The sequence below is a fragment of the Marmota flaviventris genome, chromosome 1 (assembly GCF_047511675.1).
Source record: "Marmota flaviventris isolate mMarFla1 chromosome 1, mMarFla1.hap1, whole genome shotgun sequence".
Classification (NCBI taxonomy): domain Eukaryota; kingdom Metazoa; phylum Chordata; class Mammalia; order Rodentia; family Sciuridae; genus Marmota; species Marmota flaviventris.
In genome coordinates, this window is record NC_092498.1 from 209,208,440 (window position 1) to 209,352,618 (window position 144,179).

A 144,179-nucleotide genomic window follows, 5' to 3' on the forward strand; every position below is an offset into this window, starting at 1 on the left:
TGTTTTTATCTTTGTGTGCTAATAATACATCATCCATATAGTGAAATATTTGTAGTTCAGGATTTTGATTTCTAAGTGGCTGGATTGCTTTGTTAACAAAAATTTGACACATAGTTAGGCTGTTAGCCATCCCTTGAGGGAGTAATTTCCATTCATATCTCTGATCGAGACCTTGATTATTCAGCGCAGGGATAGTAAATGCAAAATGGGGACTATCCTCAGGATGAATTGGAATTGAAAAAAAATCTTTAATATCTATAACTAAAACATACCAGGTTTTTGACAAAGCAGACAATTGAGGAATCCCTGATTGAGCAAGTCCCATAATAAGCATCTCATTATTAATAGCTCTTAAATCTTGCAATAATCTCCATTTACCAGATTTCTTTTTGATGACAAAAATGGGAGTATTATAGGGAGATACAGAAGTTTATATATGTCCCTCCGCTAGTTGTTGTTTGACCAGGTCATGGGCTGCTTGTATCTTTTCTTTAGTCAGGGGCCACTGAGAACCCATATTGGTCTTTCTGATTTCCAAGTAATTTTTATTGTCTCAGTGACCCCTCCTGAAAATCCAATCCATGTCTGTCTGTTCCTTGATCTATTTATATTTGTGCTGCTATACCTTGTTCTTGTTCTCCTAATCTTTTTCCTTTCCTAAAACCTTGTCTAGCCATAATAGTGGGCACATTTGAATTGATGTTATTTCTTTATGTTAGTCCTAATTGATCTTGTCCCCATAAATTTATAGGAAGATGATCCAATACATTTGGCTGTATAGTTCTTTCACAACCTTCAGGATCCTTCCAATCTAATAGCATTGCACTTCTATGGGGATTAGTTGCCACTCCTAGGCCTTGAAGCATTTGAGTGGCTTGTTGTAATGGCCAATGTTTTGGCCATTCTTGACGAGAGATAATGCTAAGGTCGCTTGTTCTACATCCCCAAAGATTCGGGTAGCTGTTTGTATAAGCCTATCTACAAATTCTGCGTAAGGTTCTTTAGCTCCTTGTATTACCTTAGATAATGTATCCAGTAGCCCATTAAATTCATGTCCTTGAATATTTAGTTTTAGCATGGGGCAAGAATCTAAATTTAAAGAAAGCATAGCCCAATCTACACTGTGGAGCCTAATCCCCTGGAACCTCTTTCTACAGTACTACTGGAAAATTTATCATGTAGGCTGGGTATTATTAACAACTGTGCTATTCTATCTCCTGGTGAAATTACTGATATAACCCTTGGAGAACTGGCTATAATTTTTATTTCACCTTCATAATCAGTATCAATTACCCCAGGACTTATCATAAGTCCTTTTAGAGTAGAAGAACTGCGTCCTAATAATAAGCCTACTGTTCCTTGGGGAAGAGGTCCTTTTACCCCTGTGGGAATGTTTTGAACTCCCATCTCTGGAGTTAGTACTGCTCTGGCGGAGGTGCAGATGTCTAACCCTGCACTCCTTCTGGTTTGTCTAATGAGGAACCAAATGGATAATGTGTCCTAGGCACTACCCTGATGGTGTTGCTGAGTTCCTCCAATGCCCCATATATTTGTGGTCGTGGGCCCCGGAGCATTGGGCCCCCCTGTCCGTTTTTTGGCAATGGAGCCCATGATATCATGGGTAAACACCTGGTCCTTGTCCATTTTTTGATAACGGAATATCCTCTATAGTGTTTTGAGAATGACATTCGTTAGCCCAATGTCTCCCTCTATGGCATCGTGGGCAAATACCCAGTATTCTACCCCTTTGATACCTAGTTTTGTTAAACCCTCCTCCTATGGGGCAACTCCTTTTAAAAATGTCCTGTTTGTTCACAATTGTAGCATGTTTTTGGCCTGGCACCTAAAGCCTGTTGTACTGCAGCTGCCAAGACTTGCCCTCGTTCATTAATGTCTCTGCATAATTTAATATATGTGTTTAAATCTCCATGTTTCCATGGTCTAATGGCCTCCCTGCACCATCTGTTTGCTTGTTCGTAGGCTAGTTGTTTTATTAATGGCATCACTTGTTCTATATCCCCAAAGATTCTGGTAGCTGTTTGTATAAGCCTATCTACAAATTCAGCATAAGGTTCATTAGCTCCTTGTATTACCTTAGATAATTGACCTTGTAAATCTCCATGCCCCTGTAAAGTTTTCCATGCCCTAACCGCAGCTAAAGTGATTTGTGAGTATATGGCAGGATCATATCTAATTTGTTGCAGCTGACCCTCATAAGGTCCCTTTCCTAACAACATATCTAGATTTCTCTGAGGATAACCAGTTGCTGCATTTTGCCTAGCCGTCTCCGTGCAAAATTCCTGATTGGCAACCTTCCATAACAGGTATTGTCCTCCATTTAGCACAGCTTTGCACATACTAGCCCAATCTGCTGGCATCATGTTCAAGATGGTAATGGATTCAACCATACTTCCAGTGAAGGGCACCTGAGGACCATAAGTTGTTACAACCTCTTTCAGCTGCTTCACTGTTTTGAAATCTAAAGCATGGTGAACTTGCTGCCCTCCTGCCTCCTCAAATACAGGGCATGCTAATCTTTGAGGTCCTGTCTCAGGATCCCATCTATCAACTACGGGGGTTGAGGGCCACTCAGCATACGTTGTCTCCATAGGTGGAGCAGTTGGTTGAATTATGCCCTCTGGTGATAGAATGGTGTTAGTAGCAGCCTCCTGTTGTAACTCCTCCCCTGATAGCTTTTTCTCCTCTAAACTTTCTTCCCCTTTCTGACTATCTCGAGAGGCCTCCTCTTTTTCCTGATCTAATATGTCTTCTACCATAATCTGAACTGAACGCTTTGGACTAGGCAACCAAAATCATATCATAATCCACAATGGCAATGTGCCAATGGGCAAAGTTCCTGGGTTTTTCTTTTCCCTCTTCCTTAAGTCTTCACCATGATAGTCCCATTGTGATATATTCAACAACTCTTCCTTAAAAAGCCATGGGCTACATTTTTGTATCATATCAACATATGCCCTAACTATTCTTGGTTTTACTGGGGTGCCTCCTTCCTCTAGCAATTTACTTAACACTCTTTTGATTTGATTTTTGCTAATTTCTGACCCCATATTTCTGCTACAAAGATAACGCAACCCAACAAGATAACACAAAACAAAACCAAAATGGAATGGAACAAAAATGCGTTTCTTAAAATGTATATCCCTGGTCTATCTCTATCTCTTCCTCAGGGCCAAACAACTTTTCTAGTATCCTATTTATTTCTAGGGGCAGGCAGCTTGAAACAGATAAGTAACAAATCAAAACAAGAACACATTGTTTTTTGAAATGGTCACCCATTCTCTCACCCTGCCCTCAGGGGCGAGCAGTTTCACTTACCCACAAGCTTCAGGCATTCCCCATACGGGCCACCTAATGCCGCAGTCTGACTGGGAACAAATAACCAGGAGGTCGAGCCACTTGTAGATTCAAGCAGGAACGAACTTTACTTTCGAACTCATGCTAATGCTACCCTCGAGGAACTCTGCAGGGAGCTCAACCGGAACTCCACCAACCCACGCAAACACTCTAGGAACTCCGCGAGAGCTCAACCGGAAGTCAATGGGAACTCTGCAAGAACTCAAAAATAGTGGGCACACCAAGGCAGCAGGAACTGCCCCTTCTGACAAAATGCCAGACACCATCTTGACCTGGCCATGGCTATCAACACCTAATCACACACTTCTTTCTATTCTCCCTTTCTCTTTCCATTCCCAAACTCTGGTAACCACTATTCTACTGTCAGCTTCAATGAAGTCAGTTTTCTTAGGTTCCACTTAGGAGTTAGAAGATATGGGACTTTTATTTATGTGCCCAGTTTCTTTCATTTAAAATAATTTATCTTAATCTATCCATGGTACTGCAAATGACAGGATTTCTTTCATTGTCAGGGCTCTATAACTTTACAATGTGCAAATACACCACATTTCATTATCCATTCATTTGGAAATGAACACTCGGATTGATTCCATATCTTAGCTGTGAAAATCCGGAAACAAACATGGGAATGCAGATATCTCTTCAACATACTCATTTCCTTTCCACAGGATTTATCGTAGGTAGGAGAATTGCAGAATCAGAGGACAGCAATATCTTCTGCTTGTGAATCTACAAGCATATTGAATGAGCCTGCAGGAGGGTAGAAAAAGCAATGAAATAAATCCTCTAGTTTGAGGTCAGGGCTCTGCAGAAAGGACATGGGGGAGAATCCTTATGTTTAGGAGAATGAGACGCAAGGGACAGCATTGATCAAATAAAAATAATCTTCAGATAAAGAAACAGATTGCAGAAATGGGAAAACAAGGTAGCAAGAAGGGAGTGAGCCAGCAGATCTCACCTAGTCGGAATACTCCATCTCTGAGAGTGTTAGAGGACCCCTAAACAGCTGCTCTCTGCAGAAACCACCAGCACTGGGACCCCAAGTGAAGCTCCGGGCCTCAGTGTCGGAGTAGAATAACTTGCATTGGAGCAGGACCCAAAGCCCAAAGTTCTAGCCCACGCAAGACTTGGGGAGCGCCTTAGCAGAATCACCTATCAACACATTTGGAGATCACCAAGACTTCGCTCCATTCCCACGCAAGAATTGCAGAATCAGATAGTTCTATATTTAGATGTTTGAGGAAACTCCCTACTGTTCCCCACAATAGTTGCATTAATTTACATTCCACTAACAATGTAGGAAAGTTCCTCTTTCTCCACATCCTCACCAGAATTTTTGAATGTTTGATAATAGTCACTCAGACTGGGGTTAAATGGTTTCTATTGCAGGTATTTTTTTAAGAGAGAGAGAGAGAGAGAGAGAGAGAGAGAGAGAGAGAGAGAGAGAGAGAAGAGCAAGAGAGAGAAAGAATTTATTTAATATTTATTTTTCAGTTTTCGGCAGACACAAAATCTTTATTTTATTTTTTATATGGCAGGCATTTTTAATTTTTTTTAGTTGCCAATTAGCCTTTATTTTATTTATTTATATGTGGTGATGAGATTCAGACCCAGGACCTCCCACATGCCAGGCAAGCCTCTACCATTGAGCCACAACCCCAGCCCTCCATTGAAATTTTTATTGGAATCTCAATTATAATTAGTGATGGCAAACATTTTGTAATTTATACGTCCCATTTCTGTCATCTCCAGATAGATATCCAGTGTTCCCAGCACCATTTTTTGTAAATATAATTCTTTCTCCCATGTATGTTAACAACTTTGTTGAAATTAGTTGGATTTAAATTTATAAATTTATGTCTCAGCTCTCTATTCTGTTCATTGGTCTGTGCCCATGCCAGGACTGTTTTATTACTATTGCTTTGTAGTATGTTTTGAAGACAAATATTGCTCTTTCTTCACCCTTATGCTTCTTGCTTAGGGTTGTTTTCATTGTTTGGATCTTTAGTGCTTCCTCAACATCTTTAAGATTGCTTTCTTTACTTTTGTGAAGAATGTCACTGGTATTTTGATATAGAATTGCATTGAATCTATGGATTGTTTTGTGTAGATTGAACATTTTAACAATATTAATACTGCCAATCCATGAACATGCACTATCTTTCCCTGTGTCTCCATCAATTTCTTTCACTAATGTTTTCTACTTATTGTAGAAATCTCCTACCTCCTTGGTTTATTTTATTTTATTTTTATTATTATGTGTTTTTAAAGAGCAGTTTGTAAATGAGATTGTTTTCCTTATTTCTATTTCAGCTAGTTCATTATTGTTGTATATAAATGCTGCTGATTTCTGTTGTTGACATTGTAACCTTTGGGTTTCCTGGATTTATCAGTTCTCATTGTTTCCCAGTGACATCTTTCAGTTTTTCAAGCTAAAAGATCGTGAAGCTTGGATAGCAAGTACCAAAACATAGTTTTGTAAGGGGAATAACTTCTGGTGTTCTCTCACACAGTAAGTTCATTTTGGATTTACAACATCTCATTATGTGCCTCATAAAGAACTAGGAAGAGAGGAGTTTGCAGCCTCCACACAAAAGGAAGTAGCACGTGTTTAAGGTGATAGAAAGGCTGATAATGCTGATTTTATTATTGCACACTGCACAATATCAAATTGTCACGATACCCCCATGAGTATGTATAATTATGTGAGAACTATAGGGATAAAAATCAGGTCACCTCAAATGGGACAACCTGACATTCTCCTGTCCAGTTTGGATGCCCTTATTATTGTAACTTCCAGAATTATGATGAAGAACAATGGTGAGAGTGAACACCCTCACCTTCTTCCACATCTTACAGGAAAAGCTTTCAACTTTTCCCCATTCACTAAGCTGTCGGCTGTGTGTTATTATTTAGCCTTATCAAAAAGACTTCTGAGTAGTTAGACTTTGCAAACAGTTTTAGGTTGTTCATATTGTCATCTGAAATGTGCTCTATTTACCTTTCCACAACATGTGAAGCTGTGGTTACTTTTTTCCTTCTGTGGTCACATTGGTTTAAAATTTCAGAACAACATTGGGCAATGGTAGCAGCAGGTATATGATCTTCTGTACAAGCCTCATGTAAATTCCTCAGCTTCATGTGAGAGTGGATATAGCTGATAAACAAGAGAACTATTTTTGTTATATTTAAGCAACTTAACTGTACTTTTCCAGATCTATTTCCATAAAGTTTTTTCTGCATCTAATTACATGATCCTATTATAGCTAGAGGATCATTATCTTGCTGGTTGTATTAGAATGAGTGACCAGCATGAAATATTTGTTGCTTTCTTGGATCATATGCCACCTGTTTATCATATTTGACACACAATGAATATACTTTGTGACTTTTTCTACTTGTGCCAATTAATGGAAATCATGGCTGCTTTGTCTCCTAGTGCTACAGAACAAGCAGTTGTCATTTGGTATCAGGGTTAACATAGACTTGGAAAATTCCTTGGCACATTTATTTCCATGTGATTCCCAATAATTTATATGCATTGAAAATAGGTGAGATTTCAAAATTACTGAATTTTAATTTTGGTGACGTTCATCATTCATGAACATCACCAAAATTAAATGAAGAAATTGACTCACCCAATAATTCATCATTGGGTAAAGAATTGGGTGAGTCAATTTCTTCATTGATTGGTCCATTATACTTTTTAATTAAAAATTAACCAAGCCTATAGAAAATGTGACTTCCTCATCATTAATGGGAGTTATACAGACCCAGCTTTAAAATTTTTACCTAAATGGTGGTTATTACCATGACATTTAAAAGTGAAGCACAAAAATCATTCCAAAGACACCTGAGATCAGGAAGGCTGCTGACCAGGTGCAGGGAGTCGACTAGGTCCAATCGGGTTTGGGAACTGAATTAGGTTTGGTGTCTGGGTTTTCCAGCTGGTGGTGGCAACAAAGGGAACTAGTGGCACTAAGGAACCCCAGTGTGACCCACAGCAGAGAAGTGACCACCAAGCCAATGCCTGCTAGAGCACTGGGTCCACGTCCCAGGCAGCCAGGGTCCTGAGGTGGCTGTGGACTTCCTCTAGCTGCTGTTTCTCCCCTGGGGACGTTTACTTTACATGGATCCAGAAAACCACACGGGAACTCCAGGATTTCTCCTCCAGGGACTTTCTGAGAAGCCAGAGATTCAGTCAGTTCTCTCTGGGCTGTTCCTGTCCTTGTACCTGGTGACCATCTTTGGCAACCTGCTCATCATCCTGGCCATCATCTCAGACTCCCACCTGCACATGCCCATGTACTTCTTCCTGTCCAACCTCTCCTTTTCTGACATCTGCTTTACCTCCACCACCATCCCCAAGATGCTGGTGAACATCCAGACACAGAGCAAGGCCATTACCTATGCAGGCTGCATCACCCAGATGTGCTTCTTCACTGTTTTTGCACTGCTGGACAATTGACTTCTTACTGTGATGGCCTATGACCGCTTTGTGGCCATCTGCCGGCCCCTGCACTACACGGTCCTCATGAGCCCCAAGCTCGGTGCTCAGTTCTTCTCCTGAGCTGGCTCATCATTTTGCTGGGAGCCCTTCCTGAGAGTGTGAGTGGACTGATGCTTTCTTTCTGCACAGACGTGGAAATCCCACACTATTTCTGTGAATTCCCTGAGGTCCTCAAGCTCGCCTGCTCTGATACTTTCATCAGTAGTGTCACATTGTATACAGTGACAGGCATCATGGGGTTTTTCCCTCTTGCTGGGATCCTTTTCTCTTATTCTAAAATTGTGGCTTCTGTCCTGCGGATATCCACAGCAGGAGGGAAGTACAAGGCCTTTTCCACCTGTGGTTCTCACCTCTCAGTTGTCTCCCTGTTCTATGGAGCCTGCCTGGGGGTCTACCTCAGCTCCACAGGGTCACGCGCCTCCTGGACAGGGGTGTTGGCGTCCATCCTGTACACCCTGGTCACCCCCATGGTGAACCCCTTCATCTACAGCCTGAGGAACAGGGACATGAAGAGGGCCCTGGGAACATTTCTGTGCAGCTCCTTGTCCTCCAGCAGACAGGAATACTGACCCTGTGCCTGCACAGTGTGGTGAAGAGTGACGGAACAGGGCGCTTCACGGTGTGGACGCTGCCTCTCCTGCTGGGCTCCAATTGCTTTTTGTGCTTCTTGACCATATACACAGATTTTATGATAAAGGGTGTCTGTAAGTCTGTTGCCTATTTTGTATTTTTTTCTTCCTTTCAATCTGTAGAAGCAATTACTTGTTGGTTTGACTGTTATTGTTGTTGTTTTGTTTTTGTTTGAGACAGGATGTCTCTGGGTTGCCCAGGCTGGCCTTAAACTCACGATTCCCCTGCCTCTGCCTCCCAATGAACTGGGATGACAGGTGTGCACACCATGCACAGCTGCAGTTAACCTGCTCTCAGATGTGTGTGTGTGTGTCTGTGTGTGTGTGTGTGTGTGTGGTGTGTCTTTTTCTAACCTGGGGCCTTCCTTTCCAGTATGTTCATGGCTTGTTTGGTGAGCCAACCTGTACAGTTTCAATGAAATCCAGTGTTGCTCCATTTTTAAAATTACTTTTCCTTCCTTTAGATCAGGATTTTGGATCACAAGTACTATTTGAGCTCAGGAGGTAATAGACATGGACCCCAACTGTGGGGAGCCCCTCTGAATGCCTCCCACCTTCCATCCTGAAGTGAGAGGCTCTGACCCATCACTACATTTCCTAGTGACTTGGGCATTGTCCCAGTTCAGGAAATTGAGGGCCTGTCTTCAGATGTAGTGATGCCCCTTGGGTTGAATTACACTCACTTGTCCCTTCTGGCCTTTTGGGAATAGAACTTTCTAAGAACAATACAATCCCACTTCTCAATGTGCTCGCTCACTCTCATTTGTGACTTCCTCTTGCTCTCCCATTGGGGAGCCTGAGGCCATGAGTGGAGAAAATGTGGGTGTGATGACTAATTGTAAAATTTGTAACAAGTTCTCTGTGCTGCAGAATCAGAGAGGAAAACAGTTTATATTCCTGGTGACATCAAAAGTTTATTGATTAGGGGCAGGCGTCATGGCGCAGTGGTAGATCACATGTCTAGCATGTGTGGGGCACTGGCTCAAGCCCCAGCACCACATAAAAAAACTACATAAACAAAATAAAGATATTGTGTCCAACTGGAACTAAAAAATCTCTTCTTAAAAAAAGTGTATGAAGTATACTTTATGGATTTGAACCAGAAATAGTAAGACGCAATGGGGAAATAATTTGATGTGCCTAGAAACATCAGTTTTATACATTTTTCCAAGAGTGGAGCATGCTAAAATAGCATTAAAGACTCTGAAAACCCTTACTGTGCCTACTTGGAGCCATCATGAGTGGTTCAGAGACGATGTCCATGAGTCTAACACAGGTGGTGGACAAAGGCTGTGAGCTGCCTGCCTGGGTCCTAGGATGATGTCCCCTGCACCACCACCCCTGTCTCCCAGGAGCTGCTCAATGCTGCACTCCCTGTGCCAGGAAACCCTTGTGACATAATAGTGACCTGAGCCAATGAGGAACAAGGTGATGGTCACAATGGCTGCTATCTCTGGAGCATCTGATCTGGGCAGGTCATTTCCTGTGAGCTTTAACCTACAACTTAGTTCACACAGAAACACCATAAAGAAGTGGGGAATGACCCAGTTTGTAAATAAGGAGCCAAGGTCAGTAAGTTGGACTTCCTGTCATGAGGAAACATTCAGGATGCAAATGTCAAATTGTTTAGGCAGAAGCTGAGTTCAACAGGGTCCACATCTGACCACATAAATTCAGAACTGAGTTAGTGGAGAAGTTCATGGTGGAGAAGGCCTCAGGAAACCTACACCTAACTCTGACGCTGGACCACAGCCTCAGTGCTCAATAATGGAACCACTATGTGACCCCACAGTCCCACCACTGGAAATGGTAATCCAAAGGAAATGGAGGTGACATTCAGAGACTTCTGCACTTCCATACTCAGGGCAGCATTGACCAGAGTAGGTAGATAAGGAATCCACTCAGGTGTCTATCCATGGATGGATGGATAAAGAAAACACTGTATGAATACTAGAGGGAGTGTGATTCAACCATAAAAAAAAGAAGAAAGCCTGTCATTTATGACAAAACAAATGGAAATTCTAGTTTCCAGGGAAGGTAAAGTGAGACTGGAAGATAAATGCTGCATGATCTCACTCACATGTGGGATCATAAAATGTAAATTCATAGAAATAAAAAGAGTGAAAAGGTAGTCACCAGGGACTGATGTGGTTTGTGGGGTTGTGGGGAGAGATGTTGGTCAAAGGATCTGAGGTTCAGCTAGACAGGAGGAAGAGTTCAGGAGACCTACAACCTGGTGTCCATAGTTAGCAACAGAATCTTTAACAGAAGTGAGGGGATATCGAGTGTCTCACCACAGAAATAATAACCACAGGAAGTGATACGCATAATGATTAGTTGGAGCAGTCACTCCACAGTGCATGTGTTCTTGAAAACATTCTCTTATAGGCCATTATCACAATTTTACTGTGTAGAATTAAAAAACAAGAGAGTCCACCAGCCAGGACTGGCAGACTCAATGCCAACTGGGAGCTCTTACAAAACCACAACCTCTGGCCACACCAACCTGCCCCATCACAACCTGCATTTCAACCAGATCCTCAAGTGATTCATATTCTCACTGAAGTTGGAAAGATTCTGGTCTGGAAATGTGTTTTTCAAACTCATGACACTCAGTTCATCATTGGAGGCAGGTCCTGCAGGAAACATTCAGCAAGAACAGAAGCTGACAACATGGACCCAGCCATCCCAGAGCTGAGAGAGCTGAGTGCTGACTCACTCATCTGCCACTGGTTAACATGTTAAAAAGAGAAGCGACTCTCAGACTCTGCAATGCTTAGATCATTGCTGACAAGTATATAATGGGATCAAAGTCCAATTGGACAAGACTGGGAAAGTGTATCAAGTATTTTCCATAAAATGAGAACATATCCAGGGAGCTCCCTAGTAGCAGGTTGGGCAAAATGAGTCTCAGGTGTGGCAGGTTGTAGAGTGAGGTGAGGGCATTTCTTCCTTTAATTTCAGCCTGGAGTGTATTCAAGCCATTCCCATATTCTTTACAAAGGGGAGACTAATGGGCTGCTCACAAATACTGCCTTGCCACCCTCCTTAAGGGGACACACTTCTCACAGCATTCTCTCTCATGCTGGGTGGTCATGAAATAAGTTTTATTTGATGGGTTAAAGTAGAAAATTGAAGGGCTTTATTTTTCAAATCTTACTGTACAGGCTGAACAAAATGTTTAGGTTTTTAGCCTTTTTCTTTCTTTGGAATTGCAAATATTCTTTGCTTTTATAGGAATTGGCATCTTTATATTCTTAGTTCAAGGGAAGAATTGGAAGTTATTTTCACTAAGGTCCTGTTTGCCATGTAGTTCTTTATATATGTTTTGACAGTTTGAGGGGGAACAGGTGAGCATATGAATTTTATGTGGCCAAACCTATGAGTAGGTCCCCTTGCTGACCCACCCTCCATTGCTTTTTATATTTAAATTTCTGCATGATCCATGGTGATCAAGTTCCTCATACACCATTTTGCATCTTATTTCTCATCTGTTTTTGGCCTTTGGGTTGGTTCTGTTTTCATGAGCAGCAATCACCCTCCGCCCTTTTTTAGAACGTACTCTATTGCATTCAAGTGAACATCTCCCATGTCCTCCTCATGAGCACATGTTTCATACACAGGAGATTCATTACATCTGCAGAGATGTCCTCTCTGCACAGTTGGAATAGGCACCTGGCTTCATAGGCTTCCTGCTGGGAATAGGTGGGAAGATGCAGGTAGCACTCCTGGCCCACGTGCATGGTGGGATCTCATGAAGGGAGCAGTGGTGACGCTCTAACCTTGGTTTTTACTCACTCCATCACTCCTGCTGCTATGTCCACTTTCCTAAGCACATTTGTACACACTTATGTTTCTACAGGATGGAATTTGCCTTTGGACACCACTTCATTCACTGCTCCTAAAAAAGTATGTTTTGTCATTTTATATCCAGGTCTTTTTCAATATCAAATTACTCATGATGATAGAATTAAATGATTGTTGTTTTAGTTCTTTGATGGAAAATTTATTTTATATTTTTATTAATTTTTTAAAAATAAATTACAGCAGAATGCATTACAATTTTATTACACATATACAGCACAATTTTTCATATCTCTGGGAAATTTTATTTTAGATTTTCAATCAATTTTGTTTAAAAATACTGTTTTGAAACCATGTGTTGATCTGTGTAGAAATCTATATTTCTTTAATTTTTCTCTATATAAATGCCTACTTTTGAAATGCAAAATTAATAGAACATGTAGAATCTCTTCTTGTTTGGACCTTACTTATAATGGAAAATGTAGAATACACAAAAAGTAAATGCATGTATGTTATGATGTCCCCATGGATAAATCCTCTGTAGAAAGATGACAGAATGTCAATATAGGTTCAGGATTTTATGGAGATCAGTCTAGATCAGGGGCACTTCAGCTCATATATTCCAAATTGGGAATGATCCTTTTAACACACATTTGAACTCATTTTGCAATTCTTTTGTTGTAGAGTCTATGCTTCTGTGAACACAAGGATATTGGGCTGTAATGTGTCCTTCTTGTATGGTGCTTGTCTGCTAAATTGAAACCTTGATAATACAGACCCCTGATCCCAACTAACAGAGAGAAATGAGGAGGCACCCACTCTGGTCCACAGGATACCTTTGACATCAGAACAATGGGTGATTATGCATCCATAAGATACCTCAAGTTGTCAGACTCATAGATACACAGAATAGAACAGTGGTGTCAGGGCCTGGAGTAGGGGACATATGGGATGTGTGTCCATGGCTGTAAAGTTAATCTTGTACATGGGATTAATATCCAGACACCTGCTGTGCAGCATAGAACCAGAACTAATGGTATAATATCGTAGAGGAGAAAATTCGCTGTTGGGGTGGACCTTAGGGTAAGAGGTCCTGCCAAAGAAAAACACAACAAAACAAAAAACACAAGGGATCCAGGGACACTCATGGAGGAGATGGGCACAATTATGACTTTGAGGTGGTAAAGGGACAGCCAGGGTGACGTGTGTCTGAATTTATCCTCTAGTCTGCATAAAGTATGTGCAGCTCCTCAGGGTCAGCCAACTCAGGAAAGCTGCCTCCAGCAACACTCACAAGAGGGCAGGGGAACAAAGGCCACTCCTGAGGATCTCAGCATCTCTACAGCAGCCAGGAGGCAGCTCCCTCCTCAGCATTCGCAGACGGGGCCTCCTGTGCACCCACCAGCTCATGCTTGCTGCTCCCGGGGCTCCTTTGAAACGTGGATGTGCCAGGCCAGCACCATCCTCAGGACCCTGCACAGTCGCCCCTCCCACCAGGCCCAGGCTTATGAAGACCACCTGAGGGCGCCCTCCTCTCCTGCAGGCCTCTGCTCAAGGGTCACCTTTCACCTCTCCTACTGGACCCCCATAGGACCAGTACCTCCAACTCCTTCCCTTCTGATCTGTCCGTGTCTGATTCACAGTGGTTATACCATCTGACATATTATGAGAACGTTTCTTTTATTTTTCACTGTTATGTCAGATTTATGCATACACAAGTGTTGCCGTGTGATGTTCTAATAGACACACACTCTGGTGTTCAAATCTAGCTCCTCTAAGAGGGATCATCACTTTATAGAGAAAACATTGGAAACCCTCTGCTAGAGCTGCTGTTTTTAATAATTGTCTTTGTACGTTCTTTCTCCATGATGGGATCTTTAGGAATCTTGTTTTTCAGCACCCTATGCCCATTGTGGAGCCAGAAACAGGATCAGAACTCAAGGCCCTTCCTCAAGGACATGGAAGAATTGCTCATTGAAACTGTAGAATACACAAATTGCTGACAAAATTGTAGCGATGCTACCTTTTTCCTAATTCCAAATTAGGAATGAATCAGCTAATTAGAGAAGGAGACTCCTGAATAGGAAAGAAATTGGGGTCATCCTAAAGGGGGCTAGGTGCAAAAACTACTCGTGTTTTATTTTTTTCTCTTCATAGCACATGGAACCAAAAAATTTCACAAAAATTTCTGAATTTCTTCTTCTGGGGTTTTCAGAGGACCCAGAACTGCAGCCCCTCATCTTTGGGCTTTTCTTGTCCAAGTACCTGGTCACTGTGCTGGGGAACCTGCTCATCATCCTGGCCACCATATCAGACTCCCACCTGCACACACCCATGTACTTCTTCCTCTCCAACCTGTCGTCTGTGGACATCTGCTTCACCTCCACCACCATCTCCAAGATGCTGCTGAACATCCAGACACAGAGCAAGGCCATTACCTATGCAGGCTGCATCACCCAAATGACCTTTTTTAAATTATTTATGGGGTTGGAAAACTTCCTCCTGGCCATAATGGCCTATGACGGCTTTGTGGCCATCTGTCACCCCCTGCACTACTCTGTCATCAAGAATCCCAGGTTCTGTGGACTTCTGGTTTGGGTGTCCTGGATCATGAGGTTTCTTCATTCCCTGCTACAGAGTTGAATGGCATTGTGACTGTCCTTCTGCACAGACTTGGAGATACCACTTTTTTTCTGTGAAACTAATCAGTTGGTTTATCTTGCCTGTTCTGACACTTTCTTAAATAATATGGTGCTGTAATTGTAGCCGGCTGCTCGAAGTGGTCCCCTGGCTGACAACCTTCCCTTCTACTCCAAGATCATGTCCTCCATCCATGCAGTCTCATCAGCTCAGGGCAAGTACAGAGCCTTCTCCACCTGTGCGTCTCACCTCTCCATGGTCTCCTTGTTCTATTGCACACTCCTGGGAGTGTACCTTAGTTCTTCTATTGCCCAAAATGCACACTCAAGTTCAACAGCCTCAGTGATGTACCGCATGGTCACTCCCATGCTGAACACCTTCATCTACAGCCTGAGGAACAAGGACATCAAGAGCGCTCTGAGAAGACTCTTTGAAAAAGAAATAATTCAAAGGCCCATTTTCCTGAGTCTTAAATATGTCGTTGATCACAAATCTCAAGACTTAGAGCAAAAAATTTACAATATTTTGATCTGAGGGAGAGAAATATGACTTGTTCCTTCTACTTGTTTTCTGGAGTTTCTCTTCCTTTAATTTCAACTTCCTGTGAAAGTAATAAAGGTCACCATGCCAAGCTCTCTCTGAAATCCGAGGAGTCTTCCTCTCTGTCATCTGCATACTCTCTCAAAGTGATTTTCAATCCTGGTTTAGAGGTATTGGAACTTCACTTTCATCTCATGGGAAGACATGCATTTCTGAAAACCATTTCTTTTCCCATGATGGATCATATGGAGTAATTTTTCTTTTATTGATCCTAAAACACACAGTCGTGCATGGTACTCCTGTGGGGGGAATGCATTTGACAGTTAAGATGGCCTGTGTAATAATCCTATACTGGAGGGAATCCCACAGCATGGCTTTGCCCTTGTGGGTCCGTCATGCCTCGGCACGTCCCCATCTCAGCTGCTCTTCCTGATGAGGCAGATTCTAACAGACCAGTGAGCTTCATGGCTGAACTTTGGCTTTTCTTCTCACCATTGGGATTCTTTTCTCTTGCTCAGCTTGGTGTCCACAGTCTCTACCATAATCACTGGCAAAGTTTATTTTCAAATACTTGTCTCCACTTGACATCTAGATGGAAAGAAAAACTTAAAATGAAAGTTTGGTTACTTTGGCCTCAGAATCAGAGAGGACTTTAAATATGACAAGAAAAAATGTCTACATTACACATTGTATTGCTATGTAAATGTGTCTTTTCATCTTGCAAATATAATCACTGAGGTGTGGAAGGTTGGTGTTCTTGTGTTGGGGAGTTCGCTCACTGAGATTGTTCAGCATTTTGTAGGTTGCATTACTGAGTCACTGATCTGCTTGAAAACATCAGCACTGCCTAGAAATATTAATCCTTCCATTATTCTATGTGAAATATTCCTCCCCTTTCTGAATTTTGCCACAGCACTAGAAGGGAACTGAATGAGCAATACCTATATCCTCCATATGTGTGTCCTTCAGGCTCAGAATGACTTCAGTCCTCAAGATCAAAGGATGACTCACAATGGAGATGAATTTCCTGCCCATCCTGTGATTTCTGGCCACAGGCTCTCCTGTGAACATGCATATTCTTTTCCTGAGCCAGACTCAGAAAACCCACAACAGATAGTTCCATTGGGTAATAAAAACCTTATTAAACCATTTGCATTGAGGACTGCTTGTTCTGCAGCAATAGCTAGCTCTTGCAATAACTAAGGGAACAGAGCTGATGGTAATTTTAATAAAGTTCCAGTGTATACACACACACACACACACACACAACACACACTCACTCACTGATATGGTTTTCACCTTGACTACTTCCTTGAGTGGAGGGCCCAGCAAACTTCTCTGAACGTGCAGATTGCCAATGTCTTAGGCTTCACAGGCCACTGCCGCAGTCTGGCTGGGCACACAATCACGAGCCACCACACAGCTTGTAGATTCAAACAGCAACTCTTTATTCCTGAACTCACACCAGCCGTCTACAATCACATTCTGGGGAAATCCACGTTCTCTGCCCAGATCCACCTCCACTGGGCTTCTGTCTCCAAAATATACTGTCTAAATCCCGTGAGAACTCAAGGGGAACTCAGGCAGCAGGATACGCCCTATTCCCAGCAGGAATAATCTTAAACCTTAAACCTGGAACCTAAACCAGGAAGGCCCTAAACCCGATTATCTTAAACCAGGAACACCCTAATCCACCTTGGTCCTTGAGCAAGGTCACCTACATTCAATGTCACTGCAACATGGGGTATGCTGGCAAGGAAATTGTCATACCTACTTGGCTAATGGCTCCCAGCATCTCCCCCCTTCTGATTAATTAAACAACAAGCAATGTGGCTTAAGGACCGTGCCTGGTAGGTTGTCCAATTCAACATATGGTTCTTACCCGTCATCGGAAAACTGACCTTTAGGCATCAGCCTCCTGTCTTAGGTTGATACCACTGCAATTGGATCATACCCGTCACTGACTACTGGTCCAGCATAAGCCATTGGCCCCCAAATTTTAGACCATCACTAGCAGAAGGGAGGAAGATACAGAAATGCCACAACACCAAGCCAATTGACGGCTCCTTGGGAAAAATTGCATCACTGGTGACACCATCAGCAAAGATATGCCAGCACTACCACAATTAACATGGGGTGCGCTGGCAAGGAAATAAAAATTGCATCACTGGTGACACCATCAGCAAAGATATGCCAGCATTACCACAATTCGCTGCACCAAACGATAGTTACATAGTCCAGGCAAGTTCTGCAAGCAGTTCAAAGCGGAGGAATCTATCAATATGTCCATTTCCTCCCAAAATCCGTTTCCTCCCAAAGTAAGTTAACTCCTTGATTGAGCATTACTTGTTGAGTTATATTCATTGATGCATCAGTTTATACAGTTTACTGTGATAGCTATCATAGAAGCTGTAGTCTGGTTGTATCTTTGTCTTCACCAGCACTGGGATGAAGATAGGAATTCTGGCAATGATGCTAAAGAGACATTATCCTGAAAAGAATTATTAAATATAATGAAAAGGAAAGGTGAAAGTAAACAAACAGATCTGTTAACCTACTTTAAAAACAATCCTTAACAGCTGTTTACCTAATTTAAATTAGTAAACAAACAGATCTGTTAACCACCTTTAAAAACAATCCTTAACAGCTGTTTACCTAATTTAAATTAAACCATTTAAATCACGTGAATAAAATAATAATAATAATTCGGATCCATTTTTTCATGAGCGCTCCTCATATAAGAAATATGGACATACGCACATACAGACATACAACACAAAACACAAGAGTGTACACAGACGTACAACACATAAGAAAATAGTAAAGGCCTTGTAGCTTTACCTGGGTGAAATCTCCATTGCAATGTTTAAAAACTCCACAGTCAAAAAATAAAACTGATCAGAAAAACATTAACCTAGGTTTGTATGAGCTCAAAAAATAAAAATACAACCTTATGATGTGGAAAAATGCAATAATAAAATAGATATTGAAAAAAGCATCCTGGTTAATCACTGTCGAAGATGTAAGAATGGCCAAGCTGGAGTTCTGGATATCAGCTGTTATGGATTTGAGTCAAATCATCTTCTTTTCGATCTGTAGAAATTGTTTTAGTTAATCTCTCTGGAACCCAAATCGGCTGCTGTTCTCCCTGTGGAAAAACACAAACAGACCCCCGACTCCAGACAATCACTGGGTCAGGACCTTTCCATTGTCCTGTTAGAATATCTTTCCAAAGTACTTTAGGCTTATGTACATTTTTTGGATACATATGCCTTTCCGCAGCACTAAGTCCTGATGAATCCAAATTTAAAAAGTTTAGAGTAAAAAGCATTATTTTAAGTTTATCTTTGGGGGATATATACCCCCTTCCAATTCCCTCTTTTTGCTTTAATAAGTATGTTTTAATAGTTTGATGAGCTCTTTCAACTATGCCTTGTCCCTGTGGATTGTATGGGATTCCTGTTATATGAGTAATACCAAATGATGAGCAAAATTGTTTAAAAGAGGTAGAGGTATAGCCAGGACCATTATCAGTTTTTAACTGTTTAGGAACGCCCACAGTGGCAAAATTTTGTAAGCAATGAGCTATAACATCTTTAGTTTTTTCTCCGGCATGAAGGGAGCCCATCAAAAATCCAGAAGAAGTATCAACTGTAACGTGTAAATATTTTAATTTTCCAAATTCTGGCAAGTGTGTGACGTCCATCTGCCAAGTATGGTTAGGTATCAGTCCTCTAGGATTGACTCCAAGATTAACTTGTGGTAAAAATGTCACACAATTTTGACATTGTTTTATTATATGTCTGGCTTGTTCCTTAGTTATTTTAAAACACTTTTGTGAAGTATTAGCATTAACATGAAACCTTTTATGAAAATTTGTAGCTTCTTCAAATGTAGAGAAAATATGTATGTCATGTGTAGTTTTATCTGCTAAATCATTGCCTAAACTAAGGGCTCCAGGCAATCCTGTATGTGCCCTAGTATGTCCTATAAAGAATGGATCTTTTCTGTCCCAGATTAGACTTTGTATAGTGGAAAACAAAGGGAAAACAGTAGAAGAAGGGGAAATCCTACCAGCATCTTCAAGAGATACTATAGCATTAACTACATACTGACTATCAGAAAATAAATTAAATACAGAATCTTTAAACATCAAAAAAGCTTGTAAAACTGCATTAAGCTCTACCTTTTGAGCTGATTGTTTGGGTACTAAAAATGTAAAAGTTCGATCTGGGGTAACTACTGCTGCTGTACCATTATTTGACCCATCAGTGAATATATTTGGAGCATTCATGATAGGTGTTTTTCTTGTCATTTTAGGAAAAACTACAGGATGCTTAGACCAAAAAGACAACAAAGGATTAGATGGTAAATGATTATCAAATGAAACATTAGATTTACACATGATTATTGCCCAAGTATTTAACTCATTAGCTAACTCATCAATTTGATCCATAGTATATGGAGTAATAATTTTATTGGGAGAAATTCCAAACACTCCCTTCGCTGCTTTTATTCCTTTGAGTATTAATTGTCCTACAGCCTCAGGATACCTAGTAAGAATAGTGTTAGGAGAATAAGATAAATATATCCACAATAATGGACCTTCTTGCCAAAATACTCCTGTAGGAATATTTTTTGTTGGTAGTACAATAAATAATAAAGGCAAACTTATATCAATTCTATCCAAATGTATATTTTCCATATATGTTTCAATAATTTTTAATGCCTTTCTTGCTTTAGGAGTTAACATGCGGGGTGAATTTGGATCTGATGGACCTTTTAGAATATCAAATAAAGGTCCCAACTCTCCTGTTGGTATACCTAGATAAGGCCTTATCCAATTTATGTCTCCCAATAACTTTTGAAAGTCGTTAAGTGATTTGAGTTGATCTACTCTTATTTGAATTTTAGGTGGACGGACCATGGTTGAGGATAATAGAACTCCTAAATAATTAATTGGAAAATTTAATTGTACTTTATCTATTGCTATCTCTAGATTATAATTTTTTAATAAGTTTGTAAGTGTGGCATAACATTCCAGCAATATGTTTTTATCTTTATGTGCCAATAATAAATACATCATCCATATAGTGAAATATTTGTAGTTCAGGATTTTGATTTCTAAGTGGCTGGATTGCTTTGCTAACATATATTTGACACATAGTTGGACTGTTAGCCATCCCTTGAGGGAGTACTTTCCATTCATATCTCTGATCAGGACCTTCATGATTTAATGCAGGGATAGTAAATGCAAAACATGGACTATCCTCGGGATGAATTGGAATTGAAAAAAAACAATCTTTAATATCTATAGCTAAAACATGCCAGGTTTTTGGCAAAGCAGACAATTGAGGAATCCCTGGTTGAGCAGGTCCCATAATGACCATCTCATTATTAATGGCTCTTAAATCTTGCAATAATCTCCATTTACCAGATTTCTTTTTGATGACAAAAATGGGAGTATTATGGGGAGATATGGAAGGTTGTATATGTCCTTCCGCTAATTGTTGTTTGACCAGGTCATGGGCTACTTGTATCTTTTCTTTAGTCAGGGGCCACTGAGGAACCCACACTGGTCTTTCTGATTTCCAAGTAATTTTGATTGTCTCAGTGGCCCTTTCTGAAAATCCAACCCATGTCTGTCTGTTCCTTGATCTATTTGTACTGGTGCTGCTATACCTTGCCCTTGTTTTCCTAATCTTTTTTCTTTCCTAAAGCCTTGTTTAGCCCTAGTAGTGGGCGTATTAGGATTGATGTTATTTGTTAACGTCAAACCTAATTGATCCAGGACATCTCATCCCCATAAATTTATAGGAAGATGATCCAATACATATGGCTGTATAGTTCCTTCACGTCCTTCAGGATCCTTCCAATCTAATATCATAGAACTTCTATGGGGATTAGTCGCCACTCCTAGGCCTTGAAGCGTTTGAGTGGCTTGTTGTAATGGCCAATGTTTTGGCCATTCTTGACGAGATATGATGCTAAGGTCAGCTCCTGTGTCCAGTAGCCCATTAAACTCATGACCTTGAATATTTAGTTTTAGCATTGGGCGAAAATCTAAATTTAAAGACAACATAGCCCAATCTACACCTGTGGAGCCTAATCCCCTGGAACCTCTTTCTACACTACGACTACGAAATTTATTATGTAGGCTGGGTATTATTATCAACTGTGCTATTCTATCTCCAGGTGAAATTACTGATATACCTCTTGGAGAACTAGCTATAATTTTTATTTCACCTACATAATCGGGATCAATTACCCCAGGACTTATCATAAGTCCTTTTAATGTAGATGAACTATGTCCCAATAATAAGCCTACTGTTCCTTGGGGAAGAGGTCCTTTTACTCCTGTGGGAATGATTTGAACTCCCATCTCTGGAGTTAATACTGCTCTGGCAGAGGCGCAGATGTCCAACCCTGCGCTCCCTCGGGTTTGTCTGATGAGGGATTTAATGGACAATGTGTCCTGGGCACTACCCTGATGGTGTTGCTGGGTTCCTCCACTGCCCCGTATATTTGTGGTTGTGGGCCCCGGAGCTTTGGGCCCCTTTGTCCGTTTTTTGGCAATGGAGCCTGATGCCTTTCTCCATGATATCGTGGATAAATACCTGGTCTTTGTCCGTTTTTTGATAAGGGAGTACCCTCTATGGTGGTTTGAGAACAGCATTCATTAGCCCAATGTCTCCCTCTACGGCATCGTGGGCAAATACCCGGTATTCTATTCCTTTGATACCTACTTTTGTTAAACCCTCCTCCTATGGGGCAATTCCTTTTAAAATGTCCTGTTTGTTCACAATCATAGCATGTTTTTGGCCTGGCATCTAAAGCCTGTTGTACTGCAGCTGCCAAGACCTGTCCTTGTTCATTAATATCTCTACATAATTTAATATATGTGTTTAAATCTTCATGTCTCCATGGTCTAATAACCTCTCTGCAGCAACGATTTGCTTGGTCATAAGCCAGTTGTTTTATTAATGGCATTGCTTGTTCTGTATCCCCAAAAATTTTGGCAGCTGTTTGAATTAGCCTATCTACAAAGTCAGCATAAGGTTCATTAGCTCTCTGTATTACCTTAGATAGCTGACCTTGTAAATCTCCATGTCCTTGTAAAGTCTTCCATGCCCTAACTGCTTCTGCAGCAATTTGTGCATATATAGCAGGATCATATTCAATTTGTTGCCGTTGACCCTCATAAGGTCCTTTTCCTAACAACATATCTAGATTTCTTTGAGGGTAACTGGCTGCTGCATTTCGCCTAGCTGTCTCCGCGCAAAATTCCTCATTGGCAACCTTCCATAACAAATATTGTCCTCCATTTAGTACAGATTTACACATGCTAGCCCAATCTGCTGGCGTCAAGTCCAAGTTAGTAATGGACTCGACCATGCTTACCGTGAAGGGAGCTTGGGGACCATAGGTTGTTACAGCCTCCTTTAACTGCTTCACTGTTTTAAAATCTAAGGCACGGTGAATTCGCTGCCCTCCTGCCTGTTCAAGTACAAGGCATGCTAATCTTTGAGGTCCTGTCTCAGGATCCCATTTATCAACTACGGGGTTTGAGGGCCACTCAGCTGTCTCCATCGGTGGGGCTGTTGGTTGAATTACGCCCTCTTGTGATAAAATGGAGTTAGTAACAGCCTCCTGTTGTGACCTTTTTCCTAACAAGCCCTTTTCCTTTAAATTTTCTTCCTCCGTCTGACTAGCTCGAGAGACCTTCTATTTTGCTTGATCTAAAATGTCTTTCTCCATGGTCTGAACCTCTAACAATTTACTTAACATCTTTTTGGTTTGTTTTTTACTAATTTCTAATCTACTATAAAGATAACGCAACCCAATAAGATAACACAAAACAAAACCGAAACTGAATGAAACAAAAACGGAATAAAAAAATTGTTGTATCAATTTTCTCTTCCTCAGGGCCGACAAACTTCAAACCTTTAGTCAACCATTTTTTCCAATTTGCCTGAGAAATTTCTAGGGATAGGCAGCTTGAAACAAAAACAAGATAAATCAAAACAAGAACGCACTTTTTTTTTTTTAAATGGTCACCCATTCTTTTGCTCTTCCTCAGGGGCGAGCAATTTCACTTACCTCCAAGCTTCAGAAGTTCCCCGCACGGGCAGCCAAATGCCGCAGTCTGGCTGGGCACACAATCACGAGCCACCACACAGCTTGTAGATTCAAACAGCAACTCTTTATTCCTGAACTCACACCAGCCGTCTACAATCACATTCTGGGGAAATCCACGTTCTCTGCCCAAATCCACCTCCACTGGGCTTCTATCTCCAAAATATACTGTCTAAATCCCATGAGAACTCAAGGGGAACTCAGGCAGCAGGATACACCCTATTCCCAGCAGGAATAATCTTAAACCTTAAACCTGGAACCTAAACCAGGAAGGCCCTAAACCCGATTATCTTAAACCGGGAACACCCTAATCCACCTTGGTCCTTGAGCAAGGTCACCTACATTCAATGTCACTGCAACATGGGGTATGCTGGCAAGGAAATTGTCATACCTACTTGGCTAATGGCTCCCAGCAGGCCACATGGTCTCTCACAGTGGCTCAGCTCTGTCATGAGGGTGGCAGCCATCATAGATACCAAAGGAGCAGGTACTTTACTTATGGAGACCAAAATTTGAGCTTGATGCAAAACCACAGTGAGATGCACTTCACAGCCCAGAATGAACATAGAGAGGCAAAGACTGCAGAATCCCCCTTGGGGTGGAACCCAGAACTGCTGGAGTCTAGGGAGTAGAGAGGAAACTAATGGTTACCAGGGCTGGAAAATGTGAAGAGGAAGGGTAGTAGAGGTCGTCAACAGGCACAAAGTCACAGATAGGAGGAATGTGTTCTGGTGCTCTGTTGCATACTAAAAAGACTAAAGCTAATCAGAATGTAATTGTATTTTTTAATCTAGAAGAGAAGATTTTGGATTATCTTAGCTGCCGCAGTCCGGCTGGGCAAATAACCGGAAGGTGACAAGCAACTTGAAGGTTGAAGCGGGAATTGCTTTATTGTAGGGAAAACTCAGCAGGAACTGAGCGGGAACTCAAGGTAGCAGGCACCCAAGGTAGCAGGAGCCGCCTTATTGCAAAATAGCAGAGGTATATATACCTAACTGATTACACACAGCTTGACTCAATTAGCATCATCCAGTTATGGCAATCAGCCAATAAGGAATCTCCACCAACTTAATGGCTCAGTGGTGTTGCCTCACAAACTCCTCCTGGCAAACTGCCAGGTGCCATCTTGACTTGATTTGTGGTCCCCAACACTTAGCACAAAGAAATGATATGTGTTTAGGTTGCACGTTTGGCAATGGCCCTGAAATGATCATTACACATTATTGACAATTCTGTTGTGAATAAGTAATATAAAAAGCGACATTTCTTTAAAGGAAAATAATAATATTGGTGAGGATGGAAAGAATCTGGAATCCTCATGCACTATTCCTGGGAATGGAAAATGGTCCAGCCAGTGTGGAAAACAGTTTGGCAGTTCCTCAGAAGGTTAAACATAGAATTATCACAACACCCAGAAACTCCACCCCATCTGTGTGCACCCCAAAGAACAGTAAACTGGGTCACAAATACATGCTTGCACACCAATGTTCATAGCAGCATTATTTAGTGCTGAGTTGCTGAGGCTGGTTTTAAACTTGCAATCCTCCTGCCTCAGCCTCCTGAGCCACTGGGACAAAGAGAAATTTATATGTTCTTAACTGAAAGAGAAAAACAAATGGTAAATAAATACACAGCAATCAAGGAAACTAAAATTAATTTTAAAAAGGGAGGTAATATTTCAAGTGTTAGTTTAAAAAAATCTACCAAATTGATTATATTCAATAGTTGTTAGACCAGGGGTGAAATGGATATTCCTATATGGTATATATTTAAGACACTTTAGGTAGACACTTCATTCAGCAATTTGTTACCAGTTATGATAATTTAAGTGATGAATACCTAAGGGCCAGCAAACACACTTCTTTTAATCTACATCACATTAAATAAACCCATGTTAACAGAAAGCTATTAGGTTTGCTGCAGGATATTTGCAAGAGTAAAAAATTTCAAAACATACAAGCAACCATCAATAAAGACTGGCAAAATAAATAGGGTATGTCAGTATAAGTTTTAAAAAGAGGACACACCTGTCTATAGTACAGCTCATATGCTGATATTTAAAAAACCTCCAATAAACAAAGTTGAATGGAAAAAGCAAGTCAAAATATAATGCATATGGTTTTGTCAAGTTAATACTTCTAGTGTAATATTGTATCTTTTACAGGTGCAAGGTGAGGAGTTTGAGTATAGGAGCAGTGATTTTAAAATATAACAACCCCCATTAGTAATGAGATTTTTTTCAATAGTGCATAAACTTATTAATATTATTTAGTTGGTACAAGCGTTAGCTTAGAGCTTATAAGGGAGAACACATATCATATTCATAACAGATGCGATTTCTGCAAGTGAACTCAGATCCAGCCAGGAAGCAATACAGAATTTGGTGTAACCTGGGGGCAGGGACATTTAAACTTACAGTGTATGCATGCATGGCACACTAGCACACTCAACAATAAAGACTGAAAAAACAAGATATCCTCTGGGTATTCAAAAGGATAGTTTAATTTTTTACAGCAATTACCCATTTTTATTTCAATGTGATTATGAAAGATAAATACAGAAAACAAAATACTATAATTTGTAACAAACAATAGTAGTGTGGGGACCAGGTGGCTCCGCGGGAACTGCCTTCTCAGACTTTCCAGGTGTGAGTGTAGGGAATGCCAAGTCTTGTCTCTGGTTGGGGACAAGGTACTTTTGGTGGAAAGGAAACAGTAAGACACAAACTTAAACAGACGCACCTTCTCCCTGCCCCGGAGGAGAGTCACGTGTTGAGCTGTTTGACTTCTCCTGTCCCCATCTACTGAAGCCCTGAGTTCTATATTTAATCATGAGCCTTGTTTTCATGTAAGTTACACAAGTAAGTCTAGTGATAGGTAATAAATAGATAAAGTCTACTCATTCTGAACCAAGGTCCTTATGGGGCAAGAAGACCAGGAGAATGATCCTTCATGCTTGAGATTCTAATGCACAGTGTCCCACCTTCCTGTCTCAGAAGATGGGAGTCACCCCCAGGAGATCTTCAGCATGACTATTACCCAAACTAAGTGAATATTTGGCAACAAACCTCTGAGTCCTGAGAAATTCACCAGGGAACTGATCATAGGAAGAAAGCATCCAGACCGTGATTTCCTCACTGTGGTCAATTTCGTCACGAGTCATATTTAAACAGGAAGCATTCTTAACTCCAACCAGAACCAAAAGTCCTCCATCACTGGGCTGGCTGGTCTCGGCACCATGAGGAGCGGATGTCTAAGACTGCTCCACGGTAAGTCAAATCATGACATGTGACAGGCAAGAAAGGGAGCCAAGAGCCACCAGCAAGTCCTTTGCTTCACTTCTGGCTGGTTTTCTCACTGTCCCTGTAAAGGAGAGCAGGGAGGGTATTTGTAAACGATGTCAGCTCTTTTTTTAATTATTAAGTTCTCAAAGGAAAAAGCTATTCCTAGAAAGTTACTCCCTAGCACAAACTTTAGCACCAGTGGGGATTAGTCATTTATTCCCTGATGCAGCAGGGCTCTCCAGATAAATGGGACCAATGGGGCACTACAGAGAGAGGGGAACTTGGTTATTTTAAGGACATGGCTCATACAAATGTGCAGGCTGAGAAGTCCAGACTCTGCCAGGTAGGTGCAGGATGGAGACCAGGGAGGAGTTGGCAGGATGGAGACCAGGGAGGAGGGGGCAGGATGGAGACCAGGGAGGAGGTGCAGGATGGAGACCAGGGAGGAGGTGGCAGGATGGAGACCAGGGAGGAGGTGGCAGGATGGAGACCAGGGAGGAGCTGATGTTCCATCTCAGGTCCAGAAGCAGTCTGGGCCAGAACTCCGTCCTCCTCAGGGGACCAGTCTTGGTCTCTTAGGGCCTCCATGGGTTAGATGAGCCCACACAGGAGAGGGGATCCTGCTTTACTTGTTGTCTTCACATTCAGTGGGGTCTCCTCTGATGAAGGCCTCACGGCACTGTTTAGAGGCTGACCAGCTGTCCAGGCAGCGCATTAGATAAATTGACCAAGAAGGAACCACCAATACCCCTAGACTTTATTTTAGGGATTGAGAACCAGACTCTCTTTGACTCCTCTCCTGTCTCTCTGTTGAACAGCAAGAGGCTCATGTACCTAAGACCTCATTGACTTGAGGAGGGTTCCCAGGATGTGCCCTGGGAGGGGGCAGCTGCTGAGAGGCAGGAACAGTAGGAGGAGGCCCCCCAGCCTGAGCCCAGCACCTGCCCACAGCACCTTCCTGTTGGGGGGTAATAGGGCACCACGGGGTCCCAGGACAGGCCGTGGGGCTGACAGTGGTGGTGGCAGATGTGGCTCTCAGGTGTTCCAGTCACAGCTGCAGGACAGGTGACTGGTGTGGTGTGTGTCCCTGAGGAAGGGGACAGGGCCAGAGCACCTGAGAGACCAGGCAGGGGACCTGAGAGAACAGCTGGCCCTGACCCTCCCTTCCTACCTAAAGCACCTTCCTAAAGGTCAGCGATGGTGGTAAACACCCTGACACACTGGGGTTTGTTCCCACGTGTCCCTAGGATGTCAGTGTCATCTTGTCCCCACTCCACAGGAAGGGAAACTGAGGCAGGCAGTGAGGCAGCCTGCCTGTGTTCCAGGGTCTGAACCAGAGCCACCAGGCTCCAGTCCCGCACCCACAGGCAAGGAGAGCCACGGCTGGAGCCCAGAGCTTGCCAGGGTCAGCCCCCTTCCCATCCCCCACACCCGCTGGGAGGCGCCACCTGGGCTCCCTCTGAGGAGTGGACCAGGTCCGAGCCCAGGAGGGTCCACAGCCCCTGCCCTCCAGTGCATCACCTCCAGCCTCCTCTGCCTGCTGGGCCTGCTGACCTTCCCTCTCTGTGTTTCAGGGCTGCTGTGTGTCCTGCTGAGTCTCTCCAGAGCTGGAGCCTGGGACTTTCAGCGTGAGTGTGTGGGGAGCAGCCTGTCCACAGCCAGAGCCTGGGAGGGGCCCTGCACCCACAGCCCAGGGAGGAGAGGCCTGGGCAGGGAGGCTCCGGGCATCTCCCCACCTCCTGTGACCCTCCTCTGGGGACCGCATTGCCCCTCCCAGCTTCTGACTAGTCTGTTCCCACACAGCCTGTGCCCCCGGGTGCCCTCTCTACTCGGAATGTGTCAACGCCACCGCCTGTCGCTGCAAGCCGGGGTTTGCCTCTACATCTACAGAGATCTTCACCAATCTCTTGGAGATCTGTGATGGTAAAGAGATTGTGGGAGGGTCAGGGCACATCAGAGACTGTGGGTGCCCAGTGCGAGTTGGGTCATGGGTAATGGTCAAGGGGTGAGCCTTTGACCTCAAGGCCGGCATCAAAGACAGAAAACAGAAAGGAAACAGAGAGACCAGGGAATTGAATGGCTTTTGGCAGAGAGAGAACTTGGGCCCCAGGATTTGGTCTCACCTGCTCTTAGGTCTGAAGAGGATGATACTGATCTTGTAGCCCAACCCCCAACTTGGCATTTTCCCCTGTGTCCAAATAGGGAGTGTCAGCCAGAGGACTGAGATGAACAGAGCAGACTGTGTGGTCTTCAGGAATGGCTTGCTCCAGGCAAAGTACAACCCCGTGGGGGCTGGACAGGGGCCCTTAGAGTGCAACAGCCCCTGTTCTGGCCCGTCCTGCTGTTGATCCACACAGCCCAGATGAGGGGTCCCAGCAGGGCATCCACAGGTGCAAAAACTGATCCAGGGAGACAAGAAGCCCTCCCTGCCTCATCCTGACCCCAGGAATCCTCTGAGCTCCAAGAATCTTTGGCCCCTTTCTGGGACACCCAGGGCCGTCTGCCATGAGCTGTCACTCACTCCTGTCTTGGGTTCTCTGAGGCTGCTGTGTTGGCCATTCACTTCGTGCCTCTGTCCTGTGGGTCCCTGTGGCACTCAAAGGGGACCTGCTTCCTGAGCATGTTCCCCTCACGTTTAGAGACCAGGAGAGATAAGATGCCAGGAAACACCCCCAGGGCCTCAGCTGGGAGCTGCTTCCAGAAGCTTCCTCATTTCCTGTCTGTGGCCATCTCTGATAAGGGGGAACTTCTTCCAGGGGTGGTGACAGCAAGACTCCCTGGAGACAAGCTGGGCACCTTGGAAAGGCTGTCAGTGTCCACCCACAGTTCTGAGTGCCACACTAGGAGCTGGGGGATTCCTGGGGACGATCGAGGGTGCATTTGTGCCACTGTGAGGAAAGGCAGGTGGTTGGGCCTGAGCATCTGGGTTTGTTTTATTTTTGGTTTTTGTTCATTTGTTTGTTTTGGTCCTGGGGATCAAACCCTGAGGTGTCTTAACACTGACCACATCCAAGCCCTCTTAATTTTTTTATTTTGAGAAGGGTCTCGCTAAATTTCTTTGGATCTCCCTGGTATTGAGGCTGGTCATGAACTGGCAATCCTCCTGCCTCAGCCTCCTGAGTCACTGGGATTACAGGCCTGTGCCACCGCACCTGCTTGAGCACCTCACTTTTGTTCTTCTTGTTGCTGCTCAGTGGCAGGTTTTTAAATTTTGATGAAATCTGCATCCATAAAACTTATCATTTTAACCATGTTCCAGTATACTAGATCTGTGGCACTGAGGACATTCCTGTTACACAACCATCTCAGTCATCCCTCTCCGGGAATATATTCCTGGGTTTTTTTTTTTTCTGTATTTATTTAATTGACAAATAAAAATGCTGTACATATTGATCAGGTACAGAAGGATGTTTTGAAACATGTGTGCACACTGGGATGGCTAAATGGAGTTGATTACCATATGCAATGCCTCAGGTGCTGATTTTTGTGGTAAGAACACTTCAAATCTAATCCCTTAGTGATTTTCAAGAATACAGACCATTACCCAGACCCAGTGGTGCACACCTGGGATCCAGCAGCTCAGGAGGCTGAGGCAGGAGGATCTTAAGTTCAAAACCAGCCTCAGCAACTTAGCAAGACCCTAAGCAATTTAGTGAGACCTTGCCTCAAAATAAAAAATAAAAAGGGCTGGGGATGCAGCTCAATAGTAGAGTACACTGGGTTCAATCCCTGGTACCAAAAATTAATAATTATGAACAATAAATCTCTTGAACTTAGCTCCTCCTACCTGAAGTTTTGTGCCTTGGATGCACACCTCTCCAACCCCCCTCCTGTTACCCTGACCCCTGGGAAACACCATGCTACCCGCTCCTTCCAGGAGTTTGACTGTTCAGGTCCCACATGGAGGTGATACCGAGTGGTATTTCTCCTTGTGTGTCTGGCTTATTTCACTTAACATGTCCCTAGGTTCACCTGTGTTGTTGCGATTGACAGAGTATCCTTCCTTTTTAAGACTTAATAACATCCCCCTGTGGGTGGGTGTTCTGCTTATTCACTCTCCTGTGGATGGATGGACACCTCGGTTGACTCCAGAGCGTGGCTGTTGTGAATAGTGCTGCAACATGAAGCATGCTCCTCTCTATTGGTAGATAAAGATCAGATCAATATTCTGATCTGGTTTCCTTTGTGTGCATACCCAGCAGAAGGATTTCTGGATCCCATGCAGTTCTACTTTTAATATCTGAGGACCGGCCCCACTGCCTTCCATCACAGCGGGGCTCACTTACATTCCCAGCCATGGTGTGCACAGCATCCTTTGCTCTGAATGCTGGCCACCCGTGTGCCCATCCATTTTCCCCAACAGCCACCAGCAGGTGTGAGGCTACATTTCATCACAGTCCATATCTATTCCCCTGAGGATTGGTGATGGCACAAGTTTTCTCCTGGGCCTCTGGGCCCTTCTCCTGTTGTCCTTTGAGAAGCGTCTGTTCAGGTCATTTGCCCATTTGCGGATGGGGCAAGCGGGTTTCTTACTGCTAAGTTGCTTGATCAAGCTCCTCATGATACTTTGCATATTGACACCTAATAAGATGCGTGCCTTGTGAGTGTGCCTCCCGTTCCCTGAGTTGTGCCTCACCCTGTCCACTGTTTCCTTTGCTTTTCAAAAACTGTTAGTTGGCTACGATCCCCTTGGTCCGTTTGTATTTTGCTGCCTGTGCCTTGGGTCCCGTCCAAACCATCACTGACAGGCCACCGTCACGCAGCTCTCCCCTGTGCTCTCCGCTAAGCAGCTGGGCAGCTCCAATCTGACCTTCACTATTTAATCTGAGGTGATTTTTGTGTGGTGTGAGGGGAGGGTCTGATGTCCTCCTGATTGGCATGTCCAGGTTCCCAGACCTTCTACTGAAGAGTCCTTCCCATTGTGTGCTCTTGGCACCTTCATCAAAAATCAGCTGTAAATATGTGGGTTTTTCTGGGCTGTCTGTTCTGCTCCGTGGCTGTGTGCGTCTGTCCCCATACAGAACCACACCTTGTTGTCACTACAGCTTCACAGTAGATTCTGAGGTCAAGTCATGGGATGTGCCCAGCTTTGCTCTGTTTCTGAGCACCTGGCTTTATCCTCAGGTGTTAATTTGAGTGTCAATCTGGGAAGCCCTGGGCCATGATCTCCCACTCCCCACTGCTTAGGTATCAAGGGTGGCCATCACTGCCACCTTCTCCCTGAGCGTAGACCACCTGTAGGACCCCAGTGGTGCAATGATTCCCACAGGGGAGGGTCAGGGAATGGCTGAGCCTCCCTCTGCCACTCCAGGATGGAGAGGACTTGTAGATCCCTTGCCAGGCCCCACCGTGGCACAGAATCTGAACCCACATGTCCTTGGGCTCTGCTCCAGAGAGCAGAGTGGTCCTGGGACGTACAGAGCAGCCCAGCCTCAGGAGGTCCACCTGGGGTCTTAGTTCTGTCCACGTCTCACAGCAGGGTCAGGCTGAGACCAGGGTCTCTTCCCTGAGAGAAAGCACAACTTTGGGAGGTGAGCCTCTGACCTGTCATGTTGCAGACATCACCAAATGAGGGCCATGAGAGTGCCCCATGGAAAATCTGCAGACGGCCAGGTCATACAGGGCACAATTGCTGCACGTGCACCCCAGGCTGTATGCTCATTTATGGAGCCAAGAATCCTTTATTAATGAGAGGAGAACATCTGCAAGGTAGGCCCCTCCCCCACCTCCCCATCATCAGGTTGAGGTTGCCAGACCCTTTCCTGTGACATCTAGATGGCAGAATCCTGGTTACAGGAGTGGTGCCCTGGTCTGAGACAGGCAGGTGTGCATGTACCTGTCACCCAGCACAGAAGCAGGTTAGCATGAACGTCAGGGGCCAGCTCTGAGACTGCCTGCCTAGGTCCAAAACCTGCCTGTGCCACCTGTTAGCTGCATGTTATTAGTCAAATCACTACCTCTCTTTGAACTTGGTCTACCCATCTGTATCATGAAGATGATCATAACAGTGCCTACCTCCTGTGTCTTCCAGGAGGATTATGAAAATTGCAGGTGCCTGTAAGACAGCCTGGCTAAACTGAGGATCAATGGGACTCTGCAAAGACAGGGTCCCCGTGGGTGCACATTGTGTCATATGCACATGCCTTGACCAAAGGGAAAAAGCTTTTTTATGAATTTTCAAAAAGCTCCTCCTCTCCAGGTGGACACAGCCACATCTGATGACTGCAAAGTGGGTTGGTTTTCAGACCCTGCTTACCATGGGCTTGGGCACCCTGATGCAGTGAGCAGCCTGGACAACTGCACCTAAGGGTCAGGATCCTCCTATGTACAAGCCCTCAGCCTCAGGTGGTGGCTATCGTTATTAGCACACCCTCTGTGCCCCACGCTGTGTTGCTGAGTTAGAAAGAAGCCAAGGCTTGTGGGGGAGAGGGGGCAGAGCTCATTCAGGTGGATGGGCAGAGGCGGGGTGAGCAGGGGTGATGTGGAAGACACCCCCATCCCCCACAGACCCCACTGGGAAAGAGCAGACTTCTGGCTTGGAAGACCCTGGAGGTGAAGCCGCAGCTCAGTGAGGGGCTCAGCTGGGCCCTACTCGTTCCCTCCTCACCCTTCAACACTGTGGTCTTCACTGCACCTGAAGATAGGACCACTGGCCTCACAGTCCATGGAGTCAGTGATGGGCAGACCTGGTACCCACTCCCTGGGCTCCTTGCCCCACCTTCTCCAGGCCTCTGAGGACTGTGCAAGACACCTGGCCGCCCATCCCTGTTCACTCTCCAAGACTCAGAACCCTTGCAGAGGGCCACTTCTAGACCTTCAGAACACCTCGCTGCCCATCTGGCATCTGTTTCTCATGAAGTACAAGGGAGAGAGATCAAGATATCCCAGGAGCCTGTGGCAACCTCGTTCCATGCCACTCTGTCCTCTTCCCACTGCTAGTGGCTGCCAGGATGAGCCCTGCCCCGTCCAGGGACCACAGGGGCTCAGCCACACCTGGAACCCTCTCGGGACCCCCAGCCATGATGGACCCAAGGACCCAGTCGGGAAATTCAGGAGGAAATTCAGAGTTGAGGTTAGGCCTCAGTCCCCATCCAGCAATCTGGCCTGGAGAGCACGCCTGCTGTGCTCCATGCTTTTCTCAACCAGCCCCTCCTTAGCCACGCCCCCACCAGCCACGCCCTTCTCCACCTCTCAGCCTCATTCATTGCTCTGCTCTGCTCTCCATCCTGACTTTCGTCCACTTGAGGTACTGGGGGATGGTGTGTCAGGACAGGGGTGGGCAGGGTGACATCGAGTCGAGTGGAGGAAGATGCTCCAGTCTGGAACACACAGTAAGAGAGGGTGACATGGAACCACTATCCAGCCCCAACCCTCTCCAGAGGAGGTTAACCCATATCCCAGGGGCCTGACCACTGGAGACAGAGACGATGCTGGGTCCCACGCAGCAGGCCACAGGTCTGTGTCCCGGTGGAGGTGAAGGACAGATGACAGAAATGCCTGCCACCACCACCACTACCCCGTCCCCAAGGCTCCACTCTCTGCTGCTGTCTTCATCCACATTTGGCCTCCATAGGACAAGGATGCTTCACGGGGTCAGGAAGACACCTGCACAGTCCCAGGGCTGCCTGGCTGGATGTCAACCCTGTTCTCTGGCATGATCCTCACTCCTGTCCCTGCCATTAAGTCTTGTACCAGCGGAGCTCTCAAAGCTAGTGGGATGAGAGAACCTGTCCTGCTAGGTCACTGAGACCCAGGGACAACTCAGCCATTGAGCAGCCACACTAGCAGAATCAGGCCAAAGGCCACCCTGGAAACTAAAACAGGCCCCACTCGGAATCTCAGCACTTCCCCTGCACTCGGGTACAAGGAGGACCCATCTGGCCTCAGCTCCAAATCCTCAAGCCAGGACACATGTGGCCATGACACCCTGGCCCAGCTGGGAGCTTCCCAGGGAGGCACAGGGCACTGGGAGGACAACAAAGGGTCTGGAGACCATGCTCCCCATGAAGAGCCTCCTTGTGGGTTAGAAAAGGAACCTGGGGACACAGTGGGTCCACCCCATGCCTCCATGCCAGGAACCTGGATGACTCCCAGCCTGGGCTGACAGAGCCAAACCCTCTGATCACAACACTCGCATCCAACCCAACAAACCACCTGAAGCTGCCCGCATCCTGCCCCTCTTCTTCCTCTTGCAGAAGTGGATGAATGTAAGCAGAACCCCAGAATCTGCAAGGGCCGCAGCACCTGCACCAACACTCAGGGCAGCTACACGTGCCAGTGTCTGCCTGGCTTTGAGCTGAACCCAGAGGACCCGAGGCTGTGCATAGGTAGAGGCCCCAGGAGGACCCCTGAGGGTGGACAGGATCCAGGGGTGCAGCAGAGGCAGGTCCTGCGCCCAAGGAGGGAGAAGACCTGAGGTTCCCACAGGTCAAGGGGCTCAGGCTCAGCGTAAGGGAGGCCACAGGGCCATCTGGGCCTCAGCCCCTTCCTGGTCTTCATCTGAGAGTAGAAGAGAGGCATTTTCAGTTCTGACAAGGAGCCTCCACCATGGCCAGAAAGATGGTGACCAGAGTCCTTGGTCAGGAATTTCCACCCCTGGCTCAGTTTCCCTCCTAGCTCCACCTTCTTTAAACTGGAGACCAGTTTGCTGTGCTCTTCATGCAAGAAGGCCACCATAGGTTGCTCTGAAGGTGAAGCTGAAGGTCACCAAGTGAGGCACATGTTGAGGTCCTTGGTTTGGGACAACAAAAAGATGGAGAAGTGGGTGCAGTGAATATGGGCATGGGAGCTAGTCAGGGGCAGCCCTCCGCTTTGTCCTATATGTGAAAGAATGTGCCTCTGGAAAAAAACCCTTTCACAAATCTGCCCATTGCCTCAACCAAGTGGGCGGCTACCAGCGCCGCTGCTGACCTGGCTGGAAGCCAGTCACCGGATCCCCCAACGGCCCCATCAGCACCGTGTGCAAAGGTGGGGCTTGGAGGCCATGCTCAGAGGCCCGAATTCCACCCGGGATCGCAGCCCTCCCAGGCAAATGGACCACATCCAGTGCTGCTGTGCCTGTGCCAGCTAATGCTCCAGGGGCTGGACGTGGACAGATGGGTCCTGGGAAAGGAGCTGGGGTCTGACGGGAGGCTCCCGGGGCCCCCGGCTGCAGCTAGTGAATAACTGGGTGACAAGTTTCCGCAGCCTCACAACTTGCACCTGCAAAGGGCAGGCCTGCAGACCTTGCACACCCCTTGACCTGGCGTCCACCTCACAAGGGTGTGGGTCTCCAGGTAGCAGCACCACAGCCCAGGAAGGGCACTAATGGCAGAAAAAGGGGGTGGAGTTCTGATGGCAGAGAGCACGGGTCCTGGCTGGGGTAGGGACCAATGCCTCTGTCTGTGTTCCCCAGATGTGGACGAGTGCAGCTCTGGGCAGCATCAGTGTCACCAGTCCGCCATCTGCACCAATACCCTTGGGTCATACCAGTGCCACTGCCGCCCAGGCTGGGAGCCAATTTCTGGGAGACACCATGGCTGGAACAGCATCATCTGCAAAGGTACCAGGCCTTCCCTGACCTCAGAACCTCCACCACCCCACACATGTACACACCCACGTGCACATGCTCATACACACCCATGCATGCACACGTGCACTCCTCGTAATGAACCACTGTCCTGTCCCCACAGTCAAGCCCCTCTTCACCTGGCCTCTGCCCCCTGGAGTCCACAGCCAGGTGAGCGCCCCAGCCAGGACAGGGAGGTGGGAATCCCTGGGGCAGCACCCTGTCCACCCCTTGGCCCTGAGCTTCCCACCCACTCGTGACCCCTCATCTCACCTCCCCAGAGTCTCTCTCACTTCACTGACAAAGTCAACAATCTGCACAAAGATGTCAAGCCAATTCAGGCCAAGGACACCATCCAGGTAAGGGCAGGATCCAGGGGAAGCAGGTGGAGACCTCCCACAGAGGGAGGTGGGCAGCTTTGGTCTGGGGGAGGGGACAGGCCCAAGCAAAGTGAGTCCTGGTCTGAGCTGGCCACTCTCCCAGGGCAGGTGGAAGAGGACACTGGGAGCCACACACACTGTTAGACACCCACGTGCACTGTCTGTCCTCTTGCTCTCATCCTGGTCTATGTCATCCTTGACTGTCACAAACCAGGGCTGACCTATGAAGAGGAAGGACCACCCAGGGAGTCCCAAACCATGCTCTCTCTATCCCCAACTGGACAATGTCTGGGGTCTGTTCTCTCGGGTTGAGTGATCAAGCTCCTCATGTGGACCTTCTGGCCAAGTCGACCTGCTCTGTGCCCCCATCCATCCAGGGGATTGTGCAGGAGGTGGATGAGCTGTTGGAGACCCCTGGGGACCTGGAGACCCTGCCCCCCTCACAGAAGCACTGCATGGCCACTCACCTGCTGACAGGCCTGGAGAGTGCCCTGACACACCTGAGCAGGGCTCTGCCTGAGGGGACAGCAACCTTTAATTATTCTGCAGGCACACGTAAGTCCCTGGGTCTGCACCAGCCCCTGTTCCTAGCCTCATCCTCTTCTGAACCCACTAGAGCTGAGTGACCACACTGTACCTCAGTGTGACTCACATAAATAATCACAACAGTGAAAAAGGCAGAAAACCAAAAACAGTACACATTTACAGTATAGTAAAAATTATCAGCAATAAAATGACAATAAGGAATTTTAGGGGGGCTGGGGTTTTAAGCTCAGTGGTAGAGCATTTGCCTAGAGGCACAGGGTTCGATCCTCAGCACCACATAGAAATAAATGAATAAAGCAAAGGTATTGTGTCCATCTACAACTAAAATAATAATAATAATAATAATAATAATAAGTATTTTACGTAGCAAAATAGAAACAGCTTCCGAAATCTAATATGGAGTAATATAAATTAATCTTGCTTGATATTTAGGTATTAATTGTCTTATTGTGGTAAAATTCACTTAACAAGTTTCACCAATTAAGAACACCATTTAAAATCCACCAGTTCTACATTTCATTGGAATCAAGAACATTCACAAACTGATGCAGCCATCACCTCCATTTCTAAGACAGTTTTCTCCAAAATCAAACGCAGTGCCTCCTCAGCTTTCATCCCTCATTCCTCCCCTCCCCCAACCCTGGCATCCACTCTCCTGCTTGCTGTCTTAATGGAGCTGCCTATTCTACCATTTAGTAAAAAGCAATCATACAAAGTGTGACCTGTCCCTCTAGCTTCTTTCTCCTAGAATAATCCTGTTTGAGCATGGCATAGCATCATTCCATCCCTATTCACGGCTGAATATGATTCCATTTTATGGGTGTTGAGTTGACCCATTCAGCCAATGATGAACCTCTTGGCCATTGTGACTCACTACTAAGAATATTGATGTGTAAGTGTTTGCTTGAATAATTGTTCTCAGTGCTTGGGTGTGTCTGTAAGGATTGGACTTGGTAGGTAACATGGTAATTCCATGTGTAGTTTTGGTGGAACCACCAGACTGTTTGCAGAGTGGCCACACTATTTCATAGTACCACCAGAGGGTTGCAAGAGTGGCCTCTCCATGGCTTCAGCTAAACATGTTACTTCCAATTCATTTGGTTTCATCACGCACCTTCTATTGTATGTGAGGCGATGTCTTGTTGCCGGTTTGAGTTGCATCTCCCTGTTGATGGGTGATGGTTAGCATCTTTTCATGTGCCTCTGGGCCATTTGTGTATCTTTTTGGAGAAATGTCTGTTCAGAGCCTTTGTGCATTTGTGATTGGGTTGGTCCTTTGGTTGTTGAGTTGTAAGAGCTTTTCATCTATTTTGACAGGAGACCATTATGTGCAACTTGAAAATGCTTTCTCCTTCCTATGGTTTATATTTTCACATCTGTAATAATCATTTCACTTTCATGTTAGATGTTTTGAATTTTGAGGAAGTCTACTTTATCTACTTTCTGCTTCATGGCTTCTACATTCAGTGTCATATCTAACAATCCATTGCCAAATCCCAGGTCAGAAAGATACCACTATATTTCCTCCTATGGGCTTCAGTTCTTAGATATAGGCCTTGTTCTATTTTGAGTTAATCTGTGTGTGGGGTGTGAGGTAGGGCTCCCACTTCCTTCTTTTTCCTAGGATATCCAGTAATCCCTCATCAATCATTGAAGAGACTGTTCTTATGCCCACTGAATAGTCTTGGTCCCCTGGCTGAAAACCAATTGACTGCAGAGGTGTAGGTTTATTTCTGGGCTCACCTTTCCCTCTGTCTTCATGCCACTACCATGCTGTTTAGGCTCCTCTCATTTGCATTCAGTTCTGAAATCAGGAAGTGTGAATTGGTTAAAATCTGATCTCATGTGTTCATTTAGGAGGTTTTTCAGTATTGATTCAATCTCTTTACCCATTATAGGTCTCTTCAAATTTTCCACTTCTTCTTGGGTCACTTTTGGTAGCTTCTGTCCCTCAGAATGTGTCCATTTCATCTCAGTTATCTAATATGTTGGTGCAAAATTGCTCCTACTGTTACAATTCTTCATAACATCAGATTTCATATACATGTATGTATGCACACACATGTATACACAACACATATATACACATACATATAAAACCTGAAATTACAAAGGATTGTATACATATCTGTATGTGTACACATATGTGTCTATAAACACACATATACATGTGTGGTTATAGTGAATTGGAAGTTACACATAGGTCCTTGATATATGTGATATACACTTGTACATATACAATATCCACATAAACAAATATATACATTCCTAATATAACTCTTCTTCTTCCTGTGACTCATAGAAGTGTCCCTGGAGGTGCAGAAGAAAGGAATTTGCAATGTCACCTTCAGTCTGAATCAGGCAAAGATGCAGCTGAACTGGAATAAAGCACAGGAATCTTGTTACAAAGGTAACATCTGAGATGGGGAGAAGGTGGAATGTCCACCTTTACAACAGTACCATACTGTTTGGAAGAGGCCTCAGGGTGGGAAAAGATGCCCAAAATACACAATTAAAGACTAAAGGGTGATGTGGGTGGGAAGAGGTCACTAGAAGAGCATCCAAAGGGGAGGCTCTGGGGAGTGATGAGGCCACATTCTGTTGTGTGCACGTGTGAATGTGGAGCAGCAAGTCCCACTATTATGTATCATTATAATACAACAATTCAAAAGGAGGAGAGGCCATCTAAGGAGGAGGCCCTGGAGGAGACCCTGAGACTCACCCGTGGCCTCGTCCTGCAGGCCCTTCTGTGGTGGGCTTGGTCTCCACCCCAGGGATGGCCAAGCTGCTGGCCGAGGCTCCCCTGGTCCTGGAGCCTGAGAAGCAGGTGGCTCCCCATGGGACACACAAGGACTTGCTGCCAAGAGTCTCTCCTATCCTGCTCTCTGATGTCATCTCAGCCTTTTTAAGCAGCAATGACACCCAGAACCTCAGCTCGCCAGTTACCTTTACCTTCTTCCATCCTGTGAGTGTGTGGGTGGGTGGACCATGGTGTGGGAGGAGCCCCAGGCCCAGGCACACCCTTGTTGTCCTCTTAACCTTGAGGTTCAGCAGGACTCCCCACAGGTGCACCCCACACAGGAAAGCCAGCCCTTCCTGGGTCAGCATCTCTGAGCACAGGAAGACCAACTCACACCTCTGTCCTGTTACTACAGCCAGTAACCCTTGCACCAAGGCACAAGGTATTCTGTGTCTTCTGGGACCACAGCCAGAATGGGAGTCACTGGACCACTGCAGGCTGCAGGACAGTGAGCACTGGAGGTGGCAGCACCACCTGCCACTGTACCCACCTCAGCAGCTTTGCTGTCCTCATGGCCCACTACCACATGCAGGTGAGAGGCTGCCTTCAGCATCTATTGCTGCAAAACACACTTATGCAGATGTTGCTGCTGAAGTAAAACAAATTTGTTCCCTCATGGTTTCTGTGGGTCAGCAACCCAGCACAGGGGGATGAGTTCCTTGTACAGGTTCTAAAAGACTGACAAGATCACATCAGCCAGGGCTACACTCTCTTCTGGGTCTTGCAGCCCTCCTCCAGCTCCCTGGTTGCAGGCAGAGTCCAGTTCCCTTCTCTTAGCAGCTGTCAGGGGGGACCACACTCGGTTCCTAAGACCCACCCACATTTCCTCTCCTATGACCCCTGGTTGGCCTTCTCACAAAACACCAGTGTTCCTTCTGAAAATCAGCATGAAAATGTCCCTTATGTAGAATTTCTCTCAAGTTTTGAAGCTGTTTTCCCAGGAAGAGTCCAGATCTTTAATGCAATCGCCTGATTACACCAATCCCAGGAGAATACACTCCCTAATCTAAACACCAACAGATCAAGACCCAAATTCCACTTGCAAAATCCCTCTACAGCAACACCTAGTTTATCAGAGAATTTAATAATTAGAAGAAGGTTTGTGTAACAGCAGGGGGTGGACATATGAAGACCAAGTTAGAATTCTACTTACCACCAGGGTCTGTAAGTCAATGGTAGTCAGGGTTTCAGGTTTACAATAAAGGAAGGTCTGGTGAAGGTGGAGGTCAGAGGGTGTCAGGGGAGTCAGAGAGGATGGGTGGACTGGGGGCTGTTTACCTCCTCCTCTAGCCAGGTGAGTGGACACTTCTGCTTCCCCAGTTTCAGACTCTCAGGTGAGCCCATATTGTGGGCGTTTACTGTGAGCACCCTGTGACCATGAGCATGACAAGGATCTCAGCCAAGTGCCTCCGCCCCAGGAGTCTACACATTCCAAGACCTCGCTGCCACCTCACCCAGTAGCACACTCTCATGCATCAACTGCTTCTTTATTCATGCAAGGGGAGATGTATTTTCACTTCAAATTTCAGACTGGATGAGAGAGGAAACATGGAGGGGTCTCCCACCCCCACCCTTAGGCATCGAGTTCCTCCAGCCTCAAACAACCAGGGCTCTCAGTGTCCCCTGCACTCTCCTAGGGCTGTCTCAGGCATATCCACAAAACCCCTGTGTTTATTCTTTTTTTAAAGATTATTTTTAAAGATGGACACAATATCTTTATTTATTTTTAATGTGGTGCTGAGGATTGAACCCTGTACCTCACAAGTGCCAGGCAAACGCTCTACTGCGGAGCTGTAACTCCAGCTCCATCTGAGTTTATTCTTTGGTTATCTTCAACCTTGTAACGTCGGCAGGCTTTATTCACTCATGTGGTTTACTTTTTTTTTTCTTTACATATTGGAGATTCTTCAATCCCTGTGTACAAATGGCTTCACCATTACTTCTAAGGACACATTGCATTCCATTGTGTGAATAGACTGTAAATAGTCTGTCAAATTCTTATCATTTGTTAACACAAGGAATATTGCAAAACTATCCACAAACTTCATTTATTTCCTATTTGAGTGTGCATGAAGAATGTCTATCTGTTCTAATTCATAACTACACATAAAGAGACACTGCCACATCTCAACACAGAGAGGCTGAACCTGGTAACAATCCCACCAGGATTACATGAAGGTGGGTGATGACTCACACCTCACTGCAGGGTTACTATCAACTTTGGGGGGCCTTTGTATATCTGAGAGGTCAATATATCTAGGGAAATATTTGTCTCCTTTTTAGCAAGAGTAAAATGGAACAACTTCATTAAGAATCATTTCTATTTCTGCCTCTGGAAACAATTTTTGCATGTCCTTGGTCCATCTTTCTATTGGTTTATTCTAATATATGTTGGTGATTTCCAGAAGCTTTTGATATATTATGGAAATTAGATTTTGTCTTTACATCAGAAGTTCTCAAAATTCAGCACATATTAATATCACTTAGAGGACCATTTATTTTTTACTGCTTTCTTAGAAAACAATTTCAAATTTTTAGATATTTTTATTTAAAGAACAAAAGTAGAAGAAATAGATCACACACTTGTGGTTAAAGGAAGAAAGTAAATGACGATGGTAACTTAGAATTTACATTTTCCCACCTATTTCTCCAAGTCCTCTTAAAACCATGAGGAAATGAAAAGAAAACCCACCACCCCATTACTCTTTACCCAGAGGCATCTATTTTGAAAGTTTTACCTCCTTTCATTTATCAGGTGTCATTCTTTCCCTCTTCTCCTCCTCTGCCCTGCCTCCTAATTGCCCAATTCTGTCTTTGCACCAGGGACTCAAATGCAGCATGCACAAATGTCACCTGCAGGGTTTGAACTTTCTTTTCAAACATTTTCTTGCGAAACCATTTCAAATTGACAGATATGTTGCAAAAACAAAATCCACACAAACAACATCTGTGTGCACTTGATCCAGATGCACCTGCTTTGGAATTTTACCTTCATTATTTACCATTTGAACATTTCCCCTCCCTCTTTCCTCTTCTCTACTCTTTCCCTCAATTACACTGAAATAGAATTGATGGTGGGCTTTTAAGTCCTTATGGCTTTAAGATGATTTTCAGAAAGAAGTGGGGGAAAGGTGAATTTTAAGCTACTGTTATTAATTTTAATTTTTAACCAAGTATCTAATTCTAACTTCACAGGGACTTGTGGCCAGTTGGGAACAGGCAGAGCTTGACGCCTGTGGTGTCTGGGATGGGAGGTTAATGCCTGGACACTGAGGTGCAGGTTCTGTCCTGTGGCCTCATGGTACAGGGACAGAGGGACCCTCAGCATGGGTTTCACACACACTCACTCACATATCAACATACGCCTTACTGTGCCCCACAGTCAGGAATCCCGAATCTCCTCCTTGAGTAAGGACTCTACACATCTGGGCCCTTCTAGCCGCTTACCTGCTCCATTCAGAAAACCTTACAGTCCAACCTTCTGAACCTGGAGCCCCTCTCCCTTCAGCTTCACACATGGACCCGGTCCCTCCATTCCTGAATCTGCTGCACTAAATGACAGATAGTAGAGGGGTTCCTACCCCAGAGCAGGGCACGTTGCTATGAAGGCTCCTCCCTCTGCCCCAGGATGACGACCCCGTGCTGAGCATCATCACCTGCGTGGGGCTGGGCGTGTCGCTGCTGTGCCTGGTCCTGGCGGCCCTCACCTTCCTCCTGTGCAGAGCCATCCAGAACACCAGCACCTCCCTGCACCTGCAGCTCTCGCTCTGCCTCCTGCTGGCCCACCTGCTCTTCCTCACGGCCATCGACAGAACCCAGCACAAGGTACCCAGGTGTCCCCGCCCTACTCGCCCAGGGGTGCTGAACTCAGGAGCCAGGCTGCCCGGGCTCCTAATCAAACAGCCTGGACCCCGGGGAAGTCCACAAAAGGTCGATGCCCATTTCACTTTGATGGATTCAATGAGAAAATGAACCCTCTTTACAACTCCATCACCTACATCTCGTGTTGCTTAGCAACAGGGCTTGCATCCTGGGGAAGTCCCTTCATTAGGGGACCGGGTAGGGTGAACCCTGACCCAAATACTAGATGGCATCCGTCAATCACCAGATGTGGCCTCCTGATTCAATCAGGAGACACAAAGGAGGCGACTGGGCTGGCGTCACGCGGCACCCGGTTTTACAGCAGACATTTTGACCAGGAGAAAAAGGAGGTTCTACTGAATTTTTAATTTGGTTAATCGAGTCCTTCATTTTCAGAATTTCTATTTGGTTCATTTTTAGATTCTGGCTTTAGTGAAATTTTCTTCCACTTCCTGTATCTTCTCCAAGTTCATTCCTTACATCTTCTTTTAGCTCATTGAACATTTTAACTAGGAGCTTTCTAAATTCTTCCCCAACATTTCCTCTGCCATTGTGCCTACAGAGTCAGTTGTTGGAGTGCTGTGGGCTGTGTGGTTTGCTCCCTTGCTCTTTCCTGCTGCTTGTAGGTCTACCCACATTCTGGGTTGATTATCTTCTCTGCTTTGATGCACAGGATTATTTAGAGAACTTCTTTCTTGTAAGAGTCCAAGGATGGGTGAATATCCAGCTACTGATACTGTCATTCAATGTGCGCCCTCAGCTGTTCCCAGGATCAGCACTATTTTGAGAAAAGATACTAAACCCTGTGAACTACAGTCACTTCTAAAATAATGTGAAAAGCATAGTGCAGTAAATGAATAAGCCGTCACATGATCATTGGTTGCCATTTGTAAGTAGTAGATCCTGCCCGTCCTTGTGTGGCCCTGCTGTTCAGTAACCAGCAGCGCAGTGGGTTTGTGCACAAGAGCATCGCCACTATTGCATGAGAAACGCCATAGTGCAGCGCTGGGGGGCTGTGACGTCACCACTACTGCATGAGGAACCCCGCAGGGCAGCGCTGGGAAGTTGTGAGGTCACCACTACTGCATGAGGAACTCCGCAGGGCAGCGCTGGGAGGTTGTGACATCACTGGGCACCAGGCCTTCTCCAGCTCTGCTGTGATCCATGGGAGCACACACGCAGCCCATGGCTGAAGCAACACAGTGCAGCGCCTGGTGCACAGCAGAATCCCCCTCCACAGGGCACTGGGGCCTCCCGGGCCACCGCCAGACCCTGACACTGCCCCGGGGTCTCTCTCCTCCCCAGGTGCTGTGCGTGGTCACCGCGGGCGCCCTGCACTACCTCTACCTGGCCTCCTTCACCTGGATGCTGCTGGAGGGGCTGTTCCTCTTCCTCACCGCACGGAACCTGACTGTGCTCAGTTCCTCCAGCAGAAACAGGCTCATGAGGAGGCTCATGTTCCCTGTGGGCTACGGAGTCCCGGCCACCATCGTGGCCGTGTCTGCAGCAGCCAGACCTCACCTGTATGGCACCCCTGCTCGGTAAATGCGGACCCCACTTGTCCTTCTCCTCTCGAGCATATCCATGGCCTTCACTTGAACCAAAGTAGCATTTTGAGTATTTCAGAGCTTAAGATGGACAGCGACACTAACTAGTAACCCCTAGGGCATCTTTCCTGTGAAAAATTATAGTAAGGATTAATTAATTAACGAAATCTCTCTCCTAGTAATAGCAAAGAAAAAAATCAAAAGAAATGCTTAGGACTTTTTTGTTTTCAATTTAACCTATATTTTATCCAAATCCTCTAGAATGCCCCAATTCCTCATTTGGGAAAGTAGAGTTTGCTTTAATAATCAAACTAATAGACAAAGATAACCACCAAACTTGTGAATGTGGTTACCTCGGTGACAGGAGGATATGCAATCAGAAAGAGAGAGTAGTCCTCATCTTCTCCTGTGAAAGGTCTTAATTGCTTAAGCTCACATGTCAGTCCTAGGGATTTCATTATAACAGTTTTAAACTTTAATGATGCATAAGAAAAATGACTTAATTACAAAACAAAAATAAAACAACATACTGTCATACTTAAGATTTACAGGGTGCTTATTTCATGCCAGGTGCTTCTGTAGCCACTTTTATATATGTTAACTGAAATAATCCTCACATCTCTATTTACAAGTAGATGCTGCCATTAGCCTGATTTTATCAGTGGGAAATAGAAGGACAATTTAGTTAAGTGCCCAAAGGAGGCAAAACTAGCAGATATCTGCACACTCAAGTTTATTGTAGCACTCTCCACAATAGCTGAGGCAGGGAATCAGCCCAAGTGCCCCTCAGAGATGGATGGAGAAATATATATATATATATATATATATATATATATATATATATATATATATATGTAATAGATACACACACACACACACACACACACATACATACACAATGCAATACTATTTAGGCTTAAAGAAGAACAATTTAACATTTGCAGCAACAGGGATAAAACTGGAGGTCAATATGTTAAGTTAAATGAGCCAGGCACAGAAACACAAGTACCACATCTTGTCTCACATTTGTGGAAGCTAAAAAATAAATCCACTTGAAAGCCAGACAGAGTGAATTCAAGAGATCCAGAAGGGTGCAGGGCACTGGCAAGGAAAGCAAAAAAGGGAGGTTGGGTTGAATCAGTGCACATCATGGGCCTGGGTGGAAATACCATGCTGGACTCCTCTAATAGACAATTAATATGTTCATGTGTGAATTTCATCTTTAAAATGCTGCATTATGAGTAAACCTTAAAAATAATCATGCTAAGTGAAAGAACATAGTCATTAAAGATCACATATTTCATGATTCCATTTATGTGAAATGCAAGATAAAGCAAATCGATAAGAGAAAATAGTTTCCTGATGGCTGGGGGCAAGGTAAGGGGTGGGAGCAGGAGGGAGGTGATGTGCACATGTTTCTTTCTGGAGCTGTGAGAATGTTCCACAGTTAGGTTGTGGTGATGACTACACAGCACCATTTTGTTCAAACAGAAACTGTGCAGTTCATTTTTCTACATTTTTTATTGGTGTATTATAGGTGTATATAACAATGGGATTTGTTGCTACATATTCGAGCATGCACACCACATGACAAAGTAACAGAAGTGTGCACGTTCAATAAGTGAATTTTATGCTACATGAACTCCATGTCTATAAATCTGAGAAAGAATTGTTGTCATTGGGTAAGTTTAGCAGCAGACAAAAAGCAACTCCATTGAATGGGGCAAGACAAGCCCTTAAAACGTTGTCAGGTTCACAAGACTCTCAAGCACTGTGACCATGTTCACAGTCCTCTCCCCTGCTCCAGAGCTGACTACCTCAGTAACACCCACCCATCTTCATGTCTCTGTTAACATGTGATTTCCTTGGGGAATTCTCCTTAACCATCTTAATTCCACATTCGCAGACCTTAATATGCCCTCCAGTGATTCATCCTCAGAACCTTCCATTTTTGTTTTATTGTTACAATGTGTCTACAGTGTGTATCCTCCTGGAGGTGAGACTTGGGAGATATACAACCGTGTTTACTTTCTTGGTATCTTCAGAGCCAGACAGAAAGCCTACCATCCAGACATCCAATAGTTGTTGAGGAAAGGGAGGAAGAGATCAAAATAACTGCCTGTGTCTTCAAGGATCAATGCACTTATTCTCTCTCTTTGTTAATTTTTCATTTGTTCTTTTTAGATATACATGGCAGTAGAGTGTACTGTGACATATCGCACATACAGGGAGTCTGGCTTCCCATCCTGTGGTTGTGCATGTGTGGAGTGACACTGGTCGTGGAGTCCTACATGAACACAGCAAAGTGATGTGGTTCTCTCTCTTGCTCAGGTGCTGGCTAAATTCAGAACAGGGGTTTGTGTGGGGCTTCCTTGGACCGGCCTGTGCCATCTCTTGTGTGAGTGATGTCATCAGAGTTCCTTGCTGTCCACATGAGGGTCACTAGAAGAGCAGGATTATAAGGATGGTGATAAGAACAGGACTATCCCTGGATTGTTATCGGTTGGGTTGGGTTTTCCAAGACTTCTGCATCTACAAATTCTAATGTTATTGTCAAATACTAAAAGCTCATGGGGTAGAATGGAGAGATAACAGATTTAAATTTGTATTCAATAAAACTTTGCTGTGGGGGATTTGGGTGTAGCTCAAGGGCAGAGAGCTTGCCTGACATGCACTAGGGTCTGCGTTCCCTCCACAGAACTGCAAAAGAGAAAAGAAGATATTCATAAACCACCTGCAGTTTTTTGGGGGGGTTCATTTTAGTTATACATTACAGTAAAATCCATTCTGATACAATTACACAAGCATGGAATATACCTTATCTAGTTAGGAGCCCATTCTCGTGAATGTACATGATGGTGGGATTCACTGTGATGTTGTCATATATGTACACAGGAAAATTATGTCACATTCATGCTGCTGTCTTTCCTTTGTGGTTTCATGAAGGTCAATTTGGTTTTCTTCCTGATGACCCTCTGGATTTTGAAGAGCAAGCTGTCCTCCATCAACAGAGAGGTGTCCACCCTGCAGAACACGAGGTGAGATGGAGCAGGGGACACAACCCCACAGAGGTGGATGATGCCCAAGAGCAAAGCCATGTGCCTGGGAAGCCCCTTGTGTCCCTTCTTGAGGGCTTCAGGGTGGCCCAGAAATAACAAATGCGGCTGCCCTTCTACAGCTGCCATCTCAGACTCAGGGCTCTGCTGCAGATGCCAAAAAAATGCCTCCATCTCTGCTCCCAGCTTGTAACTCCCTCAGCCTCAGTAGGAATTGGCGTTGGCTGATCAGCAATGCTTGGACTCTTTTTCAGCTCTTCTACAGCAAAAGTGCCAAGAGCATTGTTGTTCTCCTGACAGTCGCCACATCTCAGGCTGCATTTTCTTGCCCCACCCTCAGCTCAGAATCCTTCCCACCCTATAAGTAACTGTTCCTCCCTGTAGAAAAACGCTATTCCAGTTCAGTCCTCCAGGGGACGGGGTTGATCCTTCACTCAGCATCTTGTGTACAATTCTTGCTCTTTCTTCTGGGTTCCTCTGATTAACCTTTCAAATTTTTGCATATGGCTATTTAGTTGTATTACCACTTGAACAGAGCATACGATTAATGAAAACAGAAATTCTGTCTTCTGTTTGTTTTCTAAGATAGGGCCTCACTATGTTTCTGAGGCTCTTGTCTCAGCCTCCTGAGGAGCTGGGACTACAGGTGTGCACCCCTGCCCCCAGCCTCTCTTTGTGATTTATGTCCAAGCCCTAGCACAGGGCATCCTCAGTAACACTGGTTAATGAAATTTGGGATCTTCATGGAAAATTAGTTTTGGGAACTAACCTTATGAAGTATCGCTCTACTGGACCCCAAATGGCATTTCTACTGTGAGGTATCATTGAGAGTAAGATCAGAGTTTTGTCCAAGAAATCGCTTACAGGGGAGAGTAGGTGCATCCATGGGTGGAGGGGGAATACCCTGATTTTGTTTTGGGTGCATTATAAGCCTCCATTCTCCCCCAACCTAGGATGCTGACATTTAAAGCAATGGCTCATCTCTTCATCTTGGGCTGCACCTGGTGTCTGGGTGTCCTGCAGGTGGGCCCCATGGCCCCCATCATGGCCTACCTCTTCACCATCGTCAACAGCCTGCAGGGCGTCTTCATCTTCCTGGTGTACTGCCTCCTCAGCCAACAGGTACCCCTGCCCAGCTCCCACCCATGCCTCCCCACCCGCACCCCTCTCTGTGAGCCGACCCAGAGCATGGGTTGCCTCTGCAGGTCCGGGAGCAGTACAGGACATGGCTCAAGAGGATCAGGAAACGGACAGCTGAACCCGAGTCCTACACTCTGTCTAGCAAGGCTGTGTCCGATGCCTCCTGACCCAGCACGGTAAGGTCACTCCCTGCTCCCGGAGCTCACGTTCCCTGGTTTTGGCAGGATTTCTCTCCTCCTGTCCACAGACCATGCTTCCCCTGTCTCCTGGACTCCACCATCATGCCTCCCTGTGCACTGACCTTTCATGATTCTCTCTCCCTCTCTCCCACCCACCTCCTTCCCGCTTATTATCATTTGTCCCCACCCTTATCTGAGTCTCCTAAAGACCCTGGTGATGACCTTAGGCTCACCTGTATAATCCAGGATGATTTTCTCATCTCAAGATGTTTAACATGCATGATCCCACTGATATGTGAAATGCAAACATTGATCTCACAGAAACAAAGTGTAGAACAGTGGTTCCCAGAGGCTGGGAGGAGGGGGTGGGAAAAGCTTGATCAGTGGGTACTAAGTTACAGTCAGGAGAAAGAAGCTCTGTGGTGTGTCACACAATAGGGCCACTAGACCACAAAGTGCACTGTGCCTTTCCAACAGCTCTGAGGGGTTAGGGGCCACTCAGTGGGAGGGCTCTTGCCTGGTACGTGCAAGGCCCCGGGCTCCATCCTAGCACCAAGTCTCTTTAAATTATAAAGAAAGGATTTTGAGAGTTTATACCACAAATAACTAATGCATGTTGGAGGAGATAGTTATGATTAATCTGATGTAAACCCTCACACTCTAGACAGGCAGGGAAACATCACATTATATCATTAGTCTGTGCCATCTAAGTAGATATAATGTAAAATTAGATTTTTTTTTTTTTGGTCTTTTTTTTTTTCTTTTTTTTTTTTTATTAGTTGTTCAAAACATTACACAGCTCATGACATATCATCTTCCATACATTTGATTCAAGTGGGTTATGAACTCCCATTTTTTACCCCAAATACAAGTTGCAGAATCACATCGGTTACACATCCACATTTTTACATAATACCATATTAGTGACTGTTGTATTCTGCTACCTTTCCTATCCCCTACTATCCCCCCTCCCCTTCCCTCTCATCTTCCCTCTCTACCCCATCTGCTGTTGTTTAATTCTCTCCCTTGTTTTTTTTTTACCCCCTTTCCCCTCACAAACTCTTATATGTAATTTTGTGTAACAATGAGGGTCTCCTTCCATTTCCATAGTTTCCCTTCTCTCTCCCTTTCTCTCCCCCCACTCGTCTCTGTTTAATGTTAATCTTTTCCTCATGCTCTTCTTCCCTGTTCTGATCTTAGTTGCTCTCTTTATATCAAAGAAGACATTTGGCATTTGTTTTTTAAGGATTGGCTAGCTTCACTTAGCATAATCTGCTCTAATGCCATCCATTTCCCTGCAAAATCCATGATTTTGTCATTTTTTAGTGCTGCGTAATACTCCATTGTGTATAAATGCCACAGTTTTTTAATCCATTCATCTATTGAAGGGCATCTGGGTTGATTCCAAAGTCTAGCTATTGTGAATTGTGCTGCCATGATCATTGATGTGGCAGTATCCCTATAGTATGCTCTTTTAAGGTCCTCAGGGAATAGACCGAGAAGGGCGATAGCTGGGTCAAATGGTGGTTCCATTCCCAGCTTTCCTAGGAATCTCCATACTGCTTTCCATATTGGCCGCACCAGTTTGCAGTTCCACCAGCAATGTACAAGTGTACCCTTTTCCCCACATCCTCGCCAGCACTTATTGTTGCTTGACTTCATAATGGCTGCCAATCTTACTGGAGTGAGATGGTATCTTAGGGTGGTTTTGATTTGCATTTCTCTGACTGCTAGAGATGGTGAGCATTTTTTCATGTACTTATTGATAGATTGTATGTCCTCCTCTGAGAAGTGTCTGTTCAGGTCCTTCGCCCATTTGTTGATAGGGTTGTTTGTTATCTTGTTGTTTAATTTTTTGAGTTCTTTGTATATTCTGGATATTAGGGCTCTATCTGAAGTGTGAGGAGTAAAGATTTGTTCCCAGGATGTAGGTTCCCTATTTACCTCTCTTATTGTTTCTCTTGCTGAGAAAAAACTTTTTAGTTTGAGTAAGTCCCATTTGTTGATTCTAGTTATTAACTTTTGTGCTATGGGCGTCCTATTAAGGAATTTGGAGCCCGACCCCACAATGTGTAGATTGAAGCCAACTTTTTCTTCTATCAGGTGCAGAGTCTCTGATTTGATATCTAGGTCCTTGATCCATTTTGAATTTACTTTTGTGCATGGCGAGAGAAAGGGGTTCAGCTTCATTTTGTTGCATACGGATTTCCAGTTTTCCCAGCACCATTTGTTGAAGATGCTATCCTTTCTCCATTGCATGCTTTTAGCGCCTTTATCAAATATAAGAAAGTTGTAATTTTGTGGATTGGTCTCTGTGTCCTCTATTCTGTACCATTGATCCACCTTCCTGTTTTGGTACCAGTACCATGCTGTTTTTGTTACTATTGCTCTGTAGTACAGTTTGAAATCTGGTATCGCTATACCTCCCGATTCACACTTCCTGCTTAGAATTGCTTTTGCTATTCTGGGTCTTGGGATGCCCTCTCTCACCACTTCTATTTAATTTAGTCCTTGAAATACTAGCCAGAGCAATTAGACAGACAAGAGAAATTAAAGGCATAAAAATAGGAAAAGAAGAACTTAAAATATCACTATTTGCGGACGATATGATCCTATACTTAGAAGACCCAAAAGGGTCTACAAAGAAACTACTAGAACTGATAAATGAATTCAGCAAAGTGGCAGGATATAAAATCAACACGCATAAATCAAAGGCATTCCTGTATATCAGTAACAAAACTTCTGAAATGGAAATGAGGAAAACCACCCCATTCACAATATCCTCAAAAAAAATAAAATACTTGGGAATCAACCTAACAAAAGAGGTGAAAGATTTATACAATGAAAACTACAGAACCCTAAAGAGAGAGATAGAAGAAGATCTTAGAAGATGGAAAAATGTACCCTGTTCATGGATAGGCAGAACCAACATCATCAAAATGGCGATATTACCCAAAGTTCTCTACAGGTTCAATGCAATGCCAATCAAAATCCCAACGGCATTTCTGGTAGAAATAGATAAAGCTATCATGAAATTCATATGGAAAAATAAAATTAGATTTTTTAATCTTTAACATACTCCATCTTGAGAATCACCTTTTCCAGGCAGGGTAACACTCACAGGCTATGGGGTTAGGGTGTGGACGTCTGTGGGGTCATTATTTTGTCTATCACACCAATTACATAGGTTGGGTTTCTCATGGAGCTGTCAAAATCTGCATCTGGTTGTAGATAAATGAATAGATTCACCACTCCCTCCCTCCTCCACAGCCCTAGGAATGATATACACATTGAAGAAAGGCAACGTCAACATTTTATCTAGAAAATAGGAAACCATCAAATAGGGAATGAAGGCTTCTGAAATTCAGATGACATGATCAGGTGTTTCTACCATCTTGGGCACTGGACTGTGAGGGTCCACTCTGTTGATGGCCTGATGTCATTTTATCTTCCAGTGTCTCCTTAAACCGGGCATCTCCAGGGTTTCAGTTGCTGGACTCTCTTCCTCTCATTTTGGAATCCCTCCCTTGGCTCATTTCATAAAAACAAAACATTTGTCCTATAACCAGTTCTGAATAATTTTCTGAAGCACAGCATTCATAAGGCTCCAGTGAATCAGTGTCACTTCTGAGAAAGTCCAAAATCAGCAAAATGAAATCTCATGTGGCCTCTTGATCATGCCCTGATAAATCCATCAGGCAAGAAAATTTTGTGATTGAAGTGTGTGTGTGTGTGTGTCTGTATGTGAGTGTGTGTCTGTGTGTGTGTGTGCATGCAACATCTTAACCCATAAAGGGATGATTATTATTTGTCAATTGAAATTTTTAAAAATTAGGGAGCAGGATTGTTGCTAAGACCCTCCAGTGCTCATCCCCCAGGCACAACGGCTTAACAAACCCATTGTGTATTTTTGGGGTGTGTCCCATGAATATACAGAAAATAAAATGGTTACTATAATAATAGAAATTAACTTACCCATCATCTCACATTCTTGTTTGTACATGAGCAGCTGAAATCTCTTTATCTAACAAATATTTTCTTTCCTTTTTTAAATGGAAGCTGTGAGTTATTTTTCAATAATCTTATGTCATTTTAAAATAATTATCATTCCAGACTGATTAGAAAGATCATGGGAGCTACATCCTCCTTCCCCATGGAAAATCTGAAGCGCCATTTTTAGTCATTAGGACAGGACAAAGACTCTGTGCTGTGTGTTTTAAGATTCTCATGGTGTTGGCGACGTGAAGGGATTCTTGGAGGACATGATCAACTTTCAACTCCTGCAGAACCTGAAATCTCTCCATGCCCGACATGGTGCTGAGCAAACTCAACATCCAGATGCCATCTGCAGCCCAGTTCCTCAGTTTCTCTGTTAAACGATCTTCTACTGCCCCCCCTTCCTATGAGGCCTCTTCCATGCAAAAATTCTAGAAGAAAGCCAGCCTCCCAGGATGCTCACATCAACAATATTCAAAAGGAATAGAACCCACCTTAAACTTTTTGACAAAAAAAATAAAATAGAAATAGAAAAAAATTATAAAAATAAAATATTGTGGTGCCTACAAGGAAGAGACCTTGCTCTATGTGGGACATGGGCTTCTGAGGATGTGGAAGGCTCCCCAGAATGCCATATTCCACTAAAGATCTTCCATAGTCATGTAGAGGCCAAATTGACAAGAAAATTGATCCCCAGATAATTTCCTGACAGACATATTACTAAGTAAGAAGTAAAGAGTAGGAGAGAAGACTGGGAAGTCAGGGAGATGGGCCTGGATCACTTCCTGGGCAGCGCAGTACAAACAGCACCTGCAGATATTTGCTAAGAAACTTACAAAAAGGCTATTTTTAAGTCAGGATCTATGTGAGTCTGGTACATGCCTCTCCAAGGAAGGAAAAAGGCCTGATGGACATCTTGATTGAACAAAAGCCTTCATGGACACCTCGTGGACACTGCATGAATATACTTTGTGACTTTTTCTATTTGTGCCAATTAATGCAAGTACTGGCTTCTTTGTCTTGTAAGGCTTCTAAAGAAAAAGCAGTTGTCATTTGGTATCAGGGTTAACATAGACTTGGAAAATTCCTTGGCACATTTATTTCCATGTGATTCCCAATAATTCATATGCATTGCAAATAGGTGAGATTTCAAAGTTACTGATGATATTTCTGGGTGAGGAATTGGGTGAGTCAATTTCTTCATTGTTTTGTCCATTATACTTTTTAATTAAAAATTAACTGAGCCTATAGAAAATGTGGCTTCCTCATCATTAATGGGAATTATACAGAACCAGCTTTTAACATTTTATCTAAATGGTGGTTATTACCAGGACATTTCAAAGTGAAGCACAAAAGTCATTCCAAAGACACCTGAGATCAGGAAGGCTCTGACCAGGTGCAGGGGAGTCCCCTAGGTCCAGTCGGCTTTGGGGACTGAATTAGGTTTGGTGTCTGGGTTTTCCAGCTGGTGGTGGCAACAAAAGGGAACTAGTGGCATTAAGGAACCCCAGTGTGACCCACAGCAGAGGAGGGGCCACCAAGCCAATGCCTCCTAGAGCACTGGGTCCACACCCCAGGCAGCCAGGGACCTGAGGTGGCCGTGGACTTCCTCTACCTGCCACTTCTCCCCTGGGGACATTTACTTTACATGGAACCAGAAAAACCACACAGGGACTCCATGATTTCTCCTCCAGGGACTTTCTGAGGAGCTAGGGATTCACTCGGTTCTCTCTGGGCTGTTCCTGTCCTTGTACCTGGTGACCATCTTTGGCAACCTGCTCATCATCCTGGCCACCATCTCAGACTCCCACCTGCACATGCCCATGTACTTCTTCCTGTCCAGCTTGTCCTTTTCTGACCTTTGCTTCTCCTCCACCACCATCCCCACGATGCTGGTGAACATCCAGACACAGAGCAAGGCCATTACCTACGCAGTCAGCATCACCCAGATGTACTTCTTCACTGTTTTTGCACTGCTGGACAATTTACTTCTTACTGTGATGGCCTATGACCACTTCGTGGCCATCTGCTGGCTCCTGCACTACACGGCCCTCAGGAGCCCCAAGCTCTGTGCTCAGTTCTTCTCCTGAGCTGGCTCATCAGTGTGCTGGGAGCCCTTCCTGAGAGTGTGAGTGGACTGAGGCTCTCCTTCTGCACAGACGTGGAAATCCCATACTCTTTCTGTGAATTCCCTGAGGTCCTCAAGCTCCACTGCTCATACCTTCATCAGTAGCGTCATATTGTACACAGTGACAGGCATCATGGGGTTTTTCCCTCTTGCTGGGATCCTTTTCTCTTAGTCTAAAACTGTGGCTTCTGTCCTGTGGATCCCCACAGCAGGAGGGAAGTACAAGGCCTTTTCCACCTGCGGTTCTCACCTCTCAGTTGTCTCCCTGTTCTATGGAACCTGCCTGGGATTCTACCTCAGCTCCACAGGGACACGCGCCTCCTGGACAGGGGTGTTGGCCTCCACCATGTACACCCTGGTCAGCCCCATGGTGACCTTACAGCTTTTCAGCTCCTTCCAGTTTTTGAACAGGGTTAACGAGCAAAACCAGCGTGTCTGCATACACGCTATCATTCCTTTTAAAACCTTAAAATAATTAAAAATGCTTGTGGTACTTATGGCCCTAATTCCCATTTTTTTACAAAGCTTGCTCAACTCAGATTTCCAAAAATCCCTTCTGCCCAATGACTGGGTGTCCATGGCCAGGGCTTGTCTGAATGGCAGTGACTGCCTTCTCTGGGGGTCTAACTGTGCCAATTTTTGTACTGAGCATTTTGAGAGAAACATGAGTCAGAATATTGAGACCCCTTTGGAGATATTGATGGGAACAGATGAACTTGCAGATTTAGAGAGGCAGTTCAACTATGATTGGCGGTTTATGATCAGAATAATTCACATGCAAACAAGGCCTAGCAGCCAATTTCTTCCCGGGATCAGTCTAATCTAGTTTGACTAAGATAAAACAGGGTGCAGAATATCCATTCTCTGACTTTGTAGAGTGCTTGTACCAAGCAGCTCACAGGTCCATGGGGGACTCAGGTGCCTGTGATTTGGTTGGTAAGCAGCTAGCATTGGAGAACACAGGTAAGGCCTGCCAGGACATCCTCCTGCCTCATAGGGAAAAGGGGACCACCTCAGAATTTGTTTGCCTTTGTACAGTCATTGGCCCAAGCCAATGACAAGGTTTCACACTCACCATGGGTTTGAAGCAGGTACTGCACCCCCAAACCCAGGAATGCCATTCTCACAGGTGTTGGTAAAGATGGTGCCCCCAGAGCTTCTGTTCCAGGAGATTAGGTCTGTAACGTACTGAATGGTGTGCAAACCATCACCTCCAATCCCTATGAATGGCAAACCTCCAATCCCTGAAGTGGTGCAAACTCTCAGACAATAAAGAAGTAACAGCCCACTCCCTCCCTGCTCCCCCTCACCCCATGTTGATCCCATAAATATCAACACCCTGTTCATTCTCTCTCTTTCTCCCTCTCCCTCTCCCTCTCTCTCTCTCCCCCTCCCCCTCCCCTCCCCTCTCCCTCCCCCCCTCCCTCTCCCTCTCTCTCTCTCCCCCCTCCCCCTAACCCTTCTCTTCTGTGACTGGCCACTATGGTCTCTCTAATAAAATCTCAGGCAGGTAAATGGTTGTTTGGCTTGTTGAGTTTGTGGAGCTTTTCCGCATCCTACATTGGTGCCGAAACCCAGGATGAAACCCAGGATGTGGATCCCATTGCTAAAGATGGAACGCCATTCCCAAACTCCATGCCTGACAATTCCTGTCACAGTCCACTCCTCTGATCGCCTGCCTGACATCCACCACCGACCTGCAGATTGGTGAGTGCCCCCCTCCCATGAGCGCCTGAACCCCAACTCACCAGAACCAGGGAATTGGCCCTTGAGAGTCCAGAAATCCCTCGGATATGTTGGGGGGGGGGAAACGCACCCCACCCAGACCAATCAGGGTTGCGGTGGACCCCGGGTGCTCTGCCAGGACACCTCCTGGGAATTGGCCTCCTGGAAAGTAGAATGAATTCTCCCTTTCTGACTCCTCTATCTCCCCTCCATGGGGTAGCGCAGTTGCTGCAGCCCCTCTCACCCGAGTTCTAACTGCGTTCCTCCCAGAACTCCTACCAACACTCTCCTTCTGACTCTTTCATTCCACTCAAGACCCTCCATCCACTTGGGAGCTTCCAGGAAGTTCTTTCCAACCTGGGCTCTCTCTCTCTCTCTCTCTCTCTCTCTCTCTCTCTCTCTCTCTCTCCCATCTCGTCCTTCCAGCATGGTATATTCCTCGTCCCTCCTGACCGATTCTCCCTTGTGGGGCCTCTTAGATAATTTGAAAACCCTGAGCCTGGCCCCTGATATTAAACAGAAAAGCTCATAAAATTCTGTACCCTGGACGGGCCTGCACACCCCCTGGACAACCAAAATGTTTGGCCCACGTGTGAGTCTCTGGATCCCAGTTTACTCCACAATCTTTTAATTACTGTGAGTGATAAAGAAGTGGAAGTAGATTCCTTACATGGAGGCTTTTTCCTGCTAGGATCTCACTCAAATCTCTGCACACAGTGCAAGCCTCAGCACCTACTCCTTGCTCTCAAGCCTCCTTCCTCCTCTTCTCCTCCACTCTCTGCCTCCACACCTCCCCTCTTCTTCCTCTTCTCTGTTCTCCACCTCCACTTTCCACCCAGCTGATGAACCCATCCATACAACTCTCCCCCGCCCTCAGGCCTGCTCTCCCCACTTTCACACGCTCCCACTTCCCCAGCCTCTACATCTGCAGCTTCTTCTTCTGTGGACATTCCTCCTCCTCCTCCCCCTCCTCCTCCTCCTCCTGACACTCCCCCACAACCTCCTCCAACTTCTGTTCCTTCCCCCCAGGTCCCTCCACATCAGTTTAGTCCACCCACCAACTGTTCATGCACTAATGCAGCACCTAACCCACAAGTCACCGCATCTCATCACCCAACTCAAACTTCACAGATTGTGGCCCCACTTCAAGAGGTCACCAGGCCAGATGGGATTTTTAAGGGTTTATGTTCCGTTTTCTATGGTTGACCTTTCTCAACTTGAAAAAAAATTTCTGATCTTACACTGCAAACACTGTCTCTTACATTACAAAGTTTCAATACTTAGCCAAAGCCTACAGCCTCACCTTTCATGATCTCTATGATTCTGTCCAATACTCTCCTCCCTGAGGAAAGGAGAAGTGTCTGGGACCACGCAAGGGCCTATGCACACCAGGTTCATCAGACTGATATCCACCATCCCCTAGGGGCCCAGGCAGTTCCAGACCAAGACTCGTTGGGGTTATAATGACCCTCAAGACCTGGGACACAGGGACCACCTGATTACCTGTCTGACGGCTGGCCTAAAGGCAGTGACACAAAAGGCTATTAACTTAGATAAACTCCAGGAAGTTATCCAGGAGAAGAATGAAAACCCCTCAGCCTTCCTAGATGGACTAACAAGGCTCTCTTCAGTACATTAACTAGGACCCTGAATCCCCAGATGAGAGGCAACTTCTTATGACCTGTTTTTTCTCACAAAGCTACCCTGAAATATGGGCAAAGCTAAAAACAATTAGAGAGGGACCCTTGACTCCTCAGACGGAGGTGCTGGCCACGGCCTTCAAGGCCTATCACCACTGAGATGAAAGAGCAAAACGCCAAAAATGCCAGATGTTGGCCCAGGTGTCACAGGGCTCCTTCCAACCTATGGAAAAGGGAAGACAAAACCCCACAACGAGGACCCGCTGGGCCCTGCTTTACGTGTGGTAATGAAGGACACTGGGCTACGGCTTGCCCTAACCCCAGGTCATTGTCCAGACCGTGCCCCAGATGCCGGCGTCCTGGCCACTGGGGATAGGACTGCCCCAATTCCCAGAGGGGAGCTGAAGTCAGTTCCTTGCCAGTGACTTGCTGGGCCTAGCAGCCGAGGATTGATGGGGCCCTGGGTCTTCTGTCCTAACCTATTCAATCACCAAGCAGGAACCCAGGGTGGTTTTCTGAGTGGATGGATATCCCATAAACTTTTTAGTAGACACCAGGGCCACAGTCTTGGTTATGAGAGAGTTTTGAGGAACCACCTATCTTCCCAAATCTCTGATTGTTGGGGTAGGGGGTCAAACCATCATCCCACGCAGAACTCCTCACCTTCTCTTCTTCACACCATTTTTAGGTTATGCCTCAGTGTCTGGTCCCCTGGCTGGGAAGGAATATTATCCATCTCGAAGTCCTCCAAAACCTTACCCTTCTTGTCCTCCCCAACTCATATCTTCATCATGGCTTTACTCCTTGATGAAGAAGAGACTTTACCTCTTTGTTTCTGGTGTATAGACCCCAACAATCACCAGAACACAGAGTTTCCCCTCTCCTGTAAAAGAGTAGATCCAATTGTATGGGACACTGAAACCCCATCCTCGGCAAATTGCTCTCCCATGGAAGTGCATCTTAAAAACCCTAAACACTTCCCAAACCAGGCCCAATATCCACTGCCAACTGCCACTCTTAAGGGCCTAAATCCAATCATTCAGAGCTTATTAAGAAAGGTTCCTCCATGCCACACACTCTCCATTCAATACCCCAATTTTAGCAGTAAAAAAGCCTAATGGACCATTCCGTTTGGTGCAGGAATTGAGATTAATAAATTGTTCAACCAGCCCTATACATCACCTGGTTCCAAACCCTTCTACTATCCTTTCCTCCATTCCTGCAAACTCCATCTGTTTTTCAGTTACTGATGTTAAAGATGCCTTCTTGTCAATTCCACTATCATTCGCTTTCCAAGACATCTTTGGCTTCACCTGGACTGGTGGCATTCAGAAAGATGTTTGTCGCTTAATTGCTGCCTCAGAATTATTACATTTTATTGACAAACCTTTAATAGAATATGTAGGCAGGAACTGTAAAGAAGGTTCTTGTTATGGTTTATGAGCTATGTTCCATCTCCTTGTGTTTTAATTTCTGGAAAGGTAAAAGTTCAATGGAAAGATGAAAGATATCTTGTAATATGTAGGAAATGTAATTTAATAAAGAAAAAGGGACGCTGATACTCCATTAGCCCTCGTTGTCTTATTACCAGCTAATATTTCAGAGCCAGGGTACACTAATGCTGATTTTCAAGTCTTACAACAAATACACACCCAGTGAGCAAGACCTAAATGCCCTCTTGGGCTCATAATAGCGGGAGTTGTTGCCTTGGTTTCTTTTATTACTTCAACAGTCACAGCTTCGGTGACTATATCTCAAAAAATTCAACATGCAAACTTTATTAATAATTTGGCTCAGAATACTCCCAAGGCTACTCATAATCAAATAAATATTGATGAAAAGATTGAGACTAAGCTAAATGCCTTAGAGGCAACTGTCATTAATATAGGTAATGAACTTTCAGCTTTGAAGTTCAAGGAAAGACTTAAATGTCACTCTAGCTGTGAGTATGTGTGTGTTACTGCGGCCAATTACAATGCTTCCCAACGGGATTTGGAGAAGGTTAAAAACCATTTTGGGGTCTTTGGCAAAATAACAATAACAACTTGGATCTTTTGGAGCTCCATCATCATATTCAAGATATACAAGAAAGTAAGATTGATTTTCAGATCCTACTTCCTTAGGTAATCAAAAATGAAAAGAATTAAATGGCTTTAGCCCTGGGAACATTCTTACACTCTGCATGGTACATTCTTGTATTGTTCTCTTGCAATTAATTCTCTTTTGTATTGTAATTGTAGGATGGCCAGCCTTCAAACAAGGATTTGGGGACTCGAAAAAGTTACCCATCACCTGTTTTTTTCACATAAAAAAGGAAAAATATGTGGGAGGCTGTCACAGCATGTGACCAGCATTTTTCATTCCTGATTGGTGAGTCTCTGTTGGTCACTTCCCATGATCTGGCCACATCAAAGTGGCCATAGACCAAGGCCCTGATCTTGAAAGTCGAAAAAACATCACCAAATGTGTCTTCATACATCCCCAGGGATCAAGTTACCATACCTGTCCTTGTAACCTGCCCCTCTTGATCTGTATTGGATGGAAATTTCTAAGAGAGTCTCCCAAATAGAGGACCACGTCTGAACCTGCTTGCTGTCTCTCTCACCAGCCTCTTGTGACATTCCTCGCTGTCCCATTTAGGGAGCTTAAGGCCAGGGGTAAAGGAGCCTTCTGGGGACTTGAATTAAAGGTAAATTGTGTGTCTGTGGTTTATTTGATACCTTAGGAAATTCACTCCAGTGACCCTTAGTTTAGCTGCCCATGCGGGTCAGGGGTAGCAGCTCCATTTTGTAAATTACTCTTCCTTCTTTTAGATCAGAATTTCGGATCACAAGAACTATTTGAGCTCAGGAGGTGATAGACATGGACCCCAACTGTGGGGAGCCACTCTGAACGCCTTGCACCTTCCATCCTGAAGTGACAGGCTCTGACCCATCACTAGATTTCCTAGTGACTTGGGCATTGTCCCAGTTCTGGAAGTTGAGGGCCTGTCTTCAGATGTTGATGACGCCCCTTGAGTTGAATCACACTCACCTTTCCCTTGTAACCCTACCCCTTCTGGCCTTTTGGGATAAAACTTTCTAAGAACAAGGGTCCCCCCAATACAATCCCACTTCTGAATGTGCTCACTCTCTCTGTTGTGACTTCCTCTTGCTCTCCCATTTGGGGAACCTGAGGCCGAGAGTGGAGAAAATGTGGGCGTGATGACTAATTGGAAAATTTGTAACCAGTTCTCTGTGGTGCAGAATCAGAGAGAAAAACAGTTTTATTTCTGAAGATCAAAAGTTTACTAATTAGGGGCTGGTGTTGTGGCTCAGTGATAGAGCACTTGCCTAGCATGCATGAGGCACTGGTTCAAGCCCTGCACCACATAAAAAACTAAACAAAAGAAAGGTATGTGTCCAACTGGAACTAAAAATATCTTTTTTTAAAAAAGTGCATGAATGATGTTTTATGAATTTGAACCAGAAATAGTGAGAAGCAACAGAGAAATAATTTGATGTGCCAACAAACATCAGTTTTGTACATTTTCCCAAGAGTGGAACATCCTAAAATAGCATTAAAGAGTCTGAATACCCTTACTGTGCCAACTTGGAGCCATCATGAGTGGTTCAGAGACGATGTCCATGAGTCTAACACAGCACAGGGTGGTGGACCAAGGCTCTGAGTTTCCTGCCTGGGTCCTAGGAGGACATCCCCTCAAACACCACTCCCTGTCTCCCAGGAGCAGCTCAATGTTGGCTCATCTTTCTGTGCCAGGAAACCCTTGTGACATCACAGTGACCTGGGCCAATGAGGAACAAGGGGATGGTCACAATGGCTGCTATCTGTGGAGCATCTGATCCAGGCAGGTCTTTTCCTGTGAGCTTTAACACACAGCTTAGTTCTGAGGGAAACTCCGTGAAGAAGAAGAAATGACCAGTTTATAAATAAGGAGCCAAAGTCAGTAAATTGGACTACCTGTCATGAGGAAAATATTCAGGATGCAAATGTCAAATTGTTTAGGCAGAAGCTGAGCTCAACAGGGTCCACATATGACAACCTAAATTCAGAACTGAGGTAGTGGAGATGTTCACAGTGGAGAAGGCCTCAGAACACCTGCACCTAACTCTGACGCTGGACCACAACCTCAGCGCAAAATAATGGAACCACCATGTGACCCCACAGTCCCACCACTAGAAATGGTCATCCAAAGGAAGTGAAGGTGACATCTCAGAGACTTCTGAACTTCCATACTCAGGGCAGCTTTGACCAGAGTAGGCAGATATAGAATCCACTTAGGTATCTATCCATGGATGGATGGATAAAGAAAACATTATATGTATACTCAGGGGAGTATGATTCAACCATAAAAAATGGAAGAACTTCTGTCAATTGTGACAGCACAGATGGAAATGGAAGTCCCCAGCGAAGTGAAAGTGAGACAGGAAGACAAATGCTGCATGATCTCTCTCACTGGTAGAATCATAAATCGTTAATTCATAGAAATAAAAAAGTGAAATGGTGGTCACCAGGGACTGATGTGGTTTGTGGGGTTGTGGGGAGAGATGTTGGTCAAAGGATCTGAGGTTCAGCTAGACAGGAGGAAGAGTTCAGGAGACCTACAACCTGGTGACCATAGTTAGCAACAGAATCTTTAACAGTGGTGAGTGGATATCAAGTGTCTCACCACAGAAATAATAACCACAGGAAGTGATGCACATGAGGATTAGCTGGAGCAGTCACTCCCCAGTGCATGTGTTCTTGAAAACATTCTGTTATAGGCCATTATCACAATTTTTCTGTGTAGTATCAAAAAACAAGACAGTCCACCAACCAGGACTGGCAGACTCAATGTCAACTGGGAGCTCTTACAAAACCACAACCTCTGGCCACACCAACCTGCCACATCACAACCTGCCACAACCTGCATTTCAACCAGATCCCCAAGTGATTCATATCCTCACTGAAGTTGGAAAGAATCTGCTCTGGAAAAGTGTTTCTCAAACTTTCCACTCTCAACCTGCTAGGCCCAGTGCAAATCCCAAGTTGTAACAACCCCAACTTCTTCAGCCATTGCCACCCATCTCCAGGAGTCCTCATCCTGCCTGGTGGAAGACCAGTGCCCTGGAGCAGGAGAATTGGGAGGGCCAGGAGGAAAGCTCATGACACTCAGTTCATCATTGCAGGCAGGTCCTGCAGGAAACATTCATCAAGAACAGAAGCTGACAACATCGACCCACCCAGCCCAGAGCTGAGAGAGCTGAGTGCTGACTCACTCATCTGCCACTGGTTAACATGTTAAAAAGAGAAGCGACTCTCAGACTCTGCAATGCTTAGATCATTGCTGACAACATATAATGGGATCAGAGTTCAATTGGACAAGACTGGGAAAGTGTATCAAATATTTTCCTTAAAATGAGAACATATCCAGGGAGCTCCCTAGTAGCAGGTCGGACAAAATGAGTCTCAGGGGTGGCGGGTTGTGCAGTGAGGTGAGGGCATTTCTTCCTTTAATTTCAGCGTGGAGTGTATTCAAGCCACTTCCATATTCATTACAAAGGGGAGACTAGGGCTGGGATTGAGGCTCAGTGGTGAGTGCTCACCTAGCACGTACAAGGCCCTGGGTTCTATCCTCAGCACCACATAAAAATAAATAAACAAAATAAAGGTATTGTATACAACTAAAAAATAAATATTTAAAAATATTTTTTAAAAAGAGGTGAGACTAATGGGCTGCTTATAAATACTGCCTTGCCACCATCCTTCAGGGGACACACATCTCACACCATCCTCTCTCTTGCTGAGTGGTCATGGAATAACTTTTATTTGATGGGTTAAAGTATAAATTGAAGGGCTTTATTTGCAATTCTTTCCTTACTATACAGGCTTAACACAATTTTTAGGTTGTGAGCCTTTTTCTGTCTTTGGAACTGCAAATTCTTTGCTTTTAGAGAATGGGCATCTTTATATTCTGAGTTCAAAGAAAGAATTGGAAGTGATTTTCACTAAGGTCCGGTTTGCCATGTAGTTCTTTATATATGTTTTGACAATTTAAGGGGGAACAGGTGAGCTTATGAATTTTATGTGGCCAAACCTATGAGTGGGTCCCCTTGCTGGCCCACCCTCCATTCCTTTTTATATTTAAACTTCTGCATGATCCAAGCTAATCAAGTTCCTCTTATACCATCTTCACTGAACCCCTGGAGATCTGTGATGGTAAAGACTTTGGGGGAGGGGCCAAGGCACATCAGAGACTGCAGGTGCCCAGTGTAAGTTGGGTCATGGGTAATGGTCATGGGCTGAGTCTTTGACTTCAAGGCCATCATCAAAGACAGAAAAAAGAAAGGAAAGGGTAAAATGGCAGAGAGACCAGTGAATTGCATGGCTTCTGGCAGAGAGAGGACCTGGGCTCCTGGAGTTGGTCTCAGCCTGCCCTTAGGTATGAAAAGGATGATGCTGATCTTCTAGCCCGACTCTCATCTTGGCATTGTCCCCTGTATCCAAACTGGGAGTGTCAGCCAGAGGTCTGAGATGAACAGAGCAGATTATGTGGACTTTAGGAAGGGCTTGCTCCAGCTACAGCACAGCCTCAGCAGTACAGCTCAGGATTCTGTCCAAAAGACACTAAATCATGCTGGGGGTTTAGGAAGGGGACAGGAGTCTCTTGCCTGTAAGATCACACACCTTTGGGAGGTGATCATTGGTCCTATTATGTTGCAGACACCAATGAATGTGTGCCACCCATGAAAGTGTCCTGTGGAAAATTTGCTGACTGCCACAATATGGAGGGGAGCTACTACTGCATTGCAGCCCGGGCTATGGGCTCCTTTCTGGGGCAAAAAAGTTCACTAATGAGAGTGAGAACACATGTCTAGGTAAGGTCCACCCCTCACCTCCCCCCGCTACATGCAGTTCAGGGCACCAGAGCTGATATGGGGACAGCGCCCAGTTATAGCCTCAGCGCCTGGACTGTGAGATGGGTCAGCTATGTGTGCACCTGTCACCAGCATGAGAAGAGGGAGAGGGTCAGCTTCTTGGCCCCATCCTCAGTGTGCCTGTGACGATGGCCAAGATGCTTATCAGGAAACACTGTGGACATGTGTGATGTGATGACATCATTGTGTTTTAAAAAAAAGGAAAAAAAATCCTGTGCCTGTGGTCTCAGCTACTTGGGAGGCTGAGGCAGAAGGATCTCTCAAGCCCAGGAGTCCAAGGACAGCCTGGGAAACAGAGAGAACCCATCCCAAAGGAGAAAAAAGTGGGGGAGAGACAAAGAAAAAACAAAGCCACAGGAATGAGCCCCTAACTTCTAAAAACAAAGGTAGAGGCTGGGGTGTGGCTCCCGGGCACAGCCCTTGCCTGGCATGAGCAGGGCCCTGGGCTCCCTCCCCAGCACTGAGAAAATCAAAACCAAACCAGAGGTATCTTGGCTCTTGGTTCACTGTGTGACTTCAGACAAGTCACTTCACCTCTCTTTGCTGCAGTGTGTCCATCTGCAGAAGGGGAGTCCTGGACTGGGGCTTAGCTCAGGATAGAGCACTAGTCTAGCAGGTGCAAGTCCCTAGGTCAGTCCCCAGCACCAGGGGAACAAAGTAGGGGAGGGTAATGTCATAAGGAGGGAAATGAGATCCAAAGGCACTGAGCAGGTCCTGGCTCCCAGAAAGTACTGTGAGCAATGGCTTCTGAGCTAAACAGGGCCTGGGCCCCAGGACTTGGTATCAGCCTGCCCTAAGTCTGGTGGGGGGATGAGGAGCTTCCAGCCCACATCCACTTCAGCATTGTCCCCTGGGTCCAGATCCAGGGGTGTCAGCCAGAGGACTGGGACAGAGGTATCCTGTGGCATCCAGGGTCCAAGGCCCTGGTTGACACAGGTGGTGCCCACTCCAGGCCACTGTCCCACCAGCACAGAGAGGGAGGGTGGTGTGAAGGCCAAGGTCAGAGGCAGGGATCAGCTCCCTGGATCCAAAGCCTGGACTGGCCACCAGTGAGCAGCATGGGATCAGCAAAACCACTTCCTCTCTTGGAGCCCTCCTTGTATCTGCCCCCAGGAGCCTGGAGCCCCAGAGATCCCATGAGGTGGTGGCTCTCAGTGGCTCATTACTGAGGAACCCAGGGAGCTGGGGAGGGAGGCTGAGCCCAGGATATGGGGAAATGTGGGAGTTGGTGGAAGGTCCCCTGGGGGTGCTGCTGCACCTCATTCCCAGCTGTCCCCACGCAACCCCACCCCACCTTGTCCCCTCCACCTATGGCACACCTCTGCAGCCATTGCTACCAGCTGTGAACAGGGGAGGAGACTGTGATCGCCCCATGGGGGCTGGACAGGGGCCCTTAGGGTGCATCAGCCCCTGTCCTGGCCCGTCCTGCTGTTTATCCACACAGCCCGGATGAGGGGTCCCAGCAGGGTACCCTCAGGTGCAAAAATGGGTCCAGGAGACCAGAAGCCCTCCCTGCCTCATCCTGACCCCAGGAATCCTCTGGGCTCCGGGAATCTTTGGCCCCTTTCTGGGACACCCAGGGCCGTCTGCCATGAGCTGTCACTCACTCCTGTCTTGGGTTCTCTGAGGCTGCTGTGTTGGCCATTCACCTCGTGCCTCTGTGCTGTGGGTCCCTGTGGCACTCAAAGGGGACCTGCTTCCTGAGCATGTTCCCCTCACGTTTAGAGACCAGGAGAGATAAGAAGCCAGGAAACACCCCCAGGGCCTCAGCTGGGAGCTGCTTCCAGAAGCTTCCTCATTTCATGTCTGTGGCCATCTCTGATAAGGGGGAACCTCCTCCAGGGGTGGTGACAGCAAGACTCCCCAGAGACAAGCTGGGAACCTTGGAAAGGCCTGTCAGTGTCCACCCACAGTTCTGAGTGCCACACTAGGAGCTGGGGGATTTCTGGGGAAGATCGAAGGTGCATTTGTGCCACTGTGAGGAAAGGCAGGTGGAATTGGATGCAGGCTGGGGCCTGAGCACCTGGGTTTGTTTTATTTTTGGTTTTTCTTTTGGTCCTGGGGATCTAACCCTGGGGCCTTACCACTGACCACATCCCAGCCCTTTTCATTATTTATTTGGAGACAGGGTCTTGCTAAATTTCTTAGGACCTCCCTGTTGTTGAGGCTGTTCTTGAACTTGTAATCCTCCTGCTGCAGCCTCCTGAGTCACTGGGATTACAGCATGTGCCACCTCACCTGCTTGAGCACCTCACTTTAGTTCTCCTTGTTGCTGCTCAGTGGCAGGGTTTTTTAAATTGTGATTAAGTCTGCATCCATAAAACTTATCATTTTAACCACATTCCAGTATACTAGTTCTGTGGCACTGAGGACATTCCTGTTACACAAGCATCTCAGCCATCCATCTCAACGAGTGTTTTCTTCTTTTTTTTTTTTTCCTTTATTTCTTTAACTGACAAATAAAAATATTGTACATATTCATCATATACAGAATGATATTTTGAAACATCTGTGCCCACTGGGATGGCTCACATGCTGAGAACACTTCAAATCTAATCCCTTAGTGATTTTCAAGAATACAGAACATTGGCCAGACCCAGTGGTGCACACCTGGGATCCAGCAGCTCAGGAGGCTGAGGCAGGAGGATCACAAGTTTCAGGCCAGCCTCAACAACTTAGCAAGGCCCTAAGCAACTTACTGAGACCCTGCATGAAAATCAAAAATAAGCAGAGGTGGGGATGGGCTCAGAGGTAGTTCTATTTTTAATATCTGAGTACCGTCCCCACTGCCTTCGGTCACAGCGGGGCTCACTTTCGTTCCCAACCATGGTGTGCACAGTGTCCTTTGCTCTGCGTGCTGGCCACCTGTGTGCCCATCCGACTTTCCCAACAGCCACCCAGCAGGTGTGAGGTGACATTTCATCACAGTTCATTTCTAGTCCCCTGAGGATTGGCGATGGCAAGGGTTTTCTCCTGGGCCTCTGGGCCCTTCACCTGTCGTCCTTTGAGAAGCATCTGTTCAGGTCATTTGCCTATTTGCGGATGGGGTGAGTGGGTTTCTTACTGCTGAGTTGCTTGATCAAGCTCCTCATGATACTTTGCATATTGACACCTAATAAGATGCGTGGCTTGTGAGTGTGCCTCCCGTTCCCTGAGTTGTCCCTCACTCTGTCCTTGATTCCTTTGCTTTTCAAAAGCTGTTAGTTGGCTATAATCCCGTTGGTCCGTTTGTATTTTGCTGCCTGTGCCTTGGGTCCCATCCAAACCATCACTGACAGGCCAATGTCACGCAGCTCTCCGTTGTGGTATCCACTAAGCAGCTGGGCAGTTCCAGTCTGACCCTTCACTATTTAATCTGAGGTGATTTTTATGTTCTACTTTTTGATGCTCAGTGGCAGGTTTTTTTAAATTGTGATGAAATCTGTAGTGTGAGGGGAGGGTCTGATGTCTTCCTGATTGGCATGTCCAGGTTCCCAGACCTTCTACTGAAGAGTCCTTCCCATTGTGGGCTCTTGGCACCTTCATCAAAAATCAGCTGTAAATATGTGGGTTTTTCTGGGCTGTCTGTTCTGCTCCGTGGCTGTGTGCGTCTGTCCCCATACAGAACCACATCTTGTTGTCACTACAGCTTCACAGTAGATTCTGAAGTCAAGTCATGGCATGTGCCCAGCTTTGCTCTGTTTCTGAGCACCTGGCTTTATCCTCAGGTGTTAATGATGAGTGTCACTCTGGGAAGCCCTTGACCATGATCTCCCACCCCCCACTGCTTAGGCATCAAGGGTGGCCATCACTGCCACCTTCTCCCTGAGCGTAGGCCACCTGTAGGACCCCAGTGGTGCAAAGATTCCCACAGGGGAGGGTCCAGGGAATGGCTGAGCCTCCCTCTGCCACTCCAGGATGGAGAGGAGATGTAGATCCCTTGCCAAACCCCACCATGGCACAGAATCTGAACCCACATGTCCCTGGGCTCTGCTCCATAGAGCAGAGTGGTCCTGGGACTTCCAGAGCAGCCCAGCCTCAGGAGGTCCACCTGGGGTCTTATTTCTGACCACATCTCACAGCAGGGTCAGGCTGAGCACCTGGGTCTCTTCCCTGAGAGAAAGCACAACTTTGGGAGGTGAGCCTCTGACCTGTCATGTTGCAGACATCACCAAATGAGTGCCATGAGAGTGCCCTGTGGAAAATCTGCAGACGGCTAGGTCATACAGGGCACAATTGCTGCACATGCAGCCCAGGCTGTGTGCTCATTTCTGGAGCCAAGAATCCTTTATTAATGAGAGGAGAACATCTGCAAGGTAGGCCCCTCCCCCACCTCCCCATCATCAGGTTGAGGTTGCCAGACCCTTTCCTGTGACATCTAGGTGGCAGAACCCTGGTTACAGGAGTGTGCCCTGGTCTGAGACAGGCAGGTGTGCATGTACCTGTCGCCCAGCACAGAAGCAGGGTAGCATGAACGTCAGGGGCCAGCTCTGTGACTGGCTGCCTGGGTCCAAAACCTGCCTGCACCTACTGTTAGCTGCATGTTATTAGTCAAATCACTACCTCTCTTTGAACTTGGTCTCCCCATCTGTATCATGAAGGTGATCATAATAGTGCCTACCTCCTGTGTCTTCCAGGAGCATTATGAAAAATGCAGGTGCCTATAAGAAAGCCTGGCTAAACTAAGGATAATGGGGACTTTGACCAGACAGGGTCCCCGTGGGTGCACATTGTGTCATATGTACAAGCCTTGACCAATGAAAAAAGCTTCTTTATGAATTTTCAAAAATTCCCTTTTTTTTGGTTTTATTTTTTCCCTCCTCTCCAGGTGGACGCAGCCACATGTGATGACTGGAACGTGGGTTGGTTTTCAGCCCCTGCTTACCATGTGCTTGGGCACCCTGACACAGTGAGCAGCCTGGACAACTGCACCTAAGGGTCAGGATTCTCCTAAGTACAAGCCCTCGGCCTCAGATGGTGGCTATTGCTATTGTGCCCTCTGTGCCCCACACTGTGTTGCTAGGTTAGAAAGAAGCCAGGGCTTGTGGGGGTGAGGGGGCAGAGCTCATTCAGGTGATGGGCAGAGGCAGGGTGAGCAGGGGTGAGGTGGAAGACACACCCACACCCTGGGGCTCAGCTCAGTGAGGGGCTCAGCTGGGCCCTACTCGTTCCCTCCTCACCCTTCAACACTGTGGTCTTCACTGCACCTGAAGGTACGACCACTGGCCTCACAGTCCATGGAGTCAGTGATGGGCAGACCTGGTACCCACTCCCTGGGCTCCTTGCCCCACCTTCTCCAGGCATCTGAGGACTGTGCAAGACTCTTGACTGCCCATCCCTGTTCACTCCCCAAGACTCAGAACTCCCCACAGAGGGCCATTTCTGGACCTTCAGAACACCCTGCTGCCCATCTGTTTTTCATGAACCACAAGGGGGAGGGATCAAGATATCCGAGGTGTTCGTGACAGCTCATTTATTCCTACGCCATTCTCTTCTCTTCCCCCTTGCTAGATGCTGCCCTGATGGTATTCACCACTTCCCTGCCATTAACAACCACACCTGAAACAGTTTCCCCACAGCCACGACGGACCCAGGGATCCAGTATGGAAATGCAGAAGGTAGAAGACTCGAGGGTAGGTCCCAATCCACAGCCAACACTCTGACCTGGAAAGGTCGCCCTCCTGTACCCCACGCCTTTCTCCACCAAGCCCTCCTAATCCACGCCCTCATTGGCCACGCCCTTCTACACTGCTTGGCCTCATTCGTTTCTCTGCGCTGCTCTCTGCATCCTGACTTTGGTCCGCCGGTGCACATGCTCCTGCACACACCCACGCACACGTGCACTTCTTCTAATGAACCACTGTCTTGTCCCAGCGGCCATGCCTGGCAACACCTGGTCTCGGTGCACTTACTCCGGGACTGGGCCCCACTACCCTGGGTATAGGCGCCCCTACACTTGGTCTCTTCCACCTGGAGTCCAGAGCCAGTTGAGCGCCCCAGCCAGGACAGGGAGATGGGAATCCCTGGGGCAGCACCCGGTCCACCCCTTGGCCATGAGCTTCCCACCCACCCTTGACCCCTCATCTCACCTCCCCACAGTCTCTCCCACTTCACTGACAAAGTCAACAATCTGCACAAGGATGTCAAGCCAGATCAAGCCAAGGACACCATCCAGATAAGGACGGGATCCAGGGGAAGCAAGTAGAGACTTCCCACAGAGGGAGGGGGGCAGCTTTGGTCAGGAAAGAGGGGAACAGGCCTAAGCACAGTGGGGTCCTGCTCTGAGCTGGCCACTCTCCCAGGGCACGTGGAAGAGGACACTGGGGGCCAAACACACTGTTGGATGCCCAGGTGCACTGTCTGTCCTCTTGCTCTCATCCTGGTCTTGGGTTTTGTCATCCTTGACTGTCACGAACCAGGGCTGAACTCTGAGGAGCAAGGGCCACCCAGGGAGTCCCAAACCATGCTCTCTCTATCCTCAACTGGACAGTGTCTGGATCTGTTCTCTGGGGCTGAGTGCTAAAGCTCTTCATGTGGACCTTCTGGCCGAAGTCCACCTGCTCTGTGCCCCCATCCCTCCAGGGGATCATGCAGGAGGTGGATGAGCTGCTGGAGACCCCTGGGGACCTGGAGACCCTGCCCCCCTCACAGAAGCACTGTGTGGCCACTCACCTGCTGAAGGCCTGGAGAGTGCCCTGAGACACCTGAGCAGGGCTCTGCCTGAGGGGACAGCAACCTTCAATTATTCTGCAGGCACACGTAAGTCCCTGGGTCTGCGCCAGCCTGTGTTCCTTGCCTCATCCTCTTCTGATCCCACTAGAGATGAGTGGCCACACTGTACCTCAGTGACTCACATAAATAATCACAACTGTGAAAAAGGCAGAAAACTAAAAATAGTACACATTTACACTATGGTAAACATTATCAGCAGTAAAATGACAATAAGGAATTTTAGGGGGGCTGGGGTTGTAGCTCAAAGGGAGAGCACTTGCCTCGAGGCACAGGGTTCTATCCCCAGCACCACATACAAATAAGTGAATAAAGCAAAGGTATTGTGTCCATCTACAAGTAAAAAAATTTTTTTCTATGAATTTTAGGTAACAAAATAGAAACAACTTCCAAAAGCTTATTTGGAGTAATATAAATTTATCTTGCTCAATATTTAGATACTAATTGTTTTATTGTGGCAAAATTCACTTAACAAGTTTCACCAATTAAGTTCACCATTTAAAATCCACCAGTTTGACATTTCAGTGGAATCAAGAACATTCACAAACTGATGCAGCCATCACCTCCATTTCTAAGACAGTGTTCTCCAAAATCAAACACAGTGCCTCCTCAGCTTTCATCCCTCATTCCTCCCCTCCCCCAACCCTGGCATCCACTCACCTGCTTGCTGTCTTAATGGAGCTGCCTATTCCACCATTTAGTAAAAAGCAATCATACAAAGTGTGACCTGTCCCTCTAGCTTCTTTCTCCTAGAATAATCCTATTGAGCATGGCATAGCATCACTCCATCCCTTTTCAAGGCTGAATATGATTGCATCCTATGGGTGTTGAGCTGACCCACTCAGCCACTGATGAACATCTGGGTTGGTTCCACCCCTTGACTATTGTGACTTACTATTAAGAATATTGATGTGTAAGTGTTTGTTTGAAAACTGTTCTCAGTGCTTTGGTGTGTCTGTAAGGACTGGACTTGGTAGGTAACATGGTAATTCTGTGTTCAGTTTGGGGGAACCACCAGACTGTTTGCAGAGTGGCCACACTATTTCATAGTACCACCAGTGGGGTGCAAGGATCCCCTCTCCATGGCCTCTGCAAAACATGTTACTTCTGATTCATTCGGTTTTTATCACGGCTGTTCTAATGCATGTGAGGTGATTTCTCATTGCAGGTTTGAGTTCCATCTCCTTATTGACAGGTGGTGGTTAGCACCTTTTTATGTGCCTTTGGGCCATTTGTGTATCTCTTTGGAGAAATATCTGTTCTGATCCTTTGTGCATTTGTGATTGGGTTGGTCCTTTGGTTGTTGAGTTATAAGAGCTTTTCATCTATCTTGACAGGAGACCATTATGAGATGTGCAATCTGGAAATGCTTTCTCCACCCTATGGATTATCTTTTCACAGTGAAAATCATTTCACTTTAATGTCAGATGTTTTGAATTTTGAGGAAGTCTACTTTATCTACTTTCTCCTTCATGGCTTGTACATTCAGTGTCATATCTAACAATCTATTTGCCGCAGTCTGGCTGGGCACACAATCACGAGCCACTCACAGCCTTGTAGATTCAAACAGCAATTCTTTATTCCCGAACTCACACCGGCCTCTACAAACACGTTCTGTGGGAATTCACATTCCGGGCCCCAATCACGTTCTGGGCAAAATCCCAAAAATCTCTGAATCCCACGAGAACTCAACGAGAACTCAATGGGAACTCAACGAGCAGGCACACCTGAGGCAGCAGGATACGCCCTATTCCCAACAGGGTACACCTTAAACCTGGAACCACCCTAAACCCGGATTGTCCTAAACCGGGAACGCCCTAAACCCCGATCTGCCCTAAACCCGGATCCGCCCTGGTCCTTGAGCAAGGTGACCTTACATGCAATGACACTGCAAATGACCTGAGTCAATATGGAGAGTCCTTCCTCTAAGCAACATTGGGTAGGCTGACAAATAAATTGCCATGTGTCATTCTTACTTAGCAATGGCCCTCAGCACTATTGCCAAATCCAAGGTCAGAAAGATACCACTATATTTCCTCCTATGGGCTTCAGTTCTTAGATTGAGGCCTTGTTCTATTTTGAGTTAATCTGTGTTAATCCTTGGATATCCAGTAAACCCTCATCAATCATTGAAGAGACTTTTCTTATGCCCATTGAATAGTCTTAGTCCCCTGGCTGAAAGGCAATTTACTGCAGAGGTGCAGGTTTATTTCTGGGCTCACCTTTCCCTCTGTCTTCATGCCAGTACCACGCTGCTTTGGGCTCTGCTCATTTTCCATCAGTTCTGAAATCAGGAGTGTGAGTCATCCACCTTTGTTTCTCTTTCAGCCATGCTTTAACTACTTGGATCTCTTGCAATGCTGTGTTAGTTTTAAGGTGAGTTTTTCTATTTAAGCAAATTATAGAAACTTGCGTCTCACAGCCAAACCACTGTGACTCAGTGCTACAAACGCTCTCACTCAATAGAGAAATAACTCGTCGGCTCCTCCTTGAACCTTTTGAAGTTAGTACCAACCGAGCCTTCATAGGCAGTGGACACAGGGTTGAGACGGGGCTTGGGAGAGCCGGTCTGGACCCACCCATTGCATCGGACACCTGGCAAAGGGAATGAACTGCCGCCATTCACATGGGATATCACCATGGCAGAGAACTAACATCACCAGAATGCGGCGGAGGAGATAACTTCATTGAAACCGGTGGCTGCAGGTGTGTAACCCCCTTGCTCTTCCTATCCACACAGCGGGGAAACCTCAAGGGCCCCTCCCAGCTCTCCCATGAGCACAATAGTCAGACGGAGTGAATCAGGACTGGTTCAGGACCCACGGCCCAGGACCCAGGCTACCTCTCCCACGAGCGCTGAAAACTGAGGTCTCTTGCACCAGCTCCTGGGATCGTGGGTACCAGAGGGCAGGCAAAATATGCTGAGTGTTCTCAGCCCCACACTCCACAACCTTAGGGTCTGAGGGAATGGCAAGCAGGGAGAGTGTGCCCAGTCGTTCAAGAAAATAGGGCTCCTGGGAGCAGCAGACCTGGTATGTAGCCAGTATTGTGGTGAGCGTCACCGGTGAGTGGGGCCTAGCTGGAGGAAAAGTAGGGAAGTGACTAGACACAAGAAAAGGTCCTAGGCACTCAGGATTGGAGAGCCGCCCAGTGGGGGAGGAGGAGCCGCTTCACAGTGATTGGTTCCTGCATATTGAGAGGAGAAGCTTGGCCCAGTGGGCACAGCTCCACCTGCTGGAAAACAAGTTAATCGAACTCTAAGACTGCATTTTTTAAAAATTATTTTTCATTATTATTATTATTATCTTTTTTAATTTTTTTAATTTATTTATTTTTATTTTTTATTTTCTATTTTTTCTTTTGTCTTTTCATTTCTTTTCAATTTCCTTATTCCCCTTTCCTTGAATTCTACCTGTTTCCTCTCATTCTCTTTACCGACTTCTTCCCTCCCCTTCTAATACCTTTCCTCCCAAGAATCATGACGCGGTTTATGTGTAATTTACTAAATATGTATAGGTAAATGTTCTGAGGCATTATATAGTGCTACCAATTCCCTAGCTACCCCCAAATACTCCAGACCATTCTCCTGTTAATATTCCTCATCAGTAGAGCAATCTTCCAAGGTTGCCAAGAGACACTAACCTCAATACCATCACATCACTCGACGTAAACATAAATCCCAAGACCAAACCGCAGACCGCTATATGCCATCAGAATCCATACACAATTTAGGAAACAAATGAATCTGCATTAAAGTTCAACAAAATTCATCATCTCTAGTCATAGTCTCCCATCACAAAAGAGAGACTCCAGAGATACAAAAAACCAAATAAATTTATAGGAGTAAAAAGTAACTCAGCAGTCAAACAGAACTGGAAGTAACATGAGCAGCATGAAAAAGCAAGGAAGACAAGGAGTACAAACAATGCAGGACAGCCTAAATATACAGGAGAATCTAGAGGCATCAGAATAATGGTCAAATAAAGAACTCAAAGAATACCTTAGACAGATGGAATGGAATCTTAAAGAGGACATGAGACATCAAATTCAAACAATGAAAGAACACATTGAAAATGAATTACATAAACAGATAAGAGAAGCAAATAAGCAACTTTACCAGGAGATAGAGACTTTAAAAAAAATCGAACAATAATCCTAGAAATGAAGGAAACTATAAACCAAATTAAAAACTCAAATGAGAGTATCACTAACAGAGTGGAGTAAGTAGAATCCAGAACGTCAGACAATGAAGACAAAATATAACATCTTGAAAAGAGTCTAGCCAACTCAGAAAGGATGGTAAGAAACCACGAGAAAAACATCCAAGAGATATGGGATAACATAAAAAAAACAAACTTAAGAGTCATCAGGATAGGGGAAGGTATAGAGGTACAAACCAAGGGAATGAGCAGTCTGTTGAATGAAATAATTTTAGAAAACTTTCCAGATATAAAAATGAAAACAGATGTACAAATTTTAGATGCATACAGGACACTGAGCATACAAAATCACAGTAGACCAATGCCAAGACACATTGTTATGAAGATATCCAATATACAGAACAAAGAGAAAATATTAAAAGCTACAAGAAAAAGGAGGCAGATTACATTCAGGGGTAAACCAATAAGGTTAACGGTGGATTTTTCATCACAGACACTGAAAGCAAGAAGATCCTGGAACAATGTATTTCAAACACTGAAAGACAATGGATGCCAACCAAGAATTTTGTATACAGCAAAATTAAGCTTCAGGTACGACAACAAAATGAAAATCTTACATGATAAACAAAAGTTAAAAGAATTTGCAGCCAGAAAACCAGCATTGCAAAGCATCTTAAGCAAAACATTACACGAGGAAGAAATGAAAAACAATAACCAAAACCAACAGTGAGAAGTACCTCAGTAAAGTGAGGGGGGAAGCTAATCATGGAGAAACAAACCAAATTAAAAAAATAAATAAATAATCAAACATGGCTGGAAGTTCAAACCATATATCAATAGTAACCCTAAATGTTAATGGCTTAAACTCACCAATAAAGTGACATAGGCTGGTAACATGTATTAAAAAAAACAAATCCAACATTTTGCTGCCTCCAGGAGACACATCTGATTGGAAAAGACATACACAGGCTGAAGGTGAAAGGTTGGGAAAAATCATACCACGCACACTGTCCTCGGAAGCAAGCAGGGGTGGCCATCCTCATATCAAATAAAATCGACTTCAAGACTAAGTTAATCAAAAGGGATAAGGAAGGACATTATATACTGTTAAAAGGAACCATTCACCAACAAGACATAACAATTATCAATTTATATGCCCCAAACAATGGTGCTGCTACGTTCATAAAACAAACTCTCATCAAGTTCAAGGGACAAATTGACCACAACACAATAATTACGGGTGAATTCAACACACCTCTCTCACCATTAGACAGATCCTCCAAACAAAAGTTGAATAAAGAAACTATAGAACTCAATATCACAATCAATAACCTAGAGTTAACTGACATATATAGAATATATCAACCATCATCAAGTGGATATACTTTTTTCTCAGCAGCACATGGATCCCTCTCAAAAATAGACCATATATTATGCCATAGGGCAACCCTTAGTAAATATAAAGGTGTGGAGATAATACCATACATTTTATCTGATCATAATGGAATGAAACTGGAAATCAATGATAAAAGAAGGAAGGAAAAGTCCTACATCACTTGGAAAATGAACAATATGTTTCTGAATGATCAAATGGGTTACAGAAGACATAAAGGAGGAAATCAAAATATTCTTAGAGATAAATGAAAATACAGACACAACATATCGGAATCTATGGGACACAATGAAAGCAGTTTTAAGAGGGAAATTCATTGCCTGGAGGTCATTCCTCAAAAAAAGAAAAAAAATCAACAAATAAATGAGCTCATACTTCATCTCAAAGCCCTAGAAAAGGAAGAGCAAAACAACAGCAAATGTAGCAGAAGGCAAGAAATAATTAAAATCAGAGCAGAAATCAGTGAATTTGAAACAAAAGAAACTATTGAAAAAATTGATAAAACTAAAAGTTGGTTCTTCAAAATTAAATAAGATTGACAGACCCTTAGCCATGCTATTGAAGAGAAGAAGAGAGAGAACTCAAATTACTAATATACGGGATGAAAAAGGCAATATTGCAATAGAAGCTACAGAAATACAGAAGATAATTAGAAATCATTTTGAAACCCTATATTCCAATAAAATAGAAGATAGTGAAGACATCAATAAATTTCTTAAGTCATATGATTTGCCCAGATGGAGTCAGGAGGATACACACAATTTGAACAGAACAATATCAATGGATGAAATAGAAGAAGACATCAAAAGACTAACAACCAAGAAAAGCCCAGGAACGGATGAGTATAGAGCGGAGTTTTACAAAACAATTAAAGAAGAATTAATACCAATACTTTTCAAGTTATTTCAGGAAATAGAAAAAGAGGGAGCTCTTCCAAATTCATTCTATGAGGCCAACATCACCGTGAATCTGAAACCAGAAAAAGACACCTCAAAGAAAGAAAACTACAGACCAGTATCTCTAATGAGCCTAGATGCAAAAATCCTCAATAAAATTCTGGCAAATTGGATACAAAAACATATCAAAAAAAATTGTGCACCATGATCAAGTAGGATTCATCCCTGGGATGCAAGGCTGGTTCAATATATGGAAATCAATAAATGTTATTCACCACATCAATAGACTTAAAAATAAGAACCATATGATCATCTCGATAGATGCAGAAAAAGCATTCGACAAAGTATAGCATCCCTTTATGTTCAAAACACTAGAAAAACTAGGGATAACAGGAACTTACCTCAACATTGTAAAAGCTATCTATGCTAAGGCTTAGGCTAGCATCATTCTAAATGGATAAAAATTGAAGGCATTCCCTCTAAAATCTGGAACAAGACAGGGATGCCCTCTATCACCACTTCTATTCAATATAGTTCTCGAAATACTGGCCAGAGCAATTAGACAGATGAAAGAAATTAAATGAATAAAGATAAGAAAAGAACTTAAATTATCACTATTTGTGGGTGACATGATCTTATAACTAGCAGACCCAAAAGGGTCTACAAAGAAACTACTAGAGCTAAAAAATGAATTCAGCAAGTGGCAGGATATAAAATCAACACGCATAAATCAAAGGCATTCCTGTATATCAGCGACAAATCTTCTGAAATGGAAATGAGGAAAATCACCCCATACACAATATCCTCAAAAAAATAAAATACTTGGGAATCAACCTAATAAAAGAGGTGAAAGATTTATACAATGAAAACTACAGAACCCTAAAGAGAGAAATATAAGAAGATCTTAGAAGATGGAAAAATATACCTTGTTCATGGATAGGCAGAACTAACGTCATCAAAATGGCGATATTACCAAAAGTTCTCTATAGGTTTGATGCAATACCAATCAAAATCCCAACGGTATTTCTTGTAGAAATAGATAAAGCAATCATGAAATTCATATAGAAAAATAAAAGACACAGAATAGCAAAAGCAATTCTAAGCAGGAAGAGTGAATCAGGTGGTATAGCAATACCAGACTTCAAACTATACTACAGAGCTATAGTAACAAAAACAGCCTGGTACTGGTGCCAAAACAGGTGGGTGGACCAATGGTACAGAATAGAGGACACACAGACCAAGCCACAAAATTACAATTATCTTACATTTGATAAATGGGCTAAAAGCATGCAATGGAGAAAGGATAACATCTTCAACAAATGGTGCTGGGAAAACTGGAAATCCATATGCAACAAAATGAATCTGAATCCCTTTCTCTCGCCATGCACAAAAGTTAACTCAAAATGGATCAAAGAGCTTGATATCAAAACAAAGACTCTGCATCTCATAGAAGAAAAAGTTGGCTCCAATCTACATACTGTGGGTTAGGGCTCCAAATTCCTTAATAGGACACCCATATCACAAGAGTTAAAAACAAGAATCAACAAATGGGACTTACTCAAACTAAAAAAGTTTTTTCTCAGCAAGAGAAACAATAAGAGAGGTAAATAGGGAGCCTACATCCTGGGAACAAATTTTTTACTCCTCACACTTCAGATAGAGCCCTAATATCCAGACAATACAAAGTACTCAAAAAATTAAACAGTAAGAAAACAAATAACCCAATCAACAAATGGGCCAAGGACCTGAACAGACACTTCTCAGAGGAGGACATACAATCAATCAACAAGTACATGAAAAAATGCTCACCATCTCTAGCAGTCAGAGAAATGCAAATCAAAACCACCCTAAGATACCATCTCTCTCCAGTAAGATTGGCAGCCATTATGAAGTCAAACAACAACAAGTTCTGGCGAGGATGTGGGGAAAAGGGTACACTTGTACATTGCTGGTGGGACTGCAAATTGGTGAGGCCAATTTGGAAAGCAGTATGGAGATTCCTGGGAAAGCTGGGAATGGAACCACCATTTGACTCAACTATTCCCCTTCTCAGACTATTCCCTGAAGACCTTAAAAGAGTGTACTATAGGGATACTGCTACATTGATGTTCATAGCAGCACAATTCACAATAGCTAGACTGTGGAAACAACCTAGATGCCCCTCAATAGATGAATGGATAAAAAAATGTGGCATTTATACACAATGGAGTACTACTCAGCACTAAAAAATGACAAATCATGGCATTTGCAGGGAAATGGATGACCATTAGAGCAGATTATGCTAAGTGAAGTTAGCCAATCCCTAAAAAACAAATGCCAAATGTCTTCTTTGATATAAGGAGGGCAACTAAGAACAGAGCAGGGAGGAAGAGCATGAGAAGAAGATCACCATTAAACAGGGACAAGAGGGGGGAGGGAAAGGGAGAGAGAAGGGAAATTGCATGGTAAAGGAAGGAGACCCTCATTGTTATACAAAATTTCATATAAGAGGAAGTGAGGATAAAGGGGAAAAAACAAGAGAGAGAAATGAATTACAGTAGATGGGGTAGAGAGAGAAGATGGGAGGGGAGGGGAGGGGGCATAGTAGAGGATAGGAAAGGCATTAGAATACAACATACACTAGTATGGCACTATGTAAAAAAGTGGATGTGTAAACGATGTGATTCTGCAATCAGTATATCGGGTAAAAATGGGAGTTCATAATCCGCTTGAATCAAATGTATGAAATATGATATGTCAAGAGCTTTGTAATGTTTTGAACAACTAATAATAAAAAAAAAGAATTGAAACATCAGATTTTTCACTAGAAAAAAAGCAAAATATAATATTAATGACTGTTGGGACGTGGACAGCGATGACATTGACTTTGTACATCTCTTTGGGGCATGTTGATATCTTACCAATATAAAGTTTCCCGATCCAAGAACACAAGATGTCCTTCCCTTCATTTGGAGTCTTTAATGCCTTTCAAAACCTTCTGTAGTTCTCTATGTACAAGTCCTGAGTATCTTAGTTAAATTTATTCCTAATATTTGTTAGAGATTGTTGTGTCTATGTTCATAAGAGATATAGGTCTCTTGTTTTCTTGTGATGTCTTTATCTGTCTTTACATCAGAGTAAGATTAGCCTCAAGGAATTACTAGATGCTTCTTCTGTTGTTTGAACGAGTTTAGAAAGAATTCATTTTCATTCTTCCCTATATTGTTAGTGAAATTCAGCCATATTGAATTGGTGAAAATCTGATCTCACATGTTCATTTAGGAGAATTTTCACTACTGATTCAATCTCTTTACCCATTATAGGTCTCTTCAAATTTTCCACTTCTTCTTGAGTCAGTTTTGGTAGTTTCTATGTCCCTCAGAATGTGTCCATTTCATCTCAGTTATCTAATATGTTGGTGCACAATTGCTCCTACTGTTAAAATTCTTCATAACTTGAGATTTCAAATACATGTATGTATGCATACACACAAGTGTATACACAACACACACACACACACACACACACATATATATATATATATATATATATATATATACATATAAAATCTGAAATTACAAAGGATTATATACATATATGTATGTGTACACATATGTGTCTATATATACACATATACATGTGTGTAGTTTTAGTGAATTGGAAGTTACACATAGGTCCTTGATATATGGGATATACCCATGTACATATACAATATCCATATCCATATATATATATATATATATATATATACACACACACACACACACACACACATATATTCCTAACATAAAACTTCTTCTTCCCATGACTCATAGAACTGGCCCTGGACATGCAGAAGCAAGGAATTTGCAATGTCACCTTGAGTCTGAATCAGGCAAAGATGCAGCTGAACTGGAATCTGGCACAGGAATCTTGTTACACAGGTAACATCTGAGATGGGGAGAAGGTGGAATGTCAACCTTACACCAGTACCATCCCATTTGGAAGAGGCCTTAGGGTGGGAAAGATGCCCAAAATACAAATTAAAGACTAAAGGGTGATGTGGGTGGGAAGAGGTCACTAGAAGAGTATCCAAAGGGGCGGTTCTGGGGAGTGATGAGGCCACATTCTGTTGTGTGCACGTGTGAATGTGGAGCAGCAAGTCCCACTATTATGTATCATTATAATACAACAATTCAAAAGGAGGAGAGGCCATCTAAGGAGGAGGCCCTGGAGGAGATCCTGAGACTCACCCGTGGCCTCGTCCTGCAGGCCCTTCTGTGGTGGGCTTGGTCTCCACCCCAGGGATGGGCAAGCTGCTGGCCGAGGCTCCCCTGGTCCTGGAGCCTGAGAAGCAGGTGGCTTGCCATAGGAAACACAAGGACTCACTGCCGAGAGTCTCCTCTGTCCTGCTCTCAGATGTTGTCTCAGCCTTATTGAGCAGCAACAACACCCAGAACCTCAGCTCATCAGTTACCTTCACCTTCTCCCATCCTGTGAGTTCGGGGTGGGGGACCATGGTGTGGAAAGATCCCCAGGCCCAGGCACATCCTTGTTGTCCTCTTTTTTTGGGGGGGTACCAATTTCTGTTTTATATTTTTTTTTATTTTTTTTATTGGTTGTTCAAAACATTACAAAGCTCATGACATATCATCTTTCATACATTTGATTCAAGTGAGTTATGAACTCCCATTTTTACCCCAAATACAAATTGCAGAATCACATCAGTTACACATTCACAATTTTTACATAATGCCATATTAGTGACTGTTGTATTCTGCTGCCTTTTCTATCCCCTACTATCCCCCCTCCCCTCCCCTCCCATCTTCCCTCTCTACCTCATCTGTTATTCTTCAGTTCTCTCCCTTGTTTCCCCCCCCTTTCCCCTCACAACCTCTTATATGTGATTTCGTATAACATTGAGGGTCTCCTTCCATTTCCATGCAATTTCCCTTCTCTCTCCCTTTCCCTCCCACCACTCATCTCTGTTTAATGTTAATCTTTTCCTCATGCTCTTCCTCCCTGCTCAGTTCTTAGTTGCTCTCCTTAAATCAAAGAAGACATTTGGCATTTGTTTTTTAAGGATTGGCTAGCTTCACTTAGCATAATCTGCTCTAATACCATCCATTTCCCTGCAAATTCCATGATTTTGTCATTTTTAGTGCTGCATAATACTCCATTGTGTATAAATGCCAGCTCGCACCCCTGTCCACTTACTACAGCTGGTGACACCTGCACAAGGTGCTCTGTATCTTCTGGGACCACAGCCAGAATGGGAGTCACTGGACCACTGCAGGCTGCAGGACCTTGAGCACCGGATGTGGCTGCACCACCTGCCACTGTACCCACCTCAGCAGCTTTGCCGCCCTCATAGCCCACTACCACGTGTAGGTGAGAGGCTGCCTTCACCATTGATTGCTGCAAAACACACTTATGCAAATGTCGCTGCTGAAGTAAAACAAATTTGTTCCCTCACAGTTTCTGTGGGTCAGCAACCCAGCACAGGGGGATGAGTTCCTTGTACAGGTTCTAAAAGACTGACATGATCACATAAGCCAGGGCCTCAGTCTCATCTGGGTCTTGCAACCCTCCTCCAGCTCCCTGGTTGCAGGCAGAGTTCAGTTCCCTTCTCTTAGAAGCTGTCAGGGGGGACCACACTCAGTTCCTAAGAGCCACCCACATTTTCTCTCCTATGACCCCTGGTTGGCCTTCTCACAAAATATCAGTGTTCCTATCTGAAAACCAGCATGAAAATGTCCCTTATATAGAATCCCTCTCAAGTTTTGAATCTGTTTTCCTAGGAAGTGTCCAGATCTTTAAAGCAACCACCTCATCTCACCAAACCCAGAATAAACTCCCTAATCTAAAAGTCAACAGATGGAGCTCTAAATTCCACCTGCAAAATCCCTCTGTAGCAACACCTAGTTTTTCAGAGAATTTAATAATTAGAAGAAGGTTTGTGTAACAGCAGGTGTGGACATATGAAGACCAAGTTAGAATTCTACTTACCACCAGGTTCTGTAAGTCAACTGTAGTCAGGGTTTCAGGTTTGCAAAAAAGGAAGGTCTGGTGAAGGTGGGGGTAAGAGGGGATCACGGGTGTCAGGGAGGATGGCTGGACTGGGGGCTGTTTACCTCCTCCTCTAGCCAGGTGAGTAGGCAATTCTGCTTCCCCAGGTTCAGAATCTCATGTGAGCCCATTTATGGGCATTTACTGTGAGCACCCTGTGACCATGAGCATGACAAAGATCTCAGCCAAGAGCTTTTTATATATTATAGAAATTAGATTTTGTCTTTACATCAGAAGTTCTCAAAATTCAGCACATGTTAACATCACTTGGAGGAATATTTATTTTTTAAGTGCTTTCTTAGGAAACAATTTCTATTTTTTAGATATGTTTTGTGATAGTAGAAGCAAATGTGACTCCATTTTGTTTTATGACTTCATCCTGTAAAACAACCATCCCAAGTAGAAGAGTCATGACTGGAGCAAGATGTTCTTTTCCTTTTGCTATAGAAACCTTTAAGAACACGGAACTACCTAATGGGGTATTGTTTCTGTAACTAGGGTAACGGGGCTCTGTTTCTATAACTGGGGTGACTGAGATAACCGTGATTGGTTAGGCTTCCCTCTGCTTGACTGCACTGTCCTGCTTCTGTAACCTGGCTTGCTTGCATTGGCTAGACCCCCTGAACATCCCTTTTGCAGTTTTCAGGCTTATAAGGAGCACCCTTGCAATTGTTCGGGGCTGATCAGGGGAACAGCTTTGTGTTCTGGTCAGCCGCCACCGGTGTGCTTCAATAAAGGCTTGATTTGATTATACATGAGTGGTCTGGAAGTCAGTTTATGAAACCCTGGGACCAAGCTTTAATTATAACATTTTGGGGCTCACCCTGGATCCATTTCTTCCCTACCCTCATGCCAAATTTGCCTCCAACGACGGGCCTTTGGACCTCAGCCCCGGAGTAGAGGGGAGCTCGTGAGAGACGTTCTTCAGCCTCACTCCAAGGATGACTCCAATCTGTCCTAGGACGCTCTGAAAAGCCTCATGCTGGCTGTCAGTTCTGGTGAGTCGACTCTTCTCTGGGGGAAAAGGTCAGATTGGACGCAGTCGCTTACACCTTCCCTGGGACAGGAGGAGATATTGTCACTGTCTCCCTGGAGGTCTCTCTATGTGACCTCATTTGTCTGTATCTGGGGCCCACCTGAGGCCTCCCTGGGAGGCCTCATCTGTCTGGGGGCAGGACAAGACATCGTCTCTGTCCCACTGGAGGCCTCCCTGCGGGGCCTCATCTGTCTGGGGGCAAGACGAGACGTGGTCTCTGCCCCATTAGAGGTCTCCCTGTGTGACCTCAGCGATTGTCATTTGTCCTGTGTCTGTTCTGCTGTTTGTCATTTCTCCAGTGTCTTCTGCTGTTGGTCATTTGTCCAATGTCAGTTTACTGGCCATTTGTTCTGTTTGCGGGGTCTCTGCCCCATTAGAGGTCTCTCTGGGTGACCTCAGCGATTGTTGCTTTTCCTGTGTCTGTTTGGCTGTTTGTTGTTTCTCCAGAGTCTTCTTGCTGTTTGTCATTGTCCCATGTCTGTTTGCCAGCCGTTTTTCCTGTTCGTCTATCCGAGTGTTGTGCGCTGGCCCATTTCTGGTTCTCATAACCGCTCTTCTTTCATCAGGACTCCTTCGTTCCACCGACATCATGGGACAAGGAAGCGCTACAGAGCTCTCTACCTGGACCCCTTTAACTTGTTTTCTTAACAATTTTCAGGACTTTGTTGGTTGTTTTTGTTTGTTCCCTTTGTTTTCTGTGTTAATTTCTACCTCAGTTTGTTTCTAATGGAAAAAAATGGTTAAAGTGGTTTTAACTGTGCTCACTACAGCTTGCATTAAAATGTAAAGTGCTGACAACAGGACTAAAAGAATTGTCAAAAGTAAAAAGCTAAAGGTTAAAGAAAAAGGCATTCTAGAGATTGTCTTCATTTAGGAACTGGGCCAGGTGGCCAACTGGGTAAATCATGACACTTCTTATAGAGGACAGATTAAAACTAAAGTGTTTTATAAAATTATTATTTATTATTCCTAAATTATATAACAAAAAGCATAATTTTGTCTAGAAAATTTGGCTTTTGTATCTCAGTATTTACAAGCATGAATAACTCCTAACAATTAAAAAATGGTCTAAAGGTTTTTCAATGTTAGGCTAAAAGTTGATGGCCGGTATCCAAGAAACCAGAAAAAAAAATTTAAAATGGGACTCCAACCTGGGGGACTCTCTCAAGGAGACCAATTTAGCTGTGTCTTTGGATAGTTCCTCCAGGGAAAAATAAACCCCCTTCATTTGTCTATGTTCCCTCAACTCTTTTTAGCTTTCATGAGCAGGACCACCTCAGGAAAAAGGTCAGAAAACTTTTAAAATTCTATATTTGTTGAACTCATAAGTTTGATCCAGTATGCCTAAGTTAATATGTTTTTCTGATTATGCTCTGCTTTATTCTAAGGCCAATTTACAAGGGTTAACTCTCAATCTAATAGGTTTTAAAAAATAAGCTACAGGCTTTTGTTTTTCCGTTTGCTTTGTGTGGGTGCACCACTGTACTGTCTGTCTATGTGTATTGCCATGTCTACATATATTTGGTACAAAAAAATTGACATATGAGCTCATAAATTAAAATTTTAAAAAATGGATCCAAATACTTTTGTTTAATATAATTTAAAAGGTTCAATTTAAATTGGGAAAATAAATAAAAGTACAAATGTCTTTAAAGTTTCTAATACGCAGTTTTGTTTCTAGATTGTTAAACAGCTGTTAAAATGTTAATGTCTATAAAGTGTCTGATATCCATTGTCTCTAGGATTTTTATTCAACAACAACAAATAAAGATTACTAATACTATTCAATGCACTTGTCTGATACCTTGTTTTTTTTTTAAATAAGATACATAAATTTCATCTAAACGTATATGAAATTAATCATGGATGTGTTTGTTAGAGACATCTAATTGGTTTACAAAGTTAAAATGCTGACTGTTAAATATAATATCAAGTACTCTTGACTCCTTAAATTCCATAAGGTAAAATACTTAAACAATGTTGGTGTTTTCATAAATTGGTAAACTAAAAAGGAAATTTTTAATTATTTTGTGTTATTATAAAAACAAGGTTACTCTAAATTACAAAATCCCAACAGATATAATACTACATACAAGGAATCAAGAGGTTTCAACTGTATTTCACTTAAAGTACTGTAAATAACAAACATTTCATCTTATTAAAATGGATTAATTTATCTAAATTCAGAAATTTATAAGGGTTATTTCAAGGTACAAAAAAAGTATCAATGTTAAAAAAATTATTAAAAAGTTCTAAATATAAAAATATATTTAATAAAAAATGTTTCCAGGGGGCTGGGGATGTGGCTCAAGCAGTAGCGCGCTCGCCTGGCATGCGTGCAGCCTGGGTTCGATCCTCAGCACCACATACAAACAAAGATGTTGTGTCCGCCAATAACTACAATAAATAAATAAATATTAAAAGAAATTCTCTCTCTCTCTCTCTCTCTCTCTCTCCCCCCCCCTCTCTTTAAAAAAAAAAAGTTTCCAGGTAAAAAAGTCTTTATGTGATAAAATATAATTATAATGCATTTAACAAAACAACAAAAGGGTCTAATTAAGTAATATAAAGTCCTATAAATAAAAGACAAATATTAAAAGGTTTATATGTAACTAAGTTGGTTATATATGTAACACAAATATTTTAAACTATTCAAGGTTGTTCTCTAAGGACAAATAATAATGTACTGATATATTTATATGTTAAAATGACTAAACTTCTAAAAATATTAACTACACTATGTCTGTTAAGTTTTATCCCCTAGAACAAGTAATCTTGGAGAAATTAAGGTTTGTACATCTGTGGCTAAACAGCAACTGTTATTTTAAAATATTGTCCTACATTACAAAGTCTAGATTTTCCTTTAAAAGCTAACCTTGGTTAATATAAATACATCAATAAAAGTGTGGTACATTACTCTTCTTTACAGATTAAATGTGTTCATATCTTTCAGGTATACAAGTCTTTAAGGTAAAAGGTTTAAAGGAACATTTTATCAAGTGGGTATTCTCCAAACTAAAATTGTCTGTAATGGTAATTTAAACTTATATAGATAATAGATTTTATTGGGGATTTATTTATATTATTTGATGTTTTGTAACCAAATCTTATGTTACCTTTTACACTAAAATATAAAAATTTAAATTTAATTTAAAAAGTAATGAAAGCCTAATTTTTTAAAGATTTATATTATAAAACATTTTGCCACTTTTCCACATGGAAAAAAATGTTAAGGGCTCTCAGTCTTTCCTTAATTAATGTTTCAGATGTATGTCATATTGTACTACTAATATTCATACCGAGTCAGAAAACAATATTGGTAAAACTTTATAAAATTATATCTAAAAAGAGACAAAGATCAACTTTAAAACTAAAACACTTTACCTAAGATTGTGAAGAGCCCTGCCTTAACTGAGATAAGGCTGTGCCTCCAACCTTACAACATGTCAGAATAACTTCAAAATAGGCCAGTTTCAGTTAATTTAAAGTTATATTCGAAGATTAATTTTATTGGAAAGATTACTGTGATCTCAAATAAAAAATATAATGTATAACTCAGGAAACGTTCAAAATTATATACAAGCTAAATATGTTTTTACTATTGTTAAATTCACTTTGTATTTTCATTATAACTAAAAAAATGTGACCACTACACTTAGAGCAACCAAGAAAGAGACCTTTACTTTGACAGTGTCTGATTATATTATGTTATGTAAAAATTAACTGTAAAGTTATAAACATTAAAGTTAAAGCCCAGCATTCTTACTTTAAAACTGGTAGAACTGACTTGCTAGATGTTTAAGGCCAAACTTAAATATTAAGTTTAAAATAAAGGGGTCAAAAAAAAAACCCAATATTTGGCTCTTGCCCTCTAAATCAGCCTGAACCCAGGACAGGGGGAAAAGCTTTGCAACTCTGGGCCACATAGCCTCCCAATAAGGGAGATTAATGAGACCACTGGAGAACAAAAAACCAATGAGTGTCCATGCTGCAAAAAAGGAAGGTCATTAAAAGGGGAAGACATGTATGATGCTTCCAAGGGAAGCCATATGGTCAGCAAGACCTTGACCCATCCTAATGCAGATGACACTAACAGAGCTAAAATGCTACTCAAAGGTTCCCCAAGAATGTCCTCCAAGGAAACTCAGCTGACTCTTACCAAAAGATAGAAACAAGGTCAGTTTGACCAGCTTGGTCTTAAACACTTAGCAAAAACAGTTAAAACCAAAGCACAGCCATTCCTGGACATTTAAAAAGAAACAACAGTTATTTTAATGTAACTTAAAATGTGCACTAGTGTTAGCATCCCCTGTCGCGACCCCTTGCCCGCAAGGAAGACGCAACTCAGGAATCTTCTTTCAGCAGTTTATTCAGGCCCTTGATATTTCTTCTTCTCTCTCTCGGATGCCCCTCCCAGCCTTAATAAAGCATCTCAAGCCCCAATGCAAAGCTGCCACGTGGAGCTTTCTCATAGGGTGATAAAGGATTACGTGCCAACTCTCCAAAAAAGGAGTTGTTTATCACAGGCCACAGTGGAAGCCGGCGCCATCTTCTAATGGCGGCCACGGTCTATAGGAACGGCTCACCACAATCCCCAAAATAAGTAAGACTGGAGGCAACAAAAGAAAAATTCTTAGGCAAAAATGCCTGATAACTATCAATAAAAAACTGCCAGAAGTTTTTAGTCAGTTCAAGGCCTACAGATCTTCCTGACTTCCTACACAGGTGGATGTAATCAATGTTTATTAATATAATTATCTAGCCTTAGGTAACAAAAGGAACTTTACTGAACACAGTGGTCATGCCAAAAAGGTAGTTTTACAAAAATCAGATGACATTAACTAATTTAACTAAATGTTGTGTCTACATTCCTGGTAATTCTGACAATGTTAAAGATTTATGTCCCCTAAAAAAGTGCATTATTAGGCTTTGTTAGGCCTTGTTATTGGGGACATTTTCTCAGGTCTTCTTCCTCGTGGTAAACAATTATTAATTTCTGTCATTTTCATGATATTCACGGACAGGTTCCAGGTGCTACAACTGCTATTTTGTATTAATCTTACTTCAACACTCATGTTTTTTTTGTTTTTCTCATTGAAGTGCCCACCCCAGGTGAATTTATATCCTGTTCTTGCTGAGCCAGATTTTTACCATGGACTCCTTGACCCACTCAGTTTCTAAAAAGGGACTCCAAACTGCTTGCCCACTGCACATCGCCCCCTTTTACCTGGAAGTAGCAAGAACGGTCATCGCCCTTTTCCCTTACAGCAGTTGGAGGTCCCTAATATTAGAGGAAAAATTACGGTCAATATAGATGTTTGCCAATACGTCTATCTCAGGAAGATGTACCTGGGAAACTGCTCCCAAGATCACCCTGGGTGGTTTCCCAGAAAGAGACACTTGCTTCCACAACCCAACTTATAAGTGAAACAACTCCCTGTTCACCAAAAATTGTGCTTCCCAGGTCCCACTTTAAACTCCTTGCCTAAATATTCAAACTGTCAATAACTCTGAACTGTGTAACCTACTATTTTATGGAGTAAAAGGAAAAGAACACCTGAACGTATTAAAAGGCCAGGGCCCACTGACTTATCAACATAGACTGACTGCCCCCATTTTAATTCTCCTCCTAACTGGTTAGGGAATAGCTGGACCTGCTGCTTTAGAAACTGCAGGTCTTATCACAAGCTCTAAAAATTTTAAGTCCCTCAGCCATCAAATAAATATAGATTTAGGAAAACTAGAAAGGTCAATCTCCAAACTAGAGGTTTCACTAGACTCTCTAACAGAAATAGTCTTACAAAACAGATGAGGTCTAGATGGTCTCTTTCTGAAACAAGGAGGACTTTGGATGGCTCCAGGAGAAACCTGTTTCTATGCAAACCATTCTGGGATAATAAATGACAGTTTGGCGCTTGTGAGAAACAGGTTAAAGGAAAGAGATGAAGCACTAGAAACTTCAGGCAATTGGTTCCAAAACCTATTCTCATGGTCCCCTTGGTTGACTACCATAAGTTCAGCTGTAGTTGGGCCCCTAGTCCCTTCTCCTGATTGGTATTACTGTAGGACCCTGCCTCTTAAAAACCCTCCTAAACCATATACACAAAAGAATGTAGATGAGGTCAGACTTACGGTCTTGCGAGCCCAGTATAGTCCCTTAGACATAGAAGGATGGAACAAAAACTGAGGCCTAATGATGTGCGAGATTGACATCAGACCTACTAAAACCACTGGGGAATGTGATAGTAGAAGCAAATGTGACTCCATTTTGTTTTATGACTTCATCCTGTAAAACAACCATCCCAAGTAGAAGAGTCATGACTGGAGCAAGATGTTCTTTTCCTTTTGCTATAGAAACCTTTAAGGACATGGAACTACCTAATGGGTATTGTTTCTGTAACTAGGGTAACAGGACTCTGGTTCTGTAAGTGTGGTGACTGGGATAACAATGATTGGTTAGGCTTCTCTCCACTTGACTGCACTGTCCCGCTTCTGTAATCTGGCATGCTTGCATTGGCTAGACCCCCTGAACATCCCTTTAGCAGTTTTCAGGCTTATAAAGAGTGCCTGTGCAATTGTTCAGAGCTGATCAGGGGAACAGCTTTATGTTCTGGTCAGCCGCCACCAATGTGCTTCAATAAAGGCTGGATTCGATTATACGTGAGTGGTCTGGAAGTCAGTTTATGAAACCATGGGACAAATCTATAACTATAACAGTTTCAAGAACAAAAATAAAATAGATCAGATACTTGGTTAAAGGAAGAAAGTTAATGATGATGGTAACTTAAAGTTTACATTTTCCCACCTATTTCTCCAAGTCCTCTTAAAACCATGAGGAAATGAAAAGAAAACCCACCACCTCATTACTCTATATCCAGAGGCATCTATTTTGAAAGTTTTGCCTCTGTTTCATTTATCAGGTGTCATTCTTTCCCTCTGCTTCTCCTCTGTCCTGACTCCTAATTTCCCAATTTTGTCTTTTCACCATTGTCTCAAATGTAGCATGCACAAATGTAGCATGCACAAATGTCACCTGCAGGGTTTGTACTTTGTTTTCAAACATTTTCTTGGGAAAACATTTCAAATTGACAGATATGTTGCAAAAACAAAATCCACACAAACAACATCTGTGTGCACTTGATCCTGAGGCCCCTGCTTTGAAATTTTGCCTTCGATATTTACCATTTGAACATTTCCCCTATCTCCTTCCTCTTCTCTCCTCTTTCCCTCAATTACATTGAAATAGAATTGGTGGTGGGCTTTTAAATGTCCTCATGGCTTTAAGATGATTTTCAGAAAGATGTGGGGGGAAAGGTGAATTTTAAGCAACTGTTGTCATTAATTTTATTTTTAACCAAGTATCTAATTTTAACTTCACAGGGACTTGTGGCCAGTAAGGAATAGGCAGAGCTGGACTGAGGCCAGTGGTGTCTGGGATGGGAGGTTAATGCTGGACACTGAGGTGCAGGTTCTGACCTGTGGCCTTGTGGGACAGGGACAGAGGGACCCTCAGCAAGGGCTTCACACACACCCACTTACATATCACTTACGTGCCTTACTGTGCCACAAAGTCAGGAATCCTGGGTCTCCTCCTGGAGTAAGGACTCTACACATCCGGGCCCTTCTAGCCACTTACCTGGTCCATTCAGAAAAACTTACAGTCCAACCTTCTGAACCTGGAGCCCCTCACCCATCAGCTTCACACATGGACCTGGTCCCTCCATTCCTGAATCTGCTGCACCAAATGACACGGATAGTGGAGGGGCTCCTACCCCAGAGCAGGGCAAGTGGGTGTGATGGCTCCTTCCTCTGTCCCAGGACAACAACCCCGTGCTGGACGTCATCACCTGTGTGGGGCTGAGCGTGTTGCTGCTGTGCCTAGTCCTGGGAGCCCTCACCTTCCTCCTGTGCAGAGCCATCCAGAACACCAGCACCTCCCTGAACCTGCAGTTCTCGCTCTGCCTCCTGCTGGCCCACCTGCTCTTCCTCACTGCCATAGACAGAACCCAGGCCAAGGTACCCACGTGTGCCCACCCCGCCTGCCCAGGGGTGCTGAACTCAGGAGCCAGGCTGCCTGGGCTCCTAATTAAAGAGCCTGGGTCCTGGGGAAATCTAGAGGAGGTCGATGTCCATTTCATGTTGATGGATTCAATAAGAAAACGAGCCCTCTTTACAACTCCATCACCTGCATCTCGTGTTACTTATCAACAGAGCTTGCATCCTGGGGAAGTCCCTTCATTAGGGGACTGTGTAGGGTGAATTGAAGCAAACTCTATGTGGCATCCATCAATCACCAGATGTGGCCTCCTGATTCAATCAGGAGACATGAAGGAGGTGAATGGGCTGGAGTCACAGGGCACCCTGTTTTACAGCAGACCCTTTTTACCAGGAGAAAACGGAGGTTTTACTAAATTTTTAAATTGGTTAATTGAGTCCTTTGTTTACAAAATTCCTATTTGGTTCATTTTTATAATCTGGATTTAGTGAAATGATCCTCCACTTCTTGTATCTCCTCCAAGTTCATACCTTACATCTTCTTTTAGCTCATTGAACATTTTAACTAGGAACTTTCTAAATTCTTCCCCAACATTTCCTCTGCTGTCATGCCTACAGACTCAGTTGTTGGAGTTCTGTGGGCTGTGTGGTTTTCTCTCTTGCTCTGTCCTTCTGCTTTTAGGTCTTCCCACCTTCTGGGTTGATTATATTCTTTGCTTTGATGCACAGGATTATTTAGTGACCTTCTGTCTCTTAAGAGCCCCCAGATGGATGAATATCCAGCTACTGAAACTCATTCAATGTGCATCCTCAGCTGTTCCCAGGATCAGCACCATTTGGAGAGAAGATACTAAACCCTGTGAATACAGTCACTTCTAAAATAATGTGAAAAGCATAGTGCAGTAAATGCATAAGCCGTCATATGATCATTGGTTGCCATTTATAAGTATTAGGTCCTGCCCAACCTTGTGTGGTCCTGCTGTTCCGTAACCAGCAGTGCAGCAGGTTTGTGCACAAGAGCATCCCCACTACTGCATGAGGAACCCTTCAGGGCAACACTGGGAGGCTGTTATGTCACCACTATGGCATGAGGAATACCACAAGGCAGCACTGAGAGGTTGTAAAGTCACTGGGCAGCAGGCCCTTTCCAGCTCTGCTGTGATCTATGTGAGCACACACGAAGTCCATGGCTGAAGCACCAGAGTGCAGCACCTGGTGCACAGCAGAATCCCCCACCACTGGGCACAGGGGGCATTCCGGGCCATGCTCAGACCCTGACTGCTGCCCTGGTGTCTCTCTCATCCCCAGGTGCTGTGCATAGTCACCACAGGTACCCTGCACTACCTCTACCTGGCCTCCTTCACCTGGATGCTGCTGGAGGGGCTGTTCCTCTTCCTCACTGCACGGAACCTGACTGTGCTCAGTTCCTCCAGCAGAAACAGGCTCATGAGGAGGCTCATGTTCCCTGTGGGCTACGGAGTCCCGGCCACCACTGTGGCCGTGTCTGCAGCAGCTAGACCTCACCTGTATGGCACCCCTGCTCGGTAAATGCGGACCCCACTTGTCCTTCTCCTCTCAAGCATGTCCACGGTCATCACTTGAACCAAAGTAGCATTTTGATTATTTCAGAGCTTAAGATGGACAGTGACACTAACTAGTAACCCCTAGGGCATCTTTCCTGTGAAAAATTATAGTAAGGATTAATTAACAAAATCTCTCTCCTAGAAATAGCAAAGAAAAAAATCAAAAGAAAATTTTTCATTTTTGATTTAACCTACATTTTATCCAAATCCTATAGAATGCCCAATTCCTCATTTGGGAAAGTAGAATTGATGTAAATAATCAAACTAATAGAAAAAGATAATCACAAAACTCGTGATTGTGGTTATTGCAATGACAGGAAGGATATGCAATCAGAAAGGGAGAGTCGTCCTCATCTTCTCCCGTAAACAGTCTTAATTGCTTAAGCTCACATGTCAGTCCTAGGGATATCATTATAACAGTTTTAAACTTTAATGGTGCAGAATGAAAATGTTTTAATTACAAAATTAAAATTAAACATAGTGTCATTGTTAAGATTTACAGGGTGCTTATTTCATCCCAGCTGCTCTGGCTAATATATATATATATAATCAGAGAAGATAATCAACCCAGAAGGTGGGTAGACCTAAAAGCAAATAATCCTCACATCTCTACGTGCAAGGAGATGCTGTCATTACCTGATTTTATTGATGAGGAAATAGAGGTACAATTGAGTTAAGTGCCCAAAGGTGTCAAATCCAGCAGGTATCCACACACTCATGTTTATTGCAGCACGCTCCACAATAGCTGAGTCACTGAATCAGCCCAAGTGCCCCTCACAGATGAATGGAGAAAGAAGAGGTGGTATATATACACAATGTAATACTATTCAGCCTTAAGCAGAAAAATATTTAACATTTGCAGCAACAGGGTTAAAACTGGAAGACACTATATTAAGTTAAATGAGCCAGGCACAGAAAGACAAGTACCACATGTTGTCTCACATTTGTGGAAGCTAAAAAATAAATCCACCTGAAAGTAGAACAGAATGAATTCAAGAGATCCAGAAGGGTGCAGGGCAGTGGCAAGGAGAGTAGAAAAGGGAGTTTGGTTTGAAACAGTGCACACGATGGGCCTGGGTGGAAATACCATGCTGGGCTCCTCTAATACAGACAATTAATATCTTCATGGACAAATTCATCTTTAAAATGCTGCATTATGAGTGAACCTTGAAATATCATGCTAAGTGAAAGAATGTAGTCATTAAAGATCACACAATTCATGATTCCATTATGTGAAATGCCAAGAGGAAGCAAATCAATGAGAGAAAATAGATTCCTGGGGGTGGGGACAAGGTAAGGGGTGGGAGCAGGAGGGAGGAGCAGGTGCTGATGTGCACATGTTTCTTTCTGGAGCTGTGAGAATGTTCCACAGTTAGGTTGTGGTGATGGCTACACAGCACTGTTTTGTTCAAACAGAAACTATGCAGTTCATTTTTCTGCACTTTTATTGGTGCTTTATAGTTGCACTTAATGATGGGATTTGTTGCTACATATTTGTGCATGCACACCACATGACAATGTAACAGAAGAGTGCACTTTCAATGGAGTGAATTTTATGGTACATGAACTTCATGTCCATAAATCCATGAAAGAATTCTGGTCATTGGGTAAGTTTAGCAGCAGAAAAAAAGCAACTATTGAATGGGGCAAGAAAAACCCTTAAAACAATGTCAGGTTCACAAGACTCTCAAGCACTGTGACTATGTTCACAGTCCTCTCCCCTGCTCCAGAGCTGACTACCTCAGTAACAATCAACCAACTTCATATCTCTGCTAAAATGTGATTTCCTTGGGGAATTCTCCTTAACCATCTAATCCCACAGACCCAAACCTTAATATGCCCTCCAGTGATTCATCCTCAGAACCTTCCATTTTTGTTTTGTTGTTACAATGGGTCTACAGTGTGTGTCCTCCTGGAGGTGAGACTTGGGAGATTTACAACTGGGTTTACTTTCTTGGTATCTTCAGAGTCAGACAGAAAGCCTACCACCCAGACACTCAATGTCTGTTGAGGAAAGGGAGGAAGAGATTGAAATAACTGCTCTGTGTCTTTAAAGATCAATGCATTTATTCTCTCTCTTTGTTAATTTCTCATTTGTTCTTTTTAGACATACATGGCAGTAGAGTGTACTGTGACATATCACACATAGAGGGAGTCTGGCTTCCCATCCTTGTGGTTGTACATGTGTGGAGTGACACTGGTGGTGGAGTCCTACATGAACACAGCAAAGTGATGTTGTTCTCTCTCTTGCTCAGGTGCTGGCTCAATCCAGAACAGGAGTTTGTGTGGGGCTTCTTTGGACCCGCCTGTGCCATCTCTTGTGTGAGTGATGTCATCAGAGTTCCTTGCTGTCCACATGAGGGTCACTAGAAGAGCAGGATTATAAGGATGGTGATAAGAACAGGACTATCCCTGGATTGTTATGGGTTGGGTTGGGTTTTCCAAGACTTCTGCATCTACAAATTCTAACGCTATTGTCAAATACTAAAAGCTACGTGGGATAGAATGGAAAGATAACAAATTTAAATTTTTATTCAATAAAACTTTGCAGTGGGGGATTTGGGAGTAGCTCAAGGGCAGAGAGCTTGCCTGGCATGCTCTAGGGTCTTGGTTCCCTCCACAGAACTGCAAAAGAGAAAAGAAGATATTCATAAACCTCCTAGAGTTTCTTTTGGGGGATTCTTTTTAGTTATATGTGACGGTCAAATACATTCTGATACAATTACACAAGCATGGAATATACCTTATCTAGTTAGGAGCCCATTCTCGTGAATGTACATGATGGTGGGATTCACTGTGATGTTGTCATATATGTACACAGGAAAATTATGTCAGATTCATGCTGCTGTCTTTCCTTTGTGGTTTCTTGAAGGTCAATTTGGTTTTCTTCCTGATGACCCTCTGGATTTTGAAGAGCAAGCTGTCCTCCATCAACAGAGATGTGTCCACCCTCCAGGACACAAGGTGAGATGGAGCACGGGACACAAACCCACAGACATGAATGATGCCCAAGAGCAAAGCCATGTACCTGGGCAACCCGCTCGTGTCCCTCCTGGGGGGCTTCTTGGTGGCCTAGAATTAACAAATACAGCTGCCCTTCTATGGCTGCCATCTCAGACTCAGGGCTCTGCAGCAGATGCCCAAAAAATGCCTCCATCTCTGATCCCAGCTTGTGACTCCCTCAGCCTCAGGAGGAATTGGTGTTGGCTGAACAGCAATGCTTGGACTCTTCTTCAGCCTTCCCACAGCAAAAGTGCCAAGAGCATTGTTGTTCTCATGACATCACTAAGTCTCAGGCTGCACTTTCTTGCCCCACCCTCAGCTCAGAATCCTTCCCACCCTATAACTGTTCCTCCCTGTAGAAAACGCTACTCCAGTTCAGTCCTCCAGGGGGCGAGATTGTTCCTTCACTCAGCATCTTGTGTACAATTCTTGCTCTTTCATCTGGGTTCCTCTGATTAACCTTTCAAATTTTTGCATATCATTATTTAGTTGTATTAGATACTTGAACAGAGCAATCATTTAATGATAACAGAAATTTTGTCCTGTGTTTGTTTTCTAAATAGGGCCTCACTGTGTTTCCCAGGCTGTGTGACCCTCTTGCCTTGGCCTCCTGAGGAGCTGGGGCTACAGACATGCACCCCTGCCCCCAGCCTCTCTTTGTGATTTATGTCCAAACGCTAGCACAGGGAATCCTCAGTAATACTGGTTAATGAAATTAGGGATCTTCATGGAAAATGAGTTTTTGGAACTAACCTTATGCACTATCACTGTCCTGGACCCAAAATGGCATTTCTATTGTGGGGTATCATTGAGAGTAAAGATCAGAGCTCAGTCCAAGAAATCGCTTACAAGGGAGAGTAGGTGGAGAGGTGAATACCCTGATTTTGCTGTGGGTGTATTATAAGCCTCCATTCTCCCCCAACCTAAGATGCTGACATTTAAAGCAATGGCTCATCTCTTCATCTTGGGCTGCACCTGGTGTCTGGGTGTCCTGCAGGTGGGCCCCATGGCCCCCATCATGGCCTACCTCTTCACCATCGTCAACAGCCTGCAGGGCGTCTTCATCTTCCTGGTGTACTGCCTCCTCAGCCAACAGGTACCCCTGCCCAGCTCCCACCCATGCCTCCCCACCCGCACCCCTCTCTGTGAGCTGACCTAGAGCGTGGGTTGCCTCTGCAGGTCCAGGAGCAGTACAGGACATGGCTCAAGAGGATCAGGAAACAGAAAACTAAACCTGAGTCCTACACTCTGTCTAGCAAGGCTGTGTCCGATGCCTCCCGACCCAGCACGGTAGGGTCACTCCTGCTCCCAGAGCTCACATTCCCTGGTATTGGCAGGATTTCTCTCCTCCTGTCCACAACCATACTTCCTCTGTCTCCTGGACTCCACCATCATGCCTGCCTGTGCGCTGACCTTACATGATTCTTTCTCCATCCCTCCTATCCACCTCATTCACACTTATTATCATTTGTCCTCACCCCTATCTGAGTCTCCTAAAGACCCTGGTGATGACCTTAGGCTCACCTGGACAATCCAGGAAGATTTTCTCATCTCAAGATGCTTAACATGCATGATCTCACTGATATGTGAAATGCAAACATTGATCTCATAGAAACGAAGAGCAGAACAGTGGTTCCCAGAGGCTGGGGAGGAGGGGGTGGGAAAAGCTTGATCAGTGGGTACTAAGTTACAGTCAGGCAAAAGAAGCTCTCTGGTGTGTCGCACAGTAGGTCACTAGACCACAAAGTGTGCTGTGCCTCCAACAGCTCTGAGAGGCTGGGGGCCACTCAGTGGGAGGCCCTTCCCTGGCACTTGCAAGGCCCCAGGCTCCATCCCAACACCAAGTCTCTTTAAAATACAAAGAAAGGATTTTGAGAGTTTTTACCACAAGTAACTAATGCATGTTGGAGGAGATAGTTATGTTAAACCTGATGTAAACACTCACACTGTACACAGGCAGGAAACCATCTCATTATACCCTTAATATGTGCCATCTAAGTACATTTAATGTAAAATTAGATTTTTTAATCTTTAACATACTCCTTCTTGAGAAGTTCCTTTTCCAGGCAGAGTAACACTCACAGGCTATGGGATTAGGGTGTGGATGTCTGTGGGGTCATTATTTTGTCTATCACACCAATTACATAGGTTGGCTTTCTCTCTCATGGAGCTGTCAAAATCTGCCTCTAGTTGTAGATAACTGAATAGATTCACCACCTCCTCCCTCCACCACAGCCCTAGGAATGATATACACATTGAGGAAAAGAAGCTTTAACTTTTTATCTAGAAAATAGGAAGTCATCAGTTGGAGAATGAAAGCTTCTGAAATTCAGATGATCTGATCATGTGTTTCTACCATCTTGGGCACTGGACCATGAAGGTCCACTCTGTTGGTGGCCTGATGTCATTTTATCTTCCAGTGTCTCCTTAAACAGGGCATCTCCAGGATGTCAGTTGATGGACTCTCTTCCTCTCATTTTGGAATCCCTCCCTTGGCTCATTTCATAAAAACAAAACATTTGTCCTGTAATCATTTCTGAATAATTTTCTAAAGCACAGCATTCATAAGGCTCCAGTGAATCAGCCTCACTTCTGAGAAAGTCCAAAATCAGCAAAATGAAATCTCATGTGGCCTCTTGATCATACCCTGATAAATCCATGGGGCAAGAAAATATTGTGATTGAAGTGAGTGTGTGAGTGTGTGTGTGTGTGTGTGTGTGTGTGTGCACGTGTGCACGTGCATGCAACATCATACCCCATAAAGGTAGATGATTATTATTTGACAATTGAAAATTTTAAAATTTAGGGAGCAGGATAGTTGCTAAGACACTCCAGTGGTCATTCCCAAGGCACAATGGCTTAACAGATACAATTTACAAACTCATTGTGTATTTTTGGGGTGTGCCCCATGAATATACAGAAAATAAAATGGTTACTGTAATAAAGGAAATTAACTTACCCATCATTGCCGCAGTCTCACTGGGCACAATTTATGAGCCACTTGTCAAGCAGAAATGAACTTTATTTTTAGAACACATGCCACAACATACAAGCTCTTCAGGAATTCCCTCAGAGCCCAACTGCCACCACCGGCTTCCCACAAGCCTCTCAAACCCCCCCCCCCCCACTCCTCCTGCTCTTGAGGCCAATTGGCTGGGTCGCATGGGCGGAGCCAAAAAAGTCCCCCAATGAGCAGCTCCAGTGGTCTGAAAGGGCGTGGAAACAGCCCAATGAGCATCACCGCAGAGGAGCCAATCAGCTGGCAGCTACAAGTTTGCTGTGGCCCTCCGGGCCAATCATCAGCTGGCAGCTGGAAGTTTGCTGACAGCTGGAAGATTGCTGGGGCCCTTTCGGCTGTGGTTCTCAACACATCATCTCACATTCATATTTGTACGTGAGCAGCTGAAATCTCTTTATCTAACAAATCTTTTCTTTCCTATTTTAAATGGAAGGTGTGAGTTATTTTTCAATTATCTTATGTCATTTTAAAATAATTATCATTCCAGACTAATTAGAAAGATCACCAGAACTACATCCTCCTTCCCCATCTAAAATCTGAACCGCCATTTTTTAGCCATTAGGACAGGACAAAGACTCTCTGCTGTGTTTTTCAAGAAATCCATGGTATTGGCAATGTGAAGGGATTCTTGGAGGACATGATCAACATTCAACTCCTGCAGAACCTGAAGTGTTTCCATGCCAGAAATGGTGATGAGCAAACTCAACATCCAGATGACTTCTGCATCCCATTTCCTCGGTTTATCTTTAAAAGATCATCTACTGCTCACCCTTCCTATGAGGCCTCTTCAATGCAAAAATTCTAGAAGAAAACCAGCCTCCCAAGATGCTCACATCCACAACATTCAAAAGGAATAGAACTCGCCTTAAACTTTTTGACAAAAAATAAAATATAAACAGAAAAAAATTATAAAAATAAAATATTGTGGTGCCTACAAGGAAGAGACCTTGCTCTATGTGGGACGTGGGCTTCTGAGGATGTGGAAGACTCCCCAGAATGCCATATTCCACTTAAGATCTTCCATAGTCATGTAGTGGACGAATTGACAAGAAAATTGTTCCCCAGATAATTTCCTGACAGATATGTTAGTAAGTAAGAAGTAAAGAGTAGGAGACAAGACTGGGAAGATGGAGATGGGCCTGGGTCACTTCCTTGGCAGTGAGTACAAACAGCACCTGCAGATATTTGCTAAGAAACTTACGAAAAGGCTATTTTTAAGTCAGGACCTATGTGACTCTGGTCCATGCCTTTCCAAGGAAGGAAAAAGGCATGATGGACATCTTGATTAGACAAAAGGCTTCATGGACACCTCGTGGACACTGCATGATTATACATTGTGACTTTTTCTATTTGTGCTAATTAATTCAAGTACTGGCTTCTTTGTCTTGTAGTGCTTCTATACAGCAAGCAGTTGTTGTTTGGTATCAGGGTTAACATAGACTTGGAAAAATCCATGGTGCATTTATTTCCATGTGATTCCCAATAATTCATATGCATTGCAAATAGGTGAGATTTCAAAATTACAGATGATATTTCTGGGTGATGAATTGGGTGAGTCAATTTCTTCATTGATTGGTCCATTATACTTTTTAATTAAAAATTAACCAAGCCTATAGAAAATGTGACTTCCTCATCATTAATGGAAATTATACAGAACCAGCTTTTAACATTTTACCTAAATGGTGGTTATTACCAGGACATTTCAAAGTGAAGCACAAAAGTCATTCCAAAGACACCTGAGATCAGGAAGGCTCTGACCAGGTGCAGGGAGTCCCCTAGGTCCAGTCGGCTTTGGGGACTAAATTAGGTTTGGTAACTGGGTTTTCCAGCTGGTGGTGGCAACAAAAGGGAACTAGTGGCACTAAGGAACCCCAGTGTGACCCACAGTAGAGGAGGGGCCACCAAGCCAATGCCTCCTAGAGCACTGGGTCCATGCCCCAGGCAGCCAGGGTCCTCAGGTGGCCATGGACTTCCTCTAGCTGCCGCTTCTCCCCTGGGGACGTTTACTTTACATGGAACCAGAAAAACCACACAGGGACTCCAGGATTTCTCCTCCAGGAACTTTCTGAGAAACCAGAGATTCAGTCGGTTCTCTCTGGGCTGTTCCTGGCCTTGTACCTGGTAAACATCTTTGGCAACCTGCTCATCATCCTGGCCATCATCTCAGACCTTCACCTGCACATGCCCATGTACTTCCTCCTCTCCAACCTGTCCTTTTCTGACCTCTGCTTTACCTCCACCACCATCCCCAAAATGCTGGTGAACATCCAGACACAGAGCAAGGCCATTACCTATGCAGGCTGCATCACCCAGATGTACTTTTTCACCGTTTTTGGACTGCTAGACAACGGACTTCTTACCATGATGGCCTATGACTGCTTCGTGGCAATCTGCCGGCCCCTGCACTACACGGTCCTCAGGAGCCCCAAGCTCTGTGCTCAGTTCTTCTCCTGAGCTGGCTCATCAGTGTGCTGGGAGCCCTTCCTGAGAGTGAGTGGACTGAGGCTCTCCTTCTGCACAGACGTGGAAATCCCACACTATTTCTGTGAATTCCCTGAGGTCCTCAAGCTCACCTGCTCATACCTTCATCAGTAGAGTCATATTGTACACAGTGACAGGCATCATGGGGTTTTTCCCTCTTGCTGGGATCCTTTTCTCTTAGTCTAAAAATGTGGCTTCTGTCCTGAGGATCTCCACAGCAGGAGGGAAGTACAAAGCCTTTTCCACCTGTGGTTCTCACCTCTCAGTTGTCTCCCTGTTCTATGGAACCTTCCTGGGGGTCTACCTCAGCTCCACAGGGACACGCGCCTCCTGGACAGGGGTGTTGGCCTCCGCCCTGTACACCCTGGTCACCCCATGGTGACCTTACAGGTTTTCAGCTTCTTCCATTTTTTGAACAGGGTTTACGAGCAAACCTAGTGTGTCTGCATACACGCTATCATTCCTTTTAAACCCTTAAAAGAATTTAAAGATGCTTGTGGTACTTATGGCCCTAACTCGCCATTTTACAAAGAGTGCTCAACTTGGTTTGCCAAAAACCCCTTCCGCCCAAGGACTGGGTGTCCATGGCCAGGGCTTGTCTTAATGGTGAGGACTTCTCCAGCGGTCTAACTGGACAGATGTTTGTCCCGAGCAATTTGAGAGAAACAGGAGACAGAATCTTGAGACCCCTTTGGAGATATTGATGGGAACGAGTGAATTCACATATTTAGAGAGGCAGTTGAACTATGATTTGGAGGTTTATGATCAGAATAATTCAAGTGCAAACAAGGCCTGGCAGCCAAATTCTTCCCAGCATTAGTCTAATCTAGTTTGACTAAGATAAAACAGGGCTCAGAAGAACCATTCTCTGACTTTGTAGCATGCTTGTACCAAGCAGCTCACAGGTCCATGGGGGACTCAGGTGCCTGTGAGTTGGTTGGTAAGCAGCTAGCACTGGAGAACTCAGGTAAGGCCTGTCAGGACATCCTCCTGCCTCATAGGGAAAAGGGGACCCTCTCAGAATTTGTTTGCCTTTGTGCAGACGTTGGCCCAACCCTTTTACACTCGCCATGGCTTTAAATCATGTACTGCAGCCCCAACCCCAGGGACACCATTCTCACAGGTGTTGGTAAAGATGGTGCCCCCAGAGCTTCTGTTCCAGGAGCTTAGGTCTGTAATGTACTGAATGGCGGGAACTTTGAATGGCGCCCAAACCATTACCTCCAATCCCTATGAATGGCGTGAACTTTGAATGGCCACCTCCAATCCCTGAAGTGGTGTGATCAGACTGCCCCAGTTCATGGAGGGGAGCTGAGGTCAGTCACCCCGCCAGTGAATTGCTGGGCCTAGCAGCTGAGGATTGACTGGGCCCTGTGTCTTCTGTCCTGACCTATTCAATCACCCAGCAGGAACCCAGGGTGGTTATCCAAGTGAACGGGTGTCCCATAAACATTTTGGTAGACACTGGGGCCACATTCTCGGTTCTGAGAGAGTTTTGGAGAACTACCTATCCCTCCGAATCTCCAATTGTTAGGGTAGGAGGTCAAACCATCATCCCACACAGAGCTCCTCCCCTCACTTGCTCTGTCTCTGAGTTCTCCTTTGCACACCATTTTTAGGTTATGCCTCAATGCCCGGTTCCCTTGCTGGGAAGGGATACATCATCCATCTTGAAGGACTACAAAACCTTACCCTTATTGTCCTCCCCTACTCATATCTTCATCATGGCTTTACTCCCCGATGAAAAGGAGACTTTACCTCTTTGTGTCTGGTGTGGAGACCCCAATGACCACCAGAACACACAATTTCCCCTCCCCTATAAAATGGTAGATCCAATTGTATGGGACACTGAAACCCTGTTCTCAGCAAATTGCTCTCCTGGGGAAGTGCATCTTAAAGACCCTAACCACTTCCCAAACCAGGCCCAATACCCACCACCAATGGCCAGTCTTAAGGGCCTAAAGCCAATCATTCACAGCTTATTAAGAAAGGGGTTCCTCTATCCCACACACTCTCTATTCGATACCCCATATTTAGGCAGTAAAAAAGCCTAATGGAACATACCATTTGGTGCAGGACTAAAGGTTAATAAATTCTTCAACCAGACCCATACATCCCCTGGTTCCAAACCCTTCTACTATCCTTTCCTCCATTCCTGCAAACTCCACCTGTTTTTCAGTTACTGATCTTAAAGATGCCTTCTTTTGGATTCCACTTTCTGTCTCTTCCCAAGACATATTTGCCTTCACCTGGACTGACCCAGAAACTAGACATTCCCGACATAACCTGGACTGACCTGCCCCAGGGGTTTTGAGACAGCCCACCTATCTTTGGACAAGACCTCCCTGGAGATCTTGAGATTTTTTTCCCTCTATGCCCCAACTCATTCCTCCTACAATATGTTGATGACCTCTGTAGTCCCTCATTAGAAACCTCAAAGTCTGACACAGCCACCCTCCTGAACTTTCTTACTCTCAGAGGATATAGGGTTTCTCCACAAAAGGTGCAGCTCTATTTCTCAGGTTGTTTACTTAGGGTTCCACATTTCCCCAGGTTCCACATTTCTATCACAACCGATAGAAAAGGTAACCCTGCAGCTGAGCGCCATATGTCTTCCACAGTAACAGGCCCTTTACTCTGAGTTGGGGAGCAGGTACTTACAGACTGGTCAGTGGAAAGGACCAGATCCAGTGATTATGTGGGGCAGAGGTCATGCTTGTATTTTTCCAGAAGGTGCTTGTTGTCCTATTTGGGTACCTGAAGGCGCCATCAGGCATGGAGGGACCTATAGAAATTGATGTTACAAGCCATACAAATGATTTGGCTCAGAATACTTCCAAGGCTCCTCATAATAAAATAAATATTTTTTTTTGGTGTTAAGTCTGTCTTTTTTTTTTTTTTGGTTGTTCAAAACATTACAAAGCTCTTGACATATCATATTTATACATTTGATTCAAGTGGGTTATGAACTCCCATTTTTACCCCATATACAGATTGCAGAATCACATCAGTTACACATACACGTTTTTACATAATGCCATACTAGTGACTGTTGTATTCTGCTACCTTTCCTATCCTCTACTATCCCCCCTCCCCTCCCCTCCCATCTTCTCTCTCTACCCCATCTGCTGTAATTTAATTCTCTCCCTTGTTTTTTTTCCCTTTCCCCTCACTTCCTCTTATATGTAATTTTGTATTACAATGAGGGTCTCCTTCCATTTCCATGCAATTTCCCTTCTCTCTCCCATTCCCTCCCACCTCTTGTCCCTGTTTAATGTTAATCTTTTTCTCATGCTCTTCCTCCCTGCTCCACTCTTAGTTGCTCTCCTTATATCAAAGAAGACATTTGGCATATGGTTTTTAGGGATTGGCTAGCTTCACTTAGCATAATCTGCTCTAATGCCATCCATTTCCCTGCAAATGCCATGATTTTGTCATTTTTTAGTGCTGTGTAATACTCCATTGTGTATAAATGCAACATTTTTTTTATCCATTCATCTATTGAAGGGCATCTAAGTTGGTTCCACAGTCTAGCTATTGTGAATTGTGCTGCTATGAACAATGATGTGGCAGTATCCCTATAGTACGCACTTTTAAGGTCTTCAGGGAATAGTCCGAGAAGGGCAATAGCTGGGTCAAATGGTGGTTCCATTCCCAGCTTTCCCAGGAATCTCCATACTGCTTTCCAAATTGGCCACACCAATTTGCAGTCTCACCAGCAATGTACAAGTGTACCCTTTTCCCCACATGCTCGCCAGCACTTGTTGTTGTTTGACTTCATAATGGCTGCCAATCTTACTGGAGTGAGATGGTATCTTAGGGTGGTTTAATTTGCATTTCTCTGACTGCTAGAGATGGTGAGCCTAAAATAAATATTGATGAAAGGATTGAGAGTAAGCTAAATGCCTTATAGGCAACTATCATGAATATAGGTAATGAACTTTCAGCTTTGAAGTTTAAGGAAAGACTTAAATGTCACACTAGCTCTGAGTATGTGTGTGTTACTGTGGCCAAATACAATGCTTCTCAATGGGATTTGGAGAAGGTTAAAAACCATTTTTGGGGTCTTTGGCAAAATAATAATAATAACTTGGATCTTTTGGAGCCCCATCATCAAGTTCAAAACATACAAAAAGTAAGATTGATTTTCAGATCCTACTTCCTTAGCTAATCAAAAATTAAAAGAATTAAATGGCTTTAGCCCTGTGAACATTCTTACACTCTGCATAGTATACCCTTGCATTGTTCTCTAGAAGTTAATTCTCTTTTGTATTGTAATTGTAGGGTGGCCAGCCTTCAAATAAGGATTCAGGGACTCCAAAAAGTGACCCCTCACCTGTTTTTTTTAAGTAAAAAAGGGGAAATATGTGGGAAGTTGTCACAGCATGTGACCAGCATTTTTCTTTTCTGATTGGTGAGGCTGTGTTGGTCACTTCCCATGTTCTGGCCACATCAAAGTGGACATAGACCAAGGCCCCAATCTTGAAAGTCATAAAAACGTCACCAAATGTGTGTTCGTGCCTGGGCATGCCTTCCTACTTCCCCAGGGATCAAGTTACCTTACCTGTCCTTGTAACCAGCCCCTCTTGATCTTTATTGGATGGAAATTTCTAAGAGAGTCTCCCAAATAGAGGACCACTCCTGAACCTGCTCACTGTCTCTCTCACCAGCCTCTTGTGACATTCCTCACTGTCCATTTGGGGAGCTTGAGGCCAAGGGAGCAGGAGCCTTCCCGGGACTTGAATTAAAGGTAAATTGTGTGTCTGTGGTTTATTTGATACCTTAGGAAATTCACTCCAGTGACCCTTAGTTTAGCTCCCCAGGCTGGTCGGGGTGGCAGCTTCATTTTTAAAATTACTCTTCCTTCTTTTAGATCAGAATTTCAGATCACAAGAACTATTTGACCTCAGGATGTGATAGACATGGACCACCATGTGGGGAGCCACTCTGAATGCCTTGCACCTTCCATCCTGAAGTGACAGGCTCTGACCCATCACTACATTTCCTGGTGACTTGGGCATTGTCCCAATTCAGGAAGTTGAGGGTCTGTCTTCAGATGTAGGTGTTGCCCCTTGGGTTCAATTACACTCACCTTTCCCTTGTAACCCTGCCCCTTCTGGCCTTTTGGGATAGAACATTCTTAGAACAAGGGTCCCCCCAATACAATCCCACTTCTGAACGTGCTTGCTCTCTCTCATGACTTCCTCTTGCTCTCCCATTGGGAAGCCTGAGGCCAAGAGTGGAGAAAATGTGGGCGTGATGACTAATTGGAAAATCTGTAACCAGTTCTCTGTGGTGCAGAATCGGAGAGGAAAACAGTTTATATTTCTGATGGCAACAAAAATTTACTAATTATTGGATGGCATTGTGGCTCAGTGATAGAGCACTTGCCTAGCATGCATGAGGCACTAGTTCAAGCCCTGCACCACATAAAAAAAACTAAATAAACAAAATAAAGGTATGTGTCCAACTGGAACTAAAAATATCTTTTTTTTAAAAAAGGTATAATGATATTTCATGATTTGAACCAGCAATAGTGAGAAGCAACAGAGAAATAATTTGATGTGCCAACAAACATCAGTTTGGTACATTTTCCCAAGAGTGCACCATCCTAAAATAGCATTAAAGAGTCTGAAAACCCTTACTGTGCCAACTTGGAGCCATCATGAGTGGTTCAGAGACGATGTCCATGAGTCTGACACAGCACAGGGTGGTGGACCGAGGCTCTGAGCTTCCTGCCTGGGTCCGGGGAGGACATCCCTTCAAACACCACTCCCTGTCTCCCAGGAGCAGCTCAATGTTGGCTCACATTCTGTGCCAGGAAACCCTTGTGACATCACAGTGACCTGGGCCAATGAGGAACAAGGTGATGGTCACAATGGCTGCTATCTGTGGAGCATCTGATCTCAGCAGGTCATTTCCTGTGAGCTTTTACCTACAGCTTAGTTCACAGGGAAACTGCATGAATAAGGGGAAACGATCCAATTTGTAAATAAGGAGCCAAGGTCAGTAAATTGAACTTTGTGTCATGAGGAAAATATTCAGGATGCAAGTGTAAACTTGTTTAGGCACAAGCTGAGCTCAACAGGGCCCACATCTGACCACCTAAATTCAGAACTGAGGTAGTGGAGATGTTCACGGTGGAGAAGGCCTCAGAACACCTGCACCTAACTCTGACTCTGGACCACAGCCTCAGTGCTCAATAATGGAACCAGCATGTGACCCGAAGTCCCACCACTGGAAATGATCATCCAAAGGAAATGAAGGTGATATCTCAGAGACTACTGGAACCCCATATCACTGCAGAATTCATCAGAGTGGGTAGATATGGAATCCACTTAGGTGTCTATCCATGGATGGATGGATACAGAGAACGTCATATGTATACTCAGGGCAGTATGATTCAAGCATAAAAATGGAAGAACTTCTGTCAATTGTGACAACAAAGATAAAAATGGAAGGCCCCGGAAAAGTGAAAGTGAGTCAGGAAGACAAATGCTGCATGATCTCACTCACATGTGGGATCATAAAGTGTTAATTCACAGACATAAAAAGAGTGAAATGGTGGTCACCAGGGACTGATGTGGTTTGTGGGGTTGTGGGGAGAGATGTTGGTCAAAGGATCTGAGGTTCAGCTAGACAGGAGGAAGAGTTCAGGAGACCTACAACCTGGTGACCATAGTTAGCAACAGAATCTTTAACAGTGGTGAGTGGATATCGAGTGTCTCACCACAGAAATAATAACCACAGGAAGTGATGCGCATGATGATTAGCTGGAGCAGTCACCCCACAGTGCATGTGTTCTTGAAAACATTCTGTTATAGGCCATTATCACAATTTCTCTGTGTAGTATCAAAAAACAAGAGAATACACCAGCCAGGACTGGCAGACTCAATGCCAACTGGGAGCTCTTACAAAACCACAACTTCTGGCCACAACAACCTGCCACATCACAACCTGCATTTCAACCAGATCCCCAAGTGATTCATATTCTCACTGAAGAGTTGAAAAGATTCTGGTCTGGAAAAGTTTTTTTTTTCTCAAACTCTCCACTCTCAACCTGCTAGGCACAGTGCAAATCCCAAGTTGTAACAACCCCAACTTCCTCAGCCATTGCAACCCGTCTCCAGGATCCCTCATCCTGCCTGGTGGAAGACCAGTGCCCTGGAGCAGGAGAATTGGGAGGGCCAGGAGGAAAGCTCATGACACTCAGTTCATCATAGGAGGCAGGTCCTGCAGGAAATGTTCAGCAAGAACAGAAGCTGACAACATTGACCCAGTCCAGAGCTGAGAGAGCTGAGTGCTGACTCACTCATCTGCCACTGGTTAACATGTTAAAAACAGAAATGACTCTCAGACTCTGCAGTGCTTAGATCATTGCTGACAACTATATAATGGGATCAGAGTCCCATTGGATAAGACTGTGAAAGTGTATCAAGTATTTTCCTTAAAATGAGAACATATCCAGGGAGCTCCCCAGTAGCAGATTGGGCAAAATGAGTCTCAGGGGTGGCAGGTTGTGCAGTGAGGTGAAGGCATTTCTTTCTTTAATTTCAGCCTGGAGTGTATTCAAGCCATTTCCATATTCATTACAAAGAGGAGACTAATGGGCTGCTTACAAAAACTGCCTTGCCACTCTCCTTCAGGTGACACACTTCTCTCAGCATCCTCTCATGCTGGGTGGTCATGAAATAAGTTTTGTATGATAGGTTAAAGTAGAAAATTGAAGGGCTTTATTTGCAATTCTTTCCTACTGTACAGGCTGAACACAATTTTTAGATTTTTAGCCTTTTTATCTCTTTGGGATTGCAAATTCTTTGCTTTTATGGGAACAGGCATCTTTGTATTCTGAGTTCAAAGATAGAATTGGAAGTTATTTTCACTAAGGTCCAGTTTGCCTTGTAGTTCTTTATTTATGTTTGGCAGTTTGAGGGGGAACTTGTGAGCATATGAATTTTATGTGGCCAAACCTATGAGTGGGTCCCCTTGCTGACGCCCCCTCCATTGCTTTTTATATTTAAAGTTCTGCATGATCCATGCTGATCAAGTTCCTCTTATACCATTTTGCATCTTATTTCTCATCTGTTTTTCTGAACTATTGCCTTTTGGCCTTTGGGTTGGTTCTGTTTTCATGAGCAGCAATCACCCTCTGCCCTTTCGTAGAACGTACTCTATTGCATTCAACTGAACATCTCCCGCGTCCTTTTCATGAGCACACGTTTCATACACAGGAGTTTCAATACATCTGCAGAGATGTCCTCTCGGCACAGTTGGAATAGGCACCTGGCCTCATGGGCTTCCTGTTGGCAATAGGTGGGAAGATGCAGGTGACACTCCTGGCCCACGTCCATGGTGGGATCTCATGAAGGGAACAGTGGTGATGCTCTAACCTTGGTTTTTACTCACTCCATCACTCCTGCTGCTATGTTCAATGTCTTAACACATTTGTACACACTTATGTTTCTATAGGATGAAATTGTACCTTTGGACACCACTTCTTTCACTTCTCCTAAAAAAGTATGTTTTTATAATTTTATATCCAGGTGTTTTTCAATCTCAAATTACTCATGATGACAGAATTAAATGATTGTTGTTTTGTTCTATTGATCGAAATTTTATTTTAGATTTTCAATTGATTTTGTTTAAAGAAATTATTTTGAAACCATGTGGTGATCTGTGTAGAAACGCTAAATTTATTTAATTTTTCTCTCTATAAATTCCACCTTTGAAAACACAAAATGAACAGAACAGGGAGAATCTCTTCTTGTTTGGACATTCCATTATAATGGAAAATGTAGAATACACAAAAATAAATGCATGTATGTTATGATGTCCCCAGGGATAAATCCTCTGTAGAAAGATGACAGAATGTCAAAAGAGATGCAGGATTTTATGAAGATCAGACTAGATCAGGGGCACTTCAGCTCATATATTCCAAATTGAGAATGATCCTTTTAACATACCGTCAAACTCATTTTGTAATTCTTTTGTTGCAGATTCTATGCATCGGTGTTCATCAAGGATATTGATTGGGCTGTAATGTTTCTTCTCCTGTATGGTGCTTGTCTGCTAAACTGAGACCTTGATAATACAGACTCCAAACTAACAGGGAGAAATGAGGAGGGATCCACTCTGGTCTCCTTTGACATCAGAATAATGCGTGATTATGCATCCATGGGATACCTCAAGTTGTCAGACTCATAGATACACAGAATAGAACAGTGGTGTCAGGGCCTGGAGTAGGGGACATGTGGGCTTTGTGTCCATGGGTCTAAAGTTAAAGTTGTACATGGGATTAATTTCCAGACACCTGCTGTGCAGCATACAACCAGCACAATGATTGTAATGATATAATATCATCCAGGTGAAAATTCACTGTTGGGGTAGACCTTAGGGTAAGAGGTCTTGTCAAAGAAAAATCCACAAAACAAGGAAAACAAGGGATCCAGGGACATCATGGAGGAGATGGGCACATCTATGACACTGAAGTGGCAAAGGGACAGCCAGGGTCACATGTGTCTGAATTTATCCTGTCATCCACAAAAGGTTTGTGCAGCTCCTCATGGGTCAGCTACCTCAGTAAAGCTGCCTCCAGCAACAGTCACAACAGGGCAGGGGAACAAAGGCCCCTCCTGAGAATCTCAGTTTCTCTGCAGCAGCTAGGAGGCAGCTCCCTCCTCAGCATTCACGGACGGGGCATCTCCTGCACCAACCAGCTCATGCTTGCTGCCCCCAGGGCTCCTTTGAAACTTGGATGTGCCAGGCCAGCACCATCCTCAGGACCCTGCACTTCTCGCCCCTCCTACCAGACCCAGGCCTATGCAAACCACCTGAGGGTGCCATCCTCTCCTGCAGGCCTCTGCTAAAGGGTCATCTTTCACCTCTCCTTCTGGACCCCCATAGGACCAGCACCTTCATCTTCTTCCCTTCTGACCTGAGTTTGATTGCACTTGATCACAGAGCTCAAAGCCACAGAGGAAAAAAAAATTACAATATTTTGGTCTGAGAGAGAGAAATTGTTAGACCAAGGGTGAAATGGATATTCTTATATGGTAGATATTAGAGCCAATTTATGCAGATACGTTATTCAGCAACTTGGTAGCAGTTATGATAATTTAAGTGGTGCATACCTAAGGCCCAGCAAGCATGCATCTTTTAATCTACATCTCATTAAAAAAAAATCCCCATAGTGCCTCAGGACCATTCACTCAAAGGAACTCTGGCCTTGGGGTTGGCCCTTTTGCACATCACTGGGGTCCAGCAGGAGGATCACAACTTTGAGGGCTGCCTGGGCAAACTAACAAAATCTGTCTCAATCTGGGGATAAGATGGCGGCAAATGGAGTGTGACACCCCCGTGTACCACGTCACTGCACAGGTGATTAGCGAGTTTAGAATGGCCGGAAGCTATCTAGTTAGGAATGTCCACTAGACATTGGGGTGCCCTGAAACCTAGAGGAAGAATTTCTACACCCGAGGATCAGTGATCGCGGCTCAAGTGCAAATGAACCGTGCACCTGGCCCGCCCCAAAGCCAGAGCCTTCGCGCTGACGTGCCAGCAATGCAGAGAAACGGTGCTACGGTTTCTGTGGGGTCCTGCCAACTGTGCCCTCACAGTGCTCCAGGCTGAGTTCTGGTATTGAGACGGGGGAGAGAAACGGTCCAGATCTGCCCTCCACACTGGACACCCCACCGATTAAGCTAGCAACCACCATATTGGGGAGCTGTCGTCACCATCGCCAGCTTCCGACAGATCACACCCCATCGCAGCAAGTTCAGCAATAGAACAGGTTGTGACACTTATCCCCTCTCCCATACATCGGGGAAATCGCATAAAATCTCTTGCCAGCTTTCCCTGGGCGTGAATATCAGAGGCTGGGGAAAGTTAAAGACACCTGACCTCCAACTCCCCCTCCCACCAGAGGCGAAAAGAAAACCTGTATCACCAGCTCTCCAGGGAGTGGCTATCAGAGGAAATAGGGGGCCGGTTCCCAATTCCCATGCTCCACATCCAGGAAACTGCAGGCCCAGGGTGTAGCTTGAACTGTGAAGAGGTACCACACTGGGGAAGGCCTGGCTGGCGGGAGAAGCGAGGAGACTAGAGGCCAGGAACAACCCTAAGTTAACAGGATTGGAGAGACACCAGGTGGGGGAGAGGGAAGCCACCTCTTAAGGATTGTTTCCTACAGCCCGAGGGCAAAGTCTTGGTCTAGAAAGCACAGTTCCACCTACTGGAAGCAAAGTAAATAGAAGACTAACAGTGCATTTTTTAATTGTAATTTTTATTTTACTTTATTTTACTATTATTTTTTATCATTTTTTCCTTTTTCTTTTCTATTTTTTTCTCTTTCTTTCTTCTCTCCCTCTCTCTTTCCTGGTTTTCTGTCTTATTAGCTATTCTAATGAAGAGTTTAAGAGAGAGAACTCAAATTATTAGCATACAGGATGAAAAAGGCAATATCACAACAGACACTACAGAAATACAGAAGATAATTAGAAATTATTTCAAAACTTTATACACCAATAAAATATAAGATAGTGAAGGCATCGATAAATTTCTTAAGTCATATGATATGCCCAGATTGAGTCAAGAGGATATACACAACTTAAACAGATCAATATCAATTGAGGAAATAGAAGAAGCCATCAAAAGACTACCAAACAAGAAAAGCCCAGGACCGGATGGGTATACAGCAGAATTTTACAAAACCTTTAAAGAAGAACTAATACCAATACTTCTCAAGCTATTTCGCAAAATAGAAAAAAAAGGGAATACTTCCAAATTCATTCTTCAAGGCCAACATCACCCTGATTCCTAAACCAGACAATGACACTTCAAAGAAAAGATTGTGCACCATGATCAAGTAGGATTTATCCCTGGGATGCAAGGCTGGTTCAATATATGGAAATCAATAAATGTTATTCACCACATCAATAGACTTAAAGATAAAACCATATGATCATCTCGATAGATGCAGAAAAAGCTTTCGACAAAATACAACATCACTTTATGTTCAAAACATTAGAAAAACTAGGGATAACAGGAACTTACCTCAACATTGTAAAAGCTATTTATGCTAAGCCTCAGGCTAGCATCATTCTAAATAGAGAAAAATTGAAGGCATTCCCTCTAAAATCTGGAACAAGACAGGGATGCCCTCTCTCACCACTTCTATTCAACATAGTTCTTGAAACCCTGGCCATATCAATAAGACAGACGATAGAAATTAAAGGCATAAAAATAGGAAAAGAAGAACTGAAATTAGCACTATTTGCGGTGACATAATCCTATACCTAACAGACCCAAAATGTCCTACCAAAAAAGTTTTAGAACTAGTAAATGAATTCAGCAAAGTGGCGGGATATAAAATTAACACTCATAAGTCTAAGGCATTCCTGTATATCAGTGACAAACCCTCCGAAAGGGAAATCAGGACAACCACCCCATTCACAATATCTTCAAAAAAAATAAAATATTTGGGAATCAACCTAACAAAAGAGGTGAAAGACCTTTACAACGAAAACTACAGAAAACTAAAGAGGGAAATAGAAGAAGACCTTAGAAGATGGAAAGATATACCTTGTTCATGGATAGGCAGAATTAATATCATTAAAATGGCCATACTATTAAAAGTACTCTATAGGTTTAATGCAATGCCAATCAAAATCCCAATGACATTCCTCTCAGAAATAGAAAAAGCAATAATGAAATTCATCTGGAGAAATAAAAGACCCAGAATAGCTTAAGCAATTCTAAGCAGGAAGAGCAAAAGAGGTGGTATACCGATACCAGGTTTCAAACTATACTACAGAGCAATAGTAACAAAAACAGCATGGTACTGGTACCAAAACAGGCGGGTAGACCAATGATACAGAATGCAGGACACATAGACCAATCCACAAAATTACAACTACCTTATATTAGACAAAGGTGCTAAAAGCATGCAATGGAGAAAGGGTAGCATCTTCAACAAATGGTGCTGGGAAAATTGGAAATCCATATGCAACAAAATGAAATTGAATCCCTTTCTCTCACCATGCACAAAAGTTAACTCAAAATGGATCAAGGAGCTAGGATTCACACCATAGACTCTGCATCTAATAGAAGAAAAAAGTTGGCCCTAATCTCCATCTCGTGGGGTCGGGCTCCAAATTCCTTAATAGGATACCTATAGCACAAGAGTAAAAATCAAGAATCAACAAATGGGACATATTCAAACTAAAAAGTTTTTTCTCAGCAAGAGAAATAATAAGTGAGGTAAATAGGGAGCCTACATCCTGGGAACAAATTTTTACCCCTCACACTTCAGATAGAGTGATAATCTCCAGAGTATACAAAGAACTCAAAAAGTTAAACAACAAAAAACAAATAACCCAATCAACAAATGGACAAAGGACCTGAACAGACACTTCACAGAGGAGGACATACAATCAATCAATAAGTACACCAAAAAATGCTCACCATCTCTCGCTATCAGAGAAATGCAAATTAAAACCACTCTAAGACACCATCTCACTCCAATAAGAATGGCAGTCATTATGAAGTCAAACAATAACAAGGGCTGGTGAGGATGTGGGGGAAAAGGTACACTTGTTCATTGCTGGTGGGACTGCAAACTGGTGCAGCCAATTTGGAGGGCAGTATGGAGATTCCTTGGAAAGCTGGAAATGGAACCACCATTTGACCCAGCTATTCCCCTTCTCGGACTATACCTGAAAGACCTATAAAGAGCGTACTACAGGAACACAGCTACATCAATGTTCATAGCAGCACAATTCACAATAGCTAGACTGTAGAACCAACCCAAATGACCTTCAACAGATGAATGGATTTAAAAAATGTGGCATTTATAAACAATGGAATATTACTCAGCATTAAAAAATAACAAAATCATGGCATTTTCAGGGAAATGGATGGCACTAGAGCAAATTAGGCTAAGCAAAGTTAGCCAATCCCTAAAAAACAAATGCAAATGTCTTCTCTGATATAAGAGAGGTGACTCAAATCAGAGTAGGAAGGAAGAGCGTGAGAAGAAGATTACCATGAAACAAGGAAAAGAGGAGGGTGAAAAAGAAAGGGAAAAGGGGAATTGCACGGGAGAGAGAAGGAGACCCTCATGGGTTCACAAAATACATATACGATGGTGTGAAGGGAAGAAAAAAAAAGAGAGGGAGGGAGAGAGAGAGAGAGAAAGAGAGAGAGAGATAAGTGTCACAGTAAAATGGGTAGAGAATATTGATGGGAGGGGAGGGGAGGGGGGATAGAGAGGGCAGCAGAATACAACTGAACACTAGGATTGCTGTATGTATTCACATGGATGTATAACCAATGTGATCCTGCAATCTGTACATGTGGAAAAATGAGAATTCATACCCTATTTGAATCAAATGTATGATATGTCAAGATCATTGCATTGTCTTGAGCAACTAATAAAAAAAAATCCCATGTTAACAGAAAGTATTATGTTTGGGGCAGTATATTTGCAAGAGTGAAAAATTTCAAAACATATAAGCAACCATCAATAAAGACTAGCAAAATAAATAGGGTATGTCGGTATAAATTTTAAAAAGGGGACACACCTGTCTCTAGTACAGCTTGTATGCTGCTATTTAAAAAACCTCCAGTACACAAAGTTGAATGGGAAAGGCAAGTCGAAATACAATGCATATGGTTTTGTCAAGTTAATACTTCTAGTATAATATTGTATCTTTTACAGGTGCAAGGTGAAGAGCCTGAGTTTAGGAGCAGTGATTTAAAAATATAACAACCCCATTAGTAATGAGATTTTTTTCAATAGGTTTTTTTAATATAATTTGTTACAAACATCAGCTTAGGGCTTATGAGGGAGAACACATATCATATTCATAACAGATGAGATTTCTGCAAGTGAACGCAGATTGGGCCAGGAAGCAATACAGAATTTGGTGTAACCTGGGGGTAGGGACATTCAAACCTACATTGTATGCATGGAACACTAGTACACTTAAAAATAAAGACTGCAAAGAATATGGTGTCTTCCGGGTATTCAAAAGAATAGTTTGATTTTTCACAGCAATTACCCATTTTATTTCAATGTGATTATGAAAAGATAAATACAGAAAAAATAATGCTAAAATTTGTAACACACAATAGTAGTATGGGGACCAGGTGGCTCTGCAGGGCCTGCCTTCTCAGACTTTCCAGGTGTGAGTGTTGGGAATGCCAAGTCTTGCCTCTGGTTGGGAACACGGTGTTTTTGGTGGAAAGGAAACAGTAAGACACAAACTTACACAGATGCACCTTCTCCCTGCCCAAGAGGAGAGTCATGTGTTGGGCTGTTTGACTTCTCCTGTCCCATCTACTGAAGCCTTGAGTTCTATATTTAATCATGAGCCTTGTTTTCATGTAAGTTACACAAGTAAGTGTAGTGATAGGTAATAACTAGATAAGTCTATTCATTCTAAACCATGGTCCTTACAGGGCAAGAAGACCAGGAGAATGATCCTTCATGCCTGAGCTTCTAATACACAATGTCCCACCTTCCTGTCTTGAAAGATGGGAGTCACCCCCAGGAGATCTTCAGCACAATTATTACCCAAACTAAGCAAACATTTGGCAACAAACCTCTGAGAACTGAGAAATTCACCAGGGAACTGATCATAGGAAGAAAGCATCCAGACCATGATTTCCTCTTTGTGGTCAACTTCATCACGAGTCATATTTAAGCAGGAAGCATTCTCAACTACAACCAGAACCAAACGTCCTCCGTCACTGAGCTGGCTGGTCTCGGCACCATGAGGAGCAGATGTCTAAGACTGGTCCACGGTAAGTCGAATCATGAAATGTGTGTGACAAGCAAGAAAGGGAGCTAGGAGCCACCAGCAAGTCCTTTGCTTCATTTCTGCCTGATTTTCTCACTGTCCCTGTTAGGGAGAGCAGGCAGGGTATTTGTAAAGGATGTCAGCTCTTTTTTTTTTAATTATTAAGTTCTCAAAGGAGAAAGTTGTTATTACAAAGTTCCTCCCTAGCTCAAACTTTAGGACATAGTGGGCATTTGTCATTGGGCTCTCTGGATAAACAGGACCAATGGGGCACTACAGAGAGAGGGTAAGATGGTTATTTTTTGGACATGGCTCATGCAATTGTGCAGGCTGAGAAGTCCAGACTCTGCCAGGTAGGTGCAGGATGGAGACCAGGGAGGAGGTGGCAGGATGGAGACCAGGGAGGAGGTGGCAGGATGGAGACCAGGGAGGAGGTGGAAGGATGGCGGCCAGGGAGGAGCTGATGTTCCATCTCAGGTCCAGAAGCAGTCTGGGCCAGAGCTCCGTCCTCCTCAGGGGGCCAGTCTTGGTCTCTTAGGGCCTCCATGGGTTAGATGACCCCACACAGGAGAGGGGATCCTGCTTTCCTTGCAGTCTTCACATTCAATGGGGTCTCCTCTGATGAAGGCCTCACGGCAATGTTTAGAGCCGGACCAGATGTCCGGGCAGCGCATTAGATAAACTGACCAAGAAGGAACCACCAATACCCCCAGACTTTATTTTAGGGATTGAGAACCAGACTCTCTTTGACTCCTCGCCTGTCTCTCTGTTAAAGAGCAAGAGGCTCATGTACCTAAGGCCCCATTGATTGAGGAGGGTCCCCAGGATGTGCCCTGGGAGGGGGCAGCTGCTGAGAGGCAGGAACAGCAGGAGGAGGCCCCCCAGCCTGAGCCCAGCACCTGCCCACAGCACCTTCCTGTTGGGGGGTAATAGAGCACCATGGGGTCCCAGGACAGGCCATGGGCTGACAGTGGTGGTGGCAGATGTGGCTCTCAGGTGCTCCAGCCACAGCTGCAGGCCAGGTGGCTGGTGTGATGTGTGTCCTTGAGGAAGGGGACAGGGCCAGAGCACCTGAGAGACAAGGCAGGGGAACTGAGGGAACAGCTGGCCCTGACCCTCCCTTCCTAACTAAAGGTCAGCGATGGTGGTAAACACCCTGACACACTGGGGTTTGTTCCCATGACCCTAGGACGTGGGTGTCATCTTGTCCCCATTCCACAGAAAGGGAAACTGAGGCAGGGCAATGAGGCAGCCTACCTGTGCTCCAGGGTCTGAACCAGGGCCACCAGGCTCCAGTCCCCCACCCACAGGCCAGGAGAACCACGGCTGGAGCCCAGAGCTTGCCAGGCTCAGCCCCCTTCCCATCCCCCATACCCTCTGGGAGGTGCCACCTGGGCTCCTTCTGAGGAGTGGACCAGGTCTGAGCCCAGGAGGATCCACAGCCCCTGCCCTCCAGTGCATCACCTCCGGCCTCCTCTCCCTGCTGGGCCCACTGACCCGCCCTCTCTGTGTCGCAGGGCTGCTGTGTGTCCTGCTGGGTCTCTCCAGAGCTGGAGCCCAGGGCTCTCAGGGTAAGTGTGTGGGGAGCAGCGTGTCCACAGCCAGAGCCTGGGAGGGGCCCTGCACCCGCAGCCCAGGGAGGAGAGGCCTGGGCAGGAAGGCTCAGGGCAACTCCCCACCTCCTAGGACCCTCCTCTGGGGACCACATTGCCCCTTCCCAGCCTCTAACCAGTCTGTGCCCCCACAGCCTGTAACCCCTGGTGCCCTCCTAACTCAGAATGTGTCAATGCCACCGCCTGTCGCTGCAAGCCAGGGTTTGCCTCTTCATCTACAGAGATCTTCACTGACCCCCTGGAGATCTGTGATGGTAAAGAGGACGGGGGAGGGGCAGAGGCACATCAGAGACTGCAGGTGCCCAGTGCAACTGTGGTCATGAGTAAAGTTCAAGGGCTGAGCTTTTGACCTCAAGGCCATCATCAAAGACAAAAAAGATAAAGGAAAGAGTAAGATGGCAGAGAGACCAGGGAATCACATGGCTTCCTGCTCAGAGAGGACCTGGGCCCCAGGAGTTGGTCTCAGCCTGCCCTTAGGTCTGGGGAAGGTGACTCTCAGCTTATAACCACCCCCAACCTTGGCATTGTCCCCTGTGTCCAAACTGGGAGTGTCAGCCAGAGGACTGAGTTGAACAGAGCAGACTGTGTGGTCTTCAGGAAAGGCTTGCTCCAGGCAAAGCACAGTCTCAGCAGTGAATCCCAAGATTCTCTCCAATAGATACTAACTCCACATGAAACCCCATGCTGGGTGGCCAGCTAGGGAACAGGAGTCTCTTGCCTGAGAGACCACACACCTTTGGGAGGTGACCCTTGTTCCTGTTATGTTGCAGACATCAATGAATGTGTGCCGCCCATGAAAGTGTCCTGTGGAAATTATTCTGACTGCCAGAATGTGGAGGGGAGCTACTACTGCATGTGCAGCCCAGGCTATGGGCTCCTTTCTGGGGCAAAAAAGTTCACTAATGAGAGAGAGAACACATGTCAAGGTAAGGCCCACCCCTCACCCTCACCCCACATGCAGTTCAGGGCACCAGAGCTGATGTGGGAACAGCACTCAGTTATAGCCTCAGCGCCTGGACTGTGAGATGGGGCAGCTGTGCGTGCACGTGTCACCAGCACCAGAGGCAGGGGAGGGTCAGGGCACTCTGGGACCAGCTGCTTGGCCCCAATCTGATATCTCTTCCCATGATGATGGCCAGGGTGCTTATCAGGAAACCCTGTGGGCATGTGAGATGTCACAACATCATTGGTGTTTTCTGTTAAAAAAAAAAAAAAAAAAAGCCAGGCACAGTGGCCTGTGCCTATGGTCTCAGCTACTTGGGAGGCTGAGGCAGGAGGATCACTGGAGCCCAGGAGTCCAACCCAGGCTGGAAAACAGAGAGACCCCATGTCTGGGGGGGGGGGGGAAGTGAGAGAGAGAAAAGAAAAAGAAAACCACAGGAAGGAGCCCCTATCTTCTAAAGCTATAAACAAAGGTAGAGGCTGGGGTGTGGCTCCTGGGCAGACAACTTTCCTGGCATGAGCAGGGCCCTGGGCTCCCTCCCCAGCACTGCAGAAAATCAAAACCAAAACCAGAGGTAGCTTTGCTCTTGGTTCACTGTGTGACTTCAGACAGGTCACCTCACCTCTCTATGCTTCAGTGTGTCCATCTGCAGAAGGGGAGTCATGGACTCGAGCATATGTCAGTGGTAGAGCACTTGTCTAGCAGGTGCGAGTCCCTGGCTCAGTCCCCAGCATCAGGGGAAGAAAGGGGGAGAGGGGATAGTCATAAGGAGGGGATTGAGATTCAAAGGCACTGAGCAGGTTCTGACTCCCAGAAAGTGCTGTTAGCAATGGCTTCTGAGCTGAACAGGGCCTGGGCCCCAGGAGTTGTGCTCACCTGCCCTTAGGTCTGGGGGGGATGAGGAGCTTCCACTCCACGCCCACCTCAGCATTGTCCCCTGGATCCAGGGGTGTCAGCCAGAGGACTGGGACAGAGGTATCCTGTGGCATTCAGGGGCCAAGGCCCTGGTTGACACAGGTGGTGCCCACTCCAGGCCACTGTCCCACCAGCACAGAGAGGGAGGGTGGTGTGAAGGCCAAGGTCAGAGGCAGGGATCAGCTCCCTGGGTCCAAAGCCTGGACTGGCCATCTGTGAGGAGCATGGGATCAGCAAAACCATTTCCTCTCTTGGAGCCCTCCTTGTACCTGCCCCCAAGAGCCTGGAGCCCCAGAGATCCCTGAGGTGGGGGCTCTCAGTGGCTCATTACTGGGGAACCCAGGGACCTAGTGGGGGAGGCTGTGCCCAGGATGTGGGGGAAATGTGGGAGTTGGTGGAAGGTCCCCTGGGGGTGCTGCTGCACCTCATTCCCAGCTGTCCCCATGCAACACCCACCACCTTGTCCCCTCCACCTATGGCACACATATGCAGCTATTGCTACCAGCTGGGAACAGGGGAGGGGACTGTGATCACACCCTGGGGGCTGGAAGGGACCCTTAGGGTGCATCAGCCCCTGTCCTGGCCAGTCCTGCTGTTGATCCACACAGCCTGGATGAGGGGTCCCAGCAGGGCATCCTCAGGTGCAAAAATGGGTCCAGGAGACCAGAAGCCCTCCCTGCCTCATCCTGACCCCAGGAATCCTCTGGGCTCAGGGAATCTTTGGCCCATTTCTGGGACACCCAGGGCCATCTGCCATGAGCTGTCACTCACTCCTGTCTTGGGTTCTCTGAGGCTGCTGTTTTGGCCATTCACCTCAGGCCTCTGTCCTGTGGGTCCCTGTGGCACTCAAAGGGGACCTGCTTCCTGAGCATGTTCCCCTCACGTTTAGAGACCAGGAGAGATAAGACGCCAGGAAACACCCCCAGGGCCTCCGCTGGGAGCTGCTTCCAGAAGCTTCCTCATTTCCTGTCTGTGGCCATCTCTGATAAGGGGGAACCTCCTCCAGGGGTGGTGACAGCAAGACTCCCCAGAGACAAGCTGGGCACCTTGGAAAGGCCTGTCAGTGTCCACCCACAGTTCTGAGTGCCACACTAGGAGCTGGGGGATTCCTGGGGACGATCAAGGGGGCAGGTGGGACCTACTGGGGCCTGGGCACCTGGGGCTTTTGGTTTTCTAGTTGTTTGTTTTTGTCCTGGGGACCTAACCCTGGGGCCTTATCACTAATCACATACCTGGCAGCTGCCGGCTGCCCACATCCAACCCCTCTTCTTCCTCTTGCAGACGTGGACGAATGTAAGCAGAACCCCAGAATCTGCAAGGGCCGCAGCACCTGCACCAACACTCAGGGCAGCTACACCTGCCAGTGTCTGCCTGGCTTTGAGCTGAACCCAGAGGACCCGAAGCTGTGCACAGGTAGAGGCCCCAGGAGGACCCCTGAGGGTGGACAGGATCCAGGGGTGCAGCAGAGGCAGGTCCTGCGCCCAAGGAGAAGACTTGAGGTTCCCACAGGTCCAGGGGCTCAGGCTCAGCCTAAGGGAGGCTGCAGGGCCATCTGGCCTCAGCTCTTCCCTGGTCTGTCACCTGAGAGTAAAAGAGAGTCACTTTCAGTTCTGACAAGGAGCATCCACCATGGCCAGAAAGAGGGCGACCAGAGTCCTTGGTCAGGAAGTTCCACCCCCGGCCCAGTTTCCCTCCTGGCACCTGTAAACTGGAGACCAGGGTCATCACTGTGCCCTTCATGCAGGGAGGCCACCTGAGGTGCTCTGAAGGTGAAGCTGAAGGTCGCTAGTTAGGTACATGTTGAGGTCCTTGGTTTGTGGCGGCAACAAGATGGAGAAGTGGGGTGCAGTGAGCGGGGGTGTGGGAGCCGGTCAGGGGCGGGGACTGACCCCTGCTTTGTCCTAGATGTGAATGAATGCACCTCTGGACAAAACCCGTGCCACAAATCCACCCACTGCCTCAACCAAGTGGGCGGCTACCAGTGCCGCTGCCGACCTGGCTGGAAGCCGATCCCTGGATTCCCCAACGGCCCCAACAACACCGTGTGCGAAGGTGCGGGCTCAGAGGCCACACTCAGAGGCCCGCAGACCAGCCGGGATCGCAGCCCTCCCGGGCAAACCGACTACGTCCACTGCTGCGGCACCTGCGCCTGCTCCAGCTAATGCTCCAGGGGCTGGACACAGACAGATGGGGTCCTGCGGGGAGGAGCTAGGGTCTGACAGGAGGTTCCCGGGGCCCCGGGCTACAGCTAGTGACTAACTGGGTGACGAGTTTCCACAGCCTCACAACCTGAACCTGCAAAGGGCAGACTAGGAGCGCACAGGGCCTCGCACACCCCTTGATCTGGCGCCCACCTCACAAGGGTGTGGGTCTCCAGGTGGCCGCACCACAGTCCAGGCAGGGCATTAATGGCAGGAAGAAGGGAATGGAGTTCAGATGGCAGAGAGCACTGGTCGTGGCTCAGGTGGGGACCAAACTCTCTGTCTGTGTCCCCAGATGTGGACGAGTGCAGCTCTGGGCAGCATCAGTGCCACCAGTCCACCATCTGCACCAACACCCTGGGATCATACCAGTGCCACTGCCGCCCAGGCTGGGAGCTGATTCCTGGGAGAATCAATGGCCGGAACAGCACCATCTGCAAAGGTACCCAGCCTGCCCTGACCCCAGAACCTCCCCCACCCCACACACACGTGCACACCCACGTGCACATGCTCAAACACACCCACGCACGCACACGTGCACACCTCCTAATGAACCACTGTCCTGTCCCTGCAGTCATGCCGTTCTTCACCTGGCCTCTGCCCCCTGGAGTCCACAGCCAGGTGAGCGCCCCAGCCAGGACAGGGAGGTGGAAATCACTAGGGCAGCACCCTGTCCACCCCTTGACCCTGAGCTTCCCACCCACCGGTGACCCCTCATCTCACCTCCCCAGAGTCTCTCCCACTTCTTTGACAAAGTCAACAATCTGCACAAGGATTTCAAGCCAGTCGCGGCCAAGGACACCATCCAGGTAAGGGCAGGATCCAGGGGAAGTAGGGGGAGACCTCCCATGGGGGGGGGGGGCAGCTGTGGTCTGGGGGAAAGGGAACAGGCCCAAGCACAGTGAGGTCCTGCTCTGAGCTGGCCACTCTCCCAGGGCAGGTGGAATAGGACACTAGGAGCCACACACACTGTTGGACGCCCACGTGCACTGTCTGTCCTCTTGCTCTCATCCTGGTCTTGGGTTTTGTCATCCTTGACAATCACAAACCAGGGCTGACCTCTGAGGAGTAAGGACGACACAGGGAGTCCCAAACCATGCTCTCTCTATTCCAAACTGGACAGTGTCTGGGTCTGCTCTCTGGGGCTGAGTAGTCAAGCTCTTCATGTGGACCTTCTGGCCCGAGTCCACCTGCTCTGTGCCCCCATCCCTCCAGAGGATCATGCAGGATGTGGATGAGCTCTTGGAGACCCCTGGGGACCTGGAGACCCTGCCCCCCTCACAGAAGCATTGTGTGGCCACTCACCTGCTGGCAGACCTAGAGAGTGACCTGAGACACCTGAGCCAGGGTCTGCCTGAGGGGACAGCAACCTTCAATTATTCTGCAGGCACACGTAAGTCCCTGGGGCTGTACCAGCCCCTGTTCCTTTCGTCATCCTCTTCTGATCCCCCTAGAGCTGAGTGGCCACACTGTACCTCAGTGACTCACATAAATAATCACAACAGTGAAAAAGGCAGAAAACCAAAAATAGTACACATTTACAGTATAGTATACATTATCAGCAGAAAATGACAATAAGGGATTTTAGGGGGCTGGGGTTGTAGCTCAGTGGTAGAGCACTTGCCTAGAGGCACAGGGTTTGATCCTCAGCACCACATACAAATAAGTGAATAAAGCAAAGGTATTGTGTCCATCTACAACTAAAAAAAAACATTTAAAGAATTTTATGTTACAAAATAGAAACAGCTTCAAAAAACTATTTTGGAGTAATATAAATTAATCTTGCTTGATATGTAGGTATTCATTGTTTGTGGTAAAATTCACTTAACAATTTCACCAATTAAGTTCACCATTTAAAATCCACCAGTTTGACATTTCAGTGGAATCAAGAACATTCACAAACTGATGCAGACATCACCTCCATTTCTAAGACAGTTTTCTCCAAAATCAAACGCAGTGCCTCCTCAGCTTTCATCCCTCATTCCTCCCCTCCCCCAACCCTGGCATCCACTCACCTACTTGCTGTCTTAATGGGGCTGCCTATTCCACCATTTAGTAAAAAGCAATCATACAAAGTGTGACCTGTCTCTCTAGCTTCTTTCTCCTAGAATAATCCTGTTGAGCATGGCATAGCATCACTCCATCCCTTTTCATGGCTGAATATGATTCCATCCTATGGGTGTTGAGCTGACCCACTCAGCCACTGATGAACATCTGGGTTGGTTCCATTTCTTGGCTATTGTGAATATTGATGTATAAGTGTTTGTTTGAATAACTCTTCTCAGTGCTTTGGTGTATGTGTAAGGACTGGATTTGGTAGGTAACATGGTAATTCCATGTGTAGTTTTGGGGGAACCACCAGACAGTTTGCAGAATGGCCACACTATTTCATAGTACCACCAGAGGGGTGCAAGAGTGGCCTCTCCATGGCCTCAGCTAAACATGTTACTTCTGATTCATTTGGTTTTTATCACGGCTGTTCTAGTGCATGTGAGGTGATGTCTCATTACTGGTTGAGTTGCATCTCCCTGGTGACGGGTGATGGTTAGCATCTTTTCATGAGCCTCTGGGCCATTTGTGGATCTTTTTATAGAAATGTCTATTCAGATCCTTTGTGCATTTGTGATTGGGTTGGTCCTTTGGTTGTTGAGTTGTAAGAGCTTTTCATCTATTTTGACAGGAGATGAGATGTGCACCTTGGAAATGCTTTCTCCATCCTATGGATTATCTCTTGGTCGTGTTCCTCACGACTAAAACACTCAGGGTCGCTCCAGATGAACTGAGCTGCACGAAATAATCACACAAGAGACAGACATACCTTTTTCTTTGGGGTCCTGTGACAGCTCCTCTGACCTTAGGGGTCCATGGAAAGAGAGGGATCAGGTGCTGACCCCTTTTATTGAGGAGAAGCCATTTAAATGAGTCAAGGGGACAGGTTTCAGGAGGTTGAGTCTAGCTTCCTGATGTCTGCTGTCAGCAGGTTGACTGACATCTAGGAGGGCCACTCCCAAAGGCAGAGCAAGAAAAGGGGACACACAAAGGGTGTTTCCATGAAATATTTCATCTAAAACAGGGCAAAGAGATAGTATCACAAAGGTACAGATGAGCATAGCTCAGTCCATGGGGTGACATGCCTACGTCTGAAGACATGTCCTCAAACTCCAGACCAGGACAATGTCCAGGTCACTGTGAGATGTAGTGACCAGTCAAAGCCTCTCCACTCAGGGAAGGACAATGCGAATCATTCAGAGTGGCTGCCACATGTTTTAATATCTTTGGTACCATGTCACTTTAATGTCAGATGTTTTGAATTTTGAGGACGTCTAATTTATCTACTTTCTCCTTCATGGCTTGTACATTCAGTGTCATATCTAACAATCAATTGCTAAATCCAGGGTCAGAAATACACCACTATATTTCTTCCTATGGGCTTCAGTTCTTAGACTTTGTTTTATTTTGAGTTAATCTGTGTGTGTAGTGTGAGGTAGGGGTCCCACTTCCTTCTTTTTCCTTGGATATCCAGTAATCCCTCATCAATCATTGAAGAGACTGTTCTTATGCCCATTGAATAGTCTTGGTCCCCTGGCTGAAAGGCAATTGACCACAGAGGTGTAGGTTTATTTCTGGGCTCACCTTTCCCTCTGTCTTCATGCCAGTACCACGCTGCTTTGGGCTCTGCTCATTTGCCGTCAGTTCTGAAATAAAGAAGTGTGAGTTCTCCCCCTTTGTTGCTCTTTTCAGCCATGCTTTAACTACTTGGATCTCTTGAAATGCTGTGTTAGTTTTAAGGTGAGTTTTTCTATTTAAGCAAATTATAATATTAATGGCTGTTGGGACATGGATAGGGATGACATTGACCCTGTAGATCTCTTTGGGGCATGTGGCCGTCTTACCAATATAGTTTCCCCATCCATGAACACAAGGTGTCCTTGTATTCATTTGGGGTCTTTAATGCCTTTCAAATCCCTGTAGTTCTCTATGTACAAGTCCTGAGTCTCTAAGTTAAATTTATTCCTAATATTTTGTAAGAGATTGTTGTGTCTATGTTCATGAGAGATATAGGTCTCTTGTTTTCTTTTCTCGGGATGTCTTTATCTGGTTTTGGCATCAGACTAATATTGGCCTCCAGGAATTACTAGATGCTCTCCCCTCTTCTATTGTTTGAAAGAGTTTAGAAAGAATTCAAAGAATTTGTGTTCACTTTAACATAAATGGCTGGTAAAATTCACAATCAAAGCCATCTGATCTGGGATGTTCATCAGGGAGGTTTTTCATTATTGATTCAATATTCTTATCCATTAATGTCTCTTCAGATTTTCTACTTATTCTTGAGTCAGTTTGGTAGTTTGTGTGTCCATAAGAATTTATCCATTTCATATAGGTTATATAATTTGTTGGTGCACATTTTGCTCTTACTGTTATAATTTTTTGTAACTTCAGATTTCATATATGTATATGTTTATACACATGTATGCATAACACATATATACACATATACATAAAATCTGAAGAAACAAAGAATTATTATGTACATATATGCATGTGTGTGGTTATAGTGAATTGGAAGTTACACGTAGGTCCTTGATATATGGACATACCCATGTACATATACAATATCCACATATACACATATATATTCCTAACATAACTCTTCTTATTCCCACAAATCATAGAACTGTCCCTAGAGGTGCAGGAGCGAGGAGATGGCAATGTCACCTTGAGTCAGAATCAGGCAAAGATGCAGCTGAACTGGAATCTGGCACAGGAATCTGTTCACAGAGGTAACATCTGAGATGGGGAAAAGGTGGGATATCCACCTTACACCAGTACCATCCTGTTTGGAAGAGGCCTCAGGATGGAAAAAGATGCCCAAAATACAGAATTCAAGACTAAAGGGTGATGTGGGTGGGAAGAGGTCACTAGAAGAGCGTCCAAAGGGGAGGTTCTGGGGAGTGATGAGGCCACATTCTGTTGTGTGCACGTGTGAATGTGGAGCAGCAAGTCCCACTATTATGTATCATTATAATACAACAATTCAAAATGAGCAGAGGCCATCTAAGGAGGAGGCCCGAGAGGAGACCCTGAGACTCACCCGTGGCCTCATCCTGCAGGCCCTTCTGTGGTGGGCTTGGTCTCCACCCCAGGGATGGCCAAGCTGCTGGCCGAGGCTCCCCTGGTCCTGGAGCCTGAGAAGCAGGTGGCTCCCCATGGGACACACAAGGACTTGCTGCCGAGAGTCTCCTCTGTCCTGCTCTCAGATGTCGTCTCAGCCTTTTTGAGCAGCAACAACACCCAGAACCTCAGCTCATCAGTTACCTTCACCTTCTCCCACAATGTGAGTGGGGGGATGAGGACCAAGGTGTGGGAAGAGCCCCCGGCCCAGGCACACCCTTGTTGTCCTCTTAACCTTGAGGTTCAGCAGGACTCCCCACAGGTGCACCCCACACATGAAAGCCAGCCCTTCCTGGGTCAGCATCTCTGAGCACAGGAAGACCAGCTCACACCCCTGTCCTGTTACTACAGCTGGTGACACCTGCACCAAGGCATGAGGTGCTCTGTGTCTTCTGGGACCACAGCCAGAATGGATGTGGTCACTGGGCCACTGCAGGCTGCAGAACAGTGGGCACTGGAGATGGCAGCACCACCTGCCACTGTACCCACCTCAGCAGCTTTGCCGTCCTCATGGCCCACTACCACGTGCAGGTGAGAGGCTGCCTTCAGCATTGATTGCTGCAAAACACACTTATGCAAATGTCGTTGCTGAAGTAAAATCAATTTGTTCCCTCGCAGTTTCTGTGGGTCAGCAACCCAGCACAAGGGGATGAGTTCCTTGTACAGGTTCTAAAAGACTGACAAGATCACATCAGCCAGGGCCGCAGTCTGTCCTGGGTCTTGCAGCCCTCCTCCAGCTCCCTGGTTGCAGGCAGAGTTCAGTTCCCTTCTCTTAGCAGCTGTCAGGGGGGACCACACTCAGTTCCTAAGAGCCACCCACATTTCCTCTCCTATGGCCCTCTTGTAGATTTTCTCACAAAAACCAGTGTTCCCGCATGAAAATGTCCATCGTATGGAATCCCTCTCAAGTTTTGAAACTGTTTTCCCAGAAAGAGTCCAGATCTTTAAAGCAATTGCCTGATCAGACCAGATCCAGGAGAATAAACTCCCTAATCTAAAAGTCAACAGATAGAGACCCAAATTCCACCTGCAAAATCCCTCTACAGCAACACCTAGTTTATCAGAGAATTGAATAATTAGAAGAAGATTTGTGTAACAGCAGGGGGTGGACATATGAAGACCAAGTTAGAATTCTACTTACCACCAGGGTCTGTAAGACAACAGTAATTGGGGTTTCAGGTTTACAAAAAAGGAAGGTCTGGTGAAGTTGAGGTCAGAGGGGGTCAGAAGAGTCAGGGAGGATGGCTGGACCGGGGGCTGTTTACCTCCTCCTCTAGCCAGGTGAGTGTACACTTCTGCTTCCCCAGGTTCAGACTCTCAGTTGAGCCCAAGTTATGGGCGTTTACTGTGAGCACCCTGTGACTATGGGCATAACAAAATCTCAGCCAAGTGCCTCCGCCCCAGGAGTCTGCACATTCCAAGACCTCACTGCCACCTCACCCAGTAGCGCACTCTCATGTGTCAAGTGCTTCTTTATTCATGCAAGAGGCATGTGTTTATGCTTCAAATTTCAGACTGGATGATAGAGGAAACATGGAGGGGTCTCTCACCCCCACCATTAGGCATAGAGTTCCTCCAGCCTCAGACAACCAGGGCTCTCAGTGTCCCCTGCACTCTCCTAGGGCTGTCTCAGGCATATCCACAAAACATGTGTTTATTCTTTTTTAGATTATTTTTAAAGATGGACACAATATATTTATTTGATTTATTTTTTAATGTAGTGCTGAGTATCATACCCAGAACCTCACAAGTGCCAGGCAAGCACTCTACCTCTGTAACCCCAGCCCCCCTGAGTTTATTCTTTGGTTCTTTTCATCCTCATAATGTTGACAGCTATATTTGCTCATGTGGTTTACATTTTTTTTTCTTTACATATTGGAGATTCTTCAAATGCTGTGTACTAACGGCTTCACCATTACTTCTAAGGACACATTGCATTCCATTGTGTGAATTGACTGTAAATAGACTGTCAAATTCTTATCATTTGTTAACACAAAGAATATTGCAAAAATGTCCACATGCTTCATTTATCTCCTATTTGAGTGTGCATGCAGAATGTCTATTTGTTCTAATTCATGACTGCACATAAATAGACACTGCCACATTTCAACAAAGAGAGGCTGAACCTGGTAACAATCCCACCAGGATTACATGAAGGTGGGTGATGACTTATACCTCACTGCAGGGTTAACTATCAAGTTTTGGGGGTCCTTGTCTATGTGAGAGGTCAATATATCTAGGGAAATACTTGTGTCCTTTTAGCAGGAGTGGAATGGAACATCTTCTTTAAGAACCATTTCTATTTCTGCCTCTGTAAACAATTTTTTGCATATCCTTGGTCCATCTTCCTATTGGCTTATTGAAATACGTGCTGTTGATTTTCAGGAGCTTTTTATATATTACGGAAATTAGATTTTGTCTTTATATCAGATGATCTCAAAATTCAGCACATGTTAATATCACCTGAAGGACTGTTTATTTTTAAATGCTTTCTTAGGAAGCAATTTCATTTTTTTAGATATGTTTCAAGAACAAAAATAGAATAAACAGATCAGATACTTGGTTAAAGGAAGGAAGTTAATGATGATGGTAACTTAAAATTTACACTTTCCCACCTATTTCTCCAAGTCCTCTTAAAACCATGAGGAAATGAAAAGAAAACCCACCACCCCATTACTCTTTACCCAGAGCCATCTATTTTGAAAGTTTTGCCTCTGTTTCATTTATCAGGTTTCATTCTTTCCCTCTGCTCCTCCCCTGCCTGCCTCCTAATTTCCCAATTTTGTCTTTGCACCAAGGTCTCAAATGTAGCATGCAGAAACATCACCTGCAGGGTTTGTACTTTGTTTTCAAACATTTTCTTGGGAAACCATTTCAAATTTACAGATATGTTGCAAAAACAAAATCCACACAAACAACATCTGTGTGCACTTGATCCAGATGCACCTGCTTTGAAATTTTACCTTCATTATTTACCATTTGAACATTTCCCTCCCTCTTTCCTCTTTACTCCTCTTCCCCTCAATTACATTGAAATAGAATTGATGGTGGGCTTTTAAATACCCTCAAGGCTTTAAGATGATTTTCAGAAAGAAGTGGGGGAAAGGTGAATTTTAAGCTACTGTTATCATTAATTTTAATTTTTAAGCAAGAATCTAATTCTAACTTCACAGGGACTTGTGGCCAGTAAGGAACAGGCAGAGCTGGACTGAGGCCAGTGGTGTCTGGGATGGGAGGTTAATGCCTGGACACTGAGGTGCAGGTTGTGCCCTGTGGCCTCATGGGACAGGACAGAGGGACCCTCAGCATGGGCTTCACACACACCCGCTTACATATCAACAGACACCTTACTGTGCCCCAAAGTCAGGAATCCCGGGTCTCCTCCCTCAGTAAGGACTCTACACATCCGGGCCCTTCTAGCCACTTAGCTGCTCCATTCAGAAAACCTTACAGTCCAACCTTCTGAACCTGGAGCCCCTCCCCCATCAGCTTCACACCTGGACCCGGTCCCTCCATTCCTGAATCTGCTGCACCAAATGACACAGATAGCGGAGGGGTTCCTACCCCACAGCAGGGCACGTGGCTGTGAAGGCTCCTCCCTCTGCCCCAGGACGACGACCCTGTGCTGAGCATCATCACCTGTGTGGGGCTGGGCGTGTCACTGCTGTGCCTGGTCCTGGCGGCCCTCACCTTCCTCCTGTGCAGAGCCATCCAGAACACCAGCACCTCCCTGCACCTGCAGCTCTCGCTCTGCCTCCTGCTGGCCCACCTGATCTTCCTCACGGCCATCAACAGAACCCAGCCCAAGGTACCCAGGTGTCCCCGCCCCGCCTGCCCAGGGGTGCTTGAACTCAGGAGCCAGGCTGCCGGGCTCCTATTCAAACAGCCTGGGTCCCAGGGAAGTCCATAGGAGGTCGATGCCCATTTCACGTTGATGGATTCAACGAGAAAATGAACCCTCTTTACAACCCCATCACCTACATCTCTTGTTGCTTAGCAACAGGGCTTGCATTCTGGGGAAGTCCCTTCATTAGGGGACCATGTAGGGTGAACTGACACAAACTATAGATGGCATCCGTCAATCACCATACGTGGCCTCCTGATTCAATCAGGAGACACGAAGGAGGCAACTGGGCAGGTGTCACGCTGCACCCCGTTTTACACCAGACACTTTTTACCAGGAGAAACAGGAGGTTTTTAATTTTTAATTTGGTTAATCGAGTCCTTTGTTTTCAGAATTTCTATTTGATTCATTTTTAGAATCTGGCTTCATTGAAATGATCCTCCACTTCCTGTATCTTCTCCAGGTTCATCCCTTACATCTTCTTTCAGCTCGTTCAACATTGTAACTAGGAGCTTTCAAAATTCTTCTCCAACATTTGCTCTGCTGTCGTGCCTACAGAGTTGGTTGTTGGAGTGCTGTGGGCTGTGGGGTGTGCTCCTTGCTCTTTCCTGCTGCTTGTAGGTCTGCCCACCTTCTGGGTTGATTATCTTCTCTGCTTTGATGCACAGTATTCTTTAGTGACCTTCTGTCTCTTAAGAGCCCAGGGATGGGAGAATATCCAGCTACTGATACTGTCATTCAATGTGCGCCCTTAGCTGTTCCCAGGATCAGCACCATTTGGAGACAAGATACTAAACCCTGTGAACTACAGTCACTTCTAAAATAATGTGAAAAGCATAGTGCAGTAAGTGCATAAGCTGTCACATGACCATTGGATGCCATTTGTAAGTATTAGATCCTGCCTGTCCTTGTGTAACCCTGCTGTTCCATAACCAGCAGTGCAGGGGTTGGTTCACAAGAACATCACCACTACTGCATGAGGAATGCCACAAGGCGGCGCTGGGAGGCTGTGACGTCACCACTACTGCATGAGGAACTCAGCAGGGCAGTGCTGGAAGGTTGTGAAGTCACTAGGCAGGAGGCCCTTTCCAGCTCTGCTGTGATCTATGGGAGCACACACGCAGCCCATGGCTGAAGCACCACAGTGCAGCGCCTGGTGCACTGCAGAATTCCCCGCCACAGGGCGCAGGAGGCCTGCTGGGCCACGGCACACCCTGACGCTGCCCCGGGGTCTCTCTCCTCCCCAGGTGCTGTGCGCGGTTACCGCGGGCGCCCTGCACTACCTCTACCTGGCCTCCTTCACCTGGATGCTGCTGGAGGGGCTGTTCCTCTTCCTCACCGCACGGAACCTGACTGTGCTCAGTTCCTCCAGCAGAAACAGGCTCATGAAAAGGCTCATGTTCCCTGTGGGCTACGGAGTCCCGGCCACCATCGTGGCCGTGTCTGCAGCAACCAGACCTCACCTGTATGGCACCCCTGCTCGGTAAATGCGGACCCCACTTGTCCTTCTCCTCTCGAGCATGTCCACAGCCATCACTTGAACCAAAGTAGCATTTTGAGTATTTCAGAGCTTAAGATGGACAGCAACACTAACTAGTAACCCCTAGGGCATCTTTCCTGTGAAAAATTATAGTAAGGATTAATTAATTAACAAAATCTCTCTCCTAGAAATAGCAAATATAAAAGCAAAAGAAATGCTTAGGACTTTTTTGTTTTCATTTAACCTACTTTTTATCCAAATCCCAATTCCTCAGTGGGGAAAGTAGATTTGATTGAAATAATCAAACTGATAGACAAAGATAATCACCAAACTTGTGATTGTGGTTATCTCGGTGACAGGAGGATATGCAATCAGAAAGGGAGAGTAGTCTTCATCTTCTCCCGTGGAAGGTCTTATTGCTTAAACTCACATGTCAGTCCTAGGGATTTCATCATAACAGTATTAAACTTTAATGATGCAGAATAAAAAGGACTTAATTACAAAAGTAAAAATTAAACATAGAGTCGTAGTTAAGATTTACAGGGTGCTTATTTCATGTCAGGTGCTTCTCTAGCCACTTTTATATGTATTAACTCAAATAATCCTCACTTCTCTACTTACAAGTAGATGTTCTCATTAGCCTGATTTGATCAATGAGGAAATAGAAGGACCATTTAGTTAAGTGCCCAAAGGAGGCAAAACTAGCAGGTATCCACAAACTCAAGTTTGTTGCTGCACTCTCCACAATAGCTGAGGCACGGAATCAGCCCACGTGCCCCTCACAGATGAATGGAGAAAGAAGAGGTGAGATACACACACACACACACACACACACACACACACTGCAATACTATTCAGCCTTAAAGAAGAACAATATTTAACATTTGCAGCAACAGGGATAAAACTGGAGGACATTATATTAAGTTAAATGAGCTAGGCACAGAAACACAAGTACCATATGTTGTCTCACATTTGTGGAAGCTAAAAAATAAATCCACCTGAAAGTAGAAAATAGTGAATTCAAGAGATCCGGAAGGGTGCAGGGCAGTGTCAAGGAAAGTAGAAAAGGGAGGTTGGGTTGAATCACTTCACACGAAGGGCCTGGGTGGAAATACCATGCTGGGCTCCACTAATACAGACAATTAATATGTTCATGGGCGAATTTCATCTTTAAAATGCTGCATTATGAGTGAACCTTGAAAACATCATGCTAAGTGAAAGAATGTAGTCATTAAAGATCACACATTTCATGACTCCATTATGTGAAATGCCAAGAAGAAACAAATTGATAAGAGAAAATAGATTCCTGTGGCTGGGGCAAGGTAAGGGGTGGGAGCAGGAGGAAGGAACGGGTGCTGATGTGCACATGTTTCTTTCTGGAGCTCTGAGAATGTTCCACAGTTAGGTTGTGATGATGGCTACACAGCACTGTTTCCTTCAAACAAACTGTGCAGTTCAATTTTCTGCATTTTTATTGGTGCTTTATAGTTGTACATAATGATGGGATTTGTTGCTACATATTCGTGCATGCACACCACATGACAATGTAACAAAAGTGTGCACTTTCAATGGAGTGAATTTTATGGTACATGGACTTCACATCTATAAATACATGAAAGAATTCTGGTCATTGGGTAAGTTTAGCAGCAGAAAAAAAGCAACTCTATTGAATGGGGCAAGACTAGCCCTTAAAACGATGTCAGGTTCACAAGAGTCTCAAGCACTGTGACCATGTTCACAGTCCTCTCCCCTGCTCCAGAGCTGACTACCTCAGTAACACCCACCCATCTTCATGTCTCCGTTAACATGTGATTTCCTTGGGGAATTCCCCTTAACCATCTTAATCCCACAGACACAGACCTTAATATGCCCTCCAGTGATTCATCCTCAGAACCTTCCATATTTGCTTTATTGTTACAATGTGCCTACAGTGTGTATCCTACTGGAGGTGAGACTTGGGAGATATACAACCATGTTTACTTTCTTGGTATCTTCAGAGCCAAACAGAAAGCCTACCACCCAGACACTCAATGTTTGTTGAGGAAATGAAGGAAGAGATCGAAATAACTGCTCTCTGTCTTCAAGGATCAATGCACTTATTCTCTCTCTTTGTTAATTTCTCATTTGTTCTTTTTAGATATACATGGCAGTAGAGTGTACTGTGACATATCACACATACAGGGAGTCTGGCTTCCAGTCCTTGTGGTTGTGCATGTGTGGAGTGACACTGGTCGTGGAGTCATACATGAACACAGCAAAGTGATGTTGTTCTCTCTCTTACTCAGGTGCTGGCTCAATCCAGAACAGGGGTTTGTGTGGGGCTTCCTTGGACCTGCCTGTGCCATCTCTTGTGTGAGTGATGTCATCAGAGTTCCTTGCTGTCCACATGAGGGTCACTAGAAGAGCAGGATTATAAGGATGGTGATGAGAACAGGACTATCCCTGGATTGTTATGGGTTGGGTTGGGTTTTCTAAGACTTCTGCATCTACAAATTCTAATGCTATTGTCAAATACTAAAAGCTACATGGGCTACAATGGAGAGATAAGAGATTTAAATTTTTATTCAATAAAACTTTGCTGTGGGGGATTTGTGTGTAGCTCAAAAGCAGAGAGCTTGCCTGGCATGCACTAGGGTCTGGTTTCCCTACACAGAACTGCAAAAGGGAAAAGAAGATATTCATAAACCTCCTGTGGTTTCTTTTGGGGGGGTTCTTTTTAGTTATACGTGAAGGTAGCATCCATTCAGATACAATTCCACAAGCATGGAATATACCTTATCCAGTTAGGAGCCCATTCTCATGAATGTACATGATGGTGGGATTCACTGTGATGTTGTCATATATGTACACAGGAAAATTATGTCAGATTCATGCTGCTGTCTTTCCTTTGTGGTTTCTTGAAGGTCAATATGGTTTTCTTCCTGATGACACTCTGGATTGTGAAGAGCAAGCTGTCCTCCATCAACAGAGATGTGTCCACCCTCCAGAACACAAGGTGTGATGGAGCAGGGGACACAACCCCACAGACATGAATGATGCCCAAGAACAAAGCCATGTGCCTGAGCAGCCCCTCTGGGAGGCCCATAATTAGTACAGCTGCCCTTCTATGCCTGCCATCTTAGACTCAGGGCTCTGCTGCTGATGTCCCAAAATGCCTCCATCTCTGATCAAAGCTTGTGACTCCCTCAGCCTCAGAAGGAATTGGCGTTGGCTGATTGGACTCTTTTTCAGCTCTTCCACAGCAGAAGTGCCAAGAGCATTGTTGTTCTCCTGACAGTCGCCACATCTCAGGCTGCACTTTCTTGCCCCACCCTCAGCTCAGAATCCTTCCCACCCTATAACTAACTGTTCCTCCCTGTAGATAAACACTACTCCAGTTCAGTCCTCCAGGGGGCAGGGTTGTTACTTCACTCAGCATCTTGTGTAAAATTCTTGCTCTTTCTTCTGGGTTCCTCTGATTAACCTTTCAAATTTTTGCATATCATTATTTAGTTGTATTAGACACTTGAACAGAGCATACGATTAATGAAAACAGAAATTCTGTCCTGTGTTTGTTTTCTAAGATAGGGCCTCACTGTGTTTCTGAGGCTGTGTGACCCTCTTGCCTCAGCCTCATGAGGAGCTGGGGCTACAGGTGTGCACCTCTGCCCTCAGCCTCTCTTTGTGATTTATGTCCAAGCCCTAGCACAGGGAATCCTCAGTAACACTGGTTAATGAAATTAGGGATCTTCATGGAAAATGACTTTTTGGAACTAACCTTATGCAGTATCACTGTCCTGGACCCAAAATGGCATTTCTATTGTGGGGTATCATTGAGAGTAAAGATCAGAGTTCAGTCCAAGAAATCGCTTACAGGGGAGAATAGATGCATCCATGGGTGGAGAGGGGAATAGCCTGATTTTGTTGTGGGTGCATTATAAGCCTCCATTCTCCCTCAACCTAGGATGCTGACATTTAAAGCAATGGCTCATCTCTTCATCTTGGGCTGCACCTGGTGTCTGGGTGTCCTGCAGGTGGGCCCTGTGGCCCCCGTCATGGCCTACCTCTTCACCATCGTCAACAGCCCGCAGGGCTTCTTCATCTTCCTGGTGTACTGCCTCCTCAGCCAACAGGTACCCCTGCCTAGCTCCCTCCAATGCCTCCCCACCGGCACCCCACTCTTTGAGCCGACCCCGAGCGAGGGTTGCCTCTGCAGGTCCAGGAGCAGTATAGGACATGGCTCAAGAAGATCAGGAAATGGACAACTGAACCCGAGGCCTACACTCTGTCTAGCAAGGCTGTGTCCAACACCTCCAGACCCAGCACGGTAGGGTCACTCCCTGCTCCCGGAGCTCACGTTCCCTGGTATTGGCAGGATTTCCCTCCTCCTGTCCACAGACCATGCTTCCCCTGTCTCCTGGACTCCACCATCATGCCTGCCTGTGCGCTGACCTTACATGATTCTCTCTCCCTCCCTCCCACCCACCAAGTTCCTGCTTACTATCATTGTATCCCCACCCTTGTCTGAGTCTCCTAAAGACGCTGGTGATGACCTTAGACTCACCTGGACAATCCAGGATGATTTTCTCATATCAAGATGCTTAACATGCATGATCCCACAGATATGTGAAATGCAAACATTGATCTCATAGAAACAAAGAGCAGAACAGTGGTTCCCAGAGGCTGGGAGGAGGGGGTGGGAAAAGCTTGATCAGGGGGTACTAAGTTACAGTCAGGAGAAAGAAGCTCTCTGGTGTGGCGCACAATAGGTCACTAGACCACAAAGTGTGCTGTGCCTTTCCAACAGCTCTGAAGGTCTGGGGACCACTCAGTGGGAGGCCCTTGCCTGCACATGCAAGGCCCCGGGCTCCATCCCAGCATCAAGTCTCTTTAAAATACAAAGAAAGGATTTTGAGAGTTTTTACCACAAATAACTAATGCATGTTGGAAGAGATAGTTATGTTTAACCTTATGTAAACACTCACACTGTAGACAGGCAGGGAAACATCACATAATACCATTAATATATGCCATCTAAGTAGATTTAATGTAAAATTACATTTTTATTAATCTTTAACATACTCCTTCTTGAGAGGTCCTTTTCCAGGCATGGTGACACAGGCTATGGGATTAGGGTGTGGACGTCTGTGGGGTCATTATTTTGTCTATCACGCCAATTACATAGGTTGGCTTTCTCTCTCAGGGAGCTGTCAAAATCTTCCTCTGGTTGTAGATAACTGAATAGATTCACCCCCCTCCCTCCACCACAGCCCTAGGAATGATATACACATTGAGGAAAAGAAACGGCAACTTTTTATCTGGAAAATAGGAAGCCGTCAGTTGGGGAACGAAGGCTTCTGAAATTCAGGTGATCTGATCAGGTGTTTCTACCATCTTGGGCACTGGACCGCAAAGGTCTACTCTATTGGTGGCCTGATGTCATTTTATCTTCCAGTGTCTCCTTAAACCGGGCATCTCCAGGGTTTCAGTTGCTGGACTCTCTCCTCTCATTTTGGAAACCCTCCCTTGGCTCATTTCATAAAAACAAAACATTTGTCTTGTAACCAGTTCTGAATAATTTTCTGAAGCACAGCATTCATAAGGCTCCAGTGAATCAGCCTCACTTCTGAGAAAGTCCAAAATCAGCAAAATGAAATCTCATGTGGCCTCTTGATCATGCCCTCATAAATCCATTAGGCAAGAAAATATTGTGATTGAAGTGTTTGTGTGTGTGTATGTGTGTGTGTGTGTGTGTGTGTGCATGCAACATCATACCCCATAAAGGTAGATGATTATTATTTGTCAATTGAAAATTTTAAAAATTAGGGAGCGGGATGGTAGCTAAGACCTTCCAGTGGTCATCTCCCAGGCACAACAGCTTAACAGCTATAATTTAAAAATTCATTGTGTACATTTGCTGTGTGCCACGTGAATATACAGAAAATAAAATGGTTACTGTAATAAAGGAAATTAACTTACCCATCATCTCACATTCTTGTTTGTACATGAGCAGCTACAATCTCTTTATCTAACAAAACTTTTCTTTCCTTTTTTAAATGGAACTTGAGTTATTTTCCATAATCTCATGTCATTTTTCAATAATTATCATTCCAGACTAATTAGAAAGATCATTGGAGCTACATCCTCCTTCCCCATGGAAAATCTGAACAGTCATTTTTTGAGCCATTAGAACAGGATGAAGACTCTGTGCTGTGTGTTTCAAGAAATCCATGGTGTTGGCCATGCAAAGGGATTCTTGGAGGACATGATCGACATTCAACACCTGCAGAACCTGAAATCTGTCCATGCCCAACATGGTGCTGGGCAAACTCAACATCCAGATGCCATCTGCAGCCCAATTCCTCAGTTTCTCTGTTAAACGTTCTTCTACTGCCCACCCTTCCTATGAGGCCTCTTCCATGCAAAAATTATAGAAAATAACCAGCCTCCCAGGATGCTCACAACCACAGCATTCAAAAGGAATAGAACTCGCCTTAAAATTTTTGAGAAAAAATAAAATATAAATAGAAAAAAATTATAAAAATAAAATATTGTGGTGCATACAAGGAAGAGACCTTGCTCTATGTGGGACGTGGGCTTCTGAGGATGTGGAAGCCTCCCCAGAATGCCATATTCCACTAAAGATCTTCCATAGTCATGTAGAGGCCAAATTGCCAAGAAAATTAATCCCCAGATAATTTCCTGACAGACATGTTAGTAAAGTAAGAAGTAAAGAGTAGGAGACAAGACTGGGAAGACAGGGAAATGGGCCTGGGTCACTTCCTGGGCAGTGAGTACAAACAGCACCTGCAGATATTTGCTAAGAAACTTACAAAAAGGCTATTTTTAAGTCAGGACCTATGTGACTATGGTCCATGCCCCTCCAAGGAAGGAAAAAGGCCCAATGGACATCTGGATTGGACAAAAGGCTTCATGAACACCTCGTGGACACTGCATGAATATACTTTGTTACTTTTTCTATTTGTGCTAATTAATGCAAATACTGGATGCTTTGTCTTGTAGTGCTTCTACAGAACAAGCAGTTGTCGTTTGGTATCAGGGTTAACATAGACTTGGAAAAATTTTTGGCACATTTATTTCCATGAGATTCCCAATAATTCATATGCATTGCAAATAGGTGAGATTTCAAAATTACTGATGATATTTCTGGGTGATGAACTGGGTGAGTCAATTTCTTCATTGATTGGTCCATTATACTTTTTAATTAAATATTAATCAAGCCTATAGAAAATCTGGCTTCCTCATCATTAATGGGAATTATACAGACCCAGCTTTTAACATTTCACCTAAATGGTGATTATTACCAGGACATTTCAAAGTGAAGCACAAAAGTCATTCCAAAGACACCTGAGATCAGGAAGGCTCTGACCAGGTGCAGGGGAGTCACCTAGGTCCAGTCAGCTTTGGGGACTAAATTAGGTTTGCTGACTGGGATTTCCAGCTGGTGGTGGCAACAAAAGGGAACTAGTGTCACTAAGGAACCCCAGTGTGACCCACAGCAGAGGAGGGGCCACCAAGCCAATGCCTCCTA

General features: G+C 44.8%; 2 protein-coding genes and 3 pseudogenes across 2 annotated transcripts; all 5 read left to right on the plus strand.

Moving 5' to 3' along the window:
• Positions 1-7,504: 7,504 nt before the first annotated feature.
• LOC114107698 (olfactory receptor 7A17-like) lies at positions 7,505-8,454 on the plus strand (annotated as a pseudogene).
• An 18,313-nt stretch (positions 8,455-26,767) lies between these two features.
• Positions 26,768-55,224, plus strand: LOC139701826 (adhesion G protein-coupled receptor E2-like). The gene is made up of 18 exons (XM_071601855.1): positions 26,768-26,902; positions 28,492-28,545; positions 28,721-28,840; positions 35,113-35,244; positions 36,312-36,458; positions 36,589-36,635; positions 36,746-36,823; positions 37,222-37,399; positions 39,693-39,800; positions 40,132-40,355; positions 40,546-40,722; positions 43,818-44,015; positions 45,357-45,592; positions 47,930-47,996; positions 48,545-48,636; positions 49,608-49,776; positions 49,860-49,970; positions 54,087-55,224. The coding sequence occupies exons 1-17, from the start codon at positions 26,872-26,874 to the stop codon at positions 49,959-49,961; spliced, it is 2,160 nt and encodes a 719-aa protein (XP_071457956.1). The 5' UTR covers positions 26,768-26,871; the 3' UTR covers positions 49,962-49,970; positions 54,087-55,224.
• On the plus strand, positions 54,285-73,057 carry LOC139707838 (olfactory receptor 7A10-like; annotated as a pseudogene).
• A 47,731-nt stretch (positions 73,058-120,788) lies between these two features.
• Positions 120,789-143,193, plus strand: LOC139707845 (adhesion G protein-coupled receptor E2-like). The gene is made up of 20 exons (XM_071619762.1): positions 120,789-120,833; positions 121,937-122,051; positions 122,228-122,347; positions 122,864-123,019; positions 125,233-125,364; positions 125,857-126,003; positions 126,448-126,594; positions 126,727-126,773; positions 126,884-126,961; positions 127,368-127,545; positions 130,826-130,933; positions 131,264-131,487; positions 131,676-131,855; positions 134,935-135,132; positions 136,416-136,651; positions 138,934-139,000; positions 139,552-139,643; positions 140,592-140,760; positions 140,844-140,954; positions 142,742-143,193. Exons 1-20 carry the CDS (start codon positions 120,789-120,791, stop codon positions 142,748-142,750), a joined length of 2,559 nt encoding a protein of 852 aa, XP_071475863.1. The 3' UTR covers positions 142,751-143,193.
• Positions 143,194-143,801: 608 nt separating this feature from the next.
• Positions 143,802-144,179, plus strand: part of LOC114107695 (olfactory receptor 7A10-like) — a 2,690-nt pseudogene continuing 2,312 nt past the window's right edge.

What these genes read in the sequence shown, in the direction of transcription:
- LOC139701826 (XM_071601855.1), top strand. Translation starts at nt 26,872, where the DNA reads ATGAGGAGCGGATGTCTAAGACTGCTCCACG. An exon ending in TGGCCCACTACCACATGCAG is followed by an intron (nt 40,723 to 43,817) that starts GTGAGAGGCTGC and finishes CCTCTGCCCCAG; the next exon opens with GATGACGACCCCGTGCTGAG. An exon ending in TCGACAGAACCCAGCACAAG is followed by an intron (nt 44,016 to 45,356) that starts GTACCCAGGTGT and finishes TCTCCTCCCCAG; the next exon opens with GTGCTGTGCGTGGTCACCGC.
- LOC139707845 (XM_071619762.1), top strand. Translation starts at nt 120,789, where the DNA reads ATGGCTCATGCAATTGTGCAGGCTGAGAAGTCCAGACTCTGCCAG. An exon ending in GAGAGAGAACACATGTCAAG is followed by an intron (nt 123,020 to 125,232) that starts GTAAGGCCCACC and finishes TTCCTCTTGCAG; the next exon opens with ACGTGGACGAATGTAAGCAG. An exon ending in GAACAGCACCATCTGCAAAG is followed by an intron (nt 126,595 to 126,726) that starts GTACCCAGCCTG and finishes CTGTCCCTGCAG; the next exon opens with TCATGCCGTTCTTCACCTGG.